General features: G+C 37.4%; 3 protein-coding genes and 1 long non-coding RNA gene across 6 annotated transcripts; 1 reads left to right on the top strand and 3 right to left on the bottom strand.

The window, feature by feature from the left end:
- Nucleotides 1-30,002: 30,002 nt before the first annotated feature.
- On the top strand, nucleotides 30,003-56,103 carry LOC150075672 (uncharacterized). 2 transcript variants are annotated; one of them, XM_090388949.1, is made up of 3 exons: nucleotides 30,003-30,108; nucleotides 42,910-43,144; nucleotides 55,033-56,103. In XM_090388949.1, exon 3 carries the CDS (start codon nucleotides 55,071-55,073, stop codon nucleotides 56,001-56,003), a length of 933 nt encoding a protein of 310 aa, XP_090245075.1. In that variant the 5' UTR covers nucleotides 30,003-30,108; nucleotides 42,910-43,144; nucleotides 55,033-55,070; the 3' UTR covers nucleotides 56,004-56,103. The 2 variants fall into 2 exon arrangements, with proteins under 2 accessions (XP_090245075.1, XP_090245076.1); XM_090388950.1 differs by having other exon boundaries at nucleotides 54,933-56,103.
- Nucleotides 56,104-81,739: 25,636 nt separating this feature from the next.
- Nucleotides 81,740-90,243, bottom strand: LOC150075671 (uncharacterized). Of its 2 annotated transcripts, none has more exons than XM_090388951.1 (2): nucleotides 89,607-90,243; nucleotides 81,740-82,171 (listed from the first exon to the last, which is right to left on the bottom strand). In XM_090388951.1, exons 1-2 carry the CDS (start codon nucleotides 90,200-90,202, stop codon nucleotides 82,165-82,167), a joined length of 603 nt encoding a protein of 200 aa, XP_090245077.1. In that variant the 5' UTR covers nucleotides 90,203-90,243; the 3' UTR covers nucleotides 81,740-82,164. The 2 variants fall into 2 exon arrangements, with proteins under 2 accessions (XP_090245077.1, XP_090245079.1); XM_090388953.1 differs by having other exon boundaries at nucleotides 89,611-90,243.
- A 22,347-nt stretch (nucleotides 90,244-112,590) lies between these two features.
- On the bottom strand, nucleotides 112,591-113,475 carry LOC150075670 (uncharacterized). The gene has a single exon (XM_090388613.1). It carries the CDS (start codon nucleotides 113,410-113,412, stop codon nucleotides 112,591-112,593), a length of 822 nt encoding a protein of 273 aa, XP_090244739.1. The 5' UTR covers nucleotides 113,413-113,475.
- Nucleotides 113,476-113,642: 167 nt separating this feature from the next.
- Nucleotides 113,643-119,995, bottom strand: LOC150075669 (uncharacterized). Its single transcript, XR_016547904.1, has 2 exons — nucleotides 119,796-119,995; nucleotides 113,643-113,836 (listed from the first exon to the last, which is right to left on the bottom strand). It is a non-coding gene; the product is annotated as an uncharacterized LOC150075669 (long non-coding RNA).
- Between the last annotated feature and the right edge of the window lie 24,184 nt (nucleotides 119,996-144,179).

Here is a 144,179-nt window from a genome sequence, read left to right as displayed (position 1 = left end):
GAAAGTTGGAAGAAGCATTTTACATCTGGTTGTAATGGTCAACCAAGAAATACGCTGGGCCTCAAATCTTTCCGAGACAACACAGGGGGAGCTACTCCTTTCTGAGGTGGACAGTTAAAATGTTTGTCACACATACTGTGCAACACACATGGTTGAAATGACATAGAGGAGTTTGGTTGTTGGCTGACATGCACATTTTGAAGTGATGTGCCCGAAATAATTTTACTGTGATTTGTTCTCCTTTTAGATATTTTGCAGATACCTTTTCCATCTGGTGCTATTCATCGACGAAGAGATAGGTATGCAGACAGCAAAGGAGCAAATTCTTCCATGGAAAATATGCACGTGTTTGCAACAACCGCAATTTCATCGGAAGTCATCGAAAGGAACCTCATGTGTGGTAAAATTTTACCAAGGACTTCTCTGATACTCTCGGTCATGCATAGAAGGTCTTTTCTTGTACATTCCTGTTTGGCCCACTTGATAAGAGCTCCGAACAGTTTGTACTCTGATGAAATATTGAGGGACTCACTTTGCACCAGCCATTTCAAGTCATCTTGATCAGCATCGAGAATATCTGAATTACAAATAAATTGTTCAGTATTGTCGTGAATTGCCTCATGGCATTTACTAATAACTTCTTCTAAATCCATTACCTTTGAAAATGCAAAAGTTTCCAAATATTATAATTGGTCATACTGACTTTCTCCACTAAGTAGTCCGTACACAGTTTCTCCAAATGAGGGATCAGGTATTTGCGTGCACAATAAAGAACATCTTGGCAGTATCCATGGTTTCCAATAAAATTTAATCTGAGTAAATATAGCTGAAAGGGAAAAGATTTCAAAAGTTTCAGTTAATGCTCATTAAAATGTATTTATATCATTAAAATATATTATCAAAGATTATATTTTAACCATATTGTATTTTTTCTATGTGTATTATGTAAAGAAACTGCACCACCAGTTTATGGACATATTACACATGTGACAGCACTGCCAGAGAGGGAAACCGTTGCAATGGAAGGGTGTACCCGGTTAGCAATGGTGTTTAGGTAAAGTGTAAAGTATATTGATGTTCTCTGGTCGACTTTCCTGTTTTGATGGGAAAAAATCCAGTTTCCAGGAGGAAAATGTTTCTGTTGATGTCTGAAACATTTTAGTGAAAAAGGCCCATTAAAATTGTTCTCATCATCGACGGGAATCGAATCCAGGTCTTTTCCACCCAGTTTGGGGAAGACGGGGATTCTTACAACTCCATGAGGAAAGCCACAATGCAAGAAAAGCCCATAAAAGTTTCCAGTGTAATCGATGGGATTGAAACCTGAGTCTTCTCCATCTGGTGGGGGTGAGAATATTGATTGTAACCACTATACTACTTTTAGTGGAGACAAATAAGGGATTTCTTCATAGTAACAGGTAGGACCACTTTTTGCCCAGTTAAGAGACGTCATTTGAGTATTTGAGTCCACTAGTTCAGAAAAGCATTCCACAGGTATTTCCATCCATGCTTGCTGCACCGCTGTCCATAATTCTTTAGCATTCCTGGGTGGAGGATCTAAAGCTTGAACGACCGTTTCCACAGCATCCCAAATATGCTCAACAGGGTTCATGTCTAATGAACATGGAGGCCATCTGCAGAATGCTCCTACAAATATGTTTTCATTCACACGATTCTGTGGGCAGTAAATTGTGTAAAAATGTCTTCATTTTTACTTTTCGTTTGCCTTTGAGGGCTGTTACTTCGCCAAGTCACCTTATACTTTTTGTCAATACTATACTTGTAGTGTGATATTCACTGCGTGTAGAAGGCTGTTTCTATTTTAGCTTACGCCCGTTGGCGCAGAACTAGGAAAAACAGCAGTTGAAACACTATTCCATCTTTATGAGACCGACTGATTCACAGCAAGAGATCGTTACTCGATCGGATCGGACAAACATCGTGGATATAATATTTATAAAATGGTGAGAAAGTATATAACTTTCCGCAAAGAAAAGAGAGTAATGTCAATTAAGAAGCATACTTCAGGGTGAAATCTGAACCTTATAACTACGGGGTGATTCTTGTCTGGAAACTCCTTGTGTAGGAATAAACGGACTTTAGATCTATTGACTTCCGCTGGGCAGTCTGGAAATTTCAACTCATGCAGATGTGAAGTTCCTTTTTCTCCTCATAAATTCCATTTTGTATTGTGTCAGGTCACCAGAATAACAGTCCTGGGATTTTCATTTCCCCACGAAATTAGCCTTTTGACCAATAGAAGCATTGGAAACTCTAAAAGGGGGGACATATATACATGCAGATCGGAAACAAAAAAGGGTTGGAATGGAGGAGGCGAACAGAGAGGGCACACAGAGAGGACACACAGAGAAGAGAGGACACACAGAGAAGAGAGAACACACTGAGAAGAGAGGACACAAGACAGAACGGAAGACAACATAGAGCATCAATAGCTGTAGACAAGAACATCCATGTAGGAAGCCTCGTTTATCTTTTTAGTACCTACTTTTATGTAGGTACTACAAAGAATCTGGCTCATTTGAGTACAGGTTGAGTGATCAGTCAGACCTCACTGGTTAACTATGAAATACAGAACCTGCATAACCCAAAACATAAGCAGATTGTGCATATAGATGGATTGACGAAGGTAGTTGATCGGAAAATTTTTCCCGAACTTTGAATAGAGGAATCGGAAGATATTGAACTTCCAGATCAAACGTGTACAGAGACAGTGCCAAAAGAGACCACAATAGAGCCCAGACCAGTGATAACCCAGCCAACTAAAACTAACTATTCCAAGTCCATTCCTTTGATGTCTCTCACAAATAAGAATAGGCAGAGATAGAGCAGTCTGTGAAGTTAGACGAAACCACCTGTATGCCCACCCAGTCACATGGTTATAATTTGTGTAGTCGCAGTTGTGTGACTCATACCCTGCATGTGGTAACTATTGCTCCCCATCACAAAACGAAGTGATAGTACCTGAGACAGCTTCCGTTAGAAGAGTGTAAACAGAACAAAGTAATCCCACCAGTGAAACAGAGATGCATAGAGATGCATCTCCAGATTAAAATGTTGGAGAAAAAGGAAACACAGATCAAGTAGAACAGCCGAGTGGAGTAGAGAGAACGATACAGTGGATTTTAGGTCCACTCGCCTCAAGATTCGATCCACAAAACAATGACACAGGCTTTGATTTAGCAGGTTTACTTAGAGATGCTTGAGGTGATGTATTTAAGATCAAAACTCAGAAGAATGAGAGAGCTTTATGAGGAGAAGGCTCGCTATTGTGTTTCTTTTGTTTTTAAAAAAAAAAGGAAAAAGGAGAGGTATATAAGAGTGACAGTTTCTTTTTCTATCTTTATATTGACTTTTGTGTTCTGAAACAAGTATGAAGTTCAGCTGAGGATGATGACCCTAGGAATATATCTGATGTTTAGTCAAGCTGATATCGAACTGTGTCATGTGAAGCATGGAGTGTACGTGTGTGAAATTACCAGACCCTCTGTGACTCTGCGTAAGTTAAATCCCCAGAACAGTTGTTCCATAATGCCTCTGTGGAAATTGCCTCAAACAGCGGGTATCCAGAATTCTTCTTAAAAACGGCAGTGTGTGCATAATCCCACCAGCGCATTTTATGTTGAAACAATCCTTAAAAGAAAATGGCACTTCAGTCATTTATCAGTGTCGAAATATGGGGAGAGTTGTGAGTGCAGTAAAGATCAGTGTAAAGGAAGCATCGAATACTGTTACGAAACCGAGTGCAATCAGCAGGCTTCATGCATATGTCAGAAACAAACAGCCGAAACATATTGGCTAGCAGAGTGTGGATCCCAGACTGTCAGCAATCCACCAGGTATTCCTACACAATGTGTTTGACACCACCAATGGAAAATTTGAATCAGGTTAGACACATGAGGCAGTGTTGTCTGATGAGCAAGCTCATTTTAAAGAGAAATAGTTAGAGGTCATGTTTACAGACACAATTTTTACCACATTAGAGAAGGGTACATTGATAATAAGAAAATTTGGTAATGAAAGAACTTATGTAATAGATAAAGAACCATACAGGCAGAAGTACCACGGGAGTTTATGCTAACTCCAGGACCATTGAAGTTCCTTTTTATATCACAAGGGAAGGTAGTACAAGGAACGATAAACTTGCCAGGAAGAGATGAGTGCAAGAGAATTGGTTTGCATTTTTCTTATTGGGATTATTTGTTGTTTCTTCATGCAAGCTTCCAAAAATAAATTTAGTGGCTCATAATTGAAAAGGAAAAGGAAAGGGATCAAGAAAGCTATATTTGAGATAGAGAACAAGGGGTGTAAATGAGATGAGATACCCCTCTACTTTAGTTCAAAAAAAAGAGAAAAAGCATGCAAATGAAGTAAATTTTCCTGAAAACTTCTGGAGGATTATGAACAAGCTTTGGTCCTTCCTCCTTACTCCTTTACGTTGGTGGTGGTGGTGGTTAGTAATGGCCAAGGAAGGCTTCGACCAAGACGAAGTTCCAGAAAATGGTGAAAGAGTGCCGAAAACCCCAGTATCCAGTTAGCCGGGAATCATTTCTCCCCCCCCCTCAATGGATACCCATCGGGATTTCTGCAGGGCAGAATTAGTGCTTCCCCCCAAAAACTCATCAAGCGCTGGCAGAAGCAATGGGGTACGAACCTCACCCACTCACTAAAACGAAAGGCTGGTGGAGCCTCTGTGGAAGGTTCTTCCCTCGCTGCACACCAGATAACAGTAAAACTGGAGATTTCCTTAATCAAAGGGGTGAAGTGCAGGTCTCTGCACACTGCTTCGGAGTGGTGCAGCGGCCCTTTCAACTGGCCCTGATTCGATCTTCCCTAACCCAGATGATATCAACACGCAGCCCTTTCATGCCATTCACAGTTTCAGCTGATAATTGGGTGTTCATCGACGTGCAGTTCTGTTGAGATGAGGAAGGTGCTCTCTCCCCGAAAGATGTTGCAGTCATAGGTTGAGACGAACTCTACAAGAATACAGTACTGAAGGGAGCATGTAAGTTCTCCTTTCTCCCTGATCTGTTGAGGTCCCGCAACCTTTGGCTCTGTGACCAGCGCCTTGGCCTTCCACGGGAACATTCAGTTTTCCCAGCACCCTATTTCGGGTCATGGATTAGACCCATCACATTAGGTGTAGATGGCATTATGTGTATGGATATACTAATGAAGAACAGATATTAATCCAGTGTTTGTTTATGTTTTATGTAATGTTGACAAACCCAGTGGAGTGGAAGCCAGAGCCGCTGAAGAGGTGAACTCCGTTCATCATTCCAGTTCAGTGGGAGGCCGTCTTTTCAGTGCGATGCGAAAGAAGTTTTTGTGCCACAAGGACAACTACAAGCAGTATCTTTTACTGACATCGGAACAGAGATTTGTTGCGACAACGGCTAAAAAACTGTGACAGGCTATGAACATCCAATGAACATTCATCACCTGTACCCGTGAAAAAAAAAAACATTAAACAGATGAATTTTTTTTTAATTGAACTTTACAACCAAGAAAAAGTGTCTACATCCACCTTTGTGTCTGTATGATGTGTCTGTATGAAGCAATACGTCATGTGATTTTTTTTACTTAAAAATGAAACAGGTCTTAGTAATTGTATGTAAAACAATTTATATTTTTCATAACATGTTTTCTTTAAGTACTATTAGGTATCGGGTAGTAGTTATCCTGGGTGGTGGCTGCTCTCTGGTGGCTGGGTGTCCTGTATATAACATAAAGTCACACAAACCTTTACACAAACCTAACACTTTTTTATTTATTCTTTCTTTTTTTTTCTTTACCAGGATTCTTTAAGTATAATAAATTCAGTGATATTAGGTGGATTTGGACAAATGTCTAGGGGCCACCAAAGACTATAATAAATAAAATATATATATAAAAAAATTCGTCTGATGTCTTCCTGGTTATGCAGCTGGTCAGGATCTTGTAGATTGTTGGGAGGCAGATGGTTGGCCTATATTTCGCCGAGTTTCTTGTATCTTCGTCTTTAGGCTTCAGATATGTGATTCCTTGAGTGAGAAACTTCGGGATTGTCTATGGGTGCCGTATCATTCGGAACTGCTCTACCAGGTGCTGCTTGTGTGTGCAAGTAAGCTTCTTGTACCAGTAGCTGTGGACGTTATCTATTCCTGGAGTTCACCAGTTGTGAGAGAGCTTGATCGTCTGTTTTACTTCTTCCCGAATCTCACACCCTCTCATTTCTTGCACGTCCTTGGTTTTCTTGCGTTCTAGTTCTATCCAGGTGGCTCTGCTGTTGTCTTACTTCCTTACTCCATATGTTTTGCCAGAACTCCTCAATCCTCTTCTGCTCGGGTGGTCCTTTCCCTTCTTTCCCGTCTTCTCCGAGACTCCTGTAGAAGCCTCTTTGACCTCAACGAAGATTCTGTTGTTTATTTTCCTGTGGGAGCTCTCTTTGTATCGGCGTAGTCTCTTGCTGAGTGCAAGGAAGTTCTGCTTCAATGTGTCCAAGTATTCTCCTAGTCTCTGTTTTTTTGTCTCATGTTTGCTGTGGACGCTGTCTCTCTTGAGGATGCTCTTCACTTTTTCAATTAATTTATTACTCCTATTGCCCCGTTGGAACTGGGTCGATTGGCCTATCTTGACTCTTAAATCTTCTATCTTCTGCTGAAGTCTTCTTTCCCAAGCTGGTGGTTCCTTCTGTTTTCAGTTCTTCTGCTGTTGTTTTCTCGTTTCTCTTCCATTAATACTCGTGGCTACTACCGCAGCACAATACACGGCTGTGTGGATGGCCTCCAGTGTTGCACCATTACTGTCGAGGTAATACAGTATTATGTTCCGATTGGGGTGGTCTGTGACTCTCCACAAGGTTCTTTTCGACCTCTAATTCGGGATCATGCGAGTCTTTGTGGGATCCGTTCCTTCGAATTCTGTTAGAGCTTTCTTCCATTCGTCCTCTACACTGGATATCATGACATCTTCTGTTTCCACTTCAGCTGCTGTGTTGTTGTATTTCTTCTTGCTCTTCTTCCTCTGGTTCGGTGGTGGTACGTTCTTTCTCCTCTGGTTCCCTATTCTTTATCCTTTGTAGTTGATCGCTCAAGTCCTGCTTGATTTTTTCCAAGTTTGCAGGAGCTATCAGGTTCTTCGTGACGATGGTCCTTGTCTGGTCCGCTATTCGCTGTTCGGTGACTTGAATATCCGGGAATCGTTCCAGCCACTTGGTATGTAGTCTTGCTCTGCAAGTTGTCATATTGGTCTCCAGCTTATTATTATTGGTTTAGTAACCATTTAGGATTCATCTGAGAACAACTATAGGCTAAGAGGAGCATATGCGGAGAGTCTTTGAATTTGTGGCTAGAAAGCATGGTAAAGCATTATTTAAAGGGAATCTGAGTGTGGTGATTGTATAAGGCTTATAGAATCTGATTGTATAAGACTTTCCGAGTGGATAGTAAAATCAATGAAGGGGCATAATATTTTCATAATATTAAATAAGGCCAGAATCAGGGAATTATTTAATACAGCAGAATCTGGATAAAATCATTTTCTTTCTCCATACCCTCACCACACACTGATTCCAATGCACAAGATTGAAATGAAGACAGTTTCACTCGCTTAACCTTGCCTGGTTCATCCAATTTACCGTAAATATTGACGCAGTGATACTATACGTTTTGTGGGATATTTATTGATTTTCGTAATAATAATATTCAACATTTCTTAAACCACTACTTCATTCGCTTAAAAATATTCAAAAAATTATAGAAAGTTACAGCTAACGATACAGAAGATTTACAAACAGAGTGGTGCTTGGGATTGAGCATCGAATGCATCCAACAAAATGTACACTCGTTGTGTCCACTGTCACCCTTCGAAACCCGCAATCCTCATTACGCTGATTAGGTATCACTTGAAAGTCCGGGGTGTGATACGTAAACTCGATGCATGTGGTCGTTTCTGACTCTCTCAGATAAATTGGAGGACTCAGACGAAGACTCGATTCTACGTAAGCACCATACGTTTTTCTGTTGTATTTGATCTCATGGGGCGTTGTTTCTTCGTGGATAATGACTTGACACTTCGGATTAATGCCCTTACCTCCATTATATCCAAACGGGTAGTTCTCTTCGTATTCCAGCTTAACTCCCAAAACGAAAACAAAGCCAGCTTTAAGAATAAGGGTAATGGATATATTGTTTTCCAGAAACTTAGTGAGTGGCTCTGAGGAATCGGGTTTCCACGAAAAATTGGATTTCTCATACAAAAGTGTTTCGCAATAGTTTTTGTACCTCCTCTTCTCCGAATTCCGGCACAGTCCTTCGACTTTCACTTCGATTGGCGTCCGAGAATCCACCAATCTACACAGAACAGGACCGAACTCGTCCATCGTATACAAACCCGTGTTCAATACGGACACAATTTCTTTTGGTTTCATGCTGAGGAACCGGATGTACGGTAATATGCTATTCAACACCTGTCTTAGATTTTCCATGGTGGGGCCTACTTTCTTTCTATCGCATTCCTTTCTGCCCCAGCTGCACACCACTTCGAACAATTTGAACTCAGAACGCAAACTGAGCGTTTCTCTCTTCACTATCCACTCCACAGTCTCCACGTCAACGGTGAGAAACTCTTCCATGAAAAGTACTTTCTCCGCGTGTTTGTCAATCAGATGAAGACATTGGCACAAAACACCTGCCGAATCCATCATCTTTCCAAAGTGAACCACAGACCATATTTTCTCTGTTTCTTCCTTCAGTTTCTCTGCGATATAGCACTCACACAACCTTTCTAGTGGATGGACGAAATATTTCCTGGCGCAGTAAAAGATTTCCATGGCAACTTCCAAAGATTGTATAGTGGCGTTACTTGTATAAAGATACCTGGAAGAAAGGAGATCTGTTTAGTATGATAAAAAAATAAAAGGTATCCAAAAAATTAAAGAAAAAAACATTTTGGCGGATTAAAAAAAAAATACAGCAACTTTCTCCCTTCCCCCTCATAAATAGTAATTGAAAATACTTTTTTCCACATCATCATAAAGTTAGGACACAGGTCATCTACACAAGACAATGAAAACTTGAACATCGTAAACATTGTACATTGGAGAATCCCAAAGACGCATCTTTCATGTGCCCCAATATTTTGATCCTAACTGGAGAAAGGCTCCACTTTCAAAAGACCCTTCTCTAATGCTAAAATTAATACATACAGTATAATTCACTATACTACCATTAACATTGGGATACCTGATAACGGGTGCTCAAACAATGAGCCTTAACGACGGCCTGTAATCACTGTGGAATAATCTCCACAGTTTTTATAAATTTCTTCCGATATTTTCCACCAACCTCCTATCAAAGCGACGACCAGCTCAGCACTGTTGTTTTCATTGTCTCTATTCATAGCCACACAACGTCCAATTCATCTCATAGGTTCTCTATACTATTTACGTCAGGACTCTGGGCTGCGCCCTCGTGTGTAGCACAGTTAGTAGGATCGCTGTCCTCCCCACGCCGGATGGAAAATACTTTGAATTCGTATCCATTCGATGAGAGGAGGAATTTTTATGGGTCTTTTTCACAAGATGGCAGATCAGGAGGATAGCATGTGTTTTTCTCCCGTAAACTCGGGTTTTTCGTCCATAAAAAAAAATAGACCTTAGAACCCATGCAATTTACAGACATTATACACGGAGAAACATGGCCTTATTCAAAGATGCTCCTAAAACCCAACAACGACAACCACAATCTTTGCTGACCAGTGCAACTTTTCAATGCTCATTTGTTCAAAGCAGTACGTCACAAGGCGTCCAGTATGACATGCAACGTTGTTGTTGTTGTTGTAGGGTTTATTAGGGGGGAGCATCAGCGACTAAATCCATATTGCTCCGGATATACCGTCTGAACTGTGTGTGTTCTGTGGTCGATTTTCTGTTTGCTGGACAAAAAAACTCCGTCACGTTGTGTAAAAGCGCAACAAAAAACTCCTCAGGTCATGGACGGGACTCGAACATTTTCACAGGGTGTGGGGAAGACGGAGATTCTACCAACTGTGCTACTCGAGATGGCCGACTTGCATCGTTGTCCTGCTGATACAGGAATGGTCATTCCCCGACGAGCTGCCACAACTTAAGTAAAGCAATATTGTCCACGCTGTATAGATAAATCGTATAATGGTTTTGTCCAAAACAACCAATGGTCCCAAGCCGAGCCATGAAAAATATTCCCAGACCACCACGTTGTCTATGGCAAACTTCATTGTACAGTCTGGCAGGTTGCTTTTCTCTGGGAGCCCTCGTGGTAGCACAGTCGGTATAATCACTGTCCTATCCACACCTGGTGGAAAAGACCTGAGTTCGGAAACTGGCACGAGGAATATTTACGAGTCTTTTTTCACAACGTGGCTGAATTAGTCGGTCTCAGGCGAGGGTACCATCATTTTTTGTTGTGTTTTTTCCTCCTCGAAATTTGGGCGCATCAGTAACTTAGGCGGCAGTACGGTGTAAGTTGTTGATGAGCCTGAAACCCTCGAACAACCAACCTTTTTCTATTCATCTGCTACATATAGGCACAATAAGACTGGAAGACCATATAATGTGAGTAGTCAAGCCAAAGTACAACTTACCATTGATCTACATACAAGGAACAGCCGGCTTGCACCAAGCTAGACAGTGTATGGCATTACTCAAGGTTATTAGAGGACACTGAAAAGTTGCACGAGCATGTTAGCCCATATTACTTAGTGTCATCCGCACTGTATTCTCTCCTCAAAATCCTAAAAAATACATATTTATAGTTGTATCTGCCATCATTATGCATATTGATCAGATCTTAATTACAGAGCTGCCAATGTTAGTATTAATATTAGTATTAGTATTAGTAATGGTCATATGATGCAAGAAAGCTTAGGTTTATGCTGCACCAGCCAAAAATAAAATAAATAAATAATAATAGTTAAATTAAATAAATAACAATAAGAGAACTGGAAATAGACATCCTACGCATTACCCTCCTCCCGTAGGTAACTATCCAGCAGACCTTTGAATTTTTCCAAATTGTCAGCCTCCACCCATGTAGACAACTTACTTCAGTAATTTGTAACTCGGTGTCTAAAATAAAACTTCCTGCAATCCAGTCTAAACATCTCCCCCCAATAACTTCAAATTATAGCCCCTTGTTCTAGAATCATTTATAACCGTGAAAATTTCGTCCTCATTCATTTTGCTTATGCCTCTCAGAGCCTTAAACATCTCAATCAAGTCTCCTCTAAAGTGTTTAGTTTCCAAGCTCTGCAACCCACATATTCAGCCTTTCCTCATATGGACACCCTTTTGCCGATCTCACCAGGCCAGTTTCCCATCTTTGGACCCTTTCAAGAAGCACAATGTCTTTCTTTAGGTGCGGTCTCCACACTTGAACACAGTATTCCAAGTGTGGTCTAACATAAGCCTTATATAATAGGATTATGACGTCCTTATCTCTAATAGAAATTGTTCGATAAATCATCGATAGAACACCATGGGCCTTCCTTCCAACCAGTCTACAATGCTCGAAGAACTTCAGGTCTGACCTTGTTATACCCAAGTCCCTTTCCTCCTCCACTACCGGCTTTAGTTCAACTCCGCCAAGTGTACTTGAACATCGTAAGGTTATTCTGGGGTTACTGTTCCCCAGGTGCAATACCTTACACTTTGCTGGATTTTTCTGACCATCCCTGAAGTCTATCTAGGTCACTCTGAAGAAGCTCTGCTTGGTCGTGATCATTAACTACTCTACCAATCTTTACATCATCTGCAAATTTAGACATCACGCCCTCGTACATACCGTATCCAGAAGCGTAATATGCAAGAGCATGTTATTGGAATAATATGTGTGATATTACCTCATTTTTCCTTCTCGTGATGTGTCCTTGCCAGAAATACGCACTCTGAGCAAAATGTTCATATAGAAAACTGACAATATTCCTCAACGTCTGCATGACGATGTCATAACAGCTTGCACAAGTTGTACTAATGTGGTTTCAAGACTTAGAAGTACAAAACTTCAGTGGCTTGTCTAGAGCTCCGACCTCACCTTCTTTGAACATAATTAAGAACTCGGACCGGGCCAAAAAAAAAAAAAAAAGTGCAAAATCAGTTTAGTTTACAAATAACATTATTATTGCATTGCATTGCATTATTACTGGTACAATACAATAAAATGTGATAAATTCTGAATCCAATGTGTGTTCTAATACCTGATCAATGTCATGAATCCTATTTCGGTTACATCAGGAACATCAACGCAATCTTTTTCTGGCAATTTTCCGAAAAACATTGCCTTAAATACATCACTTCCAGCAGCTAATACTTGTTTTCGAGCTGAAATTTCGACTCGTTTTGATCCAACGTAGAATGTAACATCGTGGTCTTTTACATCTTCTTTATGAACATCCTTCTCACAGCGAGTTGGCTCTTCCCGCATTTCACAGTCTGCCATGATGGATCTAAAAATACAAAGAAATAAACTAAAATAGAACACTCAGATAATAATGTAAACCAATCTACAACGTTTCCATGATGCCTAAATAATAAGGCGATTTTAGTGTCAGCATTTACTTCGAAATGAAGATAAGCAGATATTCTTTTTCTTCCATTTCTCAGTTAAACTGTTCATATTTCACTCCCGTGTTAGATATACTAGATTCATTAACCAACTATGTACACTCTGTGACATTGAAATGGCAGCACCCAGAAAGAACGATGGGAAATGCTTTTTTTTATGAAAACCCCAAACACGAGAGGTATTAGAACCTATAGTACTTAGTACCGTGCATGGGTTGGAGGTTGAGAAGAAGAAAGAAGATATTTGTTGACATTAGACTTGAACTTCTGTAGACTTTAATTTTCAGGAGAAATATTCAGGGGAAATTCTTGCAAATCAGGAGACGGATCAGTTGCGCCGAGATAAACAAATTATTAAAATACGAAACCATAGGTTTTTGTACCGCAGGAACCAACTTGAGAGTGCAAGGAGATTGTAGAGAATGACGGGATGCCAGGTTCGACACCGATATCAGCAACTCAGCGACTTGGATGGTGGATGAATCATTCGCCTTTGAGAGGCTGGATGGTAGCTTCTTCATGTTGCGAAGTGTGGGCTGAGACAGTACCACAATGCACAGATAATGGCAGCAGTGAGAGAGTACGACTGCTCGTAGCATAAGTAGTGGAGTACGAAGGAAGACTACAGAACGGGAGGATTGCCTTATCTGTCGACAGGTGTGCATCGCGCCTACAGCCACTCTGGCACTCTATCCAATGAACTGTGACATTAGCTGGCTGTCACCCCATCAACTCTCGAATCATTGCAAGCCGAGTGGCAGAAGGGGGCACAATATATACGGGTCATTGTGTTGATTGCTCCTAATTACTGCCCATTGTGAACAGCGTCTGGAACTGTGCTGTGCATTCGCCACCTGAAATACAAAATGGCATAAAATGGTCTTCAGCAATGAATTCGCTTTGCTTGAGGCCCGATGATCGCTGCTTACGTGTGGAGACGACTTGGTTAACGTAATGATCCTACACCAATGTGACGCGCTATACTCACACGTGCTAGTGTTATGGTGTGGGGAGCGATCAGTTTTAGAGAGAGAGAGAGAGAGAGAGAGAGAGAGAGAGAGAGAGAGAGAGAGAGAGAGAGAGAGAGAATCTTTAATCCCTTCACAGCCAAAAAGCCAGGGGTTTACATTTTTACAGCCTCCCGAAACTTCCGGGAAAATCGAACAATTTGATAGTCGGTCGTCACTGGTGTTTGCCCACAGCAATCTATCTCCTCGCCGCTATGTTCCTGGTATTCTGTAACTCATCGGTCTCCCTCTTCTTATTGGGGTAATTTATCAGCAGGACAGCGCCTGAACACACCGCAGGGGTTTTCTCTTCGTGTTGTGAACATACTTTCGTGGCTAGCCAGGTCAACGGATTTCTCCCACCTAAAGAGCGCGTGTGGGCTCTGATTGAACACCATGTACAAAGCCACCCGCAGCAAGCATAGATGTTCTGTGGGACCAGGTACAAGAAGCTGCTTGGGAAATACCGCAGGAGGCCATTCGACAAGTGTGCCACTCAGTGCCAAGATGTTCACGCACACATTGGCATACTATTCACATCTGGTGAGTATGGGCTTGGCACACCCAGGATCGTCAGCTGGATATCATCATTCTTCTCTTTCTTGGTGATTTCCTTCTACTTCTCTCTCTCTCTCTCTCTCTCTCTCTCTCTCTCACACACACACACACACCACACACACACACACTCTGGGTAACTCAGAAATTTTTTTTGACTGGTGCAGCATAAACCTCAGGCTTCCTTGCACCATATGGCTAATAATAATAATAATAATAATAATAATAATGTTAATACACCTTTTATCACGTGTGCCTTAACACCTTGGATAATTTATATGCATGGGATGCATATAAATTATCAAGCGACTCAGAAGCCTATGGCAGATATAAGTTAATCTGTAATCAGGTCACAAAGGAGGTTCGGCAGGCGAAGGCAGATTACGAGAAATCCTTGGCAAAAGATGCTAAGAAAAACAGCAAGGATTTCTTTACTTATATAAACTCTAAAAGGAAGGGAATGAATCTGATTGGTCCACTTGACATCGATGGTTCGACTGTTGATGATCCTGCTCAGATAGCAAACAAACTGAATGAGTATTTTGCATCTACATTCACACGTCAGGAATTATTAAGGTTTGAAAATGGCAGAAGGTTATCAAATTGTAGCAGGGTGCTTAATGATCTTGTAATAACTGAGAGCAAAGTGGAAGAGAAATTATTGAAGTTAAACGTAAGAAAACCACCTGGGGTGGATGGGATCTATCCAGTTATATTAAAGGAGGCGGCAAAGCAACTAAGCAAACCCTTAGCCATAATTATGAGAGCATGCTTGGACTCAGGGGAGGTTCCCACGGACTGGAGATGTGCAAATGTATCCCCAATTCACAAGGGGGGGGATCGAAGGGTGACACAAGTAATTACAGACCAGTTAGTTTAACTTCTGTTCCGGGTAAAATAATGGAGTCGCTGGTTAAAGATGCATTGCAGGATCATCTAGACAAGACTGCAGCAATAATTCAGAGAGAGCATGGGTTTGTTAAGGGAAAGTCTTGTCTGACAAATTTGATAGGATATTATGATGTGGTTACAAAGGAACTGGATGCAAAAAATAATTTTGATATCATATATTTGGATTTCAGGAAAGCTTTTGACACTGTTGCGCATGGAAGACTATTGTACAAATCGGAGCAGTGTGGCAATAGGAGAAAGTTGCTGCTATGGATAAAAGGATGGTTAAGTGTGAGAAGACAGAGGGTGGTAATGAATGGGTGCTGCTCTTCTTGGACTAATGTTATTAGTGGAGTCCCACAGGGTTCGGTGTTGGGTCCTCTGTTGTTTTGTATATTTATCAATGATATTGATGAAGGTATATCAGGCTTAATGTCGAAGTTTGCAGATGATACAAAGGTTGGCAGGGTTGTTAATGACAGTAATGGCAGTCTGCTACTGCAACAGGATCTAGATAATTTGGGCAGATGGGCTAAGAAGTGGCAACTGAAGTTGAACCTTGACAAATGCAAAGTACTGCATATGGGTAGAAATAACCCCAGAGAAACGTACCAACTGTGTGGTACTACACTTAAGGTGGTAGAAAATGAAAAAGATCTTTGAGTAATTGTGCAGTCAGATATGAAGTTTTCTGAGCAATGCAGACAGGCTGCCAGGGCAGGTCATGGGGTTTTGTCAATGATATATAGGAATTTTGCTAGCAGGGAAAAGGAGGTGATTGTCCCTCTGTATAAGGCAATGGTCAGGCCACGCCTTGAGTACTGCGTACAGGTCTGGAGGCCTCATTTTAGGAAGGATGTAGATTTACTTGAGCGTGTACAGAGAAGGGCAACAAGATTGGTGAGGGGAATGAAGGGCAACAAGATTGGTGAGGGGAATGAAGGGATCCTCTTACCAAGAGAGGCTTAAGTTCTGCAAATTGCAGTGGCTGGAGACTAGGCACCTGCGCACTGATCTGATTGAGGTATATAAGGCCTTGAATGGGTTGAGCACGCTGAATTCTGATGGGATCCTTCCACTTGTTCAGAATACGAACCTAAGGCGGCATAAATTCAAATTAAGAAAAGACAGATGCAGAATAGATGTGCGGAAATTTGCCTTTAGCCAGCGAGTGGTTAATTGCTGGAACAAACTTCCATCTGTCGTTGTGGAAGTTGATAGGTTGAATAAATTTAAGGAGGAACTGGACAGGCATTTGGAGGGAATGGTGTGATTTTTTTTTTTTTTTTTTGGGTGATGCTGCATAAGCTCATACATTTGCTTTCTTGCATCACATGCCACTACTACTACTACTACTACTACTACTATTATCACTCTAAGTATCCTCTCTGCATTCCTCTTCCTTAAGGGTACTGCAGTTTCAATGTCACACAGTGTATTTCTTGAATTAAATAAATAAATAAATTCTGGTGTCGGTTTATAAGATACAGACAGAAATATTTAAAGATATAGTAATTGTAGTGCCTCCTTGGCCCAATAATGGCTACCTCTTTTGCCATTATTGGACCAATTGGAAACTTTTGATATGAATGAACTAGCTAGTCTCGGAAAGAATTATAAGATTTTTGCCAGAATTTTTACCATATCCAAACTGGTCTTAAAATACAAGCATTACATTTTTATAGATATTACTCATTTTAGAGGCCTCGATCTCATTGTGCTAAATTACAACAACTCTTCCTCCTTATCTGCCATTGAGTTGTTTCCCGCAAAGAATAAATTTAAAAGATATTTTCAGACACTTACATCGTACTATATTTATTATTAATAATAACTACTAGCTAACAGTTTAAAGTAAGCCATTAGCATTTTTTACTATTTTTAAATGGGTTTCACCTTTAAATACCGATAATATAGAATTCGCTTTTAAAAGCTCCCAAAGCAAACATAAAATAATTTAAGCTTCATAAAACAACATTAGAAACACGTTGTAAATGAATTTAAGTGAATATTTAAATCGTTGAAAGAAACATAACAAGATGTTGTACTCACATGTTTTAGGAGATGCAAGGCAATTTAAAATAAATCCATAGAAAATTTTAAGTGATTCGATGCACATTTACCAAAATATTTTCTACTACTGATAACTCCTTGTTAATAAATAACTAAATCCGTTATGACTTTTGCTTTACTTTAAGTGAAACTTTACTTTAAGTAAAAAGGAATTGACTGAATCTGATTTCACTGAAATCAATAATAATCCAAATGCACTTTGCCCTCGTATTCGTTATTTATTCTCGTATCTGTATTGGCTTTTACAGATTGTTTTACAAACAAAAAAATCTGTTTAATTTTTCAATTAATAATGTGTAACCTCTCCTTTAACAGGAATTACTTCATGGATTCTCGTTGATGGAGATTCAACTAGACCCCTTTAATAGTTTATATCAATATTAGGTCATTCTGAAAATAATTGAGCTGCAATTCATTTAGGTTTCGTGGATGCTGTTGTTGTCTTTTAACTTTCCGTTCTAAAACAGTCCCATATGTTCTCTATAGGATTTAAGTATGGTGACTTCAAGGGCCAATTGAATGCCCTATCATTCCCTCCTGCCAGCTAAAAACAATAGAAGCCATTTGAACAGGACAGTAGTTATCTTGGATACAGAACCACCAAAATAATGAGTATCTCTCATATGTTCAGCAAATGATACAACTTAACCATCCAGAATATTTGTACAGCCAGCCTCGTTCATTCTGGGTGATAATTCAAATATGGGACTCCGTTCATAATAGTTAAAACATTCCCAAAGTATCACTGACCCATCCACCTGCTTGTGACTTTCAACCACGATGTTGCCTCTGATTTCTGATTGACTTCGACTAACACCACTCCTTAAAAACTCTTATTACTGTTCTTGCTAAAACACCAGAATATTCAGCTATTTTATTATTCAGTAAACTAAAGTATTTATTTTACTAAAATCTTTACGAAACCAACTAAAGAAGTAGGAACTGCAGTTCAGTTTGATAGGATTAATGCAGTGAGGCAGTTTTAATTTCAGTCCATACGTAGTTCATTTATGACATGTGGGATACTCAGCACTAAATTTTAAATGAATAAGATTGAAGTGTTTTGCACGTATTTACTTGTTATTAAATTAAAATTAAAGCAAAACAGGAATTGAGAAAATTATAATAAAATAATAAAGTAAGACACACTTTTCCACATGGAAAAGTATCTGCTAATTATCAATTTGTATCAATTTGTAATGTCATTCATAAAAATAAATAAATATAGATATCATTTATAATGCGTTCTCACAAACATTTTTTTCCTCCTAAATTAGCTTACCAAAGAAGGTTGCTCACCATTGTGCTACAACGCGGTTCAGAAAAATTTTAATCAGTGCGGTAGGTAGCTAATAAGTTACAGTCACGAAAATTGTATCGATATCGCGCAGATGAAGAGGTCATTCTTAACCTAAGGCCACTTCGATCCTCCTTGTCCATAAGGGCAATTCCTAAATCATTTTATACCAGGACAGATTCTGAGCGAAATTCACTGGCCACTTCATTACTCTTAGGCCCGAGGACGTAATTGAATAAAGAATTACGAAACTTTATGCAATTCACTTGATACTTGGAAATTGTTAGGGTTCACAGGTTAATTCTATGCTTTTGATCGAGTAAACTTAACCTTAGTATTAGAATTAGTTTTAATTAGTATCAGCAGTAGCGAATAAAGTAAAAGAAAGCATGCTTATACAGCCTCAGCCAAAAAAAAAAAGTTTCCCAATTCACCTATCCATTCCCTCCAATAGTTTATCTAATTCTTACTTGAATTTATTGAAGCTGTTCACTTCCACAACAATAGATGGAAGTTTGTTCCAGCAATCAACCACCCGCTTGCTAAAGGAAAACTTCCTCACGTCTATTTTGCAACTATCCTTCCTCAATTTGAATTTATGCCCTCTAATGTGCAAAGTCTGAGTAAGAGGAAGAATCCCATCAGCATTGAGCTTGCTCAGTCCATTCAAAGCCATAAACACCTGATTCAGACAACCTCGCAGGTGCTGCAATTTGCAAACCTTAACCTTTTCTTGGTAAGCGCACCCCTTTGTTCCCCTCACCAATCTTGTTGTCTTTCTTATGCACCCGTTACAGCAGCTCTACAGCCTTCCTAAAATGAGGTCTAAATTCCCGTATATCATTTAGCTATCCTGGCAGCTTGTCTGCACTGCTCAGGGAATTTCGTATATGGCTGCACAGTTAACACATGTATTTTTCATTTTCCACTACCTTAAGTGTAGTACTACACCCTTGGTACATTACTCTGAGGTTACTGCTATCCATATGCATCGCATTTCTCAAGGTTCAACGTCAATCGCTATTTCTAAGCCCCTCTGCATAATTATTCATTCTTGATCCTATTACAGTAGCATACCATAATTCCTGTCATTAACGGCGCCTCCGTAGCCAGGTGGGAAGGAGCAGCAGTGCATAGCACAGGCTTCTTGATTAGACCGGGGTTCGAGCCCGTCGCCACCAAATACGGAGGATGTGGAAAGGTCAGGGAATGACCACCGCATATCCCGGAGCAATATGGCCTTAGTTGCTAATGCTCCTAAAAACCAAATAACTAACTAACCTGTCATTAACCACCCTGTAAACCTTTGTGTCATCTGCAAACTTGGACATTAAGCTTGATATGTCTTCATCAGTATTATTAATAAATATAGAAGAGAACAATGCGCCTAACACCGAACCTGGGAGGCGTTATCTCCACTAATAACATTAAGCCACGAAGAGCACTATCCATTGATTAACCACTCTTTATGTTCTCTCGCTCACCTGTCCCTTTATCCACTCCCGTAATTTGCACATAATGCCATAATCCCCCACTATAGCAGAAATAGAAACGCAAAGAACTTTTATGCACTTTATGTCACTCCAAAACTGAGTTAGTCAGCAAGGTACCCCCCCCCCCACAAAACACGGGTTTTTCATCCAGAAAAACACAAATCAACCAGAGAACATACGCAATTTATGGACATATCGCATAGGGGCAGATGAGTTCGTTTCTGGTGGCCCTAATATGACACTTTTTTGTATTAAGCCGTTCACCATTATTACACTAGTGTGCAAAAACTTAAGGAACAACACTATTTCTAAAGGTTACAACCAAAAAATCTTTACTTAAGGTACTCTTTACTGATGAGAGTAGATTCAGTCTCAGCAGCGATTCTGGACGTCAGCTAATCTGGCCAGAGGTTGGTACACGGTATCACCCCGCAAACATCACTGAAAGGGATCGATATGGCCGTCAAGGTGTTCTCGTCTGGGGAGGCGTTATCTTGGATGGACGTACACGACTCCAGATACTGGAAGGTGCTACTGTAACTGGTGCACGCTACTGTACTAAGGTAATCCTTCCTCGTGTGCGTCTGTTCCGAGGTGCCATTGGCCCGAGTTCGTATTTATGGATGATAACGCCACACCCCATCGCACTGCAGCTGTTGATATACTTTTGGAAAGTGAGGACATTGTTCGTATGGATTGGCCTGCCCGTTCCAACGGTCTAAATCCCATCGAACACATATGGGACGCTCTGGGGAGACGCCTAGCGGCATGTCCACACCCACCAGAAAATGTTCTCCCGCGAAAGATGGCGCTGACAGAGGACGATGTTACCGCAAAAACTTATCAACAACATTGTTCTAAGTATGGACAGGCGGTGCAAAGCCTGAATCGACATTAGAGCTGGCCATATCTCCTACTGAGGACCACCTCTTCCCTTTGTTCCATCTTTGGCAGTGATGCATCTGTATCATGGCAGCCAGTGCTATGTTGCCATTTTTGAACAAAGTCCCTCTGTACCTTGTTTCCGTTGTTGTTTCTTTCATCATTTCTGTACCTCACGAGGTTCCTTTGGTATACTTTTCCCATATCCAGGCCACTCCTATGGGAAGCTAAAGGTGAAAACCTGACTGGTCCTTAAATTTTGCACACCAGTGTAATTACATTTTTTTTTTTTTTTTTTTTTTAGTTGTTGGCGCATCGGCTTCTGTGGCCATAATGCACCTCCCAAAGTTTTTGCATTTTACTCTGATCCAAGCCCGAGGCGGGATTCGAACCCGCTAGCCGACCTGGGGCACTGCTAGACGGGTTAGGCACCCAAACACCACCCATTGAAGATCAAAGTAAGAAACTTCCTGCATATGACAGTCCTCTCAGGAAGAGGAAAAAAAAAAAAAAAAAAAAAAAAAAAAAACACTCCTTCTTCCTTCGTTCTAGGAGTGACAGAACCTACACCAGTACAGCTCAGCTGCTGCCTTTAGGCCTCCCTAGCCACCCTCCCTTGCGTGGTCCTTTGCCTCCACTCCCTGGCGGGAGGGGGAGTTCATCCCTGGTGTCCTCCCCCCCTCGCCACCCCTCTTTTTCACTCTGGTGGGGCATGGGCCTGCTCCACTGACTTGGGGGTCATCTTCCCTATGGACCCCGTATCTCTGTCTTTTCCCCCCAGTCTTCAGTCTCCCTCCCCTTCTCTAACTTACAACTAGTGTCTGAATCAGCTCCAAATTGTTTGAGCCCTACATCCAAAAACTTAACAACATCAAATCGCCCAACTAGTACTCCCTTTGTTTTGGCTGACCCCTATCTATAGCGTGTTTTTTTTTTTTTTTTTTTTTTTATAGGTCCTTGCCACTGAAATCTCAGGAAATTAGGTGGCAGGACCTGCCAGAGTAAATAACTAAGTAGTGTACCTGGTCTGCCTCCACGGGGCGGAGTGGGGCAACGTTGGGTCCCATTAGGGGCCCAGCGGCTAAATGACCAGATGAACAACGGCGCACGACACTACACAAATACAAAATCCATATACTTTTAAACCTCTGGCATTGACAGTGTTCTGTTTCACACCCACAATGTATAGCACGCGGAGATGGGGGAAACCCCTTGGTGCCGTTTGACACTAAACACACTCTACACTCTACACTCTACTAGCCGACCTGGTACTTCCCAGGGTACCATTTGACATCTCTAATAACAGGACACAGCAATGGGCATCAAAGAACCAGCTGAAAATATCGTCAGACAAGACCTCATCGATCCTCCTAAAGGGGACTTTACAACTACGACGACCCCCGCAAATTAAAATCAACAATGTAACAATCAAATTTGTGAGCCAACTGAAGTATCTGGGCGTTATCCTAGATAAAAAGCTGACGTTCCAGCCGCATCTCAAATACATAAGAAGAAAAATCAGAGGATACTCTGGACTGGTAACCAGAATCACAAGGAAAGATTGGGGACTCAAGAAAAAAACACTGATGCTTTACTATAAAACAACCTTCCTGCCAGCAATCACCTACGCAGCAGCGGTGTGGTATCCAAAAACGACACTGGTAGTCAACAAAAGAACACTAGAAATGACCCAAAGGACCATACTGCTATCAACAACGCGCGCTTGCAGCACGGTAAGTACCCCAGCATTGCAGGTACTTGCTGGAGCGCTCCCTCTAGACCTGGAGGCAGTTCAGGCGGGGCTACTGTTTTTGCTGGCCAGGGGAGTGGCCGCTACCCACCAATGATACACGACTGACCCGGCGGGCAACCTAAAACACGAGAAGGTGGACAGAGACTACAAAAGGCGAAGTAACAAAAAGATTTCTGCCAGACCTCCGGAAAATATACCCAAAGCAGCCACCGTGGTACTTCCCAGGGTACCATATGACAACACTATTAACCGGACACGGACCCTGCAAGCAGAAGCTGTTTGGCTTCGGACTCGTTGAGGACCCCAACTGCATATGTGGGGAAAGTGAAAGCTGGAGCCACATAGTTTATGATTGTCAACACTATGAAGACCTCAGAGGGCTACTAATAACAAGGTTGAGATACTTCCCAAAAGGACTGGAGCATCACTTCCTGGACACCGAGGATGAATAGAGGGCACTCTCCCAGTATGCGCAAGACCTATTCACCAGGAGAAAAACACTAATAGCTATCTACAGCAACGTACATAGAGATTGACAAAAATCGCCGCCAAATGTGACAGAAAACTGAAACCCAACAGAGGACCAGTACTTGGACAAGAAGGGTGCTGATCACACGGAAAAGAAAAGCAAGGACGGGGCTCGCCCCATGTGTGACAAAACAGAACAGAATGCAGCACAGTCAGTAGAGAACAGACTAAACACAGCACAGCTGCAAACAGCCTGATGGCGATCTGAAGAGGACACCCTAGCCCTCTTCACCTATTATTCCCACTTCCTTGGGGGGAGGGGACGTTTTTTGTTCCCTCTCCTCCACCCCCAAACTTCTACTCTGGTGGGGCATGGGCATGCCCCACTGAAAACTGGGGCTACCTACTCTATTGGCCCCATATTTCAGTCTTTCTCCCCCGCCTTCTGCCTCCCCCTCTCTATCTATACGCTAGCGAAAGCCCTACACACCAAAAACTTAACATGTCTAAATTACCTTACGCCCATAACTTGGCCTAGCAAAACTAAGCGATTCTACCCCTACGTCGACGCGTTTCTTTCTTTTCTTTTTTTTTTTTTTTTTTTTTTTTTTGGGTGCTACCCGCCAAAATCTCAGGAAATTAAGTGGCAGGACCTGCCAGAGTGAAACAGACTACTGGGTTCCTGGTCTGCCTCCACGGGGCGTAAGTGGGGCAACGTTGGGCCTCAGTAGGGGCCCAGCGGCTAAATGACCAGATGAACAACGGTACAAGGCGTCACACATACACAAAGTCCATACACTTTTAAATCTCTGGCTTTAGCAGTCAACTGGTTCACCCACAATGTAAACTACGCAGAGATGGGGGGAACCCCTGGTGCCGTTTGACCCTAAACACACTTTACACTTTACACTTTACTTTTGGGTTGCCAGGCAGGCACTTTACCCACCTGGCTAGCCCGGTTGGCGTATATTACATAAAATACGATTTATGAAAATGTTGAAAGTACAAAGGTTAGGTTAGGTTACGTTAAAATTAGTATTGAATTAAACATAATATTAGCTGAAGGTAATGAAAATTCATTATCACATACTAATATACTTCATAAAATTAATATGTATAGGCCATGCTGGATTAAGATAACCTAGTTGGGCTAACTTGATTACCAGATTCGGAAGCACAATAATACTTATATGTGAAAGCGCTATTAAAAAGGGAAAAACACACACAGTAGTAGTAGTAGTGGCATGCGATGCAAGAAAGCAAGCGTATGAGCTTATGCAGCATCAGCCAAAAAAAAAAAAAAAATCACACCATTCCCTCCAAATGCCTGTCCAGTTCCTCCTTAAATTTATTGAAACTATCAACTTCCACAACGACAGATGAAAGTTTGTTCCACCAATTAACCACCCGCTGGCTAAAGTCAAATTTCCGCCCAACTATTCTACATCTGTCCTTCCTTAATTTGAATTTATGCCCCCTTAGGTTCGTAATCTGAACAAGTGGAAGGATCCCATCAGAATTCAGCGTGCTCAACCCATTCAAGGGCTTGTACACCTCAATCAGATCACCGCGGAGGTGTCTAGTCTCCAGCCACTGCAATTTGCAGAACTTAAGCCTCTCTTGGTAAAAGGATCCCTTCATTCCTCTCACCAATCTTGTTTCTCTTCTCTGTACACGTTCAAGAAAATCTACATTCTTCGTAAAATGAGGCCTCCAGACCTGTACGCAGTACTCAAGGCGTGGCCTGACCATTGCCTTATACAGAGGGGCAATCACCTCCTTTTCCCTGCTAGCAAAATTCTTATATATCATTGACAAAACTCCATGACCTGCCCTGGCAGCCTGTCTGCATTGCTCAGAAAACCTCATATCTGACTGCACAATTACTCCCAGGTTTTTCCATTTTCTACCACCTTAAGTGTAGTACCACACAGTTGGTACGTGTTTCTGGGGTTACTTCTACCCATATGCAGTACTTTGCATTTGTGAAGGTTAAACTTCAGTTGCCACTTCTTAGCCCATCTGCGCAAATTATCTAGATCCTGTTTCAGTAGCACACTGCCATTACTGTCAATAACAACCTTGCCAACCTTTGTATCATCTGCAAACTTCGACATTAAGCCTGATATACCTTCATCAATATCATTGATAAATATACAAAACAACAGGGACCCAACACCAAACCCTGTGGGACTCCTCTAATAACATTAGTCCACGAAGAGCAGCACCCATTAATTACCACCCTCTGTTTCCTCCCAGTCAACCACCCTTTTATCCATTGTAGCAACTTACCCTTAATACCATTCAGCTTCAATTTGTACAGTAGTCTTCCATGCGCAACAGTGTCAAAAGCTTTTCTGAAATCCAAACATATGATATCAAAATTATTTTTTGCATCCAGTTCCTTTGTAACCACATCGACGTTTTGTTCTTATCTGAAACCTAAACCAAAGCAACAAAGCCAAATAACAAGGTAAGTATTCTTATGAGAGGTTAAACTTTTGTTTGGTTTATACTTTCATATTAAAAGTATTAGTTGTTTTATCAACAATATAACATACAATCGTTTTTTGTTATTTTTATGCATTATAATAACTATTCCCCACTTTAATACAGGATAATTGAGGAGGAATAGTAAATATTTTGGGAGGTTATAGTATCGATTATTTTGAGTAAAAAAGTTCATATAAACATGTGTCCAATTCTCAATGGATACGGTCTGTTTAAAACTGGCGCGCACAGCTCCCTGAATCAGATGTGACCAAGAAGCAGTTATAACCTGACGGTGTTAGTGTTCTTAAGAACATCTTTACACATGCTCAATATGCCGATATAGTGTTTGTCTACGGTTTTTGTGGTGGAAGTGCTACTGCTGCTTGTAGAGAATACCGTCAACGGTTTCCTAAAGACTATTGGAGGATGTTCCCTTGGCTACAAGGATTGGTATGTCCTTTCAACATGACGGAGCTCCTGCACATTATATCCATCTTGTGATATAATATTTAAATCGAACTTTTCATGAACGATGGTGGTCCCGTTCATTGTCCACCAAGGTCTTCAGACTTAACTCCGTTAGATTTTTGTTTGTGGGGTTGGATGAAAAGCGCAGTATACAAAGAAAAGAAGAATACAAGAGACGATTTGCTCGTTCGCATTTTGGATAGAGTGTTGAGTGTAGAGTGTGTTTAGGGTCAAACGGCACCAGGGGTTTCCCCCATCTCCCCGTAGTATACATTGTGGGTGTAAAACAGAACACTGTCAAAGCCAGAGGTTTAAAGTGTATGGATTTTGTATATGTGTAGTGTCGTGTATCGTTGTTCCTCTGGCCATTTAGTCGCTGGGCCCCTAAAAGGTTCCAACGTTGTCCACACTCTGCCCCGTGGAGGCAGACCAGGTACACTAGTATTGTAGTTATTTACTCTGGCTGGTCCTGCCACCTAATTTCCTGAGATTTCAGTTGCTAGGACCTAAAAAAAAAAAAAAAAAAAAAACGCTACAGATAGGGCTCAGCCAAAAGGATTACTGATTATGCAACTAATGTTGTTATTAAGTTTTTGGGTGTAGGGCTCAGGCAATTTAGAGATGGTTCAGACGCTGGTTATAAGTTAGAGAAGGGGGAGGGAGACTGAAGGCTGGGGGGAAAGACAGAGATAAGGGGTCCATAGAGAAGATGACCCCCAAATCAGTGGAGCAGGCCCATGCTCCACCAGAGGGAAAAGAGGGATGGCAAGGGGGCAGGCGACTAGGGGTAACCTCCCCCTGCCCGGGCGCATTTTGGCTACTGCTACCTTCACAAAGGAACGCCAAGACTATCTCAGAAGAACACGTCATATTACCACAAGAGTTGCAAAGTGCATTGAGGTTGGCGGTGGGATTTTTGAACGTTTATTGTGAACTGAAAAAAAAATTGTCAATAATTTTTTGTGGTGTGTATCATTCAAAAATTCAATAAATACAAGCAATGTCATTTATCGTTTTTTAATATCTCTCATAATGGTTTTGTGCGAGCCAGTTTAAAACAGCTGTATCTCCGTATCCATTGAGATTTGGACACTTGTTTATATAAACTTTTTTACTCGGAATAATAATGGATACTATAACCTTCCAAAATATTTAATATTCCCCCTGAATTACCCTATATATATGTTTCTTTCTTTCTTCTCGGTGGTTGGCTTTTTGTAGGGCTTCAGGCGCATTAGCAACTTATGCCATACTACACTGTATATGTCTGTAAATTGCGTGTATATCTGTGGTCAATTTGCTATTTGCCGACGAAAAACCCAAGATTCTGGATCAAAAACCACGCTACCAAACGCGCGAAACCAATATGTAAAAAAGAACCGTAAAAACTCCTCGCGTCATTGACGCGATTTGAACTCAGGTCTTTTCCACTTGGTGCGAGGATTGTACTAACTGTACTATCCACGAAGGATTTCTTTCTTCTACCTGAAATCAGATCGCGGACCGTACTGCGAAGTAAGGCCGAATTTTTCTCATCACTATTCTCGCGTAAATTAGTTGACAGACAAATTAGCTATTGTGTAAAATTCGCAATAAACTAACTTACTACAAATGGAAAAGTAAAACAGGAGACACTTTTCCCCTTGTGAAAAAAAATGAAAAAAGGTGCTTTAACAATAAAGCAGGAGACACTTTCTTTCTCTAAATATAAAGGACATACTTGGTATACTAATATTCTTATTTTTAGTAATACTGATCCGCATTGGTTTCTGCAAATATTAGATCAGGTTAAGTTAGGTGTGTGGTAAGCGCCAAAGTAGTGATGGATGCCATGCTATTTGGTCTTAAATTTGATAAAGCAGTTCACTGTTCTGGAATCATTCCTGCAGGTTTCTGCAATACTCCCGAGTGATACTGTTGCCCTTTCGGAGGTAATCTGTAAGGATGATACCGTTAGAGTCCCAGAAGACTGACAACGTGACTTTGTTGGCAGATAATTGAACCTTGGCGTTTTGTGGAAGAGGTTAGTGAAGATGAAAGGTTCCATTGTTTGCTCATCTGTTTTGTTTCAGATGTCGTCTTAGACAAGATTAAATTTTGTATTCTGTTATTAACATGTTCAGAACATAAAGTGGTTTTTCATTGAATTCATATGTAAAACGCTACTCAGTGGCATGAATTCCCAGCGGTTTTTTAAGAAGCTCCGAGGGCGAAAATAATGTTGTCTTGAAATTTGAGTGTCATCAAAAATGAGCATAAGAGAAGTGGACACTTTTTTCTGTTCGATCCTGTATGGGAATTTCTATGATTCTTCTGAACAGTACTTTTTATATTATTTTGGAGTTTTTGTTTTCGTTTTTTTCTTTTGTGATTTTTTAAATTTTTTGTCTTTGTTTTTTACTTTTGAAATTTTATTTAATAGTTATAAATAAATACTGAACAAATATTCTAATCTTTGACTATTTATTTTTGCAAATTAAAAAAGCGTAGGTAACTATTTGTAGTTAATCGACGAGCGTTCTGGTACTATTTTTTTTAGCAATACACCTCTGCTTATATCACCAAGTGACTCAAGAGTTGGCTGTAAGGCAGTGCGACGCCTAAGGGCGTCTCACCCATCTTCGATCGGATTTAAACCCGCTGATCATGCCGGCCACGGTAGTCGTTAGTTATCGTCAGTTTGCAGATTAATCCTCCATCACTTGAGCTCTTTGCAGCGGCGTTGTCGTGCATGAAAAGAAAATCTGGGCGAACCGCAGCGCTAAAAAGTCGCACATGGGACTCGAGGACCTATTCTCAGTACATCTGCCAATTACGGTACCTCCATCAAACACATGAAGAGGTGTGCGGCCATTGATCATTATTCCTCTCATGAGAACACCACCTCCACCATAAGTGTCCCTTTCTCTGATAGAGAAGGATGGTACCACATTCCTCGTTGTCTTCTGATGAAATAACGCCTAGAATCTGATTTTAGGCTAAAATGGAACTCATCAGAGAAGAGAACTGTACCTCTTTTGTCAGGGCTCCAAGTCACAAGTTGATGGCACCTGTTTCGACGAGCTCTGCGATGGTTTGTGGTTAATGAGATACAAACCACTGGCTTCCTTGCTTAAAGTCCACTTCAATTGAGTCTTCTTAATATAGTCCGGTTGGAAATGTTTTCACCTGTGGCCGCAGCAACCCCAAGAGACAGTTGATGACAGGACATTGTAGGGTCTTGCTGTTAGAACCAGATAGCGGTCTGTTCTGGTTGATAGCCCTCGCCCGGTCTTGGCCAACTGTTCTTTTAATGGTTCCAATCTCCTGAAACAGCTTAGAAAACGCCGACAGTGACACATTAAGCCAACGTGCTACCTCTGCCTGGACTGCTCGACCAACCGTCTGTCTTCTTAAATAATCATCTAAAAGGGGCTCGTATCTGGTGAGTATGGGCTTGGCACACCCAGGGTCCTGAGCTGGATGTCATCATCCTTCTCTTTCTTGATGATACCCTTCTGCTTCTGACTCTTGTTCTCTCTCTCTCTCTCTCTCTCTCTCTCTCTCTCTCTCTCTCAGGGAAATTCAGAATTTTTTTTTCGGCTGGTGCAACATAAGCCTCAGGCTTCCTTGCTCCATATGGCTAATAATAATAATAATAATAATAATAATAATAATAATAACGACGATGACTTGCCATCCTGAATACTGGAGATGTGGTAACAATCCATATGTTTATAGGCATGAATAATTTGCATAATGTGCAGCTCTGTAGGTGGTAGATCGATTTCTATTGGATACTCACAAGTCGCATAACAGGATGCCTATTACATCAAATATTTGCCTTCAGTGACACTGTTCACAATAAAATATTTACAAAAAGCATTTTGTTCTGTTGTCTTGCAGTGTATGTATGGTTCAAAAAATAAACTGTAAAAAACAGTTTCATGGCTTTTTTTCACATGTTGAGATGGCGCTGTTTGTATACACCTTTGGACTTTATATTTGTTTGTGTAAATATATTAGAAGATATGTTACTGGGTTGAAATAATAGTTTAATTTTGAAATGAATGTCGCTCAAAATTAATTAAAATCAACAGTATATCAGGTGACCAGTTTATATAATAATTTATGGCCACATGGGTCAAGTAAGTTCAATCTTCACCTCTCGAGACCGGCTTTGATTGTTTCAATCATAGCTTTGAATTTATTTTTCGTCATTGAGGAATGTCTGCTAAAACGTTTCAGGGATGAGATTGTGGCACGTGTTATAGTTTTCGTTGCCCTTCAGAATTTGGTTCGTCCTATTAACGGAGAATGGATGATTTAAATTTTAAACTTGTTCATTGGCGTTCTGTATGTTTTTTTTTTTTTTTTATCGCTGGCCAACTTATCAACAGTTGTAGTGTGATGATGCCATATAACATGCACGTTTTTAGGAGTTTGTTATTATTATCTGTGACTTGGACTCTAAATAAATAAATGAATTGCTAAATCCTTAATTTGCTTGAATGAAGCATCCAGAGTTGCCTCTTTATAACTAGTTGAAACCAGGGTATGTCTGACAATACCTATTATTTTTCGATATTTGTTTGTGGCATACCGTAGTAGTAGTAGTGGCATGTAATGCAAGAAAGCAAGTGTATGAGCTTATGCAGCATCAGCCAAAAAACAAATCACACCATTCCCTCCAAATGCCTGTCCAGTTCCGCCTTAAATTTATTCAACCTATCAACCTCCACAACGACAGATGGAAGTTTGTTCCAGCAATTAACCACCCGCTGGCTAAAGGCAAATTTCCGCACATCTATTCTACATCTGTCTTTTCTTAATTTGAATTTATGCCCCCTTAGGTTCGTAATCTGAACAAGTGGAAGGATCCCATCAGAATTCAGCGTGCTCAACCCATTCAAGGCCTTATACACCTCAATCAGATCACCGCGCAGGTGCCTAGTCTCCAGCCACTACAATTTGCAGAACTTAAGCCTCTCTTGATAAGAGGATCCCTTCATTCCCCTCACCAATCTTGTTGCCCTTCTCTGTACACGCTCAAGTAAATCTACATCCTTCCTAAAATGAGGCCTCCAGACCTGTACGCAGTACTCAAGGCTTGGCCTGACCATTGCCTTATACAGAGGGATAATCACCTCCTTTCCCTGCTAGCAAAATTCCTATATATCATTGACAAAACCCCATGACCTGCCCTGGCAGCCTGTCTGCATTGCTCAGAAAACTTCAAATCTGACTGCACAATTACTCCCAGGTCTTTTTCATTTTCTACCACCTTAAGTGTAGTACCACACAGCTGGTACGTTTCTCTGGGGTTACTTCTACCCATATGCAGTACTTTGCATTTGTCAAGGTTAAACTTCAGTTGCCACTTCTTAGCCCATCTGCCCAAATTATCTAGATCCTGTTGCAGTAGCACACTGCCATTACTGTCATTAACAACCCTGCCAACCTTTGTATCATCTGCAAACTTCGACATTAAGCCTGATATACCTTCATCAATATCATTGATAAATATACAAAACAACAGTGGACCTAACACCGAACGCTGTGGGACCCCACTAATAACATTAGTCCAAGAAGAGCAGCACCCATTGATTACCACCCTCTGTCTTCTCCCACTTAACCATCCTTTTATCCATTGTAGCAACTTACCCTTAATACCATTCTGCTCCAATTTGTACAATAGTCTTCCATGCGCAACAGTGTCAAAAGCTTTCCTGAAATCCAAATATATGATATCAAAATTATTTTTTGCATCCAGTTCCTTTGTGACCACATCATAATAACCAATCAAATTTGTCAGACAAGACTTTCCCTTAACAAACCCATGCTGTGTCGGAATTATTGCTGCAGTCTTGTCTAGATGATCCTGCAATGCATCTTTAACCAGTGACTCCATTATTTTACCCGGAACAGAAGTTAAACTAACTGGTCTGTAATTACTCGTGTCGCCCTTCGATCCCCCTTTGTGAATTGGGGATACATTTGCACATCTCCAGTCCGTGGGAACCTCCCCTGAGTCCAAAGACGCTCTCATAATTATGGCTAAGGGTTTGCTTAGTTGCTTTGCCGCCTCCTTTAATATAACTGGATAGATCCCATCCACCCCAGGTGCTTTTCTTATGTTTAACTTCAACAATTTCTCCTCCACTTTGCTTTCAGCTATTACAAAATCATTAAGTATCCTGCCACAATTTGATAACCTTCTGTCATTTTCAAACCTTAATAATTCCTCACATGTGAATGTAGATGCAAAATACTCATTCAGTTTGTTTGCTATCTGAGCAGGATCATCAACAGTCGAACCATCGATGTCAAATGGACCAATCAGATTCATCCCCTTTCTTTTAGAGTTTATATAAGTAAAGAAATCCTTGCTGTTTTCTTAGCATCTTTTGCCAAGGATTTCTCGTAATCTGCCTTCACCTGCCTAACCTCCTTTGTCACCTGATTACAGACTAGCTTATATCTGCCATAGGCTTCTGAGTCGCTTGATAATTTATATGCATCCCATGCATTTTTCTTCTCTGTTACAAGTCTCATTAGTTCATTAGATAACCATTTAGGCCTAAACCTTGAACAATATTTCTTAATAGGTATGAAACTTTTAGTAGCTTCCACGATTAATTCCTTGAATGCTTCCCACTTAGAATTTACTGTTGGTAACATCGTCAGTTTATCCCACTGTACGTCTGGATCCATGTTGATTATATGCTGTATGCGAAAAGTCCATAAACTTTTTTAGCATTTGAGCTAAATAGGAAAACAAATGAAATCTTTATTTGCAGAGCTATGTTCTCAGTGCCAAATTTTGCCGAAATCAGTATTTGCCTTGGAATACTTCTGTGTGTAAGGCAACACAGGGACAACCCCAAAGGCAGAATGTGTTGATTACACAGGAGTTAGTTATTGTAGGTAATTCTGTTGTCATGGAACCGGGTAATATATATTATGCAAAAAAAAATAAGTGAAATAGGACCACGGTATGTCTGCAAGGGGGGTAAGTTTGATGCCATCTTTTAAGTGCAAAAGATGATATTGTTGTACACATTGGCACTGATGACATTAAGAGTAATAGAACTGCAGATTTACTTAAAAAGTACAGGGCAATGTTAAAAAAAAAAGTTAAATTTGAAAGTGTGCAATTCTGCCCAGACACGATAGGAGGGAGTATATGATGAGAACTTTGTCAGTCAGTTCAGCCGTGGAGAGATTGTACATGACTCGTGGAGTAGAATTTTTCTCAGCATGGTCTGTGCTTGTTAACATGAGAGACTGCTTCTACAGGGATGGGCTACATTTAAGTAGAAATGGTGCAAGAATATTTGCTGATGATACTATCAAGGCAGTGTTAGGTTGGGCAGAACACTGCTAGCTCGGAAGAGATACACAGACTAATAGACTAACAATAGCCACAGGCAGAGGTGAAAGTGATTCTTGCACTGCTTTTGGAACAAACAGCAGCCTTGAAAGCAAGACGCTAGGGATTTCAAAGACTGCTAGGAGTCATCATGGAACAAGTAAATACATGGGCTATGTGAGGGTAACTAAGAATAAGAACAGATGCATGTATACTTGAATGTACACCAATGTTAGAAGTAAAATAAATAAAATTGGTCATTGAAGTGCTGGTCAACGCATCAAATGCAGACATTGTTGGGATATCAGAGACTCGGTGCCTCTCAGATCTAAGGGATGCAGAATTTGAATATGGGGAGTAAAATGTATACAGAAAGGACAGACAGGATAGGAGGGGGAGGAGTTATGCTCTTAGTTAAGAAGTACAAAATCTAAAGCAATGCATCCAGTTGACATGGGTGGCCAATGCAATATTGAGTCAGTTTGGTGTGACATAAGCACTGGGGGAAAGCAAAAATGAGAGTTGCAAAGTGTTATAGGTCTAATGACTCTGATGAGTACATTGAACAGCTATACAGCGGAGAAATAGTGGGCCAGTAAATCAGAATGTCTTATAATAGGAGATTTTAACTTTCCACATATTGACTATAACTTGTTCCTTGGTCACTCATAGATTAGCTAAAGATTTTTTGGAATTACTGGATGACTGTTTTCTACAGTAGCAAGATGGAGTAATACTCTTGATCTGATTATCAGCATTGATTAGTCATGCATTAAGAATCTGCAGATAATGGAAACACTAGGTGGCAGTGATCACAATGTATTAATTTGGGGGATTTGTAACTACCATCAAGGGTAGTAAAGGGAGGGGGTTTTTGCTTTCATAAAAGAGGCTACAGTGGTCTCAGGTTTTTAAATTCCATACAGTGGGACTAACTGATGATGTTACCATCAGCAAATTCTAAATGGGAAGTGTTCGAGGAATTCATGATAGAAGCTATTAGGCTTTTCATACCAACTAAGAAATTATTTTCAAGGTATAGTCCTAAATGCTTTAAATTGACGAGACTCGTGGCAGAGAAGAAAAATGCATGCAGTGTTCTCCCCAGAAAATTTTGCTAGCCAGGTGGCATAATGAAGTAGCCAGGTTGAGAAGTATAATACTTCGTAATATTTTAAAATTTTCTGTTATTTATAAATGTGACTTAAACGATCCAGAGCAAAAATTAATTGCATAATTTGACATTTATATGCTTCTGTCGCATTGACCTCGATCGCATAGTATGTTCAAATTAATATTGATCGAGGTCAGTGAGCAGTACCATACGGTACTGCGAGAATCACTTAAATTTTATCCGGACAGTGCGCCCACTCGATGGGTGCACCACCTGGTGAATTTATATGCATACCATGCCAGTGTCCTCCCTGGCATGGTATGCATATACCATGCCAGGGAGGACACTGTGTCACCCGATAAATTATCGGGTGACACAGGAACCTATGGTAGATATAAACTGGTCTGTAATCAAGTCACGAAGATCAGGAAGATTACAAGAAATCTTTGGCAAAGGATGCAAAGAAAAACAGTAAAGATTTCTTTACTTATGTAAACACTAGGAGGGGAAGGAATTGAATTGGTCCACCCAATATTGATGATTTGACTGTTCCTGGTCCTGCTTAGGTTACTGACAAATTGAATGAGTATTTTGTATCAGTATTCATACATGAAGAATTCTTTATGCAAGGGTATGCCAGAATTTTCAAACTCTAACAGGGAGCTAAATGATTTTGTAGTAACTGAGAGGAAAGCAGAAGAGAAATTATTGAAGTTAAACATAAGAAAGGCACCTGGGGTGGATAAGAACTATCTAATTATATTAAGGAAGGAAGGAAGCAAACCTTTAGCCATAACTATGAGTGTATCCTTAGATTCAGATGTGGTCCCCGCAGACTGGAGATGTGCAAATGTATCCCAAATTCAAAAAGAGGGATCAAAGAATGACACAAATAATTACAGACCTTGTTGGTTTAGCTTCTGTTCTGGAGAAAATAATGGAGTCACTGGTAAGGGAAGTAATGCAGAATCATCTAGACAAGGCCACAATTACACTTCAGACACATTATGGGTTTTTTAAGGGGAAATCATGTTTATTGATCAAAGATGTCCACAGTAGCTGTTCCTTTCAAGTGATCTGTGTGCCACGTGATTTTAATGGCAGTGGCACACTGCATGTTGAACAGTGTTTTGATTTAGTTTTAGTTGAATTGTGAGATTGAGTGTTTATTGAATTAAGAAAATGATAAAGTAAATGTTTAACGGGAAAAGAAAATGTGGAAATCAATAGGAAAAGTGATGGAAAACGTCAGATAGGAGAAAGCTCAATGGAAAAGCATATGTTAAAAGAAAAAACAAGGAGATGGTTGTTGTACCTCTTCGAGTGCCCCCATAAGAAATTAGTTAAAACTATTTTGCATAAAATTTCATTTGAAAGCTATTTTTTATTAGATTTCACTGTATTCTTTTTTGCTTTTTATTTCTTCACAAAGTGGAATAATTCAATGCCAACTGAAAACCAAATTTTTATCTTTTCTTCTTTCTTTCAGGTCTCATGCAAATGTAAAAAAGAATGCAAATATTTCTCACACGGAGGAATAAATTGTTCAAGGATTATCGTAACATGAATTCTAATAATACCCAAGTAACATATGTTTTAGGATCACTGATAATATTAAAAGAATATGACATAGAAAATATTACAACCCGTGTGACATTAGACATCATTGTACTGTAAGCCATCGTTTACCTTGTTCTGATGGGAGAAAGGAAGAAGTATGTGAGAAAACTTTTCAAGAAACTCAAGGTTTAAAGCATGTATTTCTTCAGATACTCCATGAAAGACAAAAGAAGGGAATATCCATATACATAGACAAAAGAGGCAAAAATCATAGAAAACAAAAGTTTACCACTGATGACCATAATTCTTTGAGCTCATAAATTCTTTGCGCAAAGAACAAAATCACTGTGGTAGAGCAAATACAAAAAAAACTTACATAAGTTCAGATTTGAATGTTTTTCTAGGTTGTATAAAGCTTTTAAAAAAGATAATCCAGATAATATTGTTAGTGAAAATTTTAGCAAGCTGTTTTCAAAAAAGGTGGTAATAGTAGTGGCAAATGACGCAAGAAAGCAAGCTTATATAGCATTAGCCAAAACACATACACACACACTTCACCCATCCTTACCCTCCAAGAATTTGTGTAGTTCTTCCTTGAATTTATTCAAACCATCCACTTCCACAACATGTGGAAGTGGATCACTTGCTGGTTCATTGTTGGAATAGGCTTCCACATCTTTCCATCTTTCCTCAGCTTAAATTTTAGCCCCCTCATGTGTGTAGTCTCAGCAAGAGGAAACTACCTAGAAACCTTCCGTCTGATCAACAATCGCCAGTATGGATTCCGTCAGTGTCGATCCACTGGTGATATTCTGGCATATGTTACCCATTTATGGACTAATTCAATGGAAAGGTTTGGTGAAACACAAGTAGTTGCTCTTGACATCTCAAAGGCTTTCAATCGTGTTTGGCATAAAGGTCTTCTAAACAAGCTTCCATCTTATGGTTTGCCAACTGTTTTTAGTAATTGGTTATCCAGTTTTCTCTCTGATCGTTCACTGAGGGTGATGGTAGATGGCTCTCTGTCTTCTAACCTCTCCACTAATGCCGATGTCCCCCAAGGTTCAGTTCTTTCCTCCACTCTTTTCCTCTTGTATATTGATGATCTTTCATTGACTGGAAATCCTATCCATAGTTTTGCCGATGATAGCACATTGCATTCCACTTTCCATTTTGAGAAACCTTGTCCTGCTCAATCAGCTTCAACTTCTCGAAAATCTGCTACCAATTCCTTAAATGCCGATCTTCAGGTAATTCTCCAGTAGGGCAAAGACAACTTAGTTGATTTCAACCCTTCTAAAACTCAGTCTTGTCTTATATCTCGCAAAAAGGATTCTTCTGCTCCTATGCTTATCTTTAGTCACACTCCGATTTCTAGGCAAAATGATATATCTCTTTTAATCTGTCTGACTTCTAATCTCTTCTTCTAATCTTTTAATATATCTGACTTCTAATCTCTCTTGGCACAAGCACATTACAAATATTGCTTCCTCTGCATCTAAAAAACTTGGTTTTCTCTTTCGCTCTCGGCGTTACTTTTCTTCCAAACAGCTGCCCACTCTGTATAAATCGCAAATCCGCCCTGCCATGGAATATTGTTCCCGCATCTGGGGCGGTGCCCCCAAAACCTCTCTCAGGCTTCTTGATTCCATTCAGAAGAGGGCAGTTAGGTTAATTAATGATTCATCTTTAACAAAGTCTCTCCACTCGCTGTCTCATAGACGTACTGTTTCTGCTGCATGCCTCTTCTGCAGATACGTCCATGGGCACTGTTCTTCTGAATTGGCTTCTATAATTCCCGCTCTCTCTTTCAAAACAGTCCGAACACATGCCACCACCAGCCAACATCCATTTACTGTCCAACTCCAAACTCACAGAACCAACTTTTCATCTTCCTCGTTTATTTATTCAACTGCCGTTTTCTGGAACAACCTTCCTTCATACGTATTTCCTGAAAATTAGTCTACAGAAGTTCAAGTCCAATGTCAACAAATATCTTCTTTTGTCTTCTCAACCTCCAACCCAAGCACGGTACTAAGTACTATATGTTCTAATACCTCTCGTGTTTGGGGTTTACATAAAAAAAAAAAAAAAAAGTGCTGGCTTCCAGGAGTAGCAACAAAATTGCCTCTTGCATTTTTAATGTTTTTATGTTAATGAAGGAAAGATACATCAGGAAAATTTGATTATCTGGTCTGATAAATGATGTGAGCAGAATAAAAATGAAACCATGATTTTTCTTATGGTGTTTATGACAAGTATGGGACTGTTTCAAGAAGTGCAACACGAGTTTGTCCTCAAAGACCACAGCTTGCTGAACTGTGACTGAGACTTTGCACACATTGAAAAATGCAAGGTGAAAATAAATGTTTAACTCCAGCTAACATGATGGAAGATGTTATTCTTGAAGCTAGGGAAGTTCATCCTATGGTTCCTGTTAAAATGCAACCAAAGAAATTTTTGGACTTTATGAGTGCATGTAATGATCTTATCAAGAGTATTCCCATGAAGAAACTCAGTGTAATTAAAGTTTGTTCTTCTGATCCCTCCAAAGTGTTTTACAAAAAAAAATATTCAGTGATGTGGCGTCTTGGAGTATTCAAAATATTCTCAAAAAGGGAAAGATTATTCAGGGTGTGAGATATGTAGCTTTATTCAAAAAGCGGCTCCAAGGCTACCAGCCAATAAGATAAAGGACATGACTGCGGTGATGCCCTACTTGGAGTATGCAGGGGAATTTTTTCAGGTAGTCAGAGCCAGTAAACATAACAATCATTCAATAAATTAGAATGTCATCTAGAAAACTTAGATCACATTGCCACATGAAATCTTTAATATCTGTAGTTATTTCATTTTTTTTTGTCATAAAATTGGTTTTCTATTATTATACAACAGTTTAAATCCTCTTACACAGTTCCAGTAAGTACGTATTTAAATATTTCATCAAATTTCACCCATTATAAGGCATCCAGGTTTTTTCTTTCCCCCTAATTCATTGATAGTTAAAATGTAAATGAAACATTAGATAATTTTCAGAGAGGATGCTTCATTTGAAATATCTTAGTATGTTTTCAGCATTACTGAAAATGTTAGCCGTAAAGTGCAAGGGAGCCGCAGGATTTTGCTGCACCAGCCAAAAAAAATAAATAAATAAATAATTAAAATGAATGTATGAGTATATGAAACTAACATAGAACTTATCACAAGCTAGAAATCCCGTTAACATCATTCTTTAGAATTTCAGTAAAATTTGTTACTAACACCTCTCGAATAGTCTTATCCACAAATAAAAAAAAATTAGGGGAGCTGAACTCATTTCAATGGAGCAAGGATTTTGCCTTTTTGTTCAGTCACCTCCTTTCCAATTTTGCCCTGCTACTGTACCTCCCTTCTTGTTTCAAAAATTCTGTCACCCACACCCTCAATTTAATAGACACTCACATGGCATCTATAAAGTATACTGCTCTTTGTTTTAATTATAAAAAATTCATTTTTAGCTTTTTTCACTGAATTTAAAATATTAACTTAAAATTGAAAATACAATTACAGGCATACCTCGAATAACGAATAGGATGCGTTCCACGAAATTACTTCGTTTTCAGAGGTAAAAATACTATGGCCAGAATAGGGATACGTTCCTACGTAAAGAAAATGAAAAGCTTTTTTTTCGGACAAAGAAAAGTTTTATTAAATAAACAGTCAACTTACATAAAAAGTGAAATCACATTTTAAAATACGAGTCTAAAGTTGATTGTTTATGCTCTTTTTCTCTTTCATTTAACAATTGCCTATACGGAGTTATTGCATTTAACACTGATCGCTTAACAATAATACTTCTTCCTAAATCAGGATCATTTTCACTAAAAAAATTTAAAACGTTTTCAATGTCATTTAAACACCTTTTTAAATCTTTGGTTGTTAACACTTATTTCGGCAGGAACTTCTTTAACTTCGTCTTCATTGCTAACAAGGTTTTCTAAATCTTCCACTGAAAAAACTATCATCTTCTGCATTCAATAAATTTCTAACATCCTCTTCATCGACATTTTCGAAACCTATTGATTGAACCATCTGGATAACTTCATTTCTAATTTCTTGGATGTTATTTTCTTCTTCTAGTACAACTGCTGGCCATATTTTGCGCCAAACTCCATTTAAGCATTTCTTAGTGACTTCTTTCCAAGAACTATCAATGTTTTCAATTGCGTTTTTAATGGTGTAGTTTTTCCAAAAAGTTTTAACTGTCATTTCCTCTTTATCCTCTAGTTCAGTTAAACTGCTTAATGTTCGACGCAGATAATAAGCTTTAAATGATGCTATTACTCCCTGATCCAATGGTTGAATCAGGGAAGTTGTGTTTGCTGGAAGAAACACAACTTTGACAGGAATGCATGTGTCCAACGTGTTAAGATCAGTAGGATGTCCCGGAGCATTGTCTAACAACAAAAGAGCTTTTTCTTCAAAGTTGTTTTTTTGACAATACCGTTTTACTTCAGGACAAAAGTGGTTAACAAACCAATCAGTAAATAACTCCTTGGTAACCCACGCTTTTCTATTTGCTTTCCATATTACAGGTAAATTCATTTTTATGTTACCTTTTAACGCCCTCGGATTTTCTGAATGGTAAACTAATAACAATTTTAATTTATAATCGCCAGAGGCATTTGATCCAAAGAGTAACGTTAAACGGTCTTTGGCTGCTTTAAACCCAGCAGCTGATTTTTCTTCAATAGAAATGAAGCTTTTTGTTGGTAGCCGTTTCCAGAACAAACCGCTTTCGTCAACATTGAACACCAAATTTGGAAAATTTCCACGTTCAATTATTTCCTTTAGTTTTCCTGGAAACTTATTTGCAGCTTCTCCTGTTAATTTTACACTATGAATCCTGGCCCGTTTTTTTAAATTTCTCGAACCAACCACGAGAAGCCCCAAAGGTTTCTTCAGTTTGTTTAGATTTCAGGTGATTAAACTGGAATATTTTTTTTTTTATGTTAAATGGGGCTTGAAATTGCCGACTTCGTTATATCGAAGCTTCGTTATCAGAGGTAACGTTAACCGAGGTATGCCTGTAATTGATTTGCTAAATTTGATTAAAAATATTGAATGAAAATAAATTAGAGAAATCAATAATAAATAATAATAAAATATAATCAGTAATAAATAAAATAATAATGTTTTTATTGTATTTTGTAGAATTTTAAAATTTGCTGATCCCCTGGATTGAAACATGCTTTAATGATGTCTGGCAGGTGCAACATGGTTGTCTTTATTTTTTTCAGCTTTTCGCATATAGTTAGCAAACCTAAAGCTGCATAGCAAGATTATAGCCACCACGTAGGAATGGGTATCGTTTAGAAAAGAGATGCATGGTCTTGCTCACATAATTCATAATGTATTGAAATGAAAACAAAAAATACTCTATATTGAATATTCACAGAAGAATTTGCTTTCATGTAAAATTTAAAAAAATAAATAAAAGGGGGGGATGTCTGTCACATTCCTAAACTTAGCAACAGAAGGTTAAATGAATTAAATGGTCAGAGAATTCAATTTTTAAAGGACACATTATTACCGTTACAATAATATAAATGAGAACAGATGCAGCAAAAAGAAACTAGCATTTCGGATGGTTTACTCATCTCCATGGTTAACAACCGCTGCATTAGAATAACAGGATTCTAAAATGAAAGAGAGAGAGAGAGAGAGAATTAAAAGATCTAAATGTAGATGCTGAAAAGCATGTTTCTTTAAGCAATCTGGTGGAACTTTGTTTGCCAACTACGGCAAAGATTTAGAAGCTCATTAATTGTAGCCATTGTGTTTCTGTGCGAAATGTTTTTGTACCATTCATGTGCTCTATCTCAGACCCAGCAACTACCTCTCTGAGAGTAAAAATGGGTGCTACTTTTTCTTCCTTTTCAATTTTTTTTTTTTTTTTAATTAATGTATCACATATTCATTCTACCTAGAAAACTGTTTTAATGAGAGCATTGTTACATTTTTCCCAAGTACTGTTAAAGTTAAATCCTGCTTTAAAGAATCAGTTTACTCTTTCTTTAAATTGGGATTTATTGTATTCCTTGTAGCAGTCAGCATATGAGGGTGCTTAAGAGACATTGTTTTTCATCTCTCTCTCTCTCTCTCTCTCTCTCTCTCTACATGTGACATGACTTTCTCTACCTGAGCTTTTCTGGTAGAGAAAAGCCTTCATAGTGAATAATTCAGTGCAGCTGGCCACAATATAAGTATATACAGGTATAAGGCAGTGGTTAGGACACATCTCAGGTACTGCATAAAGGTTGGGAAGCCTAATTTTAGAAATGATATGGATCTCCTGGAATGGGTGCAGTAAAGAGCAGATAAGTTAGTCAATAACATGAAGGGATACTCTTACCACAAAAAGCATTGGTTCTTCAAATTGCACTGCTTGGAGTGCAATTTGATGGAGATCTCACTTGCAAGGAGATCTCATTGAAGTGTTTTTACTCTTTGAAGTATTCTAACTCTTTCTCACAGAATGCACACAAGAGAACATAAAATAAAATTGAAAAAGGATGGCATCATGATTGGTGTGCAAATGTTTGCTTTCAGCCAGAGAGTAAATGATTGTTTGAACAAACTACTATCCAGTGTTATGGAAGTGTGTATTTTTTGAATGTGTTGGGTTTTTCTTTTTTCTTCTTTTTTTTTTTTTTTTTTTTTTGCTGATGCTGTGCTAATAATAATAATATGAAAGAGAAAGTCATCAAATATGTATTTGAGATAAAAACAAAATTCTCAATTAAATATCTTTTGAAAGCTTAACCTTTATTTTATTTAGTCAAACTTTTTTTATATATATTACCCATCATTAGCTACAGTAAATCCAATATTACATTCAAATTGTGAAAATTCTTTTTTCAGCACAGCATTAGAGATGGGTGGGACAGCATCATGGATATGAAATTGCAGCTCAAGATTCCATGGTTTTTCATGGAAACCTTATTTTCGAAAAGCTCCAAAAGATAAACTCTGAAGGGCCCGAGTTGTGGGGATGAATAGGCCATTTTGTTGCTCTTCTTGCCAGTCCACAACTGAGGAAAGGATTCTGAACAAAGTATGGGAATGTTCTGTCTTGCCAGAGGATATCTTGTAACAGGTCAGTTGGTTTTTTGTTTTTTTTTTTAATCGATAGTGAATAAAAAAATTCTTTTAGCATATTTTGGTTTTAATTCCTGTTGTGGTTTATTCATCAAAAAATATGCAAAAATATGAAAGGGCACACTAGACATTCATTTTAGGGGCAAAATGTTCTCAAAAAATTGCTGCATTATTTGAATTTTGCAAGCCACTCTTTCTTTATATTACTCCAATGCAAAAGATTATTGGAATTGTTAGTTCTCTAGTATCGTATATGGTTTGAAAAAATATTTGTTGATATTGGACTTAAATTTCTGTAGATTGTTATTTTCAAGAAAGAAGGTCATTCCAAAGAATGCAATGAGATGCATAGCTGCTAATTCTCCAGATTTATGAACCATCTTTTGGACCTCTTAGCCATCTCACCCACCATCATAAACGTTTGTTTTTTTCTGTTTTTTTTTTTTTTTAATTCTGTGAATTTCTGCTTATTTTCATTAATGAATTGGCCATCAGATGTGTTAGTCTGTGTTGCATGACATATGTGGAAGATGGAGTGCAGAAAACAGCACTGGTCTCTGTAACATCTGATGTAGCATTTCATTATACTTCCATCGTGCAAAGGTAATTAATGGTACCCTTCATTAATATGCCAAAGAAATATGATGTAAAATTTCAGAAGGCATGCACTCGATTTTACAATTTCAAGTGATGAAAAACAATGTAATCAGACATTTGTAAACCAATAAACATAAAAACATTGTGTACCATGTAGAAAGGAAGGCAAAAATAGAGTAGCATTTCACAGTGATAATGCTGATACTGCAAAATTTTATTTTCATCATTTATTATAGAACATACCTTTTCTTGAATTATACTGATCATTCAGATGTGTTGTTCAGAAATATGCTTCCCAATAGTGAAATATCAAAAATGTGTGGCTCTGTTTTGGGAGAACAAAAACAGTAGAGGCTGTTAATAAAATTGCACCAAGAGGAAAAGAAAGGGCAGTGGTGGCTCTGAAAAATGTGCCATTTTCGACAGCTACAGATGGCAGTGATCAAAGTGATTCCAAGCTATATCATTACAATGACCTTTTGTAATAATAAAAAAAAAATAATCAAATCAAAAGCAACTTGCTCTCAGTGCTGGCATTGGAAGGTAATCCTACAGTGTATAACATTAGGCATCTTCTTCTGAACAACCTGAAAGCATGTGGGATTCCTTTAATGCATTTAATTGATAATGCCTGTGCTATGGTAGGTCTAAAAAATGGAGTGGCAAGGGTATCAAAAGAGGACTTTAGCATTTGGTGGTAATAGGCTGCCCTTGCCATCTCATTGATTTGTGTGCTGAAAAGGAGCGGTATGTCTTATTATTATTATTATTGGCCATATGGTGCAAGGAAGCCTGAGGCTTATACTGCACCAGCCAAAGAAAATGTGAGTCTCTTTCCATGAAAGTAGATAAATATTTGGTAAATGTTTACTAACCTAGAGAACATCTTATCTAGAAGTGCTAAAAGAAAAGATAGATTCAATCAGTTTCAATTAATATGTGTCACTGAAGAAAAAGATTTTGAAGCAAAATCTTTTGCTTCAAAAGATTTTGTAATAAAAAAAATCATCATATCAAAAGCAACTTTCTCTTGGTGCTGCCATTGGAAGGTAATTCTACAGGGTATGACATTGAGCTAGTAGAGATAAAGACATCATAATTCCATTATATAAGGCTATTGTTAGACCACACATGGAATACTGTTTTCAAGTTTGGAGATCACACATAAAGAAAGACATTGTGCTTCTTGAAAGGCTTCTTCAAAGTTGGGTAACTTGCTTGGTGAGATCGGTAAAAGAGTGTCCATATGAGAAGAGACTTTGAATATGTGGGTTGCACAGCTTGGAAACTAAACACCTCAGAGGAGACTTGATTGGGGTGTTTAAGGCTCTGAGAGGCATAAGCAAAATGAATAAGGACAAAATTTTCACGGTTATAAATGATTCTAGAACAAGGTGCCATAATTTCAAGTTACATGGGAAGATGTTTAGACTGGATTGCAGGAAGTTTTATTTTAGCCAGCAAGTTATAAAGTACTGGAATAAGTTACCTACATGGGTGGTAGAGGCTGACAGTTTGGGGAAATTCCAAGGTCAGCTGGATTTCCTATGCATTTCCAACCTCCAGGAGGAGGTTGGAAATGCATAGGAAGTGTTTGAGTAGGCTGGTAGAACAACAGTGACCTCTGACCAGATTTATTCTATGAGGGTGTCCAATAAAGAATGGTTATATTAGTTTTTATTTATTTTTTTCACAATATACCTTTATTAATTATCGATATTTTGATTGTCCTTTTCAAAGTAATCCCCCATTTGATGAAATGCACTACTCCAACATTTCTGCCATTCTTCAAAAACATGGTGGAAGTGATATTTTGACATGCATTTTGACATTCATTTAACCTCTGTTGTCTTTAAAACTTCTTCAGATGACTGGAAATGTTTTCCTCACGGCTCCTTTGACTTTGAAAATAAAAAAAAAAATCATAGGGTGCAAGGATAGGGCTGTACAGCAGATGAGGAACATATTTGATATTAATGCTGGCTAAGTACTTGATGACAGCAAGAGCAATGTGAGGTCTCACATTGTCATGATGCAGCATCCATCCAACCACCTGCATGTAGTTATGATTGTTTGCGACAGTTGTGCAGTGCAGTTCTATAGTAAGGTCTTGTAACAGTTGTGTGATGTTGCACAACATGCTGGTAAACCATTCCTTGAATGTTAAAAAAAAGAGATGATCATAACCTTTCCTGCAAAAGCCACAACTTTTGCTTTTTTTCAGTGTTGGCAATGACATAGACTTCCAAACAGAGCTCTATTTCTTACTCTCTGGGTCAAACTGATGAAGCCGTGTCTCACCTGCCATTATCACCTTGGGCAGAACTTCACCATCTTCAGTAAACATCCATTGCAGCTCCTGAAAAACCTCCATGCAAACTTGCTGTTACTTAGGTGTGAGTAGTCTTGGAACGCAGCGTACACAAACACGTGTCATATCCAAATGGTCATGAAGAATATGTGCATGCTTCCTACTGATATTCTCAACATCTCTGCCAGTTGTCTTACTGTTGTAGGACAATCTTCTCCCTCTATCACAGAAGCAGTGTTTATGGATTCTGTGATGACAGCAGTGATTGGATTTCCAGGACTGCAAATTTTTGTGATAGAATCATGTCCATCTTTAAATATTCTAAACCACCTGCAAGCTGTGCTATATGGAAGCGTAGGTTCACTATAAGCCTCTTTTAACATTTTGTCACTTTAGTTGATGTTTTTTTTTTTTTTTTTTTTTTTGAGATGAAAAAAAAATTTGAGAGCAGTATACTGCAGCATTCCTTGCATGTCTGAACAGAAATAAACTAGACTGACTACCAAGGTCACACCATATGCATAAGTCAACTGCTGCAGTTGCTGTGTGATGCAGCTTATCACTAGTGAGTTAACATGTGTAACTCCAATTTGGCGCAATTTGTTCATAGTAGCCCTTGCGCCAAAAAACAACAACAACAACAACTCCAATTCATGATCCAAAAATATGTTGAAAGAAGACAAATTAATGAACTCCCTATGAAAAAAAAAAATTCTGGTAAAAGCAAAACTGAGAGTCATCAGCTTGTATCCATTTAAGGTATAAATGGATACTTATTTAATCAAGTGTGTTCATATTTACTTGTCTCTTTCTTGTTTCTTTTAAATGTTATGCCATTGTTTGAAAATTCCAACATACCTCCTCAATTCCCACATCCATGTACTGAAGTCATTACTTCGAGATATGTCGTAGAATATGATACGTAAATTTCTTATACCAACAGTTTTTAAACCTTTCATTTTGGAAGGAGAAACAGAATCTGACTTAATAATAGGCATTTTCGTGTCCAAGGTCATGGAAAGTTTAAAACAAGAAAAGAGAGAGGATTCTGTTCTTTTTTGTTTGGTGAGAAAATACTCTATTGCTGCATATAACTACATGATACACAAGTTTTCGTTGAAAAATTATGTTCTTATAAATACCAAATTAGCAATGCATTATTTTCAGATTTGAAATATTTTGAAATTATTTCTCAGTGTCATTGAAGATGAAGCAGTAAATGTTTTACATCAGTTTTTGTCAATATCAGTGCGATAACCTACCAGTTGCTACAGTATTATGAAAGAATTGATGTACGCTGGTATTTGGTTGGGGAAATGATAAGTGCCCAAAGAACCATGAATCCCATGTTTTGGCATTTTAAAAATTTCTCATAGGAGTGCTGATTATGAGAGAATATTCAGCCAGGTGAAAAAAAAGGGGGGGGGGCAACACAGTTCAGATCTTTAGTTTCTAGTGAAGCCTTGAAAATGCTCTTATCATCTAAGTCTTGACAGTTTGACCATTATTCTTAAAAACTTTTACTCAACATTTCTGAATAGGGTAAATTCTGCAATTATATCTTTCCTGAAGCAATTGTAATCACTTCGTCTAAGACAGTCCAAACAGAAATCCTCATACAAAAAAATAATCCTAATTAGACTAACGTTTGAAATCATACTGTACTGGTAAACAACCCTATTTCCCTGACAACATGCATGTTTTAATATAAAATGTGCATATTGTCAGGGAAATTTAATTTCATATCCAAAGTCTGGACTTTAAAAAAGCCTTCTGTGCTTTTTCTGAAAATATCTGCCTTCCTCTAGTTGTTTTAGAAAAAACCTTGCCTTCCCTGAAAAACCCTGAAAAAACTCAGTCTCCAGCTTTTCAGAAGACAAAAATCTGATGACTATGGTAGAAGGAATGAAAATTTGATTTGGTAAGTGGAGTTAAACTGTGAATAGTTTTGACTAGTTAATGCACATTTCGTAGAAAGAGATGGAATTTCCGATGCTAATTCAGAGGAAATAGTGCCTGTGAAAATATCTGTAGAAAAGCATGCATCAGAAACTGAACATGCATTAAGTTATTAAAAAAAAATCATTAATTAACCCTCAGTGGGTGTGTCAGAATAGTCGCATAAACAAATGCATTTTGCAGTACCATTTCTAATCTTATAAAGTTATTTATATATATATATATATATATATATATATATAATCATATAAATAAGAATAAGAGTTAAAATAAAATAATACCAGCAGTATGGTAAGACAAGAGCGAAAATAATCAAAATTAAACCTAAATCTAACCGGGGGGGGGGGGGGGGAAGAGAAGGGTAACAAAAATAAAAATATTGCAGTAGAAACTCTCTAAAATAATTTAGAAAATCTAAATGAAAGAATAATAATCCATTGAATTTTCAAAATTCAATGAATTATTATTCTTTCATTTAGAAAGAATAGAAATTTTCAAAATTCAATGAATTATTATTCTTTCATTTAGATTTTCTAAATTATTTTAGAGAGTTTCTACTGCAATATTTTTATTCTTGTTACCCTTCTCTTCCCCCCCCCCCCCGGTTAGATTTAGGTTTAATTTTGATTATTTTCGCTCTTGTCTTACCATACTGCTGGCATTATTTTATTTTAACTCTTATTCTTATTTATATTTCAAGCATCATGTAGAGGAATATGCTTTTTGCTGCCTCTGATGTATGCTGCACTATTTTATTTTATTATAATGATTCCATTTTCAATGCTATTCAAATATATGTATAATTATATATATATATATATATATATATACACAGGGTGTTTCAAAAATACACGGCAAAACTTCAGGAATGAGTTCCTCGTATGTAGACAATAAAAATATTTTATATCAACGTAGTTCCAGAAATGCTTGTTTCCCGAGTTATTAACCGGAATGTCTTATCTCCCACAGGTGATTTCCTTCATCACAAGGTACTCCATTCCATTTAATCAAACTATACCTAAATGGCCCCCTGAGCCATAGCTCATCTGCCACTTACATCATAATTGTTACATTTATTGCAACCTTAACATTGGTCAATTTAATTAACAATTACAGTAGTCTAATTTGACTAAACAGATCTAAAACGAGATAGAACAACCTTTAGCCTCGCGGTGGGGACGGCGTCTCCACCCCCACCACGAGGAGGTAGGTTGCCCTATCCAGGAAACCACGTTTGACAATCTGTCAAACAAATAATAATAATAAAATTGATCTAACACTTTATATAAACATACAGCTCAAAATAACTCCACCATTCTTTTACAACATCACATGAGTCCAATCCCTGTGAACCACAACCTCAGCGTCAACTATAACCGACGACCTCCGGTCACCACCGGGAGAAGCCACACATCCGTCTCTAGGAAAACATCTCATGCTGCTTGCATTACATTTCTGTTCGACGTTTTAACATGTCAACAGCACGCAGATAATCAGGACACGCCCGATCATTTGCGGCATGTGCAGAGGGCAATTTCCTTTTCAGACAGTTAACACATTGCGGTGTATCCGCATGCTTACTGCAAGACTTAAATGTATGGCCTCTCCCGGCACAGTGACCGCAGAACTCTTCTGCTTTACAGTGCCGGGCCATGTGGCCATACGCCATACATTTAAAAAATTGCGTCGGTTTCCACAGTTCACGGACTCGATGCGAACTCCACTCCAAGAACACTCTAGAACAATTAACCAATTGTCTTCTTATCCGTGGGGAAACCTCCACCACAAAGTTATATCCTATAGAGTTTCTTGCTTTATTCCTTGCCAAAACCTTTATTTCTGAGAGTACTTGATCTTTGCTGACACACTCATCAGCCAAGTTCTTTCCCCAAAGTTCATTCTTTAGAATGTCTTGACTGACCTCTGGGTCTACGTCAAAAATCACAAACCTCGGCAATCGTCGAAGGGTCTTCTCAACCTCCAACTCGAGATTTTGAACTTCTGGACAGTTTTTAATCTTGTCAACATCAGATTCTGATGCAGCCTCAATAATTACTCGCTTATCTCTTATCGGACGAACCGACACGATCTTCACATCTGTTAAAACCGAGGCAACTCTGCCCATTAGCTCAGTCTTAACTTGATCACTTGTCTGGTATTTATCCGATTTCGCCTTCAATATAATAGAATTACTCTTGGATTGAACCTTCTGGGAACCAACGGCTTCTGCATACGTTTTTTGATTAGATACTTTTCCTTGTCTAAAAGTTTCTAACTTTGCCTTTAATATCTGATTCTCAAACATCAAGGTATGTACCACATCCACCATCTTATCCCAGTACCCCATAACTATATCAACATCTTGGCCAGTTGCTTCCAGAATAATTGCAATGAGGAGCCTCAGCTTACTTCTCAGGCAACTCATTTCTTCTAATCCAATCAGTTCAGAAGAAAGGTCTATATTCTGATCAGTCTGGGACTCCTTCTCTCGAAACTTCCGCCTAGGACTCACCTTGACCGGAGTTCTTTGAGGTGATTCCTTCGGAATCTCTACCTCAGTTTCTTCTTCCAGAATTGCCTCAAGTTCTTCGACAAGAGGCGCTGGAACTTTCTTTTTAGCTTTTGGCATTATTATCAGCCAATATTATAATCTAGACAAAGAATTTAGCACACGGAATTTCAAACGATAGCTTAAATAAGCTCGATCTGCCAGCTGGGGGACAATCACCCCAGCTGCCCAGCCCAGACCACTTGGAGGAGGAGCTTCTTCAAGTAGTTTGCCAGACAGGGATCCAAAAGAACCGCACTTATCACTAGACCAAATCAGCACAATGATAATCAAATCTAACCAACTATCTGACAAAAACACTTGGCACCTGGGCCTCATCACAAGGTACTGACAGAATCTGGTGGTTTTCCATTCCGACCATGTACTCAAATCAGGAGCAAGCGGATGTGTACTTAATGTACGGTTTGGAGGACGGCAATGCTCTGGAGGCTCGTCATTTGTACCACTAAAGGTTCACAGAACGAAGATGTCCAGACAGGAAAGCGTTTGAAGGTATCCATCGCCACCTTTTTGAACGTGGGACCTTTGCACCTCGTGCTGCCGACAGAGGATGACCAAGATCTATGACTACTGAAGTAGAGGGTGGACCAACTGCCTGGCCTCCATGCTCACTGATTTAAACCCACTAGATTTCTTCTTGTGGGGCCATTTAAAGTCATTGGTGTATTCGACTCCAGTAGCTGATATGGAAACTCTCTGCAATCGAATTGTGGCAGGTTGTGAGACAATACGAAACATGCCAGGAATTTGGCATCGTCTTCGTGAGTCCATGAGACATCAATGTGAGGCCTGTATTCAGGCAGAAGGTGGACATTTTGAACAATTACTATAAGGTGATGTGAACAGTTAAGTGTCATAGATAGATCTTCAAAACTCGGAAACCAATAATTTCTGAAACTATGTTGATATAAAATATTTTTATTGTCTACATATGAGGAACTCATTCCTGAAGTTATGCCGTGTATTTTTGAGACACCCTGTATATATATATAAAATCTTGCATATTTTGATATATATTCATGTATATACACACATGTATATATTCACATGGTTTCATAGATCTTTTGACTTCTTACCTTTTCAAGTCCAGTAAGTTTCTTTTGACTGTATACCTCGTTGGATTCGGTGAGTTATATCTGATTTTAACTTTCCTTTTTGCTTTTCGCCTCTGTTGGGTCAGCCACAAAATACACGTTCACTATTACCATGCTTATCTCAACATTTAGGCCTAACTTCCTTTACCACTGAATTCAAAATTCCCTTATGTAAGATTATATTTCATGTCAAAAACAGAGGCCCTACTTCTTGCTGTCTTTCCTGTGATTTCGATGGTTGACCCTTGACAAAGACATTGAAATCATGAGTTTTTCAGTATTCCTTATTATTTTCTGATAATTCTTCATAGTTCCAATCCCTGTTTATAGTTCATTTTCTATTCTCATCCTCACAATTAACTTATTTTTTTTTTATTGTAATTGTGACAGCTGTCTCTGTGGCCATAAAGTTACTTGAACAGACCTACTTCATATGCCATTTAGTATATCTGTTTGAAAAACATCAAGAATAAAGCAATTTGAAATAAAGGCAGTTATTTGTTCTTCATTATTTGCTTTTAATTTTTGAATTAAAAAAAACTTGAAGTTAGAAATAGCAAAGTTACATGAGCAATGCACATTGGTGTACTTCCTACAGTAACACAGTGAGAGATCTGAATTTTTTACACCACATTTTGAGTTGTAACACCATTAATGATGCTCATTGAAAACCAAACCTATGAGGAAAAATTTATGTAGTCATCAAACTAAAAACATTTCTAATTTTTAGTTGCAGACGTACATAAACATATGTCCACTTGGGGTGGGGGGCTTAGCTTGATGCCCCTTTTTCTGGATAGATCAGAGTTTTAGAGAACTTTCGAGGAGTCAAGGTCACTGCCTCTGCTGTTGTCCAGAGATGGCAGCTGTGGCAAGCACAAGGATACGGCGCCTTCATAGCCAGATGGGAAGGAGCAGCAGTGCGTAGCACACGCTTCTTGATTATTGGTGGTGACGGGGTTCGAGCCCGTCACCACCAAATACGGAGGACGCAGAAAGGTCAGGAAATGACCACCGCATATTCCCGGAGCAATATGGCCTTAGTTGCTAATGCTCCTAAAAACCAAATAACAACAACAACAACAGCACAAGGATACAAAGGTAAAGGTGTTTTGAGTGAGCACAGTTCAAGCATACATGGCTATTAAATATGGTGATGTTCTTGGATTCTCTGTTTTGTAAACTCCTCTGATCTTATTGTGGTCATCTTGGAGTATAAACAGAATATTTTATTAATTGTTTATATCTTTTTAATTTATGCCAAAAATGATTAAAAGTTAGGGTTATCAGACATCCCAACTTTTTTACCAAGAAAAGAGTGGATAATCAAGTTTGGGGGGGAGGGAGTTCATGAATAAGTAAATAGTAACCCGTGCATATTTTGAAAAAAGGCACTGTGTCAACATACATTATGTTCACACAATTTTACAAAATGGTATGTCTTAAGAAATTAAATAAAACAAATTATCTGGAAATATCATTTTAGTATTAGCATGTCTTATCTTTGACTTCAGTGATGAAATCATTGATTCAGTTTACTCTTCAAATTAACAACCCAATTCACTTGAATTCATGTGTGACACTTAAATTTTTACTTACGTTGTTTCTTATAACTGTGCCAGTTTCAGAAGCATTACCATGATTACCATGCATAACTTGAAAACAACCACATTTATTGTTGATTTTGATGCTGAGAAGCATGTAAAGTTAAATTACTGAAGTTGTCCTTATTGAAATTTTCTTCCTGAGAAGAAATCTTTCTTTCAGCTTAAACCAGAATTTGTCTATAGAAGTCTTTCCACTTTCCATATCCAACATATCCCAAACCACGAAAACAATCAGATAACCTTGGAACCAGTCAGAACAAAACCCAATCTGCTCTCCAGATATGGCCTCTTCTGATTACTACTGTTTCTTGCATTGAAAAAACATTTGAAAGGCCACTTTTGTAAGCCTTAATAGTAACTATGTTGAATAAAAGTTGATTTATCTCCAAATTGCATCATCTTTCACTACATCACAGATGATTGCATCATCTGGTGAGTATGAGCTTGGCACACCCAGGGTCCTGAGCTGGATATCATCATTCTTCCCTTTCTTGGTGATTCCTTTCTACTTCTCTCTCTCTCTCTCTCTCTCTCTCTCTCTCAGAGTAATAGAGAAATTTTTTTTTGGCTGGTGCAGCATAAGCCCCAGGCTTCCTTGCACCATATGGCTAATAATAATAATAATCTGCGACTACAGTAAAGGCTGCCTCAGCAACAACAAATTTAAGGCTTCTGTTCTCTATAGAATTTATAATTCTAAAATAATTTCCAAGGTCATGGTATCAGTTCTAAAAACATCTACAAGTATTCTATCTCTAGAGTATAATTATAATTACCTGCAATTTTGTCCCCTAAGCCAGATGGTTTAACCCAAATTTCAATATAGAAAAAAATGCTTATATTACTCTGCCTCCATAGCTGAGTGGTCAGGAGTGGGAGTGCAGTAGCACACGCTCTTTGAGTAGACTGGGGATCAAGCCCTGACTGCTAAATATGGTCGATCTGCCAACCTGCACTGGACCAGTGTGGCAGATTATGGTCCATTTCCCTCAACATGAATCATTGAGGAGGCTTTCATCCTGCAGTGAATTGATAATGGCTGTAGTTTGCCTTTACTTTTTTTTTCCTCTAAAATTACTCCTCGTAATTTTAATGGGCTCCTGTATTTTGATTACTTTGTCTTCAAAAATTTGTTCACTAAATAGAACCTGCCCATTTCCTTCAAACATCAGTACCGTCAAGACATGCATAGTATGCTATTTGACTCAATAAGCAGATATTTATTCTTTATTTACTGTACAACACTTAAGTTATGATTTTTCAGTGTAGGCTTTTGAATATCAGGTTAAAGAAAATATTATAGTAACAGCACTAATTTTCTAGATAAATATATGGATATGATACTGTGTAAAATATACAGTGTATGTTAAATTACATGAATATTTAAAATATTTTAGTCTTGTGTGTTTTACTTTCAAAAGGCAGTGTTTTGTGCTGAAGTTGAACAAAAGCTCATAAGATATAGCTCTAAGGTGTTGTAAAAATGTTATCAAAAATTTTCAAGAATGCTTGAAAATTGGTTGTATGTCTGTGTTAAATTGGGAGCTCATTGTATCTCTTTTTTTTTTTTTTTTTTGCTCATGATAGTAATTTCTTAAATTTGTTGTTTAATAGAATCTCTTTTTTCTTTTCTGTTCATTTTTTTCCAGGCAAACTCGGATCATATCTTTAAATGCCATTCATTCAACTTCAGTAAAAACAGGTAGATGTTTTTAAGCAGTTATTGAAAATTTGAATCATTTTCCTTAGATTTATGAAGGCAGCTAAGAAAACTTAGGGAATTCAATATGAAAATTATTATAAGAAACCCTTTATGGGTAATGACCCCTGCAGGAACAGCAGTTGCACACACAGGCAACCGTAAAGTTCAAGGAATTGCCCTTGAAAAGAAACCTTTTGTATGCAGCACCTGTGGTAAGACATTCCCAAGAGAAGAAACCCTTAGGAGTCACAGACGAATACACAATAATAAGAAACCTTTCACGTGTGAAAATTGTGGAAGGACATTTTCAAAGGGAAGCAACCTTAAGACTCACAAGAGAGTGCATACTAAGGAAAAACCTTTTCCGTGTGAAATGTGTGGGAAATCATTTTCAAGAGCAGATATTCTTAGAATACATAAAACAGTACATAGTAATGAGAAACCCTTTGGCTGTGAGACATGCGGGAAAAAATTTTCGGTACTAGGAAACCTTAGAAGGCACAGAATAGTCCATACAAGGAAGAAACCTATTACGTGTGAAGCCTGTGGTAAGACATTTTCAAGAACAGACAGTTTTAAAATGCACAAAAGTGCTGTCCATAACAACAAGAAGCCATTTGCGTGTGACGTTTGCAAAAAAACATTTTCACGATCAGGCAATCTTAAAACACACAAACGAATTCATACTATAGATAAGCCTTATACATGTGAAACCTGTGGGAAAGCATTTTCACATGCTGGAAATCTTAAAAGGCATGAAAACATTCACAGTAATATGACTGCTCTTACGTGCAATATCTGTAGAAAGTCATTTTCACAAATAATAAGTTTTAGAGCACGCAAAGTTAATCCTAGTAATGACAAATCTTTTACGTGTGAAACATGTCAGAAAATCTTTTCACAAACAGAAGACCTTGAGGGACACAGGATAATCCATATTAGCGAAGAGCCCTTTACTTTGGAAATATGTCAGGACATTGTCATCGTTGGAAACATTGAGAAAAGCGATAGTTCATAGGTAGAAAAAATCCACTTATGCGACCTACAATTCGTTGAATGGTGCATATTTAAAGAGATGTAAAATCATGGAAGAATTTTTTTTTATTATTATTATTCCTACATCTGACTTCTTTTTTTAAAAAAATTTTAAAATATCTTTGGTGTAAATATCTTTAAATGTTATGTTTATTAAATATATTAGTCATTTAGTGACAGAACCTAAGAATTATAAACAAAAACCTGCACAAAATGTTGGGCAAAACTGTATACATCAGCAAAATGCACCTAAGGAAATTTGATGTACTTTTTAAGTCAGAAATTTGAAAAATAGCATAATTTTGCAGTCTGGAAACTTAGAAAAATTTTGTAAGGTGTTTTGGTGATAAATTTTTATGTAATTCATGGTTCAGCTGAAAGATATTTAATCATATAGAGAGCACTTAGAAGACTTTTAAAAAGGTTGTTCGATAACAGAGTAAATTTATGTTTTGTTTCATAGTAATTAAGGATTAATTATTTTATGTAAAGTAAACTTAAATGGAATTATATAGATGATACTAGCAGCAGGCTCAGCTCATTACATTATTTTTCTATAGAATTAATTGGTTTCTGTAGAGTGTAATATTTCTCTAAAATTCTGTACTGTATAGAAAATAAATTTGTGTAAATTAGAAATTGATGTAGAAAAATTTAATCAAGCAAACACAACACTTCACTTTATTATGAATATCAACATTATTAATTAATATCTATAGAATGAATTGACAGAACAGAATAGATTGATAGATATTTTTGCAGTGAGTTTCCCCTGCATGCCCTGAGTTTTCCCACTATTGACTGGCTCTGTGAAGGGAGTTCATGAGTTTTTAAAAGTTTGTTACATAGATTGTTTTAAGTATTGATTTGCCCTTATTTTGACTTGGTGCCCAATAAAAAAGAATTGTAAAAATTTAGAAACAATCATCAGCACTTCTTTTTTGATGTGATGCCATCTTTTGCATCTGCTTATATATCACTTATTTGATTTCAGCTATTCGGTTTGAACTCCAGAAAATTTGAGCCTTTGTAAGCCATAAACAGACAATAAAACACAACTTCTCCTCCTGTTATGTTAAAATCTATTTTCATGCTGACATCTATGATAAATTGTGTTTATTGACATCTGTTTACAATGACAGATGTCAGCACTTACTAAAAGATTTCGAAACAATTTGTATGTAAACAGGCACATCTGGAAACAGTTACAAGCATGCCAGTAATGGACACTGTACATTTAGTTATCTTTTTTTTGCTAAATTTTTGCAGATAAGACTAACATTCATAAGCAATTTAAGATACTAGTTACTGATTGATGAAATGTAGCATTTTAACTTCAAATCGAATTGATAGGAGGAATTATTTTTATCCAGGAAATGTATTATAAAATGCTTGATGAACCTTTTCTATCAATGGGTGATTCCCACCCCTTCAGTGATAGTTGAGGGGGAATAGCTGGCTAAGATCAAGCACTAGTGAGAAGTTTTGCATGTGTATATAAAATGGGAAATGAATCAGATCAGACCCTGCATACTGTGTGGAAAAGATAACCCAACTGATGCTAATGAATAGGTATTTTGCATTAGTCTTTATTGAAAAAAGACCCTCGTGGGTAGAACAGTTGGCATAATCACCATCCTCCCCACACTGCGTGGAAAAACCTGAGTTTGAATACTGTCAATGACAGGAAGAATTTTTATGGGTGTTTTTCATAACATGGCTGAATTAGTCTCAAGCAAGGGTAACATGATTTTTGTTCCTGGAAACTCAGATTTTCATCCAGTAAACAGCAAATCAACCACAGAACACATGCAATTGTTGCTGGTGTGTAGCACATGCTTCTTGATTAGACCAGGGTTCGAGCCCGTGACCACCAAATACAGAGGATGCGGAAAGGTCAGGGAATGACCACCGCATATCCCCGGAGCAATATGGCCTTAGTTGCTAATGCTCCTAAAAACCAAATAACAACAACAACAACCCTTCATGCTGAGGAGAAGCTCTGCAAGTGAGGCTTCACCATATAAAATTAGTGATTTAGAAATTACAGATGACTTAAAAACTTTTAAGCCAAAAGGCAAGGGAGGCTCTTCGAGACAATAGCATATACTCAATAATTTTGAAGAAGATGGCTGGAGTGCGTTGAACCACTGAAGTTGATTATGAAGGCATTGGACTCGGGAGAGTCCTTTGGATTGGAGAAGTGCCAATGTATTGCCAGTGCCAAATGAGTTGCATTGGTAATATATTGGGAATGAGTTGCCTTCACAGTTAGTTGAGGCTGACAGAAGAAATTCAGAGGTCAACTGAAGAGTTACCTAGGTTAGGAGAGAAGCACATAATTTGTTTTATATTTTCTTATCTTTTTTTTTTTTTTTTTTTTTCTGGTGAGGAAAAGTGTGGCTTCTGTACTCCATATAGCTAATACTAATACTTTTGTATTAGTATTAGCTATATGTCATAAACTCCGATTAATCGGAGTTTACAACATTACGTTTGTTGATTCTACAGCAGTTTTTTTTTTTTTTTTTTTTTTTTCTTTTCCAAACTTAGGAAAACTGAATTTGAAGTATGCCAAAATGAAAAGACCAAATCAATAAGAGCAGCTGTTTGAGTTGAGCTGCTCACAATAAAATAAAATAGTTCACTATAAAACATGATATCATTATTATATCCCCATGTTTCAAAGAGATATGGTATTATGATACAATCTGGCAGTATCTCTTTTGCATGTGTTGATTCATACCAAACAATATCACAAATTTGGTATGAATCAACAGGTGCAAAATCAACAAAGGTAAAATCAGCTGCTGAGGTTGCCTAACCTAAAGGGGAATTTTCAGACAGGTTTATGATTGTGTTCAAAATTAATCATAATTGGTAATTCTGATCACTAGTCATAAAAGCAAGCAACATAATCTAAAATCGACTGCTGTGCTCACTGAAGATTCAGACACCATACTTGTTAATTTGATAACTAGTTATAAAAGCTAATTACATAAAGAAAACAAAGGGCACTTCAGTTAACAATACCCGTTGGCTTTTATGATATGGATCAACTGATAACGTGGCCCTTTTCACAATGCCTCCGCCACATGAAAAAGGCCCATAAAAATTCCTCATGTCATTGACATGACTTGAGCTTGGGTCTTTTCCACCTAGGGCTGCGATTCTATTAACTGTGGTACTTATGAGGGCAGGACAACAGTGATTATATCAACTGCTACTTGCGCAGACTCAATGCTAGCTCAGTTCCACACACCATGTGGAACAGTTACGGTTCAAATTCTATTGAGATGAAAAAAAAAGTTTTATGGGCTTTTTTCACACCATGACTTAACCTTGGACAATGGTCTCCTGGAAACGTTTATTGTCCAGCAAATAAGCAAAATGACTATAATAGATTTTAATGTACTCTACAAATATACATTCTTACAGATATCTGATGCTTTGTAGCTTTAGTGTCTTCGAACTTAGAACAGCAGCACAGATGCTGCTTCGATGAATATTTCTGCATATCCAGGCATGTTTACAGCTGATTTTCTTCCATAGTGTTCTTTCATAGTTAGATATAAGAATAAAGAAATGCACAAAATTTAATGCATGTGAATTAAATTTTGTATGAAAAAGTTGGAAAGCCAACAAAATTTATGAATTGATGACACTACAAACTATCCACGAGTTGACTAGTTGTTTTAAATATATGCTGAAGAGTAGCATCGTAAATGCCCTTCATTTAAAATGAATCCTTGGCCAAAGTGCATAATTCACAGGTTGACTGTAAGATGGCTATTTCAGATTTCAGTTATCACAGATTAGGCCGCATTAACTGAAGACTTGAGAATGAGGCTTGTCGTGTTCAAGTGCATAGCTTTAACAACAAGACCTGAGAGATACGGCTTTCAGATATAAGCTGAAAATCATCTCAAGTAGAACAGCCTCCATACTCACATATATTGCTCCCTGCAAGTTCTTCCTTATTCTAAAAGAATCTTGAAAGCAAAACAATCTGATATGGAAATAAAATGTGGCAGAGATTTTTCAGAAATTCAAAATTGTGAAAATTGAGTTGGAAGAATTTTCCAGCACTGCAGGAACAGTAAAATAAGTTGTGCATATGCTTATAAATCCTATCTTGAAAGATAATATTCTCCTGTCTTGTAAATACAATATCAAGTAACTTTTATAGATGAGTTCTGGAAATTTCTTATCATCATCATGAGATTTAGTTTTCTCCCAGTTTTTCCCCTGAAAGTCTGATTCTCTGGTGTAATATACCCTGATTACTGTCATTAACCACCTTATCAACATTTGCGTTATCAGCAAGCTTGCACTTTAAAAGATATGCCTTCATCAGTATCATTATTGAATAGAGAAAACAGTAAGGGACCAAACCCTGAGGGACAGCAGCAATGATAGTTCATGAAGGACAGTGTTTGTTTGTTATTTGGATTTTAGTAGTATTAGCAACTAAGCCATATTGCTCCGGAAGGACAGTGGATATTAATAACCACACTGTCTCCTGACACTTAACCATCCATCCATTTATCCATAGCAGTCACTTGTCCCTAATGCCATAGTGCTCCAATTTGTACATCAGTTGTCCATGTGTAATATGTCTTGTTGAAGGAGAAAAGAGCCCTTCCTCCATATTGTCATTATGTAAGTGGTTGTAGTAGAGTTTTAAAAGCATCAGTAAGCTATATTGCCCCATATATACTGTCTGTAAATTGTATTCTGTGGTCGATTTTCTCTTTGCTGGGTGAAAAACACCAATTTGAGTTTCCAGGAGAAAAAACCATGCTAACCTAGTTCAGACCCACTAACTTAGCCACGTTTTGAAAAAGGCCCATAAAAATTCCACACATCATTGATGGGACATGAGCTGTGGTCTTTTCCACCCAGTGTTGGAAGGATGGCAATTTTACCAACTGTGCTACCCATGGAGTAAGGGGAAGGAATTGTCCAAAATGTCAGTTTGCTGCATTGTTTTCATTATTCGGGAACCCAAGACCAATGGTCTGGGTGAAACTGTAAGAAACAGCTCCAGACATTTAAATTGCATCAATACCTTTCCAAACTTCACAGTTGAGACAAGGCATTACAGGCTATGCAGCCCGTTGACATCTAGTTGACAGTATTCGATGGGCCCGCGAGGTATAAATACCACATTTCTGAGTTCTGCCTGATAGTTCCTCAATTTTTGCAGCACCATGACAGTCCATCTTGTGGTTACATCGGCCACCCTTTACTAGGGCAGTGTTTCTCAAATGGTGGTTCGTAGACCCCTTAGAGTTCATAAAGATTACTCCATGGGGACTGCGAATGTCAAATTTCTTATAATTATTTAAAAGAAAAGAATTTACAGGATAGAATATTTTGTTTAGCTTGGGAATCTGCAGAAAAATTTTCAAACTAATGGCCAGTCTGTATTAACATTTGAAAATTACTGGTTGGGTGTTACAGGTTTGCCACAATGACATATTTTGCACATAACATAATTTACTGCAATGCTAATATGGCATCTTATGATAAGCCTCGCCAGAAGTCACAGCTCAATCCTATGACCCAGCCCTCGTGGGTAGCACAGTTGGCAGGATCCCCATCTTCCCCGCACCATGTGCAAAAGTCCCAAGCTCTAGTCCCGTTGATTACATGAGGAATTTTGTGGACCTTTCTGACGTGAAAAACAGTCCGTAAAAATTGGATGAGTTAGTTGGTCTCAGGCGAGGGTAGCATGGATTTTCATCCAGCAAACAAATATTCGGCCTCAGAACACGCAATTTACAGATTATATATACGGATCAATATGCCCATAGACGCCGATACTCTTAAAACCCTATTACAACAACAACGGCTTTGACCCACCTTCATACACGCTGTTGCTCTTATACCAATTGATGTGTGGATGTACAAATCTACATCTCCAGACCAAATGATTTTTGATTATAGTGCTATTTCAGGTATGCAGAAATCACAGATCTTTGCATAATTAAAGAACTAAATGCCAAGAAGTTTCAGAAGATATGCTGTTTTCTGCAGAGCAGTGTAATACACTCAGTACTGGAATAGCATAGTGGTCATGCTGACCAACTGCTGTTCTGGATTTGTGAACCATATCTGCCATCAATATCACCTTTTGCATCGTACTGAATATACGAGGAACAAAAGACTGATTTCTGATATAGCATCAGCTCTAAATTCCTAGTTTCAAATTTCAGCAATTTTCGAACTAAAAATTTCGACTCCATAAAGCATTTAGAGCATTACTGTAAATAAACGCAATGCCCTGTGACCAATAATTCTGTAATCAATTGTTAAACAATTTTTTTTAAAAGACAATTGGAATGCCCTGACTGTTCTGTTTTGAATAGTCTAGGAAGCTGAAGGAGGCTTTGGGGTTCCATCCATATTATTCATGGTTGAACAAATTTAAGATTTGTAGAGAGATATTTAAAGTGCATCAAAAACAGTTTGATGCACTTTAAAATCTCTAATACTGCTAAACGATTTACTGATCATATGCTGTCGATGAGAAGGTGGGCAGTAGATTCTTCTTGCAATAAATAAAACAGGACTGAAGTAAACTAGGCCTTCATTTGAGAACTACCTGGAGATTGGCATTTTGGAATTGGTACAGTGGATATTCGAAAGAGGTATTGAAAATTTCAAAAATATTACATATTAACGAATCATTCACTTTTCCTATTTTTAAACAAGGACACAAAGGAGATATATCCCTTATCTGCGCAACATTGTTTATCCAGGAAAAGGGATAAATTAGATGGGTTTTTTTCTTGTTTCCAAAGGGCAGCAACACGTAAATATGATACTCAGGACAATAACTAGAGTCGAAGTGAAAAATCAGTAAACATGATTGCTACAGGGCTGAATTTATAAATTTTCTCATTTCACACAAAATATCCATACACTGGCCCCTTCAGAGAGGATTCATTTAAATCTAAACAGTGATTCTTGTAATTCTAGTTTCTTTTTTTTTTTTATTCAAAAAATTTATATGATGGCTACCGCATATATTGTGTTCATTGGTTGTTTGTTACTGGCTTTTAGGCGCATCATCACCTTTAGCCATATTGTGCTGTATATGTCTGTAAATTGCATATCTGATCTGTCAGGTTTGTTTTACTGGGTGATCTTTTTTCTCCCGGACGAGTTTCCGGGAGAAAAAGACATGCAACCCCCGCATGAAACCCAGTCATTTTATGGAAGTGACTCATAAAAATTCCTTGCGTTGTTGTTGGGTTTTAGGAACATCGGCAACTATGGCCATATTGCTCCATATCTACTGTCTGTAAATTGCACGTTTGTATCCTATGGTCGATATTCCCTTTGCTGGGGAAAAAAAAAAAAATTTTCGGGAGGAAAAACCAGACTACTCTGCCTGAGACCTACTTACTCAGCCACGTTCTTAAAAAGGCCCATAAAAATTCCTCACGACATCGACGGAACTAGGACTCGGGTCTTTATCACCCCATGTGGGGTAGACAGTGGTTCTACCAACTGTGCTATGCTGAAAGTCATATACTGTGTCCTAAGAAAAGCGCTTACATGCGTGAATTTCACATGGAAATGTAATTTGTGCAACAGAATCTAGAGTCCTCACGACTTTTGCCAAATTATGGGCCCTAGACAACTGGCTGCTCATGTAGGCTGTGTAGGCTCGTTTTGTTGTGAATTTCTGACAGAGAACATTTTCTAATATCAGTGAAAAAATATTTAATATTTGTAGCTGAATGAATGGAATTTGTCCGTGGAAAATTTCGAAAGTCTCTCACACCCTTCCAACAGAATTTCATACGAACTGGGAGGGGGGGGGGTCAGCTTAAATTTTTTACTGGTCACCATGTGCCCTGTATAACAATCAAACCCACGTGTAGGTTAGTGCAAAAGCATCATTTTAACGTAGCCATCTACAAAAGTAGTTAAATTAATTAATTAAATTGACATCGTTTTGGTTATATCTCATATTGTGAATGCCATCACAACCAGTTGCCATGATATCGTACTACCTTGAATAAATAACACTTCACCAGTGTTAAGACTACTGTTATTTATTCTTAGCGGATACTACCACCCAGACGGCACCGTTTCAAAGCTTGTTAGCTTCTCTTATGTGGGTGGGCAGGTACCCTGGTGTTGCAATAGTGACAACCCAGTTATGAAGTATAACTTCACAATATGAGAGATGCCTTATGGTGTGCAGTGATATAGACTATAAAATATTTAAGGGCAAAGGCCTCATGCTACGAGGTAGAATGACTAACATGTGCCGACCGGGCTAGCCAGGTGGGTAAAGTGCCTTCCTGGCAACCCAAAGATCGCGGGTTCGAATCCTGCCTCGGGGTTGGATCAGAGTAAAACGCAAAACCTTTGGGAGGTGCATTATGGCCACAGAAGCCGATGCGACAACAACTAACAAAATAAAAAAAAAGACTAACATGTAGGTTAGTGCAAAAGCATCATTTTAACGTAGCAAAGCATCATCTAAGTATAACTTCCTGTTGATTTATAATATAATAGAATATAGGACTTATCGAGCACTTAATAGCTCTCAATTATCTAATCCAATATCAAAAAATAAAGGTAATCCCTGTTGATTTATAAGTATAACTTCATAATATGAGAGATGCCTTCATAACTGGGTTGTCACTATTGCAACACCAGGTTACCTGCCCACCCACCGAAGAGAAGCCAACAAGCTTTGAAATGGTGCCGTAAACACGAGATGTATTAGTACCGTGCAAGGGCTGAAGGTTGAGAAGATGAAAGAAGATATTCATTGGCATTACACTTGACTTGCTGTAGGTTGTAATTTTCAGGAAATGGGTATGAAAGAAGGTTGTTCCAGAACACAGAAGTTGAACGAATAAATGATTAAGAAGTTCAGTGAGTTCGAAATTAGACAGTAAAAGGATGTCGACTGGTTACAGCTCATGTTCAGACTGCTGTGGAAGAGAGATAGAGGGAATTACAGAAGCCAAGTCAGAACAGTGGCCATGGAAGTATCTACAGAAAAGGCATGCAGCAGAAACGGGATGTCTATGAGGCAGAGTCTAAGAGTCTCCACCTCATAGATGTCTATGAGGTGGAGACTCCTTTAGAGATAAGCCATTAACCTAACTGCCCTCTTTTGAATGGAACCTAAAAGCTTGAGAGATGTTATTGTAACACTTCCACAGATGGGGGGAACAATGTTCCATGGTAGGGCGGATTTGCTATTTGCACTGCGTGAACAGCTGTTTCGAACGAAAGTAATGCAGAGAGCGAAAGAGAAACCCCCAGTGTTTTGGATGCAGAGGAAGCAATATTTATAATTTGCTTATAACAAGAGAGATTAGAAGTCAGGGTAATCCCTAATAGAGGTATATGACCTGGAAATCAGAATATCATCAAAGATAAGCATAGGAGCAGAAGAATCCTTTTTTGAGAGATATAAAACAGGACTGAAGTTTAGAAGGTTTTAAATCAATTCAATCTTTGCATCACCGGGGAATTACCTGGAGATCGAATTTCTGGAATTGGAAGTGTATATTCGAGAAGTTGAAGCTGTTTGTGCAGGGCAAGGTTTCACAAATAGGAAAGTGGAATGGAATGTGCTATCATCAGCAAAACTGGACAGGATTTTTGGTCAAGAGAAGAAGATCATTAGTATACAAGAGGAAAAGAGTGGGAGAGAGAACAGAACTTTGGGGAATACCAACATTCATGGAATAAGTTACAGAACAGAGAGCCATCTACCATCACCCACAGTGAACAGAGAGAAAACTGGATATCCAATTACAAAAAACAGTTGGAAAACCATAAGACGGAAGCTTATTTAGAAGACCTGTACGTCAAACACGATCAAAAACCTTTGAAATGTCAAGGGCAACTCCTTGAGTTTCACCAAATTTTTCCATTGAATTTATCCACAGATGGGTAACATAAACCAGAATATAACCAGTAGATCGACACTGACGGAATCCATACTGACGATAATTGATCAGATGGATGTACGGTTGCGAAATACTTTAAGAGTTGGCGGTTAATTGATTTCTCCGTTATTTTAGAAAAAGTAGAAGTGCAATGAGTCAATAATTGGATGGGAGGGATTTATCACACCTTCGAAACAAGAAAGAAAAAAAAGCGACACAGAGCAGAAGTTCAGTAGCATAGGTTCTGAGAACAAGTGTAAAAATACCATGAGGACCTGAAGCTTTCTTAGCATCGAGATTGTTCCAAATGCTTCTTACAACCTTTTGACGGACGGTCACAGGAGGCATTGAATAGAATGCACTGGGAATTGTAGGTGGTTTGCTATTAAATCACGAATATACGAGATAGAAGAAATGTAGGATGCTAGTAGATCATCTTTATCTTTAGCTGAGGTGGCAACAGAACCATCTGGTTTTGACAGAGGCAGGGTCGCTGCTACCCTATGTGCCGCCAGTAAGCGAAATCAAATTTGCCGCCCCAAAATATTTGGATTAAAAAATAAAATGAGCCGTAAATAATTATTAATTTATTAACCCCTGGCCTTGTGGCCGTGAAGGGCTTATTGCAATGTATCCATTGTATTAATAATATTATTATTATTATTGCAATAAAGATTTCTATTATTAAAAAAAAAAAAAAAAGAATTACAACAGATCTCACATGTAATATAATGAGACAACAAACAAAAATAATTCTGAAGTTCTGGAAACACACTTTAAATTCTAAATCAGAATAATCGTACCCACAATAATAAGATAAAAGGAAAATTATAATATTAAAAAAATTATGCAAATTTATGTTTCCTTGCTTTAAGATGTGCGAATTTATTAATTATTTCATTTATGTTTATTTGTTCCAAAACATTATTTTCAATTGAAATTATTGCCAAATTAGGGTCGTTGTTGAGACATTGTCGCTCGTAAATAATTTTTGATTAATTTTAAAAAACTCCCTTCACCTGAGGAATTGAAACTGGTAAAGTTGGAACCGATACATTTGGAAAAGTATCTGTAAATTTGATTTTAAAAATTGTAAAAATTCTGGAATAATATTGTCTTTAATACATTTTGACTTACTCTCTAAGTTCTTCAGATAATGCTAAGCCATCAATATCGGATTCATCACGATCAATGTCGCTCAAATTAATATGTAAATTATTTAATAAATCGTCATCTGACCGTTTTTTTTTTAATTCAGAAATATTATAAAACATTTTAAATATTTCTACAGGTTCTTTCATATTTGTAAACCTTTCAGTGAATGAGAAAATTGTTGTGTCCATAATTTGAAAGAAAAAAATAATTTTGAAATTTTGTTGCGGATCCTGAATGTCGAAGTTTGCAGATGATACAAAGGTTGGCAGGGTTAATGATAGCAATGACAGTATGCTACTGCAACAGGATCTAGAAAAGTTGGGCAGATGGGCTGAGAAGTGGCAATTGAAGTTTAACATTGACAAATGCAAAGTACTGCATACAGGTAGCAGTAATCCCAGAGAAACGTACCAACTGTGTGGTACGGTGTTCTGCCACTCAGGGTGACAGCAGAGAATAAAAAACAGCTTGTGCAGTCAGACAAGAAGTTTTCTGAATAGTGCAGACAGGCTGGCAGAGCAGCTCATCGGGGGTTTTGGCAATGATATACAGTAATTTTGCTAGTAGGGAGAAGGAGCTGATTATTACTTTGTATAAGGCAATGGTCAGACCATGCCTTGAGTACTGTGTACAGATCTGGAGAACGAGTAAAGAGAAGGGCAACAAGATTGGTGAGAACGAAGGGGTACTCTTACTAAGAAAGGCTTAAATTCTGCAAATTGCAGTGTCTGGAGACTAGGCACCTGAGAGGTGATCTGATTGAGGTGTATAAGGCCTTGAATGGGTTGAGCAGGCTCAATTCTGATGGATTCTTCCTCTTGCTCAAATTAAAAACCTGAGGGACATATTGGGGAAGGACAGTTGTAGAATGGATGCTCGAAAATTTGCCTTTAGTCAGCGGGTAGTATTTCTGGAACAAACTTCCATCTGTCGTGGAAGTTGATGGCTCAAATCAATAATATAGCAATGGCTTAATTTATCATTACTCACCTCATCTGCGGAGATGGGGGAACCCCTGGTGCCGTTTGACCCCAAACACACTTTACACTACTCACCTCATCTCATGAGGTAATTTATTTTGACTGATGCTGTATAAGCTTGCTTTCTTGCATCATATGTCTATGCTAATGCAAATGCTTCATCTCTACTTTCACAATTGAAATGACGTTTTTTCAATCTTTTCCTTACAGCGCTTACCTCTGGAAACGAAGCTTCTTCAATGCCAATGATAGCAGCCATATTATTAGCGGAATCGAGAAATTTTTGGACTGCTTTCTTTAAAATATTCTATAGACATTCAATAGCTTCGTGTATATCAGAATCCATTTTTTTCCCCTTTCTTTTCTTTTTTTGAAGCCTTTTACCCACTTGATTAATTTTATTTAAAATATTAATTTTATTTTCGTCTTTAGTGATTACAGCAAAATATTTAGCTTCTCTAGTCGTTTCTAGTATTTTATCAGTAATATTTTGTGAAATTATTTCAATTTCATTTTGTATGTGATCACCCAAATAATACACGCTAGTTTTCGATTCGGATTCCTGAATACGGCGAATATGTACTGCTGAATCAAATTTAGTAATTGTTTCAGTAAGTTTTAAAAAGTTACCATTACCATATAAACCTTTTGAAGATCCCATGAACACTATACATTGTTTGTTTGTTGTTTGGTTTTTAGGAGCATTAGCAACTAAGGCCATATTGCTCCGGGGATATGCAGTGGTCATTCCCTGACCTTTCCGCATCCGGTGGTCACGGGCTCGAACCCCGGTCTAATCAAGAAGCGTGTGCTACACACTGCTGCTCCTGCCCACCTGGCTTCGGAGGCGCCACTATACATTGCCTTGCTAAAAATAGTATCATATTCTGTATATCAGAGATGGCCAACAAGTTTAGCCATCTTATTTAGCTTACTTAATATTAATAACTGGACAGTACTTATACGTTAATTTAATACCTTTTGATTTAAAATGAATAAGAGTAAAACGTATCATTTTCATCACGAGTGGGAACTAGAATACTTTTTTGTAATGATAAAAGAAAAACGTTGTTTGATTTGCAATGCTTCCGTGGCTATACCCAAAAAAGGAAATTTAGAAAGGCACTTCAACGCACTCCATAGTAAATACCACGTGGATTTTCCGCCTAATTGTGACCTTAGAAAATATAATTTTAAAATAACTTGAATCCAGATTATTCGCACAACAAAATTTCTTCATGACACTAACTTGCAATCTACAGCAGTAACTGTAGCATCACTTAAAGTGTCATCTTCTTGCAAAAAAATGCAAAATATTTTCTGATGGTCAGTTCATCAAAGACGCATTTTTAGAAATAACAGATTCTCTTTTTGAAAAATTTAAGAACAAAAATGAAATTAAAAGTGCGCTTCAAGATCTGCAATTATCTCGAAATACTGTGATGCGACGCATCTAAAAAATTAATAAAAATGTGAGCGAACAATTGTTTGTTTGTTATTTGGTTTTTAGGAGCATTAGCAACTAAGGCCATATTGCTCCGGGAATATGCGGTGGTCATTCCCTGATCTTTCCGCATCCTCCGTATTTGGTGGTGACTGGCTCGAACCCGGGTCTAATCAAGAGGCGTGTGCTACGCACTGCTGCTCCTTCCCACCTGGTTACGGAGGCGCCGAGCGAACAATTGCGTGCTCATATTGCTAATTGTGTGTCCTTTTCTTTACAACTGGATGAATCTACAGATGTCAGTGATACAGCTCAATTGCTCGTTTTTGTTTGTATGGTTTCCGATGATTCCGTCATAGAGAAGAACTGCTGGGTTTGGTTTCGTTAAAAGAAAGAACTAAAGTTCTTGCTATATTTAATGCATTCAAAAATTTTATTGAAAAAATTAAATTACAACTATTTAAGCTCGTATCAATAACAACAGATGGAGCTAAAGCAGTGGCGGAGCATCTTAAAGAATTCATCGCATTGTGCCAAAAGGGTGATGAATTCCCAGATTTTTTGGTTTACTACTGTTCATCCAGCAACAAGTGTTAGCCAGCTAAAGATTAAATATTAAAAGTATTATAGACATAGCTTTCAAAATCGTGAATTCCATTAGAGGACAATCTTCAAAGGAGACTTTTCAAAATGCAACTCGATGAAAATGAACCAGATCTGACATTACAGATCTGAGGTGGCTGAGTTGAAGTAAGTTTCTAGAGATTTCGAAATTTGCTGAATGAAATTAAAAAATTTGTTGGTCAAAGAGGATTATCAACAGCTACAAGATACGGAGTGGTTGTGTGATCTGAATTAATAAATCTGAAATAAATTAAGTGATCTGAATTTGGAATTACAAAGGGTACTAGGAAAGTTTTGCAATATGACGCAACAATGAATCACAGGAAGCTGCTTGTTGCTGCATGTTGAGACATGTTCATACGTGCATAGTAGCCGCCGCGCCAAGTCGATGGGCTCAGTTATTCATTAGTAGTGAGAGTGTAAAGTGCTTGCGATGGCATCGTGGTCACGAAATGAGATAAGGACAGTTTTGCGGTATAATTTCGTGCGTGGTTTAACCATAGACCAGTGCTTAGAAGAAATGACTCTTGCACTAGATGATGATTGTCCACATCGTACAACGATATTCAGGTGGTATAGAGAATTCCAAAGGGGAAATTTCACTCTGGAGGATTCTGAGAGGCCGGGAAGGCCACGAACGTCAGTTACGGAGGAAAACGTTACTGCTGTGAGCAAAATGCTTGACGAAAACAGGCGAGTGACCTACCAACAGATAGAGGATACTTTGGGCCTAAATGCACCAGCAATTCGTTCGATTCTGCAAGATCATTTGCACGTGAAGAAACTTTGTTCTCTCTGGGTGCCGCATCAACTGACTGAAGAGCAGATGACACGATGTGTGACTTGGTGCCGGGAGATCTTAAAAAAGTTTGATAAGGGACAATCTCGGTATGTGAACAACATCATGACAGGTGACGAGACTTGGCTGTACTATTACGATCTGCCGACCAAGGCTCAAAACAAAGTTTGGGTCTTTGATGATGACGACACACCCGTAATTGTCAGAAAATCCCGATCTGTAAAGAAGAAAATGATAGCTGTATTTTTCAAATCGAGTGGAATTGTGGAACGTGTCGTTTTGGACACGCAGAAGACAGTCACAGCTAAGTGGTATACTGAACAATGCCTGCCTAAAGTCATTGGATCTATGAAGAACCTGCGGCCAAAATCAAGAATGGACACCTGGTACCTCCATCACGATAATGCTCCAGCTTACCGCGCCAAAGCCTGCACCGAATATTTGACCACGACAGGACTGAAACTTCTCGAGCACCCTCCCTACAGTTCAGACCTTGCTCCCTGCGACTTTGCACTGTTCCCGCATGTGAAAATGAAGCTAAAAGGGATGCGGTTTTCCAGTGATGAGGACCTTCTACGGGCTTGGGACAACGAGTGTGCTTTACTCCCTAGTGAAACTTGGCAGAACTGGTTTAAAGATTGGTTTCGGAGGATGGAGAGGTGTATTGAATGTAGAGGAAATTACTTTGAAAAAATTAAATAAACAAAGCTGTATTGCAAAACTTTCCTAGTACCCTTTGTACAAGACAAAAACAAAAATGTGGGTGACATGATTAGCAGCATTTCTGCATGTAAATATCAATTTTTGGCAATGGCTAAGGATCCCAAAGAAAAAAAAAATTCGATCATTTTGCAAATATGCAAGATCATTTGCAAAAATATCTTATTTTTGAATTTAATAGTGAGAAATATGTTTCTTAAATTGAGAAAGTTGTGGATGATTTTGAAACCAGAGTCAGTGATTTTAAAACAATTGAAGACATCGTTCAATATATTTCTTATCCATTTAATGTCGACTTAGATACGAAACAAATTGCAGAAAAAAACGCTGAGATTTTTCACATGGAGAAAACATTACTTGAAGACGAAATTATTACATTACGAAACGATATCTTCCTAAAAGCCAGATCAACAGAAAAGACTTTTGGATGTTTGCCGAGAAAAGTACTCAAATGTAAAAAAATGCAGTGAACTTTTAAATTCCTGTTTTGGTTTCACCTATCTATGTGAATCGGCCTTATCGTAATTGAAACAAAGACGAAGAATTGCTCTACTCTTACGGATTTGCGTACAGAAGATTCTTTACGGTTGGTCTTATCACAGTACATCCCCGATTTTGAAAGCTTGGCGACATGAAGACACAAACTTCACATAAATTAAACATTTAAATATGTAAGAATTAAAAAAAAGAATTGTGAATTGTATTTAATTTTAAAATTCATAAACATTTTTCAATGTGTTGATTAACTTTTCTTGAGATGGTAGATCGCTGCACATTTTGAAAAAAAAAGTAAGATCACATCACATATTAATTTGGCTACCCCTGCTGTATATTATTGTGGCTGAACTCCAGGACATGGATATCTCCATTGCGGTCATGGTCTGAAGAACGGGGTGCTTGTTCTGTCGAGTTGTGATTGGCTGATTATTGGGAATGCGTAATTTGCCTCATTTTGCATTTCTAATTGTTTGATTTGATGCAAATTCGCTTCAGGTTTTAGCAAGAAATGCGAAATTATCGTGATGTTGTTTAGTCGTCGTTGTCATCATCACTCTGTTAGGAAAGTTGGACTGGAGAAAGTAAAGTTTCAAAGAAAGGAAATCAGAGTTCCAAGTGATTAGTGGAGTTGGAAGTACGATAGAGATAACAGATGAATTTGACAGAATGTGGTAGAGAGATTTTAAGCCACAGAAGCTCGAAAAGAGATTCCAAATTATTAAATCTCTGACAGGCAATATCGGAACGGACATATTAACAAGTATCACCTTTGAAGAGAAAAGAATGAGCAGTGGCTGAATCAACCAATAAATGGGATTCTGTCAGAAAAAGTACGTGGGGTTTGGCAGAGTGTAAGTGGACATCATTGAATTAGAACTCAGTCCACGTATATTTGTGAAATGAACAAGGAAGTGTTTGGATCTCTTCACAGATAAGTTTTTTGTTATTTTGACAATATGTGTATTCAGCGGTAAGAAAAGGTGGGACATGTTTTATGAAGTAATAAAATGTTTTGTATGGCATACACATGACAAGAGTACACCCAGTGCCTTGTCATAACATGGCCTCGACAATTCCTCCCCACACATACACTATCGGACTCCTTCCACTATCTAGCAGAGTAGAGGAAGTGAGATTATACACTAGCTGATCCAGAAGCAATAGGTTTGATCCTGTGGACTAGCTAATGGCAGGCCTGCAAACACCGTTTTAACTTGAAAGCAGCAATAATGTAATTTTTTAGTATCTTTGCAATTTTTAACCATTCTTGAAGCAACTTGACACTTGCTATTATTTTCGTTCTTTTGTTTTGTAAACAGGTTTATATAATTTAGAGCAGTGGTTCCCAAACTGTCCTCCACTGGGAACTGTTTGCGGATCCCTTTGGATCCACAAAGTTCCCAGGGGTCCATGGATTTCTGCAATGGCCATTTTGAATTTTAATTAATATTTTAAACAAAATCTAAATATCGTTAACAGTCTGGGTGTCGCAACCTACATGAGAATTTGCCCACAATCACTCTCAACTTTATAGGACTTTTGTGAGACGAAGAAAGAACACCATTGTTCACACTAGTATCCTATCAAGTACGATTGATTGTATACTCAAATAGTGACATTTTATTATTCAGTTATTTTCTGACTGTCTAAAAAAAGTATATTGTAAATATATAATAAATCAGTTCTGAAATATAAATTTTTAACGTTGGATACCTATCCGTGAGCCAAAAAGTTTGGGTAAACACTGATTTAGATAGATGTTTTGAATGAGAAAAGGTTCAATAAAATGCAACTTGATTTCCGTTCTTTTTTTGAATTGTGCATCAGCAGACATGTAACTATAGACATTTTTGTCACTGTGTAAATTGTTCACTTAGAAACAGGGACATGCAAAGGTACTTGGGGAGGCCCAGATGCAAAAGGGATTAAGAGGCCTCATTTATTTATGTTGGGACTTTGATGGCTCTCGACTTGGCCCCCTAGATCGGGGGCTCTGGTGACATACCCAATGCACTTCCATTTGCATGGCCCTGCTGTAAAACATTTTATTCTTCCTAAATTATGCCAAAATCGGTTATCTTTACAACTTGAAGTGATTGGCAGGTCTAGCTCCACCAACTGATTCCTGGCATAGGCTGATAATCATTGTGCTTTTCAGAGTGAATGGCATTTTTCTGACTCCAGCTGGCAGAAATAAGATGAACAGGCAGGTGAAGTGTGTTTTTTTAAAATACATTTGAGATCTGGTTAGTGAAATATTGGTTTTATTAAAAGTGTTTCTCAACCTTTTCGTTACTGCAACATGATGTGAAGAGGGGCCTTTTCCACCTGGTGTAGGGAGGACACTGACAATACCACTGTGCTACCACGCTCTACTTCTAGTCACAAAATTTCCATGGAGGGGAGTGTCGTCTAAGGAGATGGTTTTAGGAGAATAATTTAGCCGTGTTGTGAAAAATGCCCGTGAAAATTCATGGGCATCTCATTGATGATGGGAGTCACTGATGAGACTCAAACTCATCGCACCATTCTCTATTATAATGCTGCTTTCCTGCCCATCAATTAATTGGGCAAATACACTTGAATTATGGAATACGTTTAAGAAAAAAATCACAGAAGCCACGAATGTCTAAGTAACTTTAAGAAAATATTGCAAGATGCCAAAATAGATGACTGCAGAGCTAGCCAGTCAAATAGAGCAGAACACAGAGCAATGAAAACTACAGAAGCCTGCAACATGGCTTTTTAAGGGTAAATGATACTTAAACTTAGTAGACTACTTTGACAGTTATTCATGAGCTGAATTTAAGGAATAATTCAATAGTTTATTTGGATTTTAGCAAAGGATTTTACTTGGTCCATCATGAGAGGTTACTATATAAGCTTAAAGATGTTGGGATCACTAGTGAGATTCTAAGATGGATTGTTATGTGGCTGCACGGCACAAGTCAGAGGGTTGTCATTAATGGATATTCTTCAGATTCACTTAACATTGGGAGTGGGTGAATAATTCAATAGTTTATTTAAGGAATAATTCAATAGTTTATTTAAGGAATAATTCAATAGTTTATTTAAGGAATAATTCAATAGTTTATTTAGATTTTAGCAAAGGATTTTACTTGGTCCATCATGAGAGGTTACTATATAAGCTTAAAGATGTTGGGATCACTAGTGAGATTCTAAGATGGATTGTTGGGTGGCTGCACGGCACAAGTCAGAGGGTTGTCATTAATGGATATTCTTCAGATTCACTTAACATTGGGAGTGGGGTGAATCAAGGATCGGTTCTTGGACCACTTTCTCATTTTCATAAATGATTGATGAAAGGATAGGTGCAATGTAAAAATTTGCAGATGACGCAAAGATTGGCAGTTGTTAATGACCAATGCCAAGCAATGCTCATGATTTGAACAGACTTCAAACATGGTCAGGGAAGTGGTAGCTATGTCTTAATGCTGCTAATTGGTCATTAGCTGTAATAATGATAAATGGCTGGAAGTCAAGAGAATAGATTTTAGATGGATAATATTCAGGAAATATAGTTACATACTGAGGAGCAATATTCCTATTGTTTGAAACATAAAATAATGAACCAATGCATACTCCCCACCATGACTTATGGAAGTGAAACTTGGGCATTCACCAAAAGAATGGAAGAGAAGCTGAAAACTACACATCGAAGAATGGAACAAATTATATTAGGTTAAGACTTAGATAAGAAAACACATGGATTAGGCAGCAAACACAAATAAAGGACATTCTTATCAAAACTAAAGAACTGAAATGGACTTGGGCAGGACACGTAGCTTGAAGACATGATGAAAGATGGACTAAGAAAATAACAGAATGGTACCCAAGAGGAGTTAAAAGAAAACCTGGAAAATAATAGTTGCCAGAAAGACCTTCATCCTGCAGTCAATTGAAAATAGCTGATGATGATGATGAATGCAAAGTCTTACACTTGGGGAATAGCAACCCCAAAATAAATTACACTTGGTGGGGTTGAATTAAAAACAGTAGAGAAAGAAAGGGATCTGCAAGTTATAATATGGACAGATATGAAGTTTTCTAAGCAGCATAATCAGGCAGCCCGGAAAGCCCATGATGTCCCATCAATGATTTATTGAACATTACCATGTACAGATTGGGAGGTCATTGCCACTGTACAAGGCAATTGTAGGACCACATTTGGAATACTGTGTTCAAGTATGGAGACCTAGTTTTACAAAAGGCATTGAGCTTCTTAAAAGGGTCCAGAGATGGGAAACTCACATAGTAAGATCTGCAAAAGGAAGACTATACAAGGAAAGACAGATTATGTGGGCTACAGAGCTTGGCTACCAGACACCTTAGAGGTGACTTGATTGAGCTTTATAAAGCTCTGAGAGGGATTAGAAAAATGAACGAAGACAGAATTTTCACTGTTATAAGGAATTCCAGAACTAGTGGACATATATAGATAATTACAGGGGAAGGTTTCGACTTGATTGTAGGAGGTTTCCTTTTACCCAGCAAATTGTTGATTGATGGATCAGGTTGCATTCACAGGTAGTTGAGGCTGACAGTTTGAATAAATTCAAAAATCAACAGGATAGTTACTTATATGAAAAGAGAAGCAAATAATTTGTATTTCTATCTACTCGGTTTTTTTTTTTTTGCTTGATTTTTAGGCCAGTGCAGCAAAAGCCTGTGACTTACTTGCACTGTATGGCTATTACTATTATTACTATGTGGCAGGAGCTTGGTTTTGCCAGGCCACCTATTCCAAAATACAGTTAAAACTGAATTCGATCCAGTGGGGCATGCTCTTTTCTATTCTCAGAGTCTGTAGAACACTTCCCACAAATGCAATGCAATCTCCTTTTGAATCTATCATAGCCTTTGCTTTCCCAACAAAAAAAAAAAAAAAAACTTCAGAATTACTTGGTATCTAATAAAATTTAAATGAAGATCTTAAAAAGAATCCAGATGCTTTAATGAGCTAATTAGTATCCAACAGACCAAATGGAACACCACCCCACTTGAAGCTGCCATAAAAAATTCCTGCTCAATGTGACCTTACTTTCTAAAGCAGTTAAAACCTGGTGCTCATTAAATATGAAAACTTCCTTTCAGGTACACGAACATGGCTCCCTCAATCAAAAACTCCATCAGCTTGGCTTGTATCACACCAAGCTCTGTCACTGCAGTAATACAGAATACAGAGTCACTGGCTGATTAACTTTGCAATCTACAACCGATCTTAGGATGAAGCTCCAAACTGACATTCCAGATCTCTTTCATGAGCATGAGGAGTTGCTCCTAGAGTATAAAAACCATCTTTCAGCTCCTTAGAATCAATAGAATCAATGCCGAAGTAGCAAACCAAAATAGTCCACTATATGCACCTGTGTAAGCGGGACATCAGTTTGCCTCTCAATTATCTTGAATGGCAAAACATGTAATTTCAGAGAACATTCAAGGATTTCTAGGTAGTGATGGGTTGCACATGAATTTGTTTAAGCATTATGGTATAAAAATTAGCTATATTTACTTCTATGGTTCATATATACAAAAATTTTCATTGGACTGATCTTAACGGACATAAGTATGACTTCTCAATTATCCTGGATGATAAAACAAGTACTTACTGAAGAATCCTGGGATGTCTTTGGAGTGTTGGGCAAATTATGAACTTTGTTAAAGCATAACCGTATCAAAAGTAACTTTACTACTTAGATGGTTTGTGAATATGAGAATTTAATCTTATGGTAAGTATATCCATATCTCTCTCTCTCTCTCTCTCTCTCTTTATTATCCAGCAACCACAGGTTTTTTCCCTCCTCTGGAATGGGCCTCCAGAGGATCCTGGCCTACCTTCTGGCAACACCAAGTGGGTCAGAGTCTCTTTTTGAGACAGTACATGCTCTACTAGGACTGGCCCACCTTCCCATGGTGTGGACAAGTTCCCAGAATCATCTCTCCAAGTGACTGATGCTTCTGGGTAGCCAGAAGCATCAGTCTAGAACACAACAGGACATGCACACTACTCACACTTGAGTAGTGTGCATTTATGACAACTCTTTTGTGTCATAATAATATATTGTCTTGAAAATTACCTCTCATAGTTCTTATAAGCAAATGGTTTCTTCTTACTTTTTCAAGCATCTTAAAACTGCCGCTTCGTAAAAATGTTCTAATACAAGTAACATTATTTCACAGGCAATGAGTTTTCTGTTGATACACACACTCAGATGTACTTTAAAATTTCCAGAACACTAAAATGTTTTGCATGCAAAAATAAGTCTTCTCAGAATTTATAATGGTGGTTGCATTAGCTTCACTTCCTAGACATACATTATTGAAAACTATAATTAAAGTCTCTTTATTTTGCTATTAGGCAATGAGGGCTGTTTCTACCATTGATCTTATGGTAGAATTATTACTAGATTAGTAATACAGTGGTACCTCGGTATACGTCCTTAATCCGTTCCAGATCCTTGGACTTATACCAAACAGGATGTATACCAAATGAATTTTTCCCATAAGAAATAAAGGGAAAGTGATTAATCCGTACCCATAAAAAAAAATCCTATTGTTATTGGCATATTATACATTGATGGGGTTGTATAAAATAATTTAAACACTGCTTAATACTAAAATATGTAAATACAAAAGCAATAAATGATGCAGTGCACTAAAATATACATACAAAAGCAATTACCCGTATTTTCCGGCTTATAAGACGCGGTTTTTTTCGCGAAGAAATACTCGGAAAATCACCCTGCGTCTTATATGGTCAATGTTAGCTTAGGCCTAAAGACTACCGGCAATGCATTTTCGATGACGCAGTGCCGGTAAACTGAGTTCTGAAAACTTCCCTTTGAAATTCACACAATTTTACTTAAGATTTATCTGTTGAAATATATTTTTAACAATTATCAGTGGTTACAATCTGTGGCAACAATATATACCAGTAATCTTTTTTTCGTGGAAAATTTGTTGAAATCTGAGTGATATGAATCTCACAATCAGACGTAAGTAAAAACTTGTTTCATTTTCCCATGTGTTTGCTTCCTCTATAATATGATCTCGCGCTTTTATGGTATGGCGGGCTAATTAGACTGGATCGGGATTTTTCAATTCCAACCGTCTTTTACAAAGAGAAAGTGATGACCGTATTTGTTTTAGGGTGAGTAAGAATTTCTGTTACGTTACTTCTGTCAGCTTTTTTCAGAAACAAACATTTCATTATTGGTTCAACATTTACCCAAGTGTATACCATTATTTTGAGAAAAATATATTACCGTATTTAATTTTATTATTATTATTTTCTCCAAAATATTATTTTTATTATTTTGGAGAAATATTTATTTTTTTATTTTTTTCCCCAAAATATGTGGCCAAAACTAGGGTGCGTCTTGTATGCCGGTGCATCTTATAAGCCGGAAAATACGGTAGATGAAATAAATGAAAATTTAACAAACTTTAATTTTCTCTTTTCTGTCTCTTTTCCCTAATTGAACCTGGTTGAGGATCACCAGGTTTGACATTTACTAAAAATCTGTCCAAAGAACTTTGCTTCTTCCTTCTCCTCAGGATATTTCGGAAATGTGACATTGTCTGGTCATTCCAGACAATGCTATTACGGCTTGTTTGGGCTTTGTTGGGGTGGTACTTCTCTGCAAAGTTTTTGACATCCATCCATTTGGCAAAGATGTCTTTGATTAATGAAGTAGTGGCTTCCTCTATCTCCTCCTCCGAGCCTGAAGAGAGTGTATCCATCTTAGTCTTATGTTCCTCATTCTCAAGTTCCTGCAGCTCCTCAGTGGTCAGTTCTTCCCTGCCCCTCCACTAACTCCTGCACATCACCATCACTCACATCTAGACCCATGGACCTGCCCAGAGAGACAATATCCTCCACTATAGGCACAGCCTCAAAGTCCCTTTCAGTCACTGCTTCTGGCCACAAATTCCTCCAAGCAGAGTTCATTGTTCTGTAGGAAACTTCCAGCCAGGCTTTGTCAATGAGAGATATGTAATGGACAATATTAAAGTGATCTTTCCAAAACTCTCTTAGGGTTAATTCTGTGTCATAGGTCACTTCAAAGCACCTCTGGAATAGTGCTTTGATGTAGAGTTTCTTGAAATTACTGAAGACCTGCTGGTCCATGGGCTGAATGAGAGGAGTCGTGTTAGGGGGAGGAACTTTACAGTGATGAAGTCAAACTCCGGCAGCACATAGTCCTGCAAGCTTGGAGGGTGAGCTGGAGCATTGTCCATTATGAGGAGGGCCTTCAGAGGCAGGTTTTTCTCCTCTAAATAACTTTTTACACTTGGCCCAAACATAACATTAAACCACTCGCTGAAATATTCTCTGGTTACCCAAGCCTTGCTGTTTGACCTCCACATCACAGGTAACTGAGTTTTCTGCACGTTATGTTTCTTAAAGGTCCTCAGGTTTTCAGAGTGGTAAATCAGTAGAGGCTTCAGTTTGCAATCCCACTTGCATTGCCACAGAACAAGAGAGTTAGTCTGTCCTTCACTAGCTTGTGCCCTGGCAATGCCTTCTCCTCTTGTGTAATATAGGTCCTGTTAGGCATTTTCTTCCAAAACAGGCTTGTTTCGTCACAATTAAAAACTTGTTGGGGAACAAAACCCTCAGCCTCCACAAATTCCCTAAACTCTGTAACAAAATCATTGGTGGCATCTTTATCAGCACTGGCTCCCTCTCCATGCCTCACAAAACTGTGAATGCCAGTCCTCTTCTTCTTAAAAGTATCAAACAAGCCATGGCTGGCTTTAAACACTTCACTTTCTTGGCTCGTTCCTGCCTTGTTTTTCAAAAGTTCGGCATGCATCAGTTTTGCCTTTTCGCAAATCACTGTCTCCGATACGCTATCGCCAGCACACTGTTTTTCTGTTATCCAGATTAACAGCAATTTCTCAACATGCTCTAATGTCCCTGATCTTTGTTTGGTAATTGATTTCACCCCCTTCGCAACGTTAGCAGATTTAATAACGTCTTTGTTTTTCACAATCGTAGATACCGTCGTTCTTGGCATACCTCCATGGTGATCCTAACCATTTTATTCGTTGCTTGGCTCTTCCCATTAACTTTCTTAGAACTCATGGTTAATGAATTTACAAAAAATTTACACGAAAAAACACAAAATCACGTGAAAATTCACAGAGAGTTATAGCACGGGTTGTTCACTGAATGGTAGAAACTGTCGTACTGACGCTCGTGGGCAGTCGTGGCAGAGATGCCAGAACTTACCCCTCTCCAAAAACCGAATTCAGTTGATCGAGGATGTAAGCGCACACCGTACACGCATACGCCCTCATTCGGTTTTATTCAGAAAGCCGAGTGAGGACGGGCGCACGTACTTTGCTAACGTCCGTCCTTGGTCGGCTTTTATTCGGTTTTTGGAGAGGGGGTAAGATCTGGCATCTCTGAGTCGTGGCTTTGTCTCGAGAGAGAAAAGTAAACAAGGATAGTGCGCGGTGTCGTGACTCATTTTGAAGCACGCAAGTCGTATTCCAAACAAAGGTTGTATACCAAACAAAATTTTTCGCGTCTAAACAGGACATATATCAAGTTGAACTTCCAAAGTGGACGTATACCAAGGTACCACTGTATTTAACTTTCTCCTTCCTTTCCATTATTCAATAGGGTAAACAGCTTTACCTGGCCATTTGAATGGTTCTGCCCAGTACAATATAAATGAGGTAGTCTTTATTTGATTTTATTTTCCACAGCCTAGTTTCCCACTAATGAAATGCCAATCATTTTTGAAATCACCATCTGGAGAGTGGGAAAAGTTTCACAATCAGGACAACAGTCAATATTCTAGCTAACTTCTGGTGTTGCTAATTATTAGCTGGTCTTGCATTTTGAGGCTTACACTCAAGGTATAAACTTTCGGTATCTTTATTACTTAGAATTTACTATTTCAATTTCCATGCTCAATACATTTGAAGATCAAACATATGAATTTATGTTCTAATTATGACCTGAAAAGAGAAACAAAAATAATTAAATAATGTCAATAAAAGATGTGCATTATTGTGGAATACATTGTTTTAATACTCATTGCAAATTAATAATGATACGATTTACCTGAGCTAGGAAATGTAGATAGGTATACAGATATTTAAAAGTTTAAAAGTCAAATATTCAGAGTTAAAAATTTAAAAACACAAAAAGAGAAATAAGAAAGTTTGACTATAGAGTGACTGCACTTTAGTTAGAATACTTTCTTGTATAGTGGTAAAAAAATTGTAAAGAGATTTATCACATATAAAACTATAATAAAACAGCAATGTTTTGTTATTATTCATCCATCTATGAATTTGTTCATTATTTCATTCATTAGTTGGAAATGGATACTTCAAAACCCTTTATTTCAAAGTCACCAGTTGTGGATGTCCTCATTTTCTCATTACTGAGGTTTCTGATATGAAAAACATTTTTTTTTTTAATATTTGTACGTAGGTGGTAGATGACTTTCATCAACCGGTGAAATAACACCACTTTGCTTATTGGAGGGTTGAAGTGGTGAAACCCATGTTTAGTCTCTAGAGCAAAGTTTCCGGCATCCCCCTCCCCCCATAATTCTCCTTCAACCCGTGTATAGTACTAAGTACTGTAGGTTTTGATACCTATCGTGTTTGGGGTTTTCATAAAAAAAAAAAAAAAAAAAAAAGTATTAGTATTAGCTAAATAATGCAAGAAAGCCATTTGCCACATCAGCCAATAATAAATAAATAAATAAAAAATTAAAATAAAAAAAAGAAAGATATAAAAAATAAAAGAAAACTGATTTCAGCAATCAACATGTTTGGCTAAAAGAAAACAACCTATAATCCAGTCTAAACCACTTCCCTTGTAATTTAAATTTATGGACCCTAGTTCTGGAATCATTTACAACATTGAAAATTTCACTTGCATTCATTTTACTATCCCTTGTTGCAGCCTTATAAACCTTAGATTCCCTCTCTGGTTACTATGCTCTGTAACCCACATAATCCAAGTCTTTCCTCATATCAGTTCTCTTTTGCAGATCTCGCCATGTAGGTTGCCCATCTTTAGATCCTTTCAAGAAGCTCTGACTTATTTTTAGGTGGGGTCTCCATACATGGGCACAGTATTCTAAGTGTTCTCCTGCATGGATTCCTGAAGAAGATGACCAAGTTTGGGTGTGCTGCACTCCTCTTGATGCATTTTTACGATGATTAAGAGAAGTGTTGATTATGTTAATTAATTGACCACACGATATCCTACTGTATCACATTGCAGATTAAGTAATCTATTATCAAAATTATACAATTCTAAAGGAATTGAACCACCTCATGCCAACACTTCAACTATTTATGGCTACATTTCAGGAACTCGCTGTTTCCCGACTTCGGGCCTATGGGGGATAGAACATTGTTTAAGGAGTAGTACTGCAAGTTTTTAATTTGATAATAATATTTGATTATTTACAATACAATGTATTCTAATTATACTATACACCTTTACATGTATAACTGTTGCATAATTATTATGCTTTTGCTTATTATTAGTACTATTTATTAATGAGTTTTAATGTTTATTCATTATTAATTAATGAGTGACTTAAATTATTTTATTATTTATTTTTTTTTTTGTAGTTGTTGGTGCATCAGCTTCTGTGGCCATAATGCACCTCCCAAGGTTTTTGCAGTACTTTGATCCAAGCCCGAGGCGGGATTTGAACCTGCGACCTTTGGGTTGCCAGGCAGGCACTTTAACCACCCAGCTGGCCCGGTCGGCGAATTAAATTATAAACAAAAGTTTAATATCATCATCATCAGCCATTTTCAATCCACTACAGGATGAAGGCCTCTCCAGCAACTTTCCAGTTCCTTCTGTTTTGAGCACTCACCATCCATTTACTACCCAAAAACTCATGAATTTCATCTATCCATCTCCGCCTTTGTCTTCCAGGTTTTCTTCTAGCTCCTCTTGGGTACCATTCTGTTATTTTCTTAGTCCATCTGTCATCATGTCTTTGAGCTATGTGTCCTGCCCAAGACCATTTTAGTTCTTTAGTTTTGATAAGAATGTCCTTTACTTGAGTTTGCTGCCTAATCCATGTGTTTCTCTTCTTATCTAACAGTCTGATTCCCAATATAATTCGTTCCATTCTTCGTTGTGTAGTTCTCAGCTTCTCTTCCATTCTTTTGGTGAGTGCCCAAGTTTCACTTCCATAAGTCATGGTGGGGAGTATACATTGATTGATTATTTTACGTTTCAGACAAACTGGGATATTGCTCTTCAATATGTGACTATATTTCCTGAATACTATCCATCCAAAATTTATTCTTCTCTTGACTTCCAGCCATTTATCATTATTACAGCTAATAACTTGTCCCAGATAAGTATATGACTCCACCTTTTCAATTACTGCCCCTTCAATCATCATGTCCCTTTCTGTGGCATACTTTTTCATCATTACTTTTGTTTTAGCCATATTCATCATTAGTCCAAAATCCTTACTAACTGTGCATAACTGATTAAGATTTTCCTCTAATTCTTTGGGATCGTGGCTTATGACCACAATGTCATCTGCAAATCGTAAATGGTTTAGGTACTCTCCGTTCACATTGACTCCTTTCTGCGACCAGTCTAATCTTCTGAAAGCTTCCTCGAGGGCAGCAGTAAACAGCTTCGGAGATATTGTGTCTCCTTGTCGAACTCCTTTCTCGATTTTAAATTTCCTACTGTCTTTGTCTAGTCTAATAAAGGAGGTAGCACTCTCATATATTTTCTTCAAAATCATACTATATGGGGTATCTATGCCTTGTCTTTCCAGTGTCCGAAACATTGCCTTATGCTGTATGGAGTCAAATGCCTTTTCATAATCCACAAATGCCAGGCATAATGGTGTTTTATATTCATTTGCTTTCTCCATTAGCTGTGATATTACGTGAAGGTGATCCATAGTTGAGAATCCTGTCCTAAAGCCAGCTTGCTCTTTCGGTTGATTCTCATCAAGTATTCCTTCTAATCTGTTAGTAACGACCCTTGTGAACAACTTGTAGATGTGGGATAACAAGCTAATTGGTCTATAATTTCCAATTTCTGATTTATCTCCTTTCTTATGCAGCAAAACTATGATTGCATTATTCCACTGCTTAGGCGTCACACCTTTTCTAATGCACTTTGTGAAGAGCCTTGCCAGTTTTTGTGTTATGTCTCTTCCTCCCAATTTTAACAACTCTACAGTAACTTCATCTTCCCCCGGGGCTTTCCGATTCTTCATTTTCTTCAATGCATGTTCTACCTCATCAGGAAGAATATCGGGTATGTCGTATGTGTTGCTACTTTGCAATCCATCTTCCCTACTGCTGGTATCATTCCCTCGCTCCTTGTATAATTCTCTATAGTAGTCTTCTGCAATTTGAATTATGCCTTCTCTGCTGTTTATAAGTACACCATCGCTATTCTTCAGTTTCAGTTTCATTTGTCTTTCTGTATTACTGCTCATGGCTGCTGATTTAAATCCTTTGTTTTCCCTTAATGCTTGTTCTAATTTTCTTTTGTTAAATCTTCTTATGTCCTCTCTGAGTCTCTTTCTAATGGCTTTGCATAACTCAGTATACTCAATTTTCTCCCTGTCAGTGTTTTTCTTGCCCTTCATTTGTCGTCTTCGGTTCATCATGACAAGTGTTTCTTGACTAATTTTTTCTTCTTTGGATTTCTTTTTCCCTATAGGTTTCTTGGGCTTTATCACTTTCATAAAGTTGTAATATTCCTCGTCGATATCTTGGTCCTGAGCAGTCTGCAGAAGCTCAAACTTGTTCTTAAGTTCCAGTACATACTGCTTTTTCTCCTCCTCTGTTATCTCAAAGACCTTTGTATTATTTACTCGAGTCAGTTTTTTCCTTTCCTTTCCTACATTTATATCAAGTGTACATCTTACCATTCTGTGATCACTTCCAACATTTACCTTATTCAGGACGGTAACATCATTCACAATATATCTTCTGTTAGTGAGGATGAAGTCGATTTCATTAGTTGTTAATCCATTTGGACTCTTCCATGTCCACTTTCTGTTCACCCTTTTCTTGAAAAAAGTGTTCATTACTGACAGTCCTTGAGATTCTGCAAATTCCACAAGTCTTTCACCTCTTTTATTTCTTTCACCAATTCCAAAATTTCCTATAGTTCCTCTTTCTGCGCTGTTTTGCTTTTTTCCAACCTTAGCATTGAAGTCCCCCATAATAATAGTGTAGTGGGTTTTCTGCTCATCTAGAAGACTCTCAATTTCGGTGTACATTTCTTCAACCTCTTCATCATCATGGCTCGATGTTGGTGCATAAATCATTATAATCTTTAGCTTGTACCTCTTAGAAATCTTGAGTATTAGTCTTGACACCCTTGGTGATGTACTTTTGAATTCCAAAATGTTGTTTTTAAAATCTTTATGGACCAGAAACCCAACTCCACCTTCACTCCTTTCACTGTTTCCATTGGTGTACAGCAGATTTGCACTTGATAAACTTATAAGTGATTCATTTCTTCTTCTTGTTTCAGCCAAACCGATGATATTCCAATTCACATTTTCTAATTACTTTTCCAGCTCTAATATCCTGTCTTCACCGATGAGTGATCGTACGTTATAACAGGCCAACATTTTCATATATGACACAAATTAAACCAAGCTTCAGATCTCAGATGATGGATATTCACTTGGAGGACCAATTAAATCTAAGCTCAACAATGTTGGAACCAAGTATCAGACTACTATCTAGCATTAAGCAGTTGCAAAAAAGTCATTAAATGGTTTGTTGTCTAAGTTCATTCATTTTTTGAACTAAAAAAAAGATGAACTTTTTTTTAGTTCATCCATTTCAATTTTTTTTTGTTTCAATTCCTCATACAATAACAGGCTGTAATTAAAATTGTAAATATGCCTACAAATATATATTTTTTGCATAAATTCAATTCTCAGCATGTGGCCTAATGGTATCTTGGTTAAATAAAATATGGCCTTCCAATGTAAAAAGGTTCCCCATCCCTGGTCTAGTGGGAGAAGACAGAGTGGTAATCACTGGACACTGCTCTTCATGGTGTAATGTTATTAGTTCGGTGTTGGACCCTTGCTGTTTCTATATTTATAAATGGTATTGATAAAGGCATATCATGCTTAATGCCTAAGTTTGCAGATGATACAAAGGTTGGCAGGATGGTTAATGAAAGTAGTGACAGTATGCCTAACTTTCTAGCTCAAGAGGAGCTAGAAAGTTAGGCAGATGGATTGAGAAATGGCAATTTTTTTTTTTTTTTTTGGCTGATGCTGTATAAGCTTGCTTTACTGAATCATTTGCCACTGCTGATGTTAATGCTAAAGTGAACAGCCTGTGTGTGAGTGTCTGTATGGGTGTATGAGTACATGCACAAGAGTGAGAGAGATGATTAAGTGCTGTAGCAAACAAAACATACTCTTTCAAAACATATCTAAAATGAATGATTTGGCTTTCTCTTGTGGCTGAGTTGATTGTCTACCAATTGCCTAAACAGCATTTTACTCTTGTCTTTAGCCTTCTTATGCTTAGCTTCAGCATGAATGTTGTTTTTTCATTTGGAATCTTTACAATCAGCAAAGGCTTCATCCCCCCCCTAGTTTCTTGACAGAAACTTAAATTTTTGTGTTAAATATTTTAAGTCTTTTAAATCTTTTTAAGTTTTTTCACGTTTTATACGCTACTTATTCAATACTAGTTCATTTTACCAAGAACTGTAATATTTTTAATTAATTTTAAGAGGGGGCTTATATGACAAGTGGACCAAGAGACTCCACTCTAGGATCATATTAATGAGCCTGATGACGGAAAACAATAAGTTTTGGAAATGCTGCCATAAATAGTTTAAGTGTTCGGTACTGAGGTGGTTCAATTCCTTTAAACTGTATCATTTCAATAATAACTTAATCTAACAAATGATATAGTAGTGTAGTGTCTATCAATTCATATAATAATGTAATATTTTTACTTTATATCACATTTGGAGTTCAGATTGGATGCCAGAAAGCCATTTTGATTTGTCATATATGAGTACATTGATAATGTCATGTATATACATTCACTGCTTTCTGCATATATTATCATGATGGGCATTCTGTTTCATAAAATTATATATTGAGCCATCATCACATTTTAGTACAGTTGACTGTTTCAATAATTGGCATATCTGACTCTCGGCATCTGGAGGTATCCCTTGCTCCCTCTTTTTAATTTTTCTGTGTAACCCTCATTGCCCATAGCTATCACAAATGTCAATCAAACTCTATGTAACTAGGACAGCTGATTTCTGCAGTGATATCTTTAGCAACTTTTCCCCCTTTGTTCTGTTGTTTATAAGGCACACTACAGTCTGAAACAAATTTCCTGCAACTTAGGCACACATTCCTAGGATGACCACATTATGATGCAGTTTTGATCATAAGGAAGAGGGCCAATATCAACTAGTTAAAAGAACATTATACCTAATGATCTCTTAACTAGTTTACATTGCCTACATGATGTTATTTCAAAATTATATCAGCCATAATGATCTTAAAATTTTACACATATCTTTGTTTAAATTAAATTTACCTCATCAAGTTATATGGGCTCAGCAATCACTGCTTTTAAAATGCCTGTACAGGGCAAATCTTCCAGAATTAGAAGTGATGTGAGTTCAGAAAATTTTTCAGGACAGCAACATTTCAAAAGCACCATACATTCCTTGGCTAACTCTAATACATCTTCTTTAACTGTAAGTGAAGCATTTCCTTCACTTGTATTTATTTCATAACAGTAGCATAGCAAGCCATTTAATATTTCTGCCAAATGGAAAGGAATCCTTGGCCATGCAACTTTTATTAAGCTTTTAAGTGCCAAAAGGGTATTTTTTCTTGAAATTTCATCGGCACCATCATAAACTGACAAATATTCTAAGAGTACTCTCAATGTCCGCTTCATGTATGTAATGACATTTATGCCCATATTTTCTATGTAGTTTGACACAAATGCTGAATAAGTTCTTCTTAGTATTATACGTTGTTCCATCTCCATACTTATGAGAAGACATTTATAAACGTCACCATGCTTTTCACAATTTGGTGTTGCAACCAATCGACAATTACTCTCAAACACTTGGAGCAAAACCAGCATACATGGATGCAGCACATTAATAAGTGGTGGTTCATTTATATACAGCAAAGGATGTAATGCATGATAAACTAAATCTGCTCTTCCATACATTTTGAGTTCTGTAGGAGGTATATTATCAATAATATGGTGTAAGCATTCAATTCCAAGAATTTTATTATCAACCAGATGATGATCAACAAAGATTAATGATGGTGGTAGCACATCTGGCAAATAATCTGATAAAAAAGGATGCTTTATGTGTTTCAACAAATATCTAAATATGTACCTACTGCTAGCATTTTTCTCCCAAGTCTCTCGTGTCAATTTTGGCTTCAACTTTGCCAAACAATGTTTTGCTAGATTATGACATATCTTTTTTTCGGGTATCTCTGATGTACAAATTAATACTTCTAAGGTTGGAGCATGGCAAAGATCTAGAATGTTCCTCACAAGTGTCTTCATCAGCCCATTTGCTTGAACACTACTCCAGAGAAAATCTTCACTGTGTGTTGCACATAGAAGCACAATGAGTGTTAAGCAATTGCACAGGAATTGTCCTTCAAAAACATATGCCTTCAGTTTCGGAATCAAAAGGTTTAAGCAAGTCAAACTAAGTTCAGCTGCATCTGAAACACCATTAAAATCGCTTTTGTCACACTCTCGTTGTATTTCCTGTTTAAAATCATTTACCATACCTGTCTCGATTACTGCTTTTATCAAGTTGAAGAGAAGCGATTTATGATCACTTTTAGAAAAATCAAAGTTAAATTCCTCGGTCTCCTGAAGTAATTTCTCCAACTGCTTCAATGAAGCGCGCTTTTTTTCTATGCAACAATTATCAACAAGTTTACTTACAAGCAAACTGCACGTTTGGAAAAACATTACAGCGTAACGAAAATACGCACGTGAGAAAATTCAATATACAAACAACACACAATATACTACTCCATTGGGCATTCCGGACATGCAGCGCCGCCACAATACGACATTTCCCTATTTTTAATTTTTAAAAATATAAAACAATATATATACTGTATATATTCACGGATTTACGTAATTTTTTTTTTCAATCAATTTTTTTTTTTTTTAGGACTGTAAAATTTAAAACAACGATAAAAAAAATAATAAAAAGCAAACAATAACGACGATCACGGCACGCACAAGTCAGATACGGAGTAACAAGCAAAAAAATTGGAAAGAAGAGAAGATTCTAAGAATTTATTTATTATTGTTTTATGTAACATTAGCATTAGCAGAGGCATACGATGCAAGAAAGCAAGCATATGCAGCATCAGCCAACAAAAAAAAAAAAACGTGCCATTTCATCCCTCCATTCGTTCTAAATGCCTGTCCAGCTCAGCATTAAATTTATTTAGACTATTAGCTTCCACAGCAAAAGGGGGAACCTGTTCCAACAATTAAATGCACGCTGGCTAAAGGAAAATTTCCGCACATCTATTCTACAACTATCTTTGACAATTTGAAACTGTGCCCCCTAAGGTTCTTAGTCTGAGCAAGAGAAAGGATCCCATCAGCATTCTGCTTGCTCAACCCAACCAAGGCCTTATACACCTCAATCAGATCACCTCCCACGGGCCTACTCTCTAGGCCCTGCATTTTGCAGAACTTAAGCCTTTCTTGGTAAGAGCGCCCCTTTCTTCCCCTCACCAATCTTGTTGCCCTTCTTTGTACTTATTCTAGCAACTCTACACCCTTCTTCAAATGAGACCTCCAAACCTGTACACAGTACTCTAGGTGTGGCCTGACCATTTCCTTGTATAACGGGATAATCACCTCCTTTTCCGTGCTAGCAAAATTCCTATATAATTATATATCATTGACAACACTCCATGACAAGCCCTGGCAGCCCATCTGCACTGCTCAGCGAACTTCATATTTGACTGCACGATTACCCCCAGGTCTTTTTCACATTTCACTTCCCCGAGTGTAGTACCACAGAGTTGGTACGTTTCTCTTCGGTTATTGCTACCCACATACAGTAATTTGCATTCGTCAATGTTAAACTTCAGTTCCCACTTCTCAGCCCATTTTCCCAACTTATCTAGATCCTGTTGGAGTAGCATACTGTCTTTACTGTCGTTAATAACCCTGCCAAACTTTGTATCATCTGCAAATTTGGACATTAAACCTGATATATCTTCATCAATATCATTGATAAATATACAAAACAACAGTGGGCCCAACACCGAAACCTGGGGAACTCCACTAACATTTGTCCACGAAGAGCAGTGCCCATTGATTACCACTCTCTGTCGTCTCCCACTCAACCCTCCCTTTATCCATTGTAGCAACTTACCCTTAATGCCATACCTCTCTAATTTGTACAGCAGTCTTCCAAGTGCAACAGTATCAAAAGCTATCCTGAAATCCAAATATATATCAAAATTATTTTTGCCATTCAGTTCCTTTGTGGCAACATCATAGTATCCAATCAAATTGGTCAGACAAGACTTCCCTTTAACAAACCCATGCTGTGTCTTAACTATTACTGCTGTCTTTTCTAGATGATCCTGCAATGTTCCTTTAACCAGTGATTCCATTATTTTCCCCGGAACACAAGTTAAATTAACAGGTCTGTAGTTACTTGTGTCACCTTTTGAACTCCCTTTGTGAATTGGTGATAACTTTGCACACCTCCAGTCAATGGGGACATCCCCTGAATCCAAGGAAGCTCTCATAACTCAACATTTCAGTGAAGGGGACACACATTTCACAACAATAACGTAAAAACCCACAGAATACCAGCTATCGGTATTATCGCAAATGCAATGGGATAGAGTTTACTACCCGTTTACAATTAGATGCACAAACAGAAAAGCCCAATAACACAGAAAGTGCAAATTGTTTTATGGTAGTGACCTCCTGATATGTGCATTAGTAAAATTGGAGCTCGGGCAGGGTGATAATAGTAAGTTTGAGCCTTAACCCTGTGAAGTTCTTTACAGAAAATTTAATTTTGACCGTTATCATGGTGCGAACAAAGAGAATAAGTGACGGCGGTACTAGTAAATCTGTGAACAAAAGGAGAGCGATCGATTTGGATCAGAAAATTAATATAAATAAGGATGTATTGAACTAGTAGTTGATGGTGCTAGTAGGCACAGGAACTAATAGTTGTTGGTGACTCTATTGTCAGGGAAACGGGGAACATGCTTTGTAAAAAGGATAGGTGGAAGAGAACCAGAAAATCTCTGCCAGGGGCAAAGGTTGATGACGTTGTAAAGCGGATATCATCTTTTAAGGGCACAAAAGGTGATATAGCTGTACACGTTGGCACTAATGGTATTAAGAGTAAGAGACCAGCAGAATTACTTAACAAGTACAGGTCACTGTTGAAAAAAAGCCTTAGAAAGTGTCTGCAATTCTGCCCAGACATGATAGGAGGGAGTATATGATGAGAGCCTTGTCGATCAATTCGGCCCTGGAAAGATTGTGCAAGGCTCAAGGGGTAGAATTTTTTTCAGCCTGCTCCGTACTTGTTAACGGGGGAGACTGCTTCTACAGGGATGGGACACACTTAAATAGAAAGGGTGCAAGAATATTTGCTAATGCTATCGAGGCAGTGTTAGGTAGGTCGGAAAACTGCTAGCTTGGAGGGATACAAGGACTAACAGATTAAGAGTAGCCACTGGCAGAGGTGAAAGTGATTCTTGCACTGCTCCTATTGGAATGAGCAGCAGCCTGGAAAACAAGATGCAGGATATTTCAGAGACTGCTGGGAGTAATTGCGGAAAAAGTAAACACATGGGTTCTGTTGGGGTTGCTAAGAATAGGAACATGTGCATGTATACTTGCGTGTACACCAATGCTAGGAGTTTGGTAAATAAAATTGATGAATTTGAGGTATTGCTCAAAACATCAAAGGCAGATATTGTTGGGATATCAGAGACGCGGTGTCACACAGATAGAAGGAATGCAGAACTGGAATTTGGGGAGCACAATGTGTACAGAAAGGATAGGAAGGGAGGAAGGGTTATGCTATTAGTTAAGAAACACATAAAATCCAAGGAAGTGAAGCCAGTCGACATCGCTGGACAGTGCAATGTCGAGTCAGTTTGGTGTGACATACGTATTGGGAAATCAAATTTGAGAGTAGGATTGTGTTATAGGCCTAATGACCCTTATGAGTATAATAAGAAACTGTACAGGGAAATAGAGTGGGCCAGTAAATCAGAGAGTCTTATATTGGGGGATTTTAATTTCCCAGATATTGACTAGAATTTGTGGGTTGGTCACTCACACACTAGCAAGGCTTTTGTGGATTTATTGGATGATTGTTTTCTAAATCAGCATGTTCGGGAGACAACAAGAGGGAGTAATACTCTTGATTTGATTATCAGTAGAGAATCTTCATGCTTAAGAATCTGCAGATAAAGGAACCACTAGGTGGCAGTGATCACGTTGTGTTGAAGTGGGATTTACTCAAAGAGGTAACTACCATCAGGGGTAAAGGGAAGCGTTTATGCTTTCGTAAAGGCGACTAAGATGGTCTGAGACTGTATTTAAATTCTATACAGTGAGATCAACTGATGATGTTATCAACAGCAAATTCAAAATGGGAAGCATTCAAAGAACTTATCTTGGAAGCTACTAGGCTTTGCATACCAACTCAGAAATATTGTTCAAGGTTTAGGCCTAAATGGATGTCAGGTGAACTAATGAGACATATGGCAGAGAAGAAAAATGCATGGGATACAAATAAATTAACATGTGACACAGAAGCCTATGATATATATAAGCTGCTCTGTAACCAAGTTACAAAGGAGGTTAGGCAGATCACAAGAAATATTTGGCAAAGGATGCAAAGAAAAACAGCAAAGAGTTTACTTATGTAAACTCTTGAAGGAACGGGTTGAATCAGATTGGTCAACTTGAAATCGATGGTTCAGTTGTTGATGATCCTGCTCTGGTAGCTAACAAATTAAATGAATATTTTGCATCGACATTCACACATGAGGAGTTATTCAGCGAGGGGAATGCCAGAGGTTTATTCAACTCTAGCAGTAAGCTAGATAATCTTGTAATAACTAAGAGTAAAGTGGAGGAGAAATTGTTGAATATAAACACAAGAAAGGCACTTGGGTTGAATGGGATCTATCCAGTTATACAAAGGGTACTAGGAAAGTTTTGCAATATGACGCAACAATGAATCACAGGAAGCTGCTTGTTGCTGCATGTTGAGACATGTTCATACGTGCATAGTAGCCGCCGCGCCAAGTCGATGGGCTCAGTTATTCATTAGTAGTGAGAGTGTAAAGTGCTTGCGATGGCATCGTTGTCACGAAATGAGATAAGGACAGTTTTGCGGTATAATTTCGTGCGTGGTTTAACCATAGACCAGTGCTTAGAAGAAATGACTCTTGCACTAGATGATGAATGTCCACATCGTACAACGATATTCAGGTGGTATAGAGAATTCCAAAGGGGAAATTTCACTCTGGAGGATTCTGAGAGGCCGGGAAGGCCACGAACGTCAGTTACGGAGGAAAACGTTACTGCTGTGAGGAAAATGCTTGACGAAAACAGGCGAGTGACCTACCAACAGATAGAGGATACTTTGGGCCTAAATGCACCAGCAATTCGTTCGATTCTGCAAGATCATTTGCACGTGAAGAAACTTTGTTCTCTCTGGGTGCCGCATCAACTGACTGAAGAGCAGATGACACGACGTGTGACTTGGTGCCGGGAGATGTTAAAAAAGTTTGATAAGGGACAATCTCGGTATGTGAACAACATCGTGACAGGTGACGAGACTTGGCTGCACTATTACGATCTGCCGACCAAGGCTCAAAACAAAGTTTGGGTCTTTGATGATGACGACACACCCGTAATTGTCAGAAAATCCCGATCTGTAATGAAGAAAATGATAGCTGTATTTTTCAAATCGAGTGGAATTGTGGAACGTGTCGTTTTGGACACGCAGAAGACAGTCACAGCTAAGTGGTATACTGAACAATGCCTGCCTAAAGTCATTGGATCTATGAAGAACCTGCGGCCAAAGTCAAGAATGGACACCTGGTACCTCGATCACGAAAATGCTCCAGCTCACCGCGCCAAAGCCTGCACCGAATATTTGACCACGACAGGACTGAAACTTCTCGAGCACCCTCCCTACAGTCCAGACCTTGCTCCCTGCGACTTTGCACTGTTCCCGCATGTGAAAATGAAGCTAAAAGGGAGGCGGTTTTCCAGTGATGAGGACCTTCTACGGGCTTGGGACAACGAGTGTGCTTTACTCCCTAGTGAAACTTGGCAGAACTGGTTTAAAGATTGGTTTCGGAGGATGGAGAGGTGTATTGAATGTAGAGGAAATTACTTTGAAAAAATTAAATAAACAAAGCTGTATTGCAAAACTTTCCTAGTACCCTTTGTATTAAAGGAGGTAGCAAAGGAAGTAAGCAAACCCTTAGCCATAATTATGAGAGCTTCCTTGGACTCAGGGGAGGTACCCACAGACTGGAGATGTGCAAATGTGACCCCAATTCACAAAGGAGGATCAAAGGGTGACACAAGTAATTATAGACCTGTGAGTTTAACTTCTGTTCCAGGAAAATTAATGGAGGCACTGGTTAAAGAAGCACTGTAGGATCATCTAGACAAGACTTCAGTTATAGCTCGGACACAGCATGGTTTTGTTAAGGGGAAGTCTTGCCTGACCAATTTGATTTGATGCTATGATGCAGTCACAAAAGAACTGGATGCAGGGAATAACTTTGATATTATATATTTGGATCTTAGAAAGGCTTTTCATACTGTTGTACATGTAAGACTGCTGCACAAATTGGAGCAGTGTCGCATTGGAGGCAAATTGCTGCTATGGATAAAGGGGTGGTTGAGGGGGAGAAGACAGAGCGTGGTAATCAATGGACACTGCTCATCGTGGACTAATGTTATTAGTGGAGTCCCTCAGCGTTCAGTGTTGGGTCCATTATTGTTTTCAGTATTAATAAATAATATCGATGATGGTATATCAAGCTTAATGTCCAAGTTTGCAGACGATACAAAGGTTGGCAGGGTTGCTAAGGACACTACTGATGCTATGCTGTTGCAACAGGATCTGGAACGGTTGAGCAGATGGGCTGAGAGGTGGAAAATGAAGTTTAACATTGACAAATGTAAAGTACTAAATATGGTAAACAGCAACCCCAGAGCAACGTATAAACTCTGTGGTACTACACTGCCAGTGGTATAGAATGAAAGGGACCGGGGGGTAATTTTGCAGGCAGATATGAAATTCTCTGAGCAGTGGAGATGGGCTGCAAGGGTTGCTCATGGTGTGTTGTCAATGATATACAGGAATTTTTCTAGCAGGGATAAGGATGTGATTATTCCCTTGTATAAGGCAATGGTCAGGCCACCCCTTGAGTACTGTATACAGGTCTGGAGGCCTCATTTCAAGGAGGATGTAGAGCTGCTGGAACGAGTACAGAGAAGGGCAACAAGATTAGTGAATGGAACAAATTGTTGCTCTTACGAAGAAAGGCTAAAGTTTTGCAAATGACAGGGTGTGGACTAGGCACCTGCGAGGTGATCTAAGAGAGGTGTATAAAGCCTTGAATGGTTCGAGCATGCTCAATGCTGATGGGATCCTTCCTCTTACTGAGAATAATCACCTGAGAGGGCATAAATGCAAATTGAGGAAAGACAGATGTAGGATAGATGTGCGGAAGTTTGCCTTTAGCCAGCAGGTATTTGGTTGGTGGAACAGACTTCCATCCCTTGTTGTAGAAGTTGATAGCCTAAATAAATTTAAGGCTTAGCTGGACAGGTATTTCGAACGAAAGGATTGGTGAAATGGAAGTGTTTTTTTTTTTTTTTGGCTGATGCCGCATAAGCTTGTTTTCTTGCATCATATGCCTCTACTAATGCTAATGAAAATGGTCAAACATTAACAAGTATCGCTGAATTCAGATTTCGCAATAATAATATTGTAGCAACACGTTATTAGCCATTCCTGAGTTATGTAAAACTCAACGAAATAAGAAGTCCATGAACGTATATCTTACATATTTCGGGGATTTCTGTATTACCCGGGAAATCGATTATCCGGGATTTGTTTTTACCATCTATCCCGGAAAATCGAGTCTGCTGTATATATATATAGACAAATGTTTATTTTTAGTGTATTGGGTATGGGTGGTGACCTGTCAATTGTAATTACCATGGAAAAAATTGAGAATGCCAGCAAGGTAAAAGCAGATAACAAAGTTAAGGACATGGCTTTTAAGTTAAGCATGGCAACCCTTAACACTCAATTGTTCGATACATTTCCTTGAACCCTCCCTCAAAATTACAGGGTATATGTCATCAAGTTGACAGCTTAAATAAATTCAAGGCAGAACTAGACCATTTTTTTTTTTTTTTTGGCTGATGCTGTATAAGATTGCTTTCTTGTATCACCTGCCTCTACTAAAGCTAAACTCCAGGAGCCTAACTTGCCTTCATACTGAAAATTTTGTCTAATAAACAATCATCTTCATTACATTAATTTCATGTGGCTCAGTCTCATCTTTTTTCAGAAGACCTATGCAAAGTACCTATTCAATTCATCTGCAACATCAGCTGGGTTCTAACTTTCCCACACCCAGTACACAAATGTCCAATCTGATTAGCTTTCTTCTTTGTTGTATTCACATACATTAAAAATTCCTTGTCCCCATTCTTTGCTTTCTCATACACAGTCTTGGCTTCCCTAACATTATTTACGGTACTATTAGGAATAAGCTCGTACCTGTTGTAGGCGTCAGTACTTTTCACTGCTCTCTAACTGTCATGCTATCTTTTTCTTCTCAATTTGACAAGCCAGCTCGGTAGTCATTCATTTCGACATCCTCTTCCTGCAATATTTTCTTAAAGGTGTGTACGAGTTTAAGGCTTCTGTGATTTTGACTTTTTAAAAGTATTCCATAATTCAAATGTATTCACTATTCCGCATCAATCCACCGAGTTCACAGATGCCATACAGTGCCTTAAACTGTCGAAGTCCCCTCTTCTGAAGTTAAAACCTGTGCCTTTTGACCTGTTAGTTTAACTTGTTCCAGGGAAATTAATGGAGGCACTGGTTAAAGAAGCACTGCAGGTTCATATAGACGACTTGTTATAGCTCGGACACAGCATGGGTTTGCTAAGGGGAAGTCTTTTATGACTAATCTGATCGGATACTATGATGTGGTCACAAAGGAATTGGATGCAAAGAATAATTCTGATATGTATTTGGATCTTTGAAAGGCTTTTGATACTGTTGCACATGGAAGACTGCTGCACAAATTTGTGCAGTAATGTTATTAGTGGAGTCCCGCAGGGTTCAGTTTTGGGTACATTGTTGCTCTCTGTATTTATTGATGGTATATCAGCCTTAATGTCCAAGTTTGCAGATGACACGAAGGACACACAGGGTTGTTAATGACAGTACGTTGCTGCAACAGGATATAGAAAAGTTGAGCAGGTGGCAACTGAAGTTTAATATTAACAAACGTAAAGTACTGCATATGGGAAGCAATAACCCCAGAGTAACATATGAACTGTGTGATACTACACAGACAGTGGTAGAGAATGAAAAGGACCTGGGGGGTAATTGTGCAGGCAGATATGAAGTTTTCTGAGCAGTGCAGATGGTCTGCAAGAGTAGCTCATGGTGTCTTGTCAATGTTATTCAGGAATTATTTTAGCAGGGATAAGGTGATTATCCTCTTATATAAGGCAATGGTCAGGCCACATCTTGAGTATTGGCAAAAGGCTGTCCATACGAGGGAAGACTTCAGGTCTGGAGGCCTAATTTTAAGAAGGATGTAGAGCTGTTGGAAGAAGTACAGTGAAGGGCAACAAGATTAGTGAATGGAACAAAGGGTTGCTCTTACAAAGAAAGGCTTAAGTTTTGCAAATTAGTGTGTGGAGACTAGGCACCTGCGAGGTGATCTGATTGAGGTGTATAAAGCCTTGAATGGTTTGAGCATGCTCGATGCTGATGGGATTCTTCCTCTTGCTCAGAGTAATTGCCTGAGAGGGCATAAATTCAAATTGAGGAAAGACACTTGTAGGATAGAATTGCGGAAGTTTGCCTTTAGACAGCGGGTGGTTGATTGCTGGAACAAACTTCCACCTGTCATAGAAGTTTACAGCTTAAATTGATTCAAGGCAGAACTAGACAAGTGGATAGGTGAAATGAGGTTTTTTTTTTCTTTTTTTTGCTGATACTATATAAGCTTGCTTTCTTGCATCATGTGCCTTTACTAATATGAATGCCATTAAAGATTTATCAAACATTTCCTAGTAGAGATAAGAACGTTGTAATCCCATTATGCTATTGTTAGACGACACTTGGAATACTGTGTTCAAGTAGGGAGACCGCACCTAAAGAAAGACATTGTGCTTCTTGAAAGGGTCCAAAGATGGGTAACTTGTCTGATGAGATTGGCAAAAGGCTATCCATACGAGGGAAGACTTCAAATATGTGGGTTGCAGAGCTTGCAAACTAGTTATCTGAGAGGGGACTTGATTGAGGTGTTTAAGGCTCTGAGAGGCATAAGTAAAATGAATGATGAAAAAATTTTCACGGTTATAAATGATTCTAGAACTAGGGGCTATAAAACTCAAGTAATGTGGAGGGGAGATGTTAAGAGTGGATTGCAGGTTTTTTCATTTAGCCAGCAAGTTATAAATGACAGGAATAAGTTACCTATATGGGTGGTAGAGGCTGACTGGGAAAATTTCAACGTCTGCTGGATAATTACCTACAGGAGGAAGGAAACGCATAGGTTGTCTATTTCCTTTTCTGTTATTTTTTTTAATTTCTCATTATTATTTTATTTTTATTATTTATTTTTTTTGGCTGGTGCAGCATAAGTCATAGACTTCCTTGCACCATGTGGCCATTGCTAATACTAATAACTATTACTCATCTTCACAGTGAAGATACTATACATAACTATTATTCATCTTCTAAATGAAGCTACCATAGATCTTCTGTTTTTATTGTTCTTTTATTCCTTTTCCTCTTCCTTTATCACTTTATTGTCCCTGGTCTGCTTAGGTTTAGTATTTACTGCCTTGGACTGCACTAGCCTACTTCCCCATTTTTCTACTTTCTTATTTCTACATTCACTTTCTTGTTATTCTATTTAAAAAAAAAAAAAAATATATATATATATATATATATATATATATAGAGAGAGAGATTTGTACTCCTTATATTGTTAACATAATAAGTGGTAGATGACTCTCAGCAACTGGTGCAATACCACAACTTTGCTTATTGGAGGCTTGAAGTGGTGAAACCGATGTTGAGTCTCCAGAGAAAAGTTTACAGCATCCCCTCCCTCCCTCCTTCAACCTGTGCACGGTAATAAGTACTATAGGTTTTGATACTTTTCGTGTTTGGGGTTTTTCATATACAATAAATAAAAAAATAAGGATTACAAAAGTGCACAATTTTAAACTGTTTAGCCTGTTTATTATTATTTATTTATTTTTTTTTTTTAAACCAAAAGGTGAACTTTTATAGCAATGTACCCACTGTGACTTTTAATTTAGATGTGACTGCTACACAGTTAATACTAAAATATTTAATAACACTAAACTGAGTCTGCCAAAATTTGACATAATTAACCAAACATCACCATCATCATAGGTTGGCATCCCATCTGGGGTTGGCAATTAGCATCGGTTGTAAACTGTTCCATAGTTTTGCCTGTCCATTCCTTCAAATTATCCAGCCATGATATTCTTCTTCCTCTCACCATTAATTCTTCCAGTCAGGATGATTTGTGGCATTGCATATTCTTCTTGATGTCTCATAATGTGACCAAAAAAAAAAAGAAAAAAGTTTTTCATTTCTTGATTAGAGAGAGCAATTTTCTTTCTTTGCTGACTGATCTCAACACTTCCATATATGTCCGAGTCTCAGAGCCATAGAGTAGTGTGGACCAGTAGCACTCAATTACTATTAGTCGAAGATTTAGATCAAATTGCAGATTACATAAAACACCTTTCATCTTGCTATTTCAACTGTCTTTTAATTTCAGTTGAATCATCCCCTTTGTCATTAATTTCTCTTCCTAAATAGACATAACTGTAACTTTTTCAATTAGTCTCCCATTAACCATAAGTGTGAGATTTGTATAATTCTTGGCAGCCAACTATCATCCATTTAGTCTTACTGGGATTTATCTCAAGACCCATCTTATTACTTTCTGCATTAACTATTTCCGAGTGTTTGAAGATCAGGATCACTTCTTGCAACGATAACTGTATAATCGGCATAGCAAATATTATTTATGACTATTCCATTTAAAACAATTCCTTCTGCTCTATCTTCCAATGCCTCCTTCATAATTTTATCAGAATATAGATTGAACAGTGATGGAGATAGAATGCACCCCTGTCAAACACCTCTCTTTATCTTAATTTCTTCTGTAAGCTCATCTTCCACTCTCACCATAACACTCTGATTATAGTACAGATTTTCAATTATTTGGATGTCTTTGTTGTCTAGGTTTATCTGGTGCAGGATAGCAAACAATTTTCTATGTTGAACTTTGTCAAATGCTTTTTCATAGTCTATGAAACGGGCATAGACATCTTGTTACATTTCCAGACATCTTTCTATTAATACCAAAAGACTGAACATAGCTTCTCTGGTACCTACACTCTTCCTAAATCCAAACCATGTCTTCCCTGTTTCCTTTTCACATTTACCCTGGATGCGAAGATAGATTATTCTTAAGAATATCTTTAATGTATGACTCACGAGGCTGATCATTCGATATTCTGCACAATTTTTTGCATTTGGCTTTTTTGGTAATGGTATGAAAGTTGACTTCAACCAAATCCTGAGGAATCTTCCCTGAGTCATAACATTTGTTGAACAGATGTGTCAAAGCCTCAATGCCATTTTCACCCAGCAGTTTTAGATATTCTGTCACTATTCCGTCCTCTCCAGCAGCCTTATCACTCTCTGCCATTTTCAAAGCCTTCATCACCTCACTTTTAAGAATCTGTAGGCTACCAAGATCTGTTTCCTTCACACTTCTGTCTCTTCATCCTCGTTGAACAACTAGAATATATACTTTCCCCAGGTCTACTTTTTTTTCTTTCAAATCCATCACTGCTTTCCCTGTTTCGTCAACTATGTGCATCCAGGTGTTTTTCTTGTACAATCCAGCCATCTCCTTTACTTTTCTATGCAGATTAGAACAATCATGCTTTTTTGCAGTTCAATCTCTTGGCATCTTTCTTCCAGCCATAGGCCCTTAGCTTCCTTGATCTTCTGTTCAATTTTAACTTATCTCCTTATATTTTTGTAACTTCTCTTTTCCATCAGCTCTAATATCTCCTCTGTCATCCAGACATGTTTCCATTTCTGTCTCCTTTTTTTCAAAAGGGTTTTCTCTGCTATCTTAATGGCAGTCTTCATGTTATCCCACATCATTTTGGGACTTTCTTCATTTACTTCTTTGGTTCTATTCTGACTCCAAACTTCTACCTGTGTTTCTATGATTTTTGTAAATGTCTGCACTATCTCGTCACTGTTCAGGTTTTTTTTTTCTGTTTATCTGAAGGCTTCTTTTTAATGTCTTTTCGGGAGCTTTTCAGCACTGTTTCCACTGGATTATGGTCTGATGTAATATCTGCTCCTGGATATGTCTTTGCTGTTAACACACTATTGTGGAATCTTTTGTTGATCATTATATAATCAATTTGATTTTGTATAATTTTGTTCTGTGTCTTGTGGTGATTTCCAAGTATATAGCCTTCTTGGTGGATGTTTAAACCACATATTGACAACTATCAAGTCCTCCTCCTGGCAGAACTGAATAACTCTGTCTCCTCTATCATTTTTAAATTCCCAGTCTAAATTTTCCAACTATGTCCATTACTGCCTCTTGTCCTACATCCACATTAAAATCACCCATGACTATATTTATTTCTTGTTTCTTAGTCAGTTTCATCAAACTCTGGATTTGTTCATACAGCTTGTTCACTTCTTCATCTGTCTTATCAGCTGTAGGAGCATAAACTTGAATTGGGTTAATATTTGTTGGATTGCCCCTCAGTTGGAGTAGCATTTGGGATGAAGTTGTTAACATATTTTATCATGTCCTTTGCTACAAGGATCCCAACACCATTTACCCCACTGGTTGTTGTTGTTGTTATTTGGTTTTTAGGAGCATTAGCAACTAAGGCCATATTGCTCCGGGATATGCGGTGGTCATTCCCTGAATGACCTTTCCGCATTCTTCGTATTTGGTGGTGACGGGCTCGAACCCCGGTCTAATCAAGAAGCGTGTGCTACGCACTGCTGCTCCTTCCCACCTGGCTACGGAGGCGCCTTACCCCACTGGAGCTTCCCTAATAGTATAATCTGTCTGCATTATAAGTGTCGTATATTCTGTTTTCCTTCCACCTCACTTAGGCCTAAAATTTTAAGATTACACCTATGCATCTTTTAAATTGTGTTCTCCAACCTCCCTGCTTTCAACAAACTCCTCACGTTCCAGGTACCTAGTCTCAATTTAGGTTTTGTATTACAAAACCCGGAGATTCTTAGACCAGTCAAGGTCTGCCAGTGACTGAGGGCCAAATTTCTTTCTGATATATTTCACGATGCTGATGTTCTTGTAAAAAAATAATGTGATGATTTTCCATTGCTTTTCACATCACAGAACCATAGCCAGATTTGATGGACTCCATCTCTGCCTGCAATTATCTGAAATTCAGCTGTTCCAGCACTTCTTGCTTCCACCTGAATATCTACAAACTGAACTGCTTCCCTCAGTTTGGGAATTAAGCCTGTTTTATGGCAGCTTTACTTGCCATGTCACAATACCGACCTTGGATTCTTATAGCATTTCGCAAGGTTGCCCTTTCCACAGGTTTCCTGCTATATCCTGTTAGCCTGCTGCTCCTTGTCTATGACTGTTTCAAAACAGTCTGAACACATGCCGCCACCAGCCAACATCCATTTACTGTCCAACTTCAAACTGATAGAACCAACTTTTCATCTTCCTCTCGTTTATTCATTCAATTGCCGTTTTCTGGAACAACCTTCATTCATACATATTTCCTGAAAATTAGTCTACAGAAGTTCAAGTCTAATATCAACAAATATCTTCTTTCCTCTTCTCAACCTCCAACCCATGCACGGTACTAAGTACTATAGGTTCTAATACTTCTGGTGTGTGGGATTTTCATAAAAAAAAAAAAAAAAAGGTTAAGTGTGTATCTTTAAACAAACTTCAGATTTCAGGTAGCAAGACAGTCACGATGTTGCTAAAAAGCAAATTAGATTACAGAAGGCTGCCTAAATTAAAAATTAATAGGAAACAAATTCCTTTGAAATCACAAGTGAAATACTTAGTTATTTTACTTGATGATAAGTTAACATTTTTTCTGTGCCTTGATTATATTAGTAGTAAGATTAAGAAATTTCCATTGGCAGTTGTTAGAGTTACCAAAACTGAATGGGTTCTTGGGAAAAGGGTATTAAGATTATATCATAAGGTGGTATTTCTGCCTATATTAGTACATGCATGCAGAATCTGTATGGTTTGGACATATTAACAATGTTAAATTTAGACAAAAATTATCTTTACAGACAGTAATGATGTTGATTTCAATTAGAGCATTAGCATTAGTTGAGGCATGTGATGCAAGTAAGAAAGCTTATACAGCACCAGCCAAAAAAAACCCTTCCAATTTCACACATTCGGTCACTCCAAATGTTTGTTTAGTTCGGCCTGAAATTTATTTAAGCTATCAACTTTCACAACAACAAATGGAAGTCTGTTCCACCAATCAACTAGCCACTGACTAAATGCAAACTTCCACACATCTATTCATCTAGGCTACACATCTATTCCACAACTGTCTTTCCTCAATTATCTATCTATGCCCCCTCAGGTTCTTAACCTGAGCAAGCAGAACTATTCTATCAGCATTGATCCTTCTCAAAAACCATTCAAGCCCTTATACACCTCAATCATACCACTTCGCAGATGCCTAGTCACCAGACACTGCAACTTGCAGAACTTAAGCTTCTCTGTTCCTCTCACCAATCTTTTTGCTCTTCTCTGTACTCATTCTAGCAACTCTACATCCTTCCTAAAATGAGTCCTCCAGACCAGTATGCAGTACTCAAGGTGTGACTGATCATTGCCTTATACAAAGGAATAATCACCTCCTTGTCTCTGCTAGCAAAATTCCTATAAATCATTCACAAAACTCCATGACCTGCTCTGGTAGCCCGTCTGCACTGTTCAGTGAACTTCATATCTGACTGCACAATTAGCCCCAGGTCTTTTTCATTCTCCATCTGCCTGAGTGTAGTACCACACAGTTGGTATGTTTCTCTTGGGTTACTGCTACCCATATGCAGTACTTTGCATTTGTCAATGTTAAACTGCAGTTGTCACTTCTCAGCCCATCTCTGTCTAACTTTTCTAGATCCTGTTGCGGTAGCATACTGTCTTTACTGTCATTAACAACCCTGCCAACCTTCGTATCATCTGCAGACTTGGACATTAAGCCTGATATACTTTCATCGTTATCATTGATTAATAAACAAAACAACAATGGGCCCAGCACCGAACGCTAGGGGACTCCATTAATAACATTAGTCCATTTATAACCACTCTCTGTCATCTCCCACTTATCCATCCCTTTATCCATTGCAGCAACTTGCCCTTAACACCAAACGACTCCAATTTGTACAGCAGTCTTCCATGTGCAACACTATCAAAAGCTTTCCTGAAATCCAAGTATACGATATCAAAATTATTTTTTGCATCCTGTTCCTTTGTGACCACATCGTAGTATCCAATCAAATTGGTCAGACAAGCCTTTCTCTTAACAAACCTATGCTGTGTCTGAACTATTACTGAAGTCTTGTTTAGGTGATCCTGCATCACTTCTTTAACCAGTGACGCCATTATTTTCCCCAGAACAGAAGTTAAACTAACAGGTCTATAATTATTTGTGTCGCCCTTTGAACCCCTTTGTGAATTGGAGATACATTTGCATATCTCCAGTCCAAGGGGACCTCCCCTGAATCTAAGGATGCTCTCAAAATTATGGCTAAAGGTTTGCTTTCTTTCCTCGCTGCCTCCTTAAATATAACTGGATAGAGTAATCTACCCCAGGTGTCTTTTTTATGTTTAACTTTAACAATTTCTCCTCCATTTTGCTCTCCGTTATTAGATTTTAGTAAACCTGTTAGATTTTAGTAAATTTCTGTCCTCCCCTTCCTTATTAATTCCTCATGTGCAAATATAGATGCAAAGTACTCATTCAGTTTGTCAGCTATCTGAGCAGGATTATCAACAGTTGAACCACCAACATCAAGTGGACCAATCTGATTCATCCCCTTCCTTCTAGAGTTTACATAAGCAAAGAACTCTGTTGTTTTTCTTTGCATCCTTTGCCATGGATTTCTCGTAATCAGCCTTTGCTTGCCTAGCCTCCTTTGTGACTTGATTACAAACTAGCTTATATCTGCCATAGACTTCTGTGTCACCTGATAATATATATGCATTCCACTCATTTTCTTCTCTACCATGAGCCTCATTAGTTCATCTGACATCCATTTAGGTCTAAATCTTGAACAGTATTTCTTAGTTGGTATAAAAAGTCTAGTAGCTTCCAAGATTAATTCCTTGAAAGCTTTCTATTTAGAATTCGCTGTTTTTAACATCATCAGTTGATCCCACTGTATAGAATTTAAAAACTGTCTGAGACCACTGTAGTGGCCTTTACAAAAACCAAAACTCTTCCCTTTACTCTTGATGGTAGTTGCATCTAAGTAAATTCCACATCAGTACACTGTGATCACTGTCACCCAGTGGTTCCTTTATCTGCAAATTCTTAATGCATGAATAATCACTGCTGATAATCAGATCAAGAGTATTACTCCCTCTGGTTGCCCCTTGAACATGTTGCTGTAGAAAACAATTCTCCAGTAAATCCACAGAAGTCTTGCTAGCACGCGAGTGACAAACCCACAAGTCAATATCTGGAAAGTTAAAATCCCCCATTACTCTGATTTACTGGCTCAATATTTCTCTGCACAATTGTTCATTGTACTCATCAGGGTCCATAAGCCTATAACACATTCCTACTCTCATATTCCCTTTCCCGGTTTTTATGTCACACCAAACTGACTCAACATTGCACTGTCCACCCATGTCAACTGGATGCATTCCTTAGATTTTGTGTTAACTAATAGCATAAGCTCACCTCCCTTCCTACCCTTTCTGTACACATGTAAGACCATGTCACTAAATGCTTTACAGGTTATAGGAGGGGTACTGCCATTAATTTAATAGTTGTTTATAGAGCATTTCGTTATTTCTTGAGGAAGAAGATAAGGGTTAGTTTTTTCGGGATAAATGTGTATTCTGTTGAAAATGTTAAAAAAAAAGAAATGGTTACAGGCACTTTCTGGTTTACGTAATACTCGACTTACGGAAATTCGACCTTACGTAATTTTTTGTCAACCAGTGCAAAATTAAAAACAACTATGGAAATGTATTTTGCACCCTGTGGAATAAATGGAGGTATCATGAAAATATCGTAATGTGAATGCAATAATAACGCAATTGTTTTTTTTTTTTTTTTTGGAAATTTGTTCCAAGACCCTGGAAGTTGAAATTTTCGCTGCATTACTAAGCTATTTATCTCTCTAAAAGGTCATATTTATAATAGAAATTGCACCACTTTCATTGTTATCATATGTTTCGTCATAAGAATCAATTTTGAATGCCTTTGTGATATTTTTCCAAAACACATTTCTTGGGGTCACTACCATAAAACAATAAAAACAATTTGCACTGTCCAGTTTATTGTGCTTTTCTATTAGCGCAATCTATTATAAACAGGTAGTAAACTCAATCTTATTGCATTTGCAATAATACCGATAACTGAAATTTTGTGGGTTTTTTTCGTTACGGTATTATGGTGAAATGAGTTCCCCTTCACTGAAATCTTCAATTATATAAAAAACATAAATAAATTTTCAGAATCTTCTCTTCATTCCTATTTACTTATTAAAATGGTGAAGGGAAAAGGACCAATGGAAAGTGCAAGTTCTGGCAGTGCTAGGAAACAAAACAAAATTGATTTAGAAATGATGATTAATTAAGAAGTACGAAGCAGAACAAAGTTTGTCATCTATTGCACGAAATTAGGTCTTGCTGCTTCAACAGTGAATACTATCTTAAGGAACAGTGCACGTATATAAAGAACATGTTAAAGGATCAATGCATTTAAGATCAACAGTGATCACAAAACAGCTTTCAGGTGCTATATCGAAGATGGAAGAGCTATTAATAATATGGATGGAAAATGAGAATCATAAGAAAGTGCCCCTGAGTCCAATGGCCATTCAAGCAAAAGCAAGAAGTATTTATGAAGATATTAAGGATAAGTACTGCAAACCTCAAGCCAAGTTCGTGGCAAGCAATGGGTAGTTTAATAGGTTCAAGCATTGCCCTAGTTTCCAAAACATTAAAGTATGTGGTGAAGGCTCTAGTGCCAATTCTGCGATGTGTTGGAAAAAACCCCTTCTAAACCTCCACATCCCTGAACTTCCACAGCGGTGTGCTTATCAGCTGGAGAGTTAATTCTGGCAACAATTCTCGAAAGATAAAACTTGATGATGTTATGCCCGTCTCCTCTCTTTTTGTAATTTTGTACACTTCTGTAATTTTTCCTGCGCATGAAATAAAAAAATTGAATAAATAATTCTATTTTTATGTTCGTCGAACATTTCTTTTTTACTTCAATCAAACTGAATGCTTATATATCATTAAAAAAATAATCCACAAGGAGGATTCCAAGTTAGACGAATAACAAGGTTGCCAGATTACTTTAGCAGAAAAAGACAGCATGGAAAAGCAGAACAATAAAAAGTACTGAAGTCTATAACAGCTACAAATTGATCTGTAATAGTGCCACTGAAATGGTTAGGCTGGCAAAGGCAGATCATGAGAAATCACTGGCAAAGAGGGTGGGGGATAATGAATTCTTCACATATATAAATGAAAAGAGAAGGACAAACCAGATCGGACACTATTGTAATGGACGTGGGATGGTACTAGATACCCCAGCTGAAGTTGCAGATGAAATCAACAGTTACTTTGCATCTTTATTTACAGAAGAAAAACCCTTCACGTCAATGAGAAATTATGGGAGTGAAGTTGAAAAAATGTAATTAATGATGTTGAAATTTCACACGTTTATTTAATGAAAATAACTTTCGAGCCTACAGGCCAGTAAGGCTCCTGGGGTTGATGGCACGTACCTCATAATCTTAAGGGAGGCGGCATTGTTTATTTAGATTTCAGCAAAGCTTTTGACTCAGTCCCACATGAGCGGTTGCTTTATAAGCTGGAACAGGTTGGAATCACTGGGAAAATCCTTAGATGGATAGAAGGATGGCTTCAGGGCAGGAGGCAGAGGGTTGTGATAAATGGTTATTTCTCAGATTGGGTTGATGTAAGAAGTGGGGTTCCACAAGGATCAGTATTAGGACCACTGTTGATTTTGATTTTCGTAAATGACATCGATGAAGAAATAGAGGGTGTGATATCTAAATTTTCAGATGATGTAAAGATTGGTAAAGTAGTTAATGATTGCCGCCAAGCAGAGCTTCTTCAGAATGACTTAAATAGACTTCAGAGATGGTCAGAAAAATGGCAGCTATGCTTTAATCCAGCAAAGTGTAAAGTATTGCACCTGGGGAACAATAACCCCATAATAACTTATACACTTGGCAGAGTTGAACTAAAGCAGGTAGTGGAGGAAAGGGACTTGGGTATTACGATACGGTCAGACATTAAGTTCTTCGAACATTGTAGACTGGTTGCAAGGAGGACCGTGGTGTCCTATCGATGATTTGTCGAATAATTGCTAGTAGAGATCAGGACATCATAATCCCATTATATATAAGGCTATTGTTAGACCACATTTGGAATACTGTGTTCAAGTATGGAGACCGCACCTAAAGAAAGACATTGTTCTTCTTGAAAAGGTCCAGAGACGGGTAACTCACCTGGTGAGATTGGCAAAAGGGCGTCCATATGAGGAAAGACCGAATATGTGGGTTGCAGAGCTTGGAAACTAGGCACCTTAGAGGAGACTTGATTGAGGTGTTTAAGGTTCTGGGAGGCATAAGCAAAATGAATAAGAATGAAATTTTCAGTTATAAATGATTCTAGAACTAGGGACCATAATGTCACGTTACGTGGGGGGAGCTGTTTAGACTGGATTGTGGGAACTTTTATTTTAGCCAGTGAGTTATAGATTACTGGAAAAAGTTACCTACATGGGTGGTAGAGGCTGACAGTCTGGAGAAATTCGAAGGTCAGCTGGCTAATTACCTAAGGGAGGAGGGAAATGCATAGGTTGTCCATTTCCCTTTCTCTTATTAATTTTTATTATTTTGTTTTTATTCTTATTATTTTATTTATTTATTTATTTTATTATTATTATTTTTTTGGCTGGTGCAGCATAAGCCATAGGCTTCCTTGCACCATGTGGCCATTTCTAATACTAATACAGCATGCATAGTTATGAGTGCTGCATAAGCATTTAGAGAAATTGAAACTTACGTAAAATTCGACTCGCATAGATTTCTGTGGCACGCAACTCTTGCATAAGTCAGGGAGTGTCTGTATTACAAAGTTATTGGAAATGTGGCAACAACGATGGGAAACAAGTCTTACTAGAGAAGTTACTAGGACTTTTATTCCCAATGTGAAATTTAATTATAATGTTAAAGATAAAAAGTGGTTTTATCCATATAGAGACATCATTTTTAATGACTGGATATGGGTCACTAAATCAAAAATTGTTTTATTTTGGGTTAGTAGACCAACCTTATTGTAGATGTTTACTGACTGCCTGCAACATGGGATCATGTCATGTTTGATTGTCCCATTTATGACAACTACAGGAGGAATATAATGCTTGCTATACCATAGCCGAGTGGTCAGGAGTGGGAGTGCAGTAGCACAGGCTTTTTAAGTAGACCAGGGTTCAAGCCTGTGACTGCTAAATACGGTCGATCTGCCAACCTGCACTGGACCAGTGTGGCAGAGTATGGCGTCCATTTCCATCAATGTGAATCATTGAGGAGGCTTCCATCCTGCAGCAGGTTGATAATGGCTGCAGTTTATACCACACCTTGTCAGAGGGCATGAGAGTAAATGTGTAGATAATAAGGAAGCTTTTTAGGTCTTTCAAAATTTTGCTAGTTTGGTGTTTAAGAAAAGGAGGGCCTTGTCTATAGTTACTTACAGTTCATAAATACTGCGCACTTTTTTTCCCACTGTCTTGGTTATGCCAGGATGGGGGAATAATTTATTTTTTATTTATTTGTCTTGGCCAAACCAGGATGGGGAGAAAATTTATTTATTTATTTATTTTTTTTTTTTATTATTTGGTTTTTTTTTTTTTTTGTTTTTTTTTTAATTTTTTTGCAGGCATTCTGGTGCCCATCTGTATAGCACTACCTCAGGTGGGTGTGGAATATTAGTGCTAATTTGCACAGGAAGATCTAAAGTACACCCAGGTCCGGCTCGGCATGACAGGGATGGGCACCGGGAAGTAGCTGCCTGTGTGTTTGTTGCTTCCTGGTGGCAAAGTGGCCTGAACACACACACTAACGTGTACCCTACACAACATACATTCAGGCCTCTATGCAGAGTGTATTATAGACAAAATTACAAGGTGGATTTAGACGAGAGTCTTGCAGCCACCGAAGAACAGATACACAGATAGACAGGTTACAATAAATAGTACTACTACAATAATAATGATAAAAAGATAATCTACTTTACTTAACTACTATTATGCACCAAATTTGACTTATTTAAATTTGTGAAAGTTTTTGATGTTCCTCTGAATCTGAGTAAAGTGGAGAATGACCCTGAAAAGTAAAACTATGCACCTTATATGGTTCAAACACATTTCATTCTATGCGAAAAATATTAATTTGTAAAGCCTATCCATGTAGGCCAGAAATAAATCCTGAAATGTATCTGTTTTCAAATATAAACTGCTTCATATTAAATAAAAAAAGGTTTATGCATCGCTTTAAGGTTACATGAGTATGATATGAGCTACATTTCACATGGCTGTTACTCTTTTGGTGAATTATGTCTTTTAAGGTTCCATCCTTTAAATGGAAACTTAAAAGGGATGCATGTTTTCAGTGTGAATTTCAAAGTGTAACATTTACACTGAAAAAATGTTGTTCATCTATGTGAATTCTTATGCATTTTGAGATCTCCTAAAAGACAAAACTGTTTCCCACATATTTCACATGAGAAAGGTTTCTCATCTGTGCTAATTATTTTATGCCTTTTTAGATTTCCAGAGTTGGAAAATGTCTTTCCACATATTTCACAAGAAAAAGGCTTCTCATTAGTGTGAATTATTTTATGCCTCTTCAGATTTGATGGTTGTGAGAATGCTCTTCCACATATTTCACACAAAAATGGTTTTTCATTAGTGTGAATTCTTCTGTGTGTTTGAAGATACCCCAAGGCTGAAAATAACCTGGTGCAAATTTCACATGAAAAAGGTTTCTCTTCAGTGTGAATTCGTATGTGTGTTTTGAGGTGGCTCGAGCGGGAAAAATCTTTACCGCATATTTCACACTGAAAAGGTTTCTCATTTGTGTGAATTCTTATATGACTTTTGAGATCGTCTGAAAGACAAAATTTCTTGCCACATATTTCACATGGAAAAGGTTTCTCATCAGTGTGAAATATTTTATGCCTCTTAAGATTTCCTGAACGTGAAAATGTCTTTCCACATACTTCACATGAAAAAGGCCTTTCTTTAGTGTGAGTTTTCATATGTGATTTAAGATGACTCGACTGTGAAAATGTATTCCCACATAGTTCACATGAATAAGGTTTGCTATGAATTCTCATGTGTCTTTTAAGATCATCTAATCTCATATAAGCCTTGCCACAGATTTCACACTGAAATAGTTTTTCCTTGGAATGAATCTCTTTGTGTATTTCAAGATGATTTGACTTTGAAAATATCTTACCACACAGCTCACACATGAACAACTGCTCCCTTGTGTGCACTCTTGATTGTTTTTTTTGTGATATCAATGGCAGCAATGCCATTTCAAAAGATAAAATACTAAAGTAAAGCAAAATCTAAAGTAAGGCAACTGAAACCTGATATCATAAAAAGCAAGGTGATTTTGATTTCACCATTTTTGGTTTTTGCTGCAGATGGTTAATGACTAGGCATGATATTGTAGAAAACTGACACTCGGCAATCTAAATATTTTCAATATGTACTTTAGTTCAGCATTAAGAGTAAACCAATAACCAGAAATATGCATTTCCTGAGTCTATAGTTTGTGTTATGCTGCAATAACAAAATTTTTCCAGGTATTTTAATGCTTTTTTTGTATGTCTTTAGCTTATTATCAGCATCACAGATAACCTCAGAGTAGCAACTTCCCCAATCAAGTAGCTATAGAAGAAAAAAATAAATAAAAATTTCACAATCAGGCCATAAAATTAAATACAAAAGAGTTATTAAAATCATCATCGTCATTAGATCATAAAAAAAAAATCATACATAGTACTAATTATAAATTCTGCTGTTTTTCAATATTTCTTTATCTTTTCATGAACAACAAAGACAATATCATTTTCATTTATAATGCAATCAATAACTTAAATTTGATATCAGATTTTATAATTTTAATTTATTTAAAAAACAATGAATACAGAAATTTTAATACCTTTGAGTTACATACTTAATTACATAATTAAATTAGCTAGCTGTTATATAATTAAACTAGAAATATCAGATACAGTACTAACTGCTGAAACAGATATCACATCGGTAGCACCACATACAAATAAAGGTAATCATACTCCTTGAAAGGAAGTTATTCATTTGCACTGCAACTCCTCAAGTGCTGATAGTATGAATGTATTCCTATTGTCTCTTAAGAAAATGCATAATGCCAAAGACATTTCTTCCAGCAAGGTGGCAACTCCTACACATCACCATAATGTACAAGCTTGAATTAACAATTTCATGACAGATAAAACTGACAGTCCAAACAAGTGGAAATCCCTATATTATCTTCTATAATTTGTATCAGAGTCTTCTTGGGGGGATGTGGTGAAAGGTAAAGAATACCAAGAAAAGAAATACCAACAAAAGAATACCAACAAAAGAAATACCAAGAAACCCACAAAAAAAAACTTTTTTTTTAAAACTAGGTGCCTGAACAAGTAGAATACAGAGTATCCCAGTAGTAACTCTCCAGTAAATGTAGATGAATGTAATGTTGTGCTTCTGTCAAACTCATGTCTGATAGATAATCTGACTATAATTTTCAAATGACAGTGCAGTCAGTTGATCTCTTGTGTTCAAATTAGTTCTATGTTAGTTCGGTTAGTCTTAATTTTGAAATTTGCTGCATAATTACCTTTTGGGCATACCTCTACATGTATGGGCTGCTGAAAACCCCATAAAGTCATAGAAAACTTATGCATCCTCTGAACTGTAGCATATAATGCATTATTTTTCTTGCTGATCGTTGAATAAACCTTCCATGACAATTACTGTGACTGTGATTGTTAAGACAACTTTTCTCAGCTAATGGTCAAACTACTGGGTTAATCAATAACTGAGAGTACTTCATGTTAACTTAGAAGAAACATTTTTTCAAAACTATGAATCAAAATATCACATGCCAAATAAAAATTTGTGATCTACATCCATGATCACACCTCAATCAAGGCACCTGCTGAGGTGATATGACTGAGGTGTTTAAGGCTTTGAATGGCATGGGTAAACTCAATGCTGATGGGATTCTTTCTCTTGCTCAGACTATGCATATAAGGGAGCAAAAATTCAAATTGAGTATTGATGGTTGCAGAATAGATGTGTAGAACTTTGCTATCAGCACATCTATTCTTATTCCAGCAATCAACCACCCATTAGTTGATTGCAGGAACAAACTTCCATCTGTTGTTGTGGAAGTCAATACTTTGAATAAATTCAAGGAAGAACAAACCAAACTATTGGAGGGGATGGATAGGTGAAATAGGAAGGGTTTTTTTTGCTGATGCTGTATAAGCTTGTTTTCTTGCATCATTTGCCACTATTAATACTGAGAACATCTAAATTTCATATCCCATTCACCCTGGACATGGTCATTTTACCAATAACCAAATACATATTATGTATGTATGTCCATGTGATTACTTTTTATCAGAATTCCACAAGATCATGACCAAAGCCCAATTTATAAGGAAAAATATTAGCACAACAGGATTAAAACATGCTACTATATCTATATTTTTTTTTTATGTAAACCCCAAACATGAGAGGTATTAGAACCTATAGTATTTAGTACTGTGCTTGGGTTGGAGGTTGAGAAGATGAAAGAAAATATTTGTTGACACTGGATTTGAACTTCTGTAGACTGTAATTTTCAGGAAATACGTATGAAGGAAGGTTACCGGCAGTTGAATGAATAAACGAGGAAGATGAAAAGTTGGTTCTGTGAGTTTGAAGTTGGACAGTAAATGGATGTTGGCGGCATGTGTTCGGACTGTTTTGAAAGAGAGAGCGGGAATTATAGAAGCCAATTCAGAAGAACAGTGCCCATTGAAGTATCTGTAGAAGAGGCATGCAGCAGAAACAGTATGTCTATGAGAAAGCGAGTGGAGAGACTCTGTTAGAGATGAATCATTAATTAACTATATGTTTGTGAACAGGAGCTCTGTTCTACAGTTTACCAGTATATAGAATTAGCATTAGTAGAAGCATATGATGGAAGAAAGCAAGCTTATGTAGCATCAGCCAAAAAAAAAAAAAAAAAAAAAATCCACTCCCATTTCACCCCTCCGTTCATTCCAAATACCTGTCCAGCTCAGCCTTAAATTTATTTAGGCTATCAACTTCCACAACAAAAGATGGAAGTCTGTTCCACCGATCAACTACCTGCTGGCTAAAGGCAAACTTCTGCACATCTATCCTACAAACAACTGTCTTTTCTCAATTTGAATTTATGCCCTCTCAGGCGATTTTTCTGAGCAAGAGGAAGAATCCCATCAGCACTGAGCATGATCAAACCATTCAAGGCTTTATACACCTCAATCAGATCACTTCGCAGGTGCCTAGTCTCTAGACACTGTAATCTGCAAAACTTAAGCCTTTCTTTGTAAGAGCAACCCTTCGTTCCATTCACAAGGCTTTTGCCGCACACTGTCAAAAAAAAAATAATAATAATAATAAAATAAAATAAGAAATTATTAAAGTCTACTTATGCAAGCCACCTACTGATTTCTGCCAATCATTATATTATTTTCAATTTTGCATATCCTTTTAATCAGTTTACAGCTTTTCTGTTCATTTTCTGGCTGTTGTCGTCTTCCTCAGAGCATTAGCAGCACAGGCTTTCTTTTCTGGTTAACAAATGGTAAGAATGTAACACATACACAGCCATTATGCATCCTTCCCTGTTTGTTAGAAGACAACACCAGATTTGGATTTTACACCTGACATTGGACACTTATTTCAACATTTCTACGAACTCCAGTATAAGCTCTTTATATTCCACAAGAATAACCAGATTTTAATGTATTAGTATTATATTTAATATAAATCCTTCTGAATATTGGCTTCCTTTTCTAGTGGTTGAATTATAAAAGTGTTCCCTATCACTAAAATCAAAACTCCTCTTCCAGCTTCAGATCCTTCTCTTTCTTCTGTGAGCTTGAGTTACTAAAAAGCATCTTTTAAAGTATTTATTTTCTCAGCAGACCACATCACACTCATTATAACTTATAAGAGCAGCACTGTAACTGGTCTGGAATAAATACTTTAAAACATAATTTTCCATAATCTCAATCTTGGAAGTCAGAATATAATTTTCAGATAATTACCTTTGATATGACGGCAGCTATGGATTCCAATAATCTGAATTCTCTTTTGCTGCTTTTTGAAAAGTTCTACTTAAGAGTTCTATTAACGAAAAGTTCTATTAACAATTTTGTTAATCTTATTTCAACAAAGAGGATCCTATCATTTTGCTCTGTTAGAATTTCTAAGGAAACTCATATCAACTCCAAGCAGGTCTAACTACCATTTTATTTGCTACTCTCTTCATTCCATTCCTTAAGTTACATCAGAATTTCTTTTCCTTTAAAAACACTATTTTATTTATCAATCTGCTCAACACAGGTTTAGTTCCTTTCTTAATACTGATGCCAGTACACACCAGCCAACTTTCCTAGTTTTCAAGACTCCAGAAATTGCATCTTTTACAATTTTATGGCAAGTTATTTCTGCAGGATTTCATTTGCATGTTCCCATCATGCACCAGCTAGGTTGAGTACAGTAGTTCTTATTTAAGAATTTGCCACTTGATAATGTTGGTAAAGATAGCATATAATCATCAAAAGCTCCAGTACACTGTTTTAATTTCTCCTTACAAGGGCTATTTACAATTTTAATTTAATTTTATAGTATGTAGTTATTGTAAAGAGTATTTCATCAACCACTATTTACATACACTACACATGGTATCTAGTGTTTGGACCAAGGGCATAAAAACAAAAGCAGGGAAAGAAAAAAAAACCACAGGCACTTTGGGGTTACTCATTTGCCTTCCACTGCATACTAATGATATGAAAGAAACGGCCCAGTGAAAAGTAACCTTGATGCACCTGTTTTACATGCTCTCGCTCTGCTATAATTTAAAAATAAATAAATAAATAAATAAAATTAACTTTCCCGTTATGCTCAGTGAAAATCGAGAACTATGATAATCTCAGCTGGAAAAACAAAAGCAGCCAGCACCTAATGTTATCATGTAAATATTAATCAATGGAATATATTACTAATATCAACCGCCCAAATAATGTTCTAATTTAGTACTGTATTAAAACTGTACTAAGCAAAAACCCTAATAATAGAAGGATGTCTCATATTGAATGTACTATCTGTAATTATTCATCTAACCTCATTTCAAAAGTAGATAATAATAAAACTTAGAGGGCACAGTTGGTTTTGAGTAGCCAGTATAGTTATTATTTGTTTGACTTGTCTGTTCAGTCAGAAGATGCAAAAATTATTATTATTATTAGCCATATGGTGCAAGAAAGCCTGAGGCGTATGCTGCACCAGCCAAAAAAAAAAAAAAAAAAATTTCCAGAGTTACCCTGGGAGAGAGAGAGGAGTAGAAAGGAATCACCAAGAAAGAGAAGAATGATGACATCCAGCTCAGGACCCTGGGTGTGCTGAGCCCATACTCACCAGACGTGAGCCCCTGTTCAACTAATGGCTTTTACTGTAAATCGGACTTTTGCAGGTCAATTACTTTTGGATATGAAGCAACTGAAAATTCGGAATATTGACTGTTTCATTTCATGCATGTTAGCATTAGCAAGGGCACATGATGCAAGAAAGAAAGCTTATATAGCATCAGCCAAAAAAAAAAAAAAAAAAATCCCTTATTTCACCCATCCCCTTGCTCCAAATGTTTGTCAAGTTCTGCCTTGAATCTATCAACTTCTACAACGACAGATGGAAGTTTGTTCTAGCAATCAATCGTCTGCTGGCTAAAGGCAAACTTCCACATATCTGTCCTACAACCGCCTTTCCTCAATTTGAATTTATGCCCTCTCAGGCGATTATTCTGAGCAAGAGGGAGAATCAAATCAGCACTGAGCATGCTCAAACCATTCAAGGCTTTATACACCTCAATCAGATCACCTCGCAAGTGCCTAGTCTCCAGACACTGTAATTTGCAAAACTAAAGTCTTTCTTCGTAAGAGCAACCCTTTGTTCCATTCACTAATCTTGTTGCCCTTCTCTGTACTCGTTCCTACAGCTCCACATCCATCTTAAAATGAGGCCTCGAGACCTGTATACAGTACTCAAGGTGTGGCCTGACCATTGCCTTATACAAGGGGATAATCACCTCCTTATCCCTGCTAGAAAAATTGCTGTATTTCATATGTATTAATAAATAAATAGAAATATACATGCATCATCTTATTTATCGTGTATTACATAAATTACCGAAAGGAATTTGTATTTTAATAATTTCTGTCAGGAGTGGTAGCGCAATAGTACAAATACTTATCATATATTCCTGGCAACCGAGAATAACAGTTTTATTAGAAGAGAAATACGAAAATAAACTGTAATATGCAGGCCACCTTATAATAAGGTAGATCACCTTATAATGTCCGGACAATATACCCAACAAGAGTTAACAATTTTCTCTTTGAAACTTCTATTTTGGAAGATCGCATTTTTAAAATCTCCAAAAAAATAACACTTTGTCTTCAGGAAATGTATACTTTGCATCTGATATATGAAAAATACAAGTAGTAAATAAATAATTTTGAAGATACACAATTCTTGATATGACATTGACTTAGCCACTAGTGTTTACCTATTTGTAGGTGAGACTGAAAATATCTGTTTTTAGAAAAAGATTTTTTTCTAACTATTTAGTTTGTCCACAAGTTACCAAATTTAGAATTACGTATTATGGTTACAACAGAAAATAAAAATCGAGTAATCATTATGTTATGTGAAATACCCGTTCTAATTTAATACTACCCTCCTCGCTGATGGCGAACTCAAAAGAATCATATGCGCTTCCAAAAAAAGGGAGGAGATTACCAATTCACTGATTGGTTGCTACAATAGTGTCAGTAACCAATTAGAGTAGGAATCAGAAATATTAAGAATTAAAATAAGAATAGGAATTGAATAAGAATTTAAATTAGAATAGGAACTGGAATAAGAATAAAATTATAATAGGAATTGGAATAGAATTAAACTTAGAAAAGGAATTGGAATAAGAATTAAAATAAGAATGAGAATTGAAATTGGAATAAGAATGAGAATTGAAATTGGAATAAGGATTAAAGTTAAATAATTATAATTAGAACGAATGGCAATATCAATTTTCGAAATCAAAATGTCAATTATTTTCTAATTCTTTAATTATTATTATTTTCCGACAGAGATTTTGCTTTAATTCAAATGTAACATGTGCCCCCCCCCCTTTTTTTTTTGCACTTTCCAGGAATTGTTCCACATAATAATTACACAGATTGCAATTTGTAATCATTTTTCAACTTGTAAATAAAAATCGACATTTCTGTTTTTAAATCAACATTTTTATTTTTAATCAACAACTCTTGTCTTTAAAGAATTTAAGAATTCTTTATTTCAAGAACTGAAGAATTCTGAAAATGGGAATTATTCTCTATTTCAATTCTATATTAATTCTTGAAATGAAGAATCAGTAACAATACTGATTCAAGAATTCAACTAATACAAGAAATAATTTTGATTTTTAATTAATTTATTAATTAAAAACTGATTCTCTATTTCAAGAACTGATTCAACAATGTTGAAATTTATTTCAAGAATTAATTCTTTTTGTAGAGAATCAGTAACCGTCTGGTATAGGAAAACAAAGAATTAGAATGACTGACAGTCTCAGTTTTCGCAATAGAGATGTCAATCATTTTAATTGTTTAACTGTTACTCATAGAACTGGTTACTGATTCAAGAATTAGCAACCTAGCAGTAAATTCCTAAAATTGGTAAACTCCTGCCGAAATCTGGCTCTCTCCTAAGCACACATGAGACCTCTCAGTCAGCTACTGGCCACCAAAGCAGCGCCGGATTTCCATATAAGCTAAACATGCTACATCTTAGGACCTCGCTCCAACTTAAAAAATCCGTTTTTATTATTGTCACAGGTAAACTGTCAGAGAGAAAGGCCTCATACATGTTATAGCTTAGGGCCACAACAAGTTTAAATCCCACCTCGCACCAAACAGGAAAAACGTCTCTGTACGCTTGCTGTTGGTTTTACTTGAATCAGAGATTTAGACCATATTGTTCCGTGTATATTTCGTCTGTAAATTGCGTGTATTGAAAGGTCGGTTTACTGGACGAAAAACCCGAGTTCACCATGCTGTCCTCTCCCGAGACCGACTAACTAAGCCAAGTTGGGAAAAAGACCATAAAAATTCCCCTTTTGGTCGATGGGATTCGAACTCAGGTCTTTTCCACCCGATATGGAAAGAACGACGATTCTACCAACGGTAATAGCCGCAAGCGCGTCCGTCTGTGTTCTGCTTCTCTCTCTGTCTCTCTGGGTAACTCAGAAATTTTTTTTTGGCTGGTGCAGCATAAGCCTCAGGCCTCCTTGCACCATATGGCTAATAATAATAATAATAACATACTGGATCGCAATTACATTTGGCTAGGTTAATTGTCCAAGGCCATTCTATTCTTATTTTAATTTTATTTCCGATTCTTATTTTTATTCTGATTCCTATTTCAACTGGTTTCTATTTCTAAAATTAGTAACCAATCAGTGAATTGGTAAGCGCCTTAGAGGCACACAGTAGTAATATATGTGCCTGTCATACCTTTCAGTTCACCATTAGCTTTCATAGAAGTTAGCAGTAAACAGAACGCGTAGTTCACATATACAGTACATAGTAATTCTTATTCCAAATCCTATTCTAATTTCAATTCTTATTCCTATTTTAATTCTTATTCTAATTTTAATTCTTATTTTTATCCTGATTGCTACTGCAAGCAATCAGTGAATTGATCAGCGCCTTACTACTCTGTGCTGCAAGCACATGATACCTTTCAGTTCGCCATCACTTGTCACAGAATGTAGCAGTTAATTAACAGAACGTGTACTTCACATATACATAATAATTACTCGAATTTTATTTTCTGTTGTTCTGAACTTGGTAACTTGTATCGACAAACTAAATGGTTGGAAAAATCTTTTTCTTAAAACAGAGGTAGGCAGGTAGTGTTTATTATTTTCAGTCTCATATCATATAACGAATTGTGTATCTTAAAAATTATTTATTTACTACGTATATTTTTCATATCTCAGATGCAAAGTATACATTTCCCGAAGACAGGGTGTTATTTGTTGGAGATTTTAAAATGCGATCTTATAAATTAGAAGTTTCAAAAAGAAAATATACACAGCGACTTCTCTTGTTGGGCATAATGGCAGATTGTCTGGACATTATAAGGTAGATCGGTAGACTGCAGATTACATCTAATTTTCGTATTTCTCTTCTAATAAAATTATTATTCTCAATATATATAAGTATTTGTAAGGTAATCGATTATAATTTTGGATATGAAGCACTTAAAACAGTGCTTCATATCCAAAAGTAATCGGCCTACTTGAATTACAACAGTCCGATTTCCAGTAAAAGTTGAGTAAAATTTCCTGTGCGATTTCCAGTAAAAGCTGAACAATTTTTGAATCTTCTGACTGAACAGAAAAGTCAAACTAATAAATAAATAATTAAAAACTATACTGGCTACTCAAAACAAACATGAGATTATTAGGGTTTTTGCTTAGTACAATTTAATAATAAATTAGAACATTTTTTAATCATCAAGCACATTCTATTATTCAGCAATACTGTTGTTGGAAACTCTATAGCAATGTGAACAGTAGTAGTGTTGTAATACCACCGAAAGAAGAATCCTAACTGACTCATGATTTGGTAGTTGAATGAATGGGTAGCCAAAAAGATTCCTTATATATGCATGATTAATATCATTTTGAAAAATAAAAAAAAAAATAATTTTAAAATTATATTTGCTAAATATCATAATATACAAAATACTTTATAATAAATATTTTAACAGTAAATTTTTTAAAAAAATGTAATATATTTATTCATTATTCTATTTTTCTAAAAATTGAAATTTTCTTTCAGAGTTAGGAAAGAACTGACTTTTATTAAAAAAATATATATATATATCAGCTTAAAATGTATTTTTCTTTGATGGATAATTCATTTGTAGTACTTAATATCACTATTAACTGTTTAGGAAACACTAAATGAGAAGTTTTGTGAATAGCTATTTGTGCTACTCAATTTATGCTTATGCCAGATCCATTTTTAAATATTTGTCATTATTTTAATTTTTTTATTTATTATATACATACACTCTCTCTCAGGGTGGCACCTCCGTAGCCAGGTGGGAAGGAGCAGCAGTGTGTAGCACACGCTTCTTGATTAGACCGGGGTTCGAGCCCGTCACCACCAAATACGGAGAATGTGGAAAGGTCAGGGAATGACCACCGCATATCCCCCGAGCAATATGGCCTTAGTTTGCTAATGCTCCTAAAAAAAAAAAACTAAACCTCTCAGGGTATGCGGGAATTTTTTTTGGCTGGTGCAGCATAAGCCTCAGGCTCCCTTGCACCATATAGCTAATAATAATAATAAAAAATTACGTGATAAGTACAGGGTAATGCTGATGAAAAGTCACAAATTAAAATTAATTTGTGACTTTTCATCAGTTTAATTTGTTAGGCAAAGACAAGAGGGAGGGAGTACATGATCACAGAATGTGATCATGTGATAATGTGTGCTCATGAGGTAGAATTTCAAAGCATGGTGTGTGCATTAAGAGAAGACGCTCCATTTAGAGGGATGGGATACTTAAACAGAAGGGGGGAATGTATGCTGATGCTATGAAGGCAGTGCTGAGGTGCTTCTGCTACGAGTATAGCAAAAAAAAAAAAAAAAAATCTGATAAATTTGTTTCTGATTAAGTCATCAAACTCAGACATTGTAGTAATATTGGAGAACTTGTACCACAGATATAAGAGACATGGAGTTTGAATATGGAGAGTGCGGTGTGTTCAGAAAGGACATGAAAAAGGGGTATGGGAGGTCAGGGTTATGCTCTTCTTTAAGAAGCACATAGAATCTAAGGCACTGCACCCATTGTTGACACCATTGTCCAGTGCAATATTGAGTCAGTTTGGTTAGGAACATTACCTGTAACCAAGGATACTTTCATAATTATGACTAATGATGTGTGCTGACCTTTTTGATGCCTCTCTTGATATAACTGGATAGCTGTAATTTCTTCATGGAAAATTGTTTTCCATGAATAAAGGGCTTCATGGCAGGAAAGAGAAAGAAATCTGAGGGGCAAGGTCAGGAGAATAAGGATGCGGCAATATTTTAACCCCACATTCATTGGCACACCTCACTGCAGCATGCCAGCAATGCGCAGGGACATTATTTTGGAGCAGGTGCACACTTTTGGAAGGTTTTTTTTTTTTTACAGCAGCACATAGCTATATGAGGAGGTTGGATAATTCTTTGCTGCCACAGTACAGCCTGTTTGAAGGTAATATTACACCATGCTGATCCCAAAAACTTAACAGCATCACCTTGACAGCATTTGGTTGTGCCTTTGCCTTTTTGGGTGGTGGTCATACAGCGTTCATTCTCTTCCACTGTTAACATAAGTAAAGAGGTATCTGCTAAAGTTCTTCTTTCAAGAGACTCAACATAATTAACATTGCTCTGTCACTGGGCTGAATCGTTATAATAGTAGGTAGCAAAGTTTTTGAAGATGTGTTAGATTCACATGGACATCTGTGGTATATGGTGAATTTTAGACAAACAACCCTTAATTAACAAAAGCAAGGAAGAATTGATGTCAAACAAAAGCAAGAGCAAATCAGAAAAAAATTAATGCTGTATTAATAAATATCAATAAAAATCCATCAAGAATTGCTTATTATAAGAGTGCCACAGCTAGTGCTAATCTTCATTAACATTTTATCTTTGTTAGGTCAAATGTGCAACTTGTGAAATGTTTGAGGAACATTCTGGAACAGGACATGATCTAGCCAAGGAGGATGTTTGTGTGTGTGTTAGGTGCAGAGAGTGTGAAGAAATTAGGCGCTAATCCAGCGTTCTGATGGGCATCTATGAGAGTTTGGAGGATAGGGTAGATTCCCTTGAATTAATTAAAATGGGGGCCCATCAAGCTCTCAGCACCAGAGCTCACTCTTGTGCATCAGGCAACATAGCAGCAATCTTCAAGTCAGAATGTGCAGGTCCCACAGGAGCTAGTTTTTTTGGGGCAATATTGTCAGGGAAATGGGAAATATGTTCTGCAACAAGAATAGATCGAATAGGACCAGTGTATGTCTGCCAGGGGCAAAAGTAGATGACGTTGTGGAGTAGATATCATCTTTTAAGGGCACAAAAGGTGATACTGTTGTACACATTGGCACTAATGACATTAAGAGTAGGAAATCTGCTGACTTACTTAACAAGTACAGGTCAATTTTGAAAAAAAGTCATGAGTTAGGATTAAATATGAGTGTCTGCAATTCTGGCCTGACACAATAGGAGGGAGTACATGATGAGAGCCTTGTCAATCAAATTTTGTGTACAACTTTTCGGTCACTTTGTGAGCTAAGGTGTATGCTGGTGGAAGAATGGGATTTGTTGCCACAGAATCTTATAGACATCCTTATGTCAAGCATGGTTCACTGCTCTCATGCCTGTTCAGCCAATGGAAGGGATCATATGCCATACTCATGTTATGAGGCGCCTCCATAGCCAGGTGGGCAGGAGCGGCAGTGCGTAGCACACGCTTCTTGATTAGACTGGGGTTCGAGCCCGTGACCACCAAATATGGAGGATGCGGAAAGGTCAGGGAATGACCACCGCATATCCCCGGAGAAACAGGGCCTTAGTCGCTAATGCTCCTAAAAAACCATATAACAAACTCATGTTATGTGACCATATTTTCATGTTGCTATTGTAGTTTCCAACAACTGTAACTTTTATTGACTTCTGTAATGCAACATTTTTGTTAATTCTTATACAACCCCTATAAATATCGCTTATACCTTTGTGAAGTTTCTTGCTGTCCCCTCATTTCATTGTTATTCTATAGTACACCACCATGCCATTATGTTTCCTCCATGTTCTGTTAATTTTGTGGAGTAGTGTATAATCCACCTTCTTTCAATGAGACCACCCCTCGCAAACCTTCCTGGTGTGTTTGTCTGATTTTTTTTATGGAACAATTCATATTTACAGTAAAACCACTATGGTTATGAATATGATATTTCATGTTTATAGTGAATATAAGCTTATTAACTAGGCAAAAAAAAAGAGAAGCGAACGAAATTTTTCTGTTACCACTGTTGCAGTGGTATATGTTTTGAAAGAATTCCATTTAGAACATTGGCCAAATTCAACTATTTGGTTTGGAAAATGAATTCATAAAAATAACTAATAAACTTTATGAAGGTGTTATATTAACATGAGCAGTTATAGTAGTTTTCTTGAAAAAATAATGTAAAATAAATATATAAATGAATAAATAATAAAAAATATTCAAAAACAAGTAGCACAGGTATTTATTTACAAAACTATTCATTTCAGTTATCACTATTAACTGTTTAGGAAATGAAAATTTCCTAAACAGTTAATAGCGATATTAAGTACTGTACAGTACTACAAATGTATTAAAGTCCATCAAAGAAAAATACATTTTAAGCTGATATATAGAGTTTGCTAATATATATCAGCTAATATATATAGATATATATATTTTTTTTCTTTTATTAAAAATCGATTCTTTCCCAACTCTGAAAAAAAATTTCAATTTTAAAAAAAAATAGAATAACGAATAAATATTTTAAACATTTTTTTAAAATTTACTATTAAAATATTTATTATAAAGTATTTTGTATATTATGATATTAAGCAAATATAAGTTTCAAATTAATTTTTTTATTTTTCAAAATGATATTAATCATGCATATATAAGGAACCTTTTTGGCTACCTATTCATTCATCTACCGAATCATGAGTCAGTTAAGGTTCTTCTTTCAGTGGTATTACAACACTACTACTGTTCACATTGCTATAGAGTTTCCAACAACAGTATTGCTGAATAATAGAATGTGCTTGATGATTATAAGAACTATTCATTTTTTGATTCCACATGTAGGACCTATTGCAAGGATAATCAATCAAGAAATTGTGCAAACAGGATCAGCAATTCTGGCTGACATTTTGGGTGGATCTTCATTTACAGAGGCAGCACAGACACAAATTCGTAGGGCAGTTGTTAATTTGATTAATACTTTGTGTTACAGTTTAAGTCAACTGTTATAATTTAACAATTAATGGAATATATTACTGTGCCCAAATAATGTTCTAATTTAGTATTAAATTGTATTAAGCAAAAACACTACTAATAAAGGATGTCTCATGGACATGTGGACGTGTGTTTTTGTAAAGGACAGCACCTGGAACGTCTGTTCAAGTCCATCTCGTATCTCTGTAAAGAACAGTATCACTAAAAATGGGCCAGATATGTGTGTGATGTAGGTTTGTGTGTGTGTTCTGTTGTTGTGTCTGGCCGCTTGGCTACCCAGAAGCATCAGCCACCTGGAAAGATGATTCTGGGTACTCGTCTACACCACGGGAAGGTGGGCCAGTCCCAATAATACACGTACTGTCTCAAAAGAGACTCTGACCCACCTGATGTTGCCAGGATCCTCTGGGGGACCCATTCCAGAGGACAGACAATATAGAAAATAAATAAATAAAAAAATGGAAAAAAAAAATAAATAATAATTTAAAAAAAATTTAAATAAATAATAATTAAAAAAAAAATTTAAATAAATAAAAATAAGTCTGGAGTGGCTGACTCCAAACAGAACGCAAGGGGGGAAAAAATATATATATATAAAATAAATAAAAAAAATCTCTGTTTAAATATGTCTTAATTCTTCATCTAACATCATTTCAAAAGTAGATGATATTAAACTTAGAAGGCACGGTTTGTTTCGGGTAGCCAGTATAGTTTTTAAATATCTGTTCAGTCAGAAGATATTAAAATTGTTCAGCTAATGGCTTTTACTGGAAATCGGACTGTTGTAACTAAAGTAGGCTGATTACTTTTGAATATGAAGCACTGTATTAAAACTGAAATTTTAGAATATGGACTGCTTAGGTTTCATAAGTAATGATGAAAAAAAAAATATATATATATATATAAATAATAATAATGAAATATTAATGAATCGTTGAATTTATACTGTACTACATAAATTACGAAAGAAATATAGCTGCAAAAGTAATCATCAAGTATTACAGGTATATTTTTACAGAATAATTACAATAAACATGCAAGTAAAATTGTTTTCCTTTATCACATTCCCATGGAGCTTCTGGAAGTAGATCCATGGGAGTGTTGTGAGAAACGATATTTTCCTAAATTATAAAATGTGAATGTTTATATTAAAACCCATGCTGTGCATGGGGTTATCAACTTCTGTTTGTTAAGCAGATTTCCTGCAAATGGTATAATGCTTGTAAATGATTTCAGAAAAAAAAAAAAGTGAAAATAATTAGCTACGAACATGAAATAATAAATTTTCAATATGGATAGTAATATTTTTACAAAAAAATTAATGAAAAATTTTAATACATCATCATATTATAAACATTTGGGAAGTTGCTTTTTAAAAGTTCATTTTAAAGTTATAAATGTGATCTTTCAGCAAAGCTAAAGAAAGCCAATGCGAGAACGACGAGAAACATTGGATAACTTACACGGAAAATTAGTTTCCCAATACTGCACTTTAGCGCTGCTCGCTCGGTAAACAGACGGTAGGTTTTATCGGTCTGGAGAAAAGTTGAGAACGATATATTGATTGACAGGTAGGTGTGGCAAATGATGTGCTGATCGGTGCACAAACACAACACATGATAACATCGGTTTAGTAGTGCTCAGAAGCACTACCTAATGAATGCTTTCTATAATGGTGAAAAAAGGTCCACTTGAATCCCATGGGAGCTTGAACCCCTTCCGAAATGGAGGGGGTAACATAACCTTTTTCTGTAGAATTATGGGTGGACAGTGCATAAATTGTTTATTAACAAAATATTAATTTTTTATTACTGTACTTTTATTTTTAAGGTCAGATTACGAAATATAACAAAAAATAAAGGAAACTTCCTTTTTTTCTAACCAAACCTAAATCAACAGTATAGTAAAAACACTCACGAACTCCAAAAATCTGCTTTTAATAATGAGAAAAAAACAATGAAGAACATAAAAATGAACAGAATGAAACTTTTATTAATTTAGTTTTCATCAAAAAATCAACCGTTTTATTTTCCTTACAAATTTCTTACAAATTTCCTTACAAATTTCTTTAAAAGATTCATCGCTACTATTACCTGTTTACCGTTCATCACAAAACTATTATGCACTGTTCTTTACTCATAAATACACATTATGATGCCAACCAATGACCACACAGTAGCTTGTCGTCTGTCGTGCCCACTACCAATCATTTCATCGTTTGCCACGCCTCCCTGTCAATCAATATATCCTACTCGATTTCGTCTCCAGACCGATAACACCTGCCGCCTGTTTACTGAGCAAGCAGTGCTAAAGTCCGGTGTCAGAAAACTAATTTTCCGCGTAAGTTATCAGACGTTTCTTGTTGTTCTCGTGTTGGCTTTCTTTACTTTAGCCGATCTTTCATTTATATTATTGATGATCAACAAAAAAAATTAAACTAACCCATTCACCTGCTATATTACTTCTAAAGTACTTTATAGTTTAATACAAAAAACTTGGGCGAAGGTAAAGAAAGCCACACGAGAAACCTTGATAAACTTACTTGGCAAACTCCTTTGCCACTACCGCAGTTTCTCCCTGCATTCTCGGTAAAACAGATGATGCATGTTATCAGTAGTGGCAGTAGAAGTCGATAACGATGCATTAATTAGTTTTTTCTCATTATTAAAAGCAGATTATTGGAGTTCGTGAGTGTAATGCCTTCGTGGCTGAAATTTTCTTATGGATACACCCTCAGACTGCCAGAGTCTTAGGGTGTTTGGCCCCCCCTTCCTGCTGTTTTAAAATAGGAAAATGACTTCTACAGATGGTGCTTGTTATTGATAGTGGCAGTAGAAGTCATTTTCCTATTGGGTTAAAACAGCGGGAAGGGGGATAAACACCCTAAGACTGAGGCAGTCTGGAGGGTGTATCCCTAAGTAAATTTCAGCCCATTCATGAACTCCAATAATCTGCTTTTAGTAATGATAAAACACTAATCAGTGCATTATTATTGACTTCTGCTGCCACTACCGATAACACTCACCATCTGTTAACCGAGAATGCAGGGAGAAACTACGGGAAACCAGTTTGCCTGGTAAGTTTACCAAAGTTCCCGTGGTTCTTGTGTTGGCTTTCTTTACCTTAGCCAAAAATTGATATGGACATGGTAAAATGGAAGCAATGTTTCCATATCTCTGTTTGCACACATCACTGGGAATGCTGATGCCGACATGAATTCCTCTCAGCACAGCACAAGTCATCGATGTTATTCCAGAAAGAATGAGAGGAGCTGCAGTTTTAAAAATGAATAAATTTAAGTACAACATTGTGATGTTGACTTAGTTTGTGAAAGGAAGCCTTAATGCCAAGGGAGATTACAAGTCAGGGTAATCCCCAATAGAGATATATGATCTTGCGTAGAAATCAGAGTGTCATTGAAGATAAGCATAGGAGCAGAAGAATTCTGTTTGTGAGATATAAGACAGGACTGAGTTTTAGAAGGATTGAAATCAACTAAGTTATCTTTGCCCCACTGGAGAATTGCCTGAAGATCAGCTTTTAAGGAATTGGTTGTGGATATTTGAGCAGTTGAAGCTGTTTGAGCAGGGCACGGTTTCTCAAACTGGAAAGGAATTCAATGTGCCGTCATCAGCAAAACTATGGATATTATTTCTGGTCAATGAAAAAAGGTCATTAATATACAAGAGGAAAAGAGTGGGAGAAAGAACTGAACCTTGGGGAACATCAGCATTATTGGAGAAGTTAGAAGACAGAGAGCCATCTACCATAACCCAAAGTGAGCAGTCAGTAAGAAAACTGGATATCCAATTACAAAAAACAGTTGGCAAACCATAGGATGGAAGCTTAGTTAGAAGACCTTTATGCCAAACACGATCAAAAGCCTTTGAAATGTCAAGAGCAACTGCTTGAGTTTCACCAAACTTTTCCATTGAATTTATCCATAGATGGGTAACATAAGCTAGAATATCACCAGCGTATTGACACTGACGGAATCCATACTGGCGATCATTGATCAATTGGAAAGTTTCTAGATATAACTATCTAGAAGTTAAGAGTTGTTGGTTAATAGATGTCTTTATTACTTTAGAAAAGTAGAAGTAAGTGCAATGGAACAATAATTGGATGGATGGAATTTGTCACCCTTTGTAGGAACTAGCTGGATGTGAGAAAATTTCCAAGAAAGAAAAACACCTTTGGAATAAGAAAGTGAAAAAAGGCAATACAAGGAGTAAGTTCAGGTGCACAGGTTTTGAGAACAAATGGAGAAATACCATCAGAACCTGGAACTTTCTTGGCATCAAAATCCTTCTGACATCCTTTTGATGGAAACCCACAGGAGGCATTGAATGGAGTTTACTGGGAATGGTGGCACCTGCGTAGCCAGGTGGACAGGAGCAGCAGTGCATAGCACATGCTTCTTGATTAAACCGGGGTTCGAGCCCGTTACTACCAAAAACGGAGGATGCAGAAAGGTCAGGGAATGACCACCGCATATCCCCGGAGCAATATGGCCTTGGTTGCTAATGCTCCTAAAAACCAAATAACAACAACAACAACTGGGAATGGTGGGAGGAGGTTTATGAAGATCATCAATACACAAGTTATAGAAAAATAGGATGCTAGCAAGTCAGCTTTATTTTTGGCTGAAGTGACAATAGAACCATCTAGTTTTGACAGAGGTGGGAACAAAGAGGGGATAAGTTGTAGCCAATAGCTTTGGCTGCAACTTTAGTATGAGGACTGACTCCTCATATGAAGGATCCACACGTACACTCGATACGAGAATAAAGCAATACATGGCTTCCTTTCTTGCTTACCACACTTCTGCTTCACTTGCACCAAGAGTCATGACTCTAGTCAGCTTGAGGAAAGTAAATTTTTTAAAATTATTTTAGTTTTTTTTTTTTTTTTAAGTACGGACTTAATGTTTTCATTCACTCGGTCATTTTGGTTGATGGTTTGAGTTATTTGGGGTCGGATTGGGGATTCTTGGACCCTGATTCTTAGTGCATTAGATCATTAGTTTTGTCATCGAGTGATTAGAATTCATTTAAAATATTTTATACTCATTATAACTATAGAGAGAATAAGTATTGAAGTGTTCTGCAGGATATCATAGGTGTGATTCCTCATTTCATAGTTAATGATAAGTAATATACAACTTATTGAGCCAGTGTAGCTCTGTCATTTATTAAATCATATTTAGTGTATAAAAATTCCAACAGTGTAGTGTGAATCTATACTGATCTGCCTCTTCGAACACTGAATTGTGTAATGCTGTGTTAAACTGTTCATTCTTATTTCAAAAAACTCTGTTTTCGAAATATTTATTAATCATAACATGTCTTAGCATTAGCATTAGTAGAGGCATATGATGCAAGAAAGCAAGCTTATGCAGCATCAGCCAAAAAAAAAAAAAAAAACCCACTTCCATTCGTTCAAAATACCTGTCCAGTTGAGCCTTAAATTTATTTAGGCTATCAACTTCCACAACAAGGGATGGAAGTCTGTTCCACCAACCAACTACCCGCTGGCTAAAGGCAAATTTCCACACATCTATCCTACATCTGTCTTTCCACAATCTGAATTTATGCCCTCTCAGGTGATTATTCTGAGCAAGAGGAAGAATCCCATCAGCATTGACCATGCTCAAACCATTCAAAGCTTTATACACCTCTATCAGATCACCTCGCCGGTGCCTAGTCTCCAGACACTGTAATTTGCAAAACTTAAGCCTTTCTTCGTAAGAGCAACCCTTTGTTCCATTCACTAATCTTGTTGCCCTTCTCTGTACTCGTTCCAGCAGCTCTACATCCTTCTTGAAATGAGGCCTCCAGACCTGTATACAGTACTCAAGGTGTGGCCTGACCATTGCCTTATACAAGGGAATAATCACCTCCTTATCCCTGCTAGAAAAATTCCTGTATATCATTGATATGACACCATGAGTTACTCTTGCAGCCCGTCTACACTGCTCAGAGAACTTCATATCTGCTTGCACAATTACCCCCAGGTCCTTTTCATTCTCTACTACTGTTAGTGTAGTAACATAGAGTTGATACGTTGCTCTGGGGTTGCTGTTTCCCATATGTAGTACTTTACATTTGTAAATGTTAAACTTCATTTGCCACCTCTCAGCCCATCTGCTCAACCTTTCCAGCATAGTGTCAGTAGTGTCCTTAACAACCCTGCCAACCTTTGTATGATCTGCAAACTTAGACATTAAGCTTGATATACCATCATCAATATCATTTATAAATACAGAAAACAATAATGGACCCAACACTGAACCCTGAGTGACTCCACTAATAACATTAGTCCACGATGAGCAGTGTCCATTGATTACCACTCTCTGTCTTCTTCCCCTCAACCATCCCTTTATCCATAGCAGCAATTTGCCTCCAATGCCACACTGCTCCAATTTGTGCAGCAGTCTTCCATGTGTACTAGTATCAAAAGCCTTTCTAAGATCCAAATATATAATATCAAAGTTATTCCCTGCATCCAGTTCTTTTGTGACTGCATCATAGTATCCATCATAGTAGTCTTATACAGATACGATAAAATATAATCAGCAATGGATATCTTTTTAAAACTAGTAGAGAGAAAAATTAAAAGCAAACAGAGAATGAATGAGTGTACAAAGAATACTGAACATACTTGTATGTTTAGGGGTTCTTTGTATGTTCATTCACTCAATGTTTTCTAATTTTTTCTTGCAGTGATTTGAGCTCAATTTGTCGTATTAGCGGAAGTTGCCTCTATAAATTATGAAAAATATAATGCTTTCATAATAATTCTGCATAGTTTAATAGCCAAAAGAGTGTCTTTTTAAAGCTCATTTTGATGTTCTGCCATAGAACTGCCCCTCCAGGATTGACAGAATAGTCTATAAAACTGTCATGTATCCTCTCATTTTTTGATGCTCTACTAGGTGGAACTGCAGCCACATCCAGAAACACTTGTGTAGTGAAAAGATACCCTTGTGGATTGTCACTCTGTGAGCCATCTCTTTCTTGCACTAAATTGTGAAAAATGACTTTTACAATACTGTATATTGAGAAAATTTTTGGATAAATTCAAGGGCCTATGAAAATTTCTACATTTATTACTGAGAATCCCAAAAGCACCCTCTACAAATCTCTGAGTCCCATACAAGCAGTAATTGAAGCCCCTTCTTTTTTTTTTTTTTTTTTTTTTTTTTTTTTTTTTGTCACATCAGGTTATCTGAAAAAGAAAATGCTTCATAATTGGCACAAATGGAAAATTGATGGCTCCTTTCATTTGATGGATATGGTGGGGGTACATTTAATTGCCTTTTAAACAACAATTTATTGAAAAAAAAAAAAAAGTTTTTAAAACCAGAAGAGTCAGTCTTTTCCATAAGTCCCTGTGCACATACTTAAAGTGATTATTTTAATCAATCACTGCCATTAGAACTATAGAAAGAAATTTTTGTAGTTCATGTTCATCAATCCACTGCCAGGAAATTTACACAGTCGCATGTGTTTCTCATCAGCTGTATCAATACAGTTCAGGAAATGTGTGGATTTATTAAAAACCTTGTCTTGTTTCTCGCAAATGTTCTTAGGTTGGTTTGTGAGGTGGCTTCTCCTTCATGTTGTCCCACAATGTAAAGCACACTTTTTAAAAATTTTTCCTATTGTTGTTTTCCCTAGTCTATAAATGCAGTGCAGTTCTGTTAAAAGTTAATCCACTCACAAGGTACCTGAAATGAAAAAATTACTTTAACACATCCACAAACAACAAAACTTGAATCAGTCATTTGAGAAACAGCATTAGTTAAAAAATCACACATTCGGAAAACTGAAATAACCTGGAATCTCAACTATAACATAAAAATTCTCAATAATACTCAAAATATACTTAAGGACTATATACGTAATTAGGTTTGTTCAAAATTTAAATTTTTTATGGAGATTATTGCTGTTGAAAATAGCATGATATTTTTCGTGTCTGTGTGTGTATTGGCTACCAGTGATATGCTTAGTTTTGGTTAACTAATGAAGTTATTCTTTACGTCTTTCTTTTCAGGTCAACTCATACAAGGAAAATAGCAAAATCTCAGAGATTTTTTTGTGAAATCTTTGAAAAAAAAAAATTGGGCCAAGATGCAACAAAAAAGTATATATATATGCCGACAGTCTTCAATTCTAGTTGAAAGTTATTGAGGAAGATGAGATGGAATTCAGTATTCCAGATCGAGAATCACAACTGGAAGAAAGTAGCACAGGAGATAAGAAAAACCGGGAAGTAATGCCAACTCAGATGAGACTTGTTAAAGATGGTAGATATAAATCCATACAAGAGGGCATTGACAGAGAAATTTTAAAATTATTTAAAAATATGAAACTTGACGGGAAGATTAAACATTTTTCATCTAATTCCAGCTGTGAAAAAGTCTGAAGGTGATAAGCTGGAATTTAGAATGGCATTTAATCAGACATTAAAACACTAGCTGCAAACCAAGGTATTCCTCCATTAGCATTATCACTCGCAAGCTCTTTTTCATCAAACTCCTGCACCACTACTCTGTATCCTTCTTACCGTGGTATTACACCACCTAAGTTTGTGGCCGTCTCTCCCTAACAATACAGCAATTTACAGGAAACTCTGTACAAATGCCCTATCAGCAAGATTTCTTTGGAAGCTGAACAAATTTTTCAAAATACTGACTTTCTTCACTTTTATGATTCTTATTAACAGAGTTGAATTAAATTGAAATGACTTTTTTTTTTTTTTTTTTTTTTGTCTTTTTATGAAAATGTAAAAAAAAATTAATTTCATCCTATACCTAATCAAGTTATTAAAATCAGCACAAAAATAGTTTCAAATTTTCATTGATTGTAGTTTTTTTTTTTTTAATTTTCCCACTCTAGTTATTTGTTACTCAGCAGTTATTCCCCTACAGATTATGTGGGTTGAAATAACTTGCCTGCTGAATGCCTCTCATATTACAAGAGAATTTCCAAATTAAAAGAAATTTACATTTCACTTATTTGTTGTTACTGCAAGCATTTCCTTGGGAGGGATGCATAGTCTCATTAGAGTATTCTTCTGTTGAATGCTGTTTGAAAAACACTTTACAAGCCATTTGAAATTTTTCAAAAAGATTATAAAAGCTACCTTCCAGAGCCCTTACTGCTACTATTGGATGTACCCAGTAACATCTTTGATAACTATTGTGACATTATTTAAGGCAAAAATACAACAAACACAAAAGATAAAATCTGTTGAAGACAAGGCAGTTTCTCAAATCAAACTACCCATCATCTTCTCTGACTAAGCCAGTGAATCTACAAGAATCCATGCCTGTGCTGGAGCCAGTGCACGTGCAAATGCCCTAACTTATTGTTGGAAAAAACTACCATTTGATGTTGTGGAAATGGATAGTTAGAATATATTTAAGTAAGAATTAGATATATAATTAGAGGGGATAGACAGATGAAGTAGTTAGTGGTGGGGTTTTTTTTTTTTTTTTTTTTTTGGCTGATGCTGGCTTTCGTACATCATTTGCTACTGCTACAAATAATAATAATAACATGACTTTGCTTATAAAGAGGAATTCAATTGAATTCAATTGCAACAGTTCACAATATTCAATTTAAAGTGCACACCAGTTTGCAATATTTTTATTTTATAAATATTGATATTTTGTTAAACTTATTTTATCAATATTCATATTAAATTATTTTTATCAATATTCATATTAAATTATTTTTATCAATATATATATTTTATTAAACAAATAAAGAAATTATTAAATTAAAACCAGTACAGAATGCAGTGGAAGCAAGAATTATTAGAAAAATTAGCAAAAGATAATGAAAAGTTTTCACTTTTTTGATGCCACCCTTATTTTCAGTCTTTTCAAACACAATTGTGAAAAGTCTATTTTTATATTTTAAAATAATTTTTGACATTTAAAACTGCCTTGAGAGATGTCAATGAGTGGAATCCAAATTGAAAAAACCCACAGCTTCAACAAATGAATGTAATTAGAACTCCGGCCTGTCAGTAACATGAACACTATTGCATGAAATATACTAGGGGTGAGAATATTCTTGACTTCATCATTACTGATGAATCAGATGACATCCCAGGACTTAGAGCAGAGAAACCATTGTCAAAGAGATAATGCAATCGTCAGTTGGAAGATGAAGAAAGATGTTGCAGTAGTTAAAGGTAAAGGCACGGGTTTTACAGTTTAAGGTGCTATATGGCATTTATTCATTTTGTGAATTGCCAAGGGAGGAATACATTTGAATTATGGAATACTTTTAAAGCAAAAATTACAAAAGCCATGAATGCAAAAATACCATTAAGAAAATTTTGCAGAAAATGCAGCTGGATGTTAGGAACAATTTCAACACAGTTAATTTGGATTTTACCAAGGCATTTGACTTGGTCCCCCATGAGAGGTTGCTGTATAAGCTTGAACAGGTTGAGATTACTGGTAATATTCTAAGATGGGTGGCTGCAATGGCTGAAGGTAGAGGGTTGTGATTAATGGATATTTTTCAGATTGGTGTAAAGTTAGTAGTGGGGTCCATAAAGGATCAGTTCTTGGACCACCATTGTTTTTCCTTTTTCATAAATGACATTGATGAAGGGATAGAAGGCATGATGTCAAAATTTGCAGACAACTTAAAGATTGTTAGAGTCATTAATGATTAGTGCCAAGCAGCATTCCTTCAGGATTACTTGAACAGACTTCAGTGATGGTCAGAGAAAGCGGCAGCTATGTTTTTATGCTGCTAACTACAAGGTCTTACACTTGGGGAATAGCAACCCCCAAATAAATTATACACTTGGTGGGGTTGAATTAAAAGCAGTGGAGGAAAGGGACCTGGTAGTTACGATACGAACAGATATGAAGTTTTCTGAAAAGTGTAAACAGGCAGCCAGGAAAGCCCGTGGTGTCCTATCGATGATTTATCAGATGTAGAGATAGGGAGGTCATGATCCCACGGTATAAGGCAACTGTGAGACCGCATTTGGAATTAGTGTTCAAGTATGGAAACCTCATCTGAAAAAAGACATTGAGCTCCTTGAAAAGGTCCAAAGATGGGCAACTTGAATGGTGAGATCAGCAAAAGGATGATCACACAAGAAAACATATCTGTTTATATTTTCCTACTTATTATAATTTCATTTTCTGTGCTTTTTATTTTTGTGTAACTTATAATTTCCTATTTAACTTTTCCTTTCCCCAATTTTAATCACACATATAATTTCCTGCCTTAATATAAAACTCCTGACCATATCGCTGTGATGAGTGTTATTGTTACTAGTACCTGTACTGTACTTAGCAGCATTTAATAGCATCACGAGGATAGAAATTCAGCCAGTGAAAAAGTAATTCAAGAGGTGATACCACAAAATGTCTGAAAATTAATTATATTCTTTCTAGAAATGAATGACAGATTTCACTCTGCAAATTGAAATGCTTAGATATTCATTATTCTCCTAAATTTTCAAGGCTTAATTCTTGAAAGAGATTCTCTATTTCAAGAATTAATTCTAAAAAATAGGGAATCAGTTTTTATTTAATTAAGTAAAGTATTTAAAATTAATTCCCTATTTCAAGAAACAATTCTTGAAACAGATTTCTCTATTTCGGAATTAATTTTTGAATTATTGAATCAGTAACCAATACTGAAAGGTAACAATTAAGTTAAAGAATTAGAATGATTGACATCTTTATTTTGAAAATTGAGACTGTCGGTCATTACGATTCTTTGTTTTGGCATTCCAGTTGGTTACTGACTATCTATTTCAAAAATTAGCAATCAATAGGTGAATTCTTTAATTGGTAAGCTCCTCCCTTTATATAAGATTGCTCTAAGCATACATCACAAAGTAGTAACATCTTTATACTCTGTGGCATGTGCAATTACCTTTCAGTTAGCATTCAGCCATCGTGGAGGGAGGGAGGGAGCCAGTAAATCAGAACATGTGCTCAACATATACACAGTAATTATTCTATTTTTATTTTCTGTTGTTGCCATACTCAATTTTAAACTTTGGCAACTTGTATGGACATAGTAAATGGTTGAAAAATAATTTTCTTAAAATAAAGTGCTGTATATTTTATTATTTTTAGTCTCACTTTTCTACTGCTAGGTAAATACTAGTGCCTAAGTCTCTCTCTCTCTCTCTACATATATATATATATAACCAATTGTGTATCTTCAAAATGATTTATTTATTACATATGTTTTTGATATCTCAGATGCAAAATATACTTGTCATAAAGGCAAGTTATTTGTTGAAGATTTAAGATGTGATCTTTTACCCATTAGAAGCTTAAAAAATAATTTATAACAATTTATTCATTACTCAACTCTTGACAGGCATGATTCTAAAGATGGCAGCTTGTCTGGACATTACAAGATAGATCGATAATTTGATGACCTTTCTGCCAGACATGATTACAAGTCTTTTATATGTCAAGAGGGCGCCTCCATAGCCAGGTGGGCAGGAGCAGCAGTGCGTAGCATACGCTTCTTGATTAGACCGTGGTTCGAGCCCATGTCCACCAAATACAGAGGATGCGGAAAGGTCAGGGAATGACCACCACATATCCCCGGAGCAATATGGCCTTAGTTGCTAATGCCCCTAAAAACCAAATAACATATATGTCAAGAGTAACTACTTGAGTTTCACAGAAATATTCCATTGACTTTGTCTGTAGATGGGCATGTAGTAGTAGTAGTGGCATGTGATGCAAGAAAGCAAGTGTATGAGCTTATGCAGCATCAGCCAAAAAAAAAAAAAAAAAATCACACCATTCCCTCCAAATGCCTGTCCAGTTCCTCCTTAAATTTATTTAACCTATCAACTTCCACAACAACAGATGGAAGTTTGTTCCAGCAATTAACCACCTGCTGGATAAAGGCAAATTTCAGCACATCTATTCTACATCTGTCTTTTCTTAATTTGAATTTATGTCCCCTTAGGTTCGTAATCTGAACAAGTGGAAGGATCCCATCAGAATTCAGCATGCTCAACCCATTCAAGGCCTTATACACCTCAATCAGATCACTGCGTAGGTGCCTAGTCTCCAGCCACTGCAATTTGCAGAACTTAAGAACTTGATAAGAGGATCCCTTCATTCCCCTCACCAATCTTGTTACCCTTCTCTGTACACGCTCAAGCAAATCTACATCTTTCCTAAAATGATGCCTCCAGACCTGTATGCAGTACTCAAGGCGTGGCCTGACCATTGCCTTATACAGAGGGACAATCACCTCCTTTTCCCTCTAGCAAAATTCCTATATATCATTGACAAAACCTCATGACCTGCCCTGGCAGCCTGTCTGCATTGCTCAGAAAACTTCATATCTGACTGTACAATTACTCCCAGGTCTTTTTCATTTTCTACCACCTTAAGTGTAGTACCACACAGTTGGTACGTTTCTCTGGGGGTTACTTCTACCCATATGCAGTACTTTGCATTTGTAAAGGTTAAACTTCTTAGCCCATCTGCCCAAATTATCTAGATCCTGTTGCAGTAGCACACTGCTATTACTGTCATTAACAACCCTGCCAACCTTCGTATCATCTGCAAACTTTGACACTAAGCCTGATATACCTTCATCAATATCATTAATAAATATACAAAACATCAGAGGACCCAACGCCGAACCCTGTGGGACTCCACTAATAACATTAGTCCACGAAGAGCAGCACCCATTAATTACCACCCTCTATCTTCTCCCACTCAACCATCCTTTTATCCATTGTAGCAACTTACCCTTAATACCATTCTGCTCCAATTTGTATAATAGTCTTCCATGCACAACAGTGTCAAAAGCTTTCTGAAATCCAAATATATCATATCAAAATTATTTTTTGCATCCAGTTCCTTTGTAACCACATCATAATATTCTATCAAATTTGTCAGACAAGACTTTCCCTTAACAAACCCATGCTGTGTCTGAATTATTGCTGCAGTCTTGTCTAGATGATCCTGCAATGCATCTTTAACCAGTGACTCCATTATTTTACCAGGAACAGAAGTTAAACTAACTGGTCTGTAATTACTCGTGTCACCCTTCGATCCCCCTTTGTGAATTGGGGATACATTTGCACATCTCCAGTCCGTGAGGACCTCCCCTGAGTCCAAGGATGATCTCATAATTATGGCTAAGGGTTTTCTTAGTTGCTTTGCCACCTCCTTTAATATAACTGGATAGATCCCATCCACTCCAGGTGCCTTTCTTATGTTTAACTTCAACAATTTCTCCTCCACTTTGCTCTCAGTTATTACAAAATCATTAAGCACGCTGCTACAATTTGATAACCTTCTTGCATTTTCAAACCTTAATAACTCCTCATGTGTGAATGTAGATGCAACATACTCATTCAGTTTGTTTGCTATCTGAGCAGGATCATCAACAGTCAAACCATCGATATCATGTGGACCAATCAGATTCATACCATTCCTTTTAGAGTTTATATAAGTAAAGAAATCCTTGCTGTTTTTCTTAGCATCTTTTGCCAAAGATTTCTCGTAATCTGCCTTCGCCTGCCTAACCTCCTTTGTGACCTGATTACAGACTAGCTTATATTTGCCATAGGCTTCTGAGTCGCTTGATAATTTATATGCATCCCATGCATTTTTCTTCTCTGTCACAAGTCTCATTAGTTCATTTGATAACCATTTAGGCGTAAACCTTGAACAATATTTCTTAATAGGTATGAAACTTTTAGTAGCATCCACGATTAATTCCTTAATGCTTCCCACTTAGAATTTACTGTTGGTAACATCGTCAGTTGATCCCACTGTACAGAATTTAAAAACTGTCTGAGACCACTATACTCACCTTTACGGAAGCAAAAACCATTTCCTTTACCCCTGATGGTAATTATATCTTTAAGTAAATCCCACATCAGTACGCTGTGATCACTACCACCTAGTGGTTCCTTTATCTGCAAATTCTTAATACACGAATGATCACTGCTGATAACCAGATCAAGAGTATTACCCTCTCTGGTTGCCTCTCAAACATGCTGCTGCAGAAAACAATCATTCAATAAATCCACAAAAGTCTTACTACTGTGTGAGTGACCAAACCACAAGTTCCAGTCAATATCTGGGAAGTTAAAATCCCCCATTATTAGACATTCTACTAGCCCACTCTATTTCTCTGTAAAATTGTTCATTGTACTCATTAGAGTCATTAGGCCTATAACACACTCCTACTCTATTTTTGCTTTCGCAGTTCTGATGTCACACCAAACTGACTCAACAGTGCACTGTTCATCTATATCAACTGGATGCACTTTTGATTTTATGTTTTTCTTAAAGAACAGCATAACGCCTCCTCCCTTCCTATCCTGTCTATCCTTTCTGTACACATTGTACTCCTCAAATTCCAGTTTTGCATTCCTTATATCTGTGTGACACCACATCTCTGCTATCCCAACAATATCTGCCTTTGATGTCTTGACCAACACTTCAAATTCATCAAATTATTTACTATACTTCTAGCATTGGTATACATGCAAGTATACTTTTCCCTATCCTTATTATTAGTTACCCTAACACATCCTATATACCCACATGTTTCACGATGACTGCCATCAGTCCCTGAAACCCCAGCACCCCTCGCTCCAGGTTGCTACTTATTCTAATAGAAGTTATGCAAGAATCACCTTCACTTCTGCCTGTGGCTACTTTTAACCTTTTTGTCTGTGAATCCCCCCAAGCTAGCAGTTTTCCGACCCACCTAACACTGCCTCGATAGCATCGGCAAATATTCTTGCACCCTTTCTATTTAAGTGTATCCCATCCCTGTAGAAGCAGTCTCTCCTGTTAACAAGCAAAGCACAGACCATGCTAAAAAAAAATGCTACTCCTTGAGCCTTGCACATTCCCTCCAGGGCCGAATTGATTGACAAAGCTCTCATCATGTATTCCCTCCTATCGTGTCTGGGCAGAATTGCAGACACTTTCAAATTTAACCCTGCTACAAGTATATCACAAGTGGATTGACACTGACAGAATATTGGTGATCACTGAGCAGATAGGTTTCTAGATAGTTTAGGAGTTGGTGGTTAATGGATTACCCTATTACTAATGCACCTAAAAGTAGAAGTAAGTGCAATGGAACGATAATTACTTGGGAGATTTGTCACCCTTTTTATGATCTCACTGGATATGAGGAAATTTGCAAGAAGAAGAAACACCAATGGAATAAGAAAAGGTGAATAAAAAGTGCAAAATGGCAACACACAACAGGAGTAAGCTCAAGAGCACAGGTTTTGAGAAAAAGTGGTGAAATACCATCAGTACCTGGAACTTTCTTGGCATCAAAATTGTTCAAAATCCTTCTGACATTCTTTTGACAGAAAACCACAGGAGAATTGAGTGTAGTGTACTTGGAATGGGTCCTATCATTGTTTGGTGCATAATGGCCTTTAGCTGCCATTGCACCATAAAACCAACAACAACATACTTGGAATGGTAGGAGGTGGTTTACTAAGATCATCAATACAAGCAGCTAGCAGGTTATCTTTAGCTGAGGTGGCAACAGAACCATCAGGTTTTAAAATAGGTGCAAGTACAGATGAGAAAAAGTTGCAGCCAGTACCTTTCGTAACAAGCCAGAATGCTCAACTTCCATTTCATCAAGAAACAAGTTTTCTACTCATAACCTGTTCAAATAGTTTGGACTGATAAACAACTGCTTTATGATTACTGCAAGATTTAGTATAGGCAGAAAGTGAATCTGGAGATTTGGATGCAAGCCAACTACACTATGCAACATCCTTATTTTGAACGGCTTTAGCACAT

Source organism: Mastigoproctus giganteus, chromosome 14 (assembly GCF_048544385.1).
Source record: "Mastigoproctus giganteus isolate SK-2022 chromosome 14, ASM4854438v1, whole genome shotgun sequence".
Taxonomy (NCBI): domain Eukaryota; kingdom Metazoa; phylum Arthropoda; class Arachnida; order Uropygi; family Thelyphonidae; genus Mastigoproctus; species Mastigoproctus giganteus.
This window is presented reverse-complemented; position numbering and strand designations above follow the sequence as displayed.

What these genes read in the sequence shown, in the direction of transcription:
- LOC150075672 (XM_090388949.1), top strand. Translation starts at nt 55,071, where the DNA reads ATGAAAATTATTATAAGAAACCCTTTATGGGTAATGACCCCTGCAGGA.
- LOC150075671 (XM_090388951.1), bottom strand. Translation starts at nt 90,202, where the DNA reads ATGTTTTTCCAAACGTGCAGTTTGCTTGTAAGTAAACTTGTTGATAAT.
- LOC150075670 (XM_090388613.1), bottom strand. Translation starts at nt 113,412, where the DNA reads ATGTGTGAGCTGTGTGGTAAGATATTTTCAAAGTCAAATCATCTTGAA.